At 37.8% G+C, this 135,924-nt stretch overlaps 1 pseudogene; it reads right to left on the reverse strand.

The window, feature by feature from the left end:
- Positions 1–66,472: 66,472 nt before the first annotated feature.
- On the reverse strand, positions 66,473–113,834 carry LOC138806135 (ran guanine nucleotide release factor-like; annotated as a pseudogene).
- Between the last annotated feature and the right edge of the window lie 22,090 nt (positions 113,835–135,924).

Here is a 135,924-nt window from a genome sequence, read left to right on the forward strand (position 1 = left end):
TGTTCTCCAAGTTATACCCATCTTCTTGACCAGCAGAGCACAGGGGGACACTTCTGCTACCCCAGAGGTTGGTCAGTGCCTTTGCTATCCTACTTGGGCAAAGCAAAGACCTGTTTCATTTTTCCAGAAATTTCAAAACTCAGCCTGGACATGTCAAAAGGTGGCACCTCAGTGATGGAAAACTACAGCAGATACTCAGTGGTTACATGCAGGATCTGCTTTTGTTTCTCAGCAATCAGTTCTGAGTGTTCTCCAAAGCTTATGAACTAGTTATGATAAATTTTCTCAAAATGATTTTGCTCCATCTCTAGAAGAATCAAGAATCTGCAACATAGATTGGGGGAAGATTATGTTTAGATGTGGCTGAGAGGTGGCTTAGTGGTAGAGTGCTTGCCTTGCATGCATGAGGCCCTGGGTTTGATTCCTCAGCACTATATAAGCAGAAAAAGCCAGAAGTGGAGCTCTGGCTCAAGTGGTAGAGCGCTAGCCTTGAGCTGAAGAGCTGAGGGACAGCTCCCAGGCCCAGAGTTCAGGCTCCACAACCGGAAAAAAAAAAAAAAGGATGAGACAACTGGGTGCTGGTGGCTCAGGCCTGTAGTCTTAGCTATCCAGGAGGCTGAAATCTGAGGATCATGGTTCAAAGGCAGCCTGGGCAAGAAAAGTCTGTGAGACTCTTACCTCCAATTAGCCACCAGAAAACCAGAAGTGGCGCTGTGGCTCAAGTGGTAGAGCACTTGCTTTGAGCTGAAGAGCTGAGGGACAGTGCCCAAGCCCAGAGTTCAGGTCCCATGACTGGCAAAAAAAGATTTTTAGAGGTTTTCTTATTAGTCCTATGTACAATATAACCTCATCCTACAGTAAATAATGAGTTGGTTTCAAATGTGTCATTTAAAGGTGTTGGAATTTAAGCAGGAAGCAAATTTAACCTGATGATTCATCTGAGTGTCATGAAATTCAGGCTAAAATCATTTGTGACCTTTTTTTCCCCCTTATTTTCTCAGGATGATACATGATCCACAGAGCCTGTTTCATGTAGAGCAGGCTTTGTAGTCTTGATAGCATTGATGTTTAGACCAGATAATTTTTTTTTCTTGTGATGGCAGCTCTGAGAATGGAAGGTTGTTTAGCCGAAATGCAAGTGTCTGCCTTATAAACACTAGGAATACCAATGCTAGCTGTAACACCTAGATATTAATGTGGGAAAGCAGAACCTTCTCCTCTACCTTGGATGACTGAAATAGTCTCAAGGCATTGCCAAACATCCCATTGTGAGTAGTCACAATGGATTGAGAACCATTGCTCTAGCAAAGCTGGGAATAGAAGAGATGTTGTTTTAGCTCTAGTTTGCTTGGTTGCTATTTGCATTTGGTTCTCATGATGTCTGCTTGCCATTCTGTGAAGGTTTGTATCTCCACTTTCCCTTAGTTGTAAGGATATTTCCAAGTTTCCCAGGTATAATGCTTGCTGCCTATACTCTTTAGCACATATGCAATGGTCCTTCTAGGGGATTCATAAGCCTGGGAAATGCTGTGTACACAGGGCAGAGTCTTAGAGAAACCTCATCTCCAGTGTTTGGGGATTCAGCTCAATCTGAGGTGAAAGCTTCTTTATTCTTCCAATTCTTCAGCTATCATCATCTTAAAAAGTCTCATGCAACTCTATTTGGACATAATTTTATAATAATTTTTAAGTATCTGTAAAAAGTAGAACCATATTTTCAGGACAGAAAGTCTTGGGGTTTCTTGCTAAGACCCAATATGATAAAGTTACCATCTACTTAGCCTCTTTTCTATTTATTATTTATTTCTTAAACAGGTGTTATTGATTATTCTCTTATCCTCATTTTCTGTGTTCCATTCTGCTTTCTTTTTTTTTTTTTTAATTGTATTTTATTTTATTTGAGAACATACTGTACAGAGGGGCTACAATTACATGGGCAGGATAATGCATACATTTCTTACCAAGCATTGCAGCCTCCTCCTTTGTTTACCCTTCACTTCCCTTCCCCGCCTCCCCCCTCCCCCCACCCAATTTTACCCCCCTCCCCCCACCCAATTATACCCCCCTCCCCCCCCACACCGACATTGTAAAGCTGGTTTTGACATGACATTTTGTACTTCTCATTGTTGCAACAGGTCCACCTGAATCCTTAAACGACTTGTTTGTCCCCATCTCCTCCACATGTTATACTGACATCAAATATAGTGAAAGCGGGGGGTTACACTGTGGGGGAGGGACATACAAAGCAACAAAGAAATAATCTTATAAATGCGTTAGAAACACATCCATTCTGCTTTCTTTCAGCTTATTTTCTTTGACATTTTATTAGCACAAATTAATTGCACAAAAGAACTTATTGTGATATTTACAATGTGCATATAATATACTTTACCAAGTTCACTCCATTTATATTACTCTTTTAACTCCTCTGTCTTTCCCTTCTTCTCCTTCGTAACAATTTTTATGGTTTTGTTATGACATTTTATTACATATATGCAAATATGCATTCATATATACATACATGCATATATGTATGTGTATATATTTCGTGTATATGTGTGCATGTATGTATGCATACATAACATTTATTTATTCTGGCTTTTCTTCTATTTCTTTTCTAAGTAAGCAGTTCTGGGACAGAAATCTATCAGTACTAGGAAGAATGAGAACCACATCTATCCTATATCTTTGTTGACTCAGAGGTGTTGAGACAAAGATTAGCCGTGTAAGCCATTTTCCCAAGAGGTAAAATGTTGTAGGTTTATACGGGATTTAAAAACTATTTACTGCAAAGCAGAAAAGAACATTTGGAATGTTTATAATGGCAGGAAAATAGCTCCTTTCCTCTGTCTCTCCCTTCCCTTCCTTTTCCTTCTTTTCCCTTCCCTTCCTCCCCTCTCTCTTTTCTTCAAACATTGTCTAACCTTGACTGCAGAGTTTTGGCTTTCCAAGAGGGAGAAAGCAGGCTGTTGGAAGCAGGACAAAGCTTACTTGCAATATTTCGTCAGGGAAAAGGTGGCTGCTATCAATTATTGGAACATTAAAAAAAACCGCTTTTGAATCACTGTGAAAGTTAGGATAGGATTGAGACTCATAAATTTAGGATGGAAAAATTCCTGGCAGACTTTCCAAGGCTGAAAAATTACTAGTTTTCCCTTTCCTTGTCCACCAGAGGCCAGACAACCTTATATATAGCCCCTCACATTCTTAGCTATGCTCCACATCTGACCACTTTCCAGGCCATCCTTTCTGCCGTCTCCACCTCTTCTCCCCCAAGAAACTCCCCCATAGACCCTGTAGGGATGTTCATGGGACTGCAGGCTTGCTGCTTGATTCTCTCCTCTGCCTGAACAGGGGCACTCAGGCTTCATCAGACTGCTTTGTAACTGATAGGGTGGCTGTTTCAGGTTTTCTAAGGGTATGCCGTGGTGATGAAGTCAGTCCTCTAGTTTGGGTGAAAAAGCCTGTGGGCTGGGAAAAGATGTATCCCATACTGGACAAGTGGCCAGCCGTTTGAGGTGGTCTATACCAGGGGGCTATGCCTCAGAGCTCACCCTCCACACTTTTCACTTTTTGTTCAATTCACTTGGATCCTTGCTGGGAAGGAATGTGGCACCCCTCACAGAGAAGTCAGCTATTTCTACCCTACTGTGACATCTGCTCTGAACTGTGTGCCTCCAGATATTGACTCTGGCGTTGCTGCAATTCCTGGCCTTCTCACCAGCTAATCACTGCTAGAAAACAGTTTGACTTTTATCTCAATTCTTATCATTGTGTAGCCTCATCTTCACAGATGCCAAGAGCCTGCCCAGAATATAACCCGATTTACACCCAGATTCTTCAGTCAATTTTATCTCAGTGGATGTTGCCATACCTAATAGCATTTCCAGCTAACTCATTTAGGAATGGAAACAAAAATTATATTTACTTTTCCTTTTTCAGTAAAATACCTTGACCTCCCTTCATGTTCTCTGACTTCTTCTGACTTGCTCCCACTGTCTCACTTGAGTATTTTATCACAAGAAGGGAGAGTTACTTAGTTTTAATTTCTCAGCTCTATCTCTTTCTGAAATTTGGGACCTCCATGTGGGCAAGAAAGCACATGATCCCGCCTTCCTTTTTCTCTTTGGAAAGAACTTCCATGGCTTATCTTCTTGATTTGCTTACTGTTGGGCTCATAGTAGCTGGCAAACTGTAGAAAGAAAGACACTACTTTAAGGTTTAGAGCACAAAAATGAGAGAACCCTATCAGCGAGCCTACTACGCACATGCAGAACACCCTCCTGTCAAAGCACTCCTCATGTCAACAGGTAACTCAACTTCAGATGCTGATGGGAACTGGGAAGAAGTAGTTGCTGTAAGCCTTTACTCTTAGAGTGACAGTCAGAAACAGTATTTGAAGAACTGCCAGGGCTAGCAATCTGGCTTGGTTGGGTAATTATTATGTATGACAAGCAATGTTTCTGGAAGCCAGAGATCTGCCAACCAGAGGTGTTTGAGCCTTGGAGAACAGAATCAGAGATTCTAAGAGTTGACTGAGGAGTGAATGTAATCAACCTGAAAGTGGTTGGTGGAGGAAGTCAAATGCCTGGCAGAGCAAAGACAGAGGCATGGTACCCTCAGGATCCATCATCAGTTTGGAAAGAAGATACTGCTCAGTCAGAACTCCTTTACAGTCTCTAAACCAATGATTTATATGCCTCACAGAATAAGCTCTTTTATGTCTCCTGCCTCTTAATCATAGGTTAAAAGAATTAAGGGACAAGGAGAAGTCAAGGTGACTATTTTAAGTCATCACAAAAGCCCTATAAACTTGTCCATAATGTCATAGAGTAGTTAGTTTAAGCAATTGCTACATTTCAGGGGTGCCTAGAGCAAAGATGGTATATTGTCTCCCATATCTGTAAGTGACTGCTCTCAGAATATCAGCAAACTAATTCAGTATGAAAATGATGTTCAAAGTCTGCTATGGCAGAAACAATTTCACAAGAAGAGAGCAGAAAGCTTATTTAAGAAGCTCTTTGGGTTTATTTTTTTTAGTGGGGGTGGTGGAAATCTTCTAAGATATTAGTTATGGGTGGAGGAGTTAGAACCTAGCATTCACGAATGGATGAATCTAAGCAGCTTTCAGGAAAAGTGCAGTTTAATTAAAGATTCAACGTTTTCAACCCTGTGTGCAGGACAGTGTTAGCTAACAAAGTAGTAATTTCATAAACTGGTTGAATGAGTTGATTCTGAGTCATCCTGGAGTTTTTACCAATGAGGAGATGACACAAGAGGGAAATAAATTTAGCTGGAAAGGAGAAAGCAAGGACAATCTCTGGAAGGCATTTTAACTTACTCTAACTCTTTGTTAAGATGGAATATCTTTCTGGAAATGGGTAGCTGCTGGTCTTATGAAAATTTACATATATATGTAAATATGCATAATAGGGAGGAATAAAGCAAAAACAATCCAGCAGCTAAATTAGATTACTACACATGTTCAAAAAGGGCCAGAAAGGAAGAAAAGAGAAACACAACTCATTGAAGGCAAAAAGAAAAATAATAAATAGTACACCTAAAATACACATTCTCTCTCTCTCTCTCTCTCTCTCTCTCTCTCTCTCTCTCTCTCTCTCTCTCTCTCTCTTTCTCTCTCTCTCTCTCTCTCTCTCACACACACACACACAGTATTGCTCCCTGCATTAATTTGTGAAGTAGTTTTGGCCATATTTCTTAACGGGTTAGAGTTCTATTTCCATATTTATAAAGCCAAGTTAGGACGGCTGGCTCTTTATCTCACAGAAGGGTTAGAGGGTTAATGGACTCTTACATTGGTCCTGAATATCAACCTTCTAATGTGCAGAATCAAACTCCATTTTCTACAGCAGACCGTGAGAATCTCCTAAATGAAGTGAATGGATAAGCAACACTGCATTTTCCTCCTCTAGCATTTCCATGCTTCCCCTGTGACAGCTCTGATCCAGCACATCTCTCCCTTTGCTATCTCTCCTGATTGCTGAGAATTGGGCTTTTGAATAGGGAACTGAGGTATATTAAACTAGTTAGTGTTGACAGATTTTTATTATACTAAAAAGTCAGAGACTTTTTTCTTTCTTTCTTCTTTTTTTTTTAGGCAGATGCATAGTGAGAGCACAGACAAAACAGAGAAAGAACAAGAATGTCTAGAGTGTAAGACAGGAATGTATAACCTGAAAGACACACTGTACAGATGCAAGATAAGACCCAGGGGTAAAATTGTGCAGAATACAAATCCTAGTGAGAAATCTGAGTTCTTATGATTAGCATCAGTAGGAATAAAGCAATTGACCTTTAAAAAGGAGAGGTAGCTTGAAATTTCCTCTTGTTTTGCTAGGCAGTACCTAGTGGTCCTTTATCAGTCCCCCCCCCCCCCCCCCCCCGCTGGCTCTGTTAGGTTCTGGGCTAATTGTTGTCCCCAGACAGAGGACTTTGCCACCTTTGCTTCCTTCACCTACTTAGGATGACTTCTGGCCATCCTTAAAGGCTCTAGTTATTAACAATAGACTTTTTCTAGGGAAGAGCTATGTAATTTTCCAGGAGATCTAAAATAATTGTGTGCAGCAAAATAGCATTATGACTGGCCAGCTTAAAAAAAAAGGTGATGCTGAGCTGGCTATAATTCATCTGCCTCTTTAACAGTTCTACCACTTCAATTGCATGTGAACACTGAGAACAAATATGCTTTCATTGTCTGTCTGCAGTCTTTAGCACAGCTTCAAAGTTCCAGAGGAAAATACTGCATTGCGGCTTTTCTGTGTTTGCAGGAAATCTCTGCTGGCATGTGGCTGCAGAGGCGGGGCCCTCACAAAGGCAAGCTGTTTTCAGCTTAACTCAGCAGATCCCTCAGCTCCCAGAGATAATGAGAAAAGTGTCTTCTGCATGCCGTGGGGTACAGGAGACTGGGGAGAGATAGTTAGATAGGCAGGTACTAATTAAACAGGCTTGGTTATAATTTATTTTTAAAATGATTAGATATTAAATGCTTTGTTTGTTCATGAGACATTTTTCTCCAAATTAAGTAGACTTTTTTTGCTTGTGTGTTAGATATTTTCTCCAAGTAAGTAGGCTTTTATTTTATTTTTAAGATTCTGGAGAATTTATGAAACAGATTCAAGATGCGAGGTACTTTGGTCATTTTGTCAAACTTTCTTAATTTTAACCATAGCAGAAGGACATTTTACACATTGTATTCTACATTGCAGACTACCTCAAGAAAGGCAGAGCAAGCAGACTTTCTTAATTTTAACCATAGCAGAAGGACATTTTACACATTGTATTCTACATTGCAGACTACCTCAAGAAAGGCAGAGCAAGCAGAGTTAGATCTGGTGAAAGATGTGGATGGTGATATTCTTTCCTTCTTCCTGCCTGTCTTCCTTCCTTCCTTCCTTCCTTCCTTCCTTCCTTCCTTCCTTCCTCCCTTCCTCCCTTCCTCCCTTCCTCCCTTCCTCCCTTCCTTCCTCCCCACCTTCCTTCCTTCCTTCCTTCCTCCCTTCCTTCCTTTGTGAATGAATGTATTCACTTGGCATTTATTGACATTTTACCATATTCTTCACATTGGAAATTTAAGGGATAAGAAAGACCCAAACTATCAATGTCAGGAGCTGTTTTTTGTTTTTAATCCCTGTCAAATATTAGTTCTTGAAGGTATGTAGTAGTCCCTTTGATCTTTCTTCTCTGTTTGTTCCCCAGGACAGTGGGTTCCCCAGGACAATGTCTGTGGTTTGGTCCAGTCAATGTTATTTTGTGGCACTTTTCTTTTAGTCTCCTGATTTTATTTGGCAAGGAATAGCGTGCATGCAAGACATATAAGCATCCCCGCTCCCACCCAGATCTGACTTGTATTATAGGCAATATTCTTATATTCATTTTACAGATGTCCATCATGTGATAATGACTTTTGAATTGCCAGAAGCCATTCAGCTACTGTGTATCAGAGCAGATGCCATCTCCTTTCCCCATTCTGGTCACAGAACCAGATTCTGGAGAATTTATGTTCTTGTCACACTGACTTGAAGAGGGATGGACCTAACCAGCAATGTATGGGATCCTTAAACCCAAATCAGAGGTCAACTAGGGATGGTGTATGTTAACTTTGAGCTCAATTGCGAAAACCTTTCCTTTCTACAGTACAGGTTTAATATTCTTTGTTCAGAATGCTGAGGAATAGAAGGGCTTTGGACTTTATTTTTTTTTTTTTTAGATATTGGAATATTTCACATACATAATGAGATGTTTGAAGTATGGGACCAAAATATAAACACAAATGCATCTCTTATGACACAACCTACAGGTAATTTTATACAAATTTTAGGGCATGTGTGCTTTGGCTGTGACTCATCAAATGAAGTCAATTATAGAATTTCCTGGATATCATATCATGTCAAACTATTTTGGAGTTTACAGCATTCTGGATTTCAAACCCTTATGCTTTCTAGGCAGGCACTTTACCACTTGAGCCATGCCTCCAGCCCATTTAGGTTTAGTTATATTTTTGAATAGTGATTCTCTTATTTATATTTCCTCCATAAGTGGGAAAACAGGCATAAGCCACCATACCCAGGTTTTTATTTTTATTTTTTAATTGGTTGAGATAAAGGTCTTGAAACTTTTGGCCTCGGACTGATATCTTCCTGATTTGGTACCTCCCAAGTATCTAGGATTAGAGAGAGGCTTGAACTACTGTGCCTGGCTGGATTTCAGACTTTTGAATTAGAATGCTCAGCATGTAGCAATTTCATATCCCAGGGGGCATATCTGAACTAAAGGACTAGGTTTGCGTTTTTTTTCTTTTTTCTCCCTTCAGTGAATCATGTTATCGACTGCTCTTATTATTAAAGTGTTGTCTCCTTAAAACAGTTATGATGCCATCCTCCTCAAAAAAATCCATCCAGTATCCCGCTCTAGCAACCCAGAATAGAATACTTCCTCTCTAATGATATCAAGAAAATGACAGAAAAAATAACTGTATGAAACTTGTGCTTTTTCACAATATGCAGCTTCGGAGAAGCCATGTCTATTACTGCAAAAGCAGGTTTGTCTGGCAAAAAAAAATGTTTTGCAGCTGAGAGCAGTTTGAAAGAGGCTCTTGGTGAGCTTTTGTTCTTGCCTGTTTAACAGCTTAAGGTTTAGAGAAGCCTATGTGAGTTCACCTTTTGCATTTGAGTCCAAAAACGGAATCCATTAAAGGGCTCTCTTGAGCCTGCAGTGAATTTCAGTGTTCCTAGGAGGACGCTCCTGGCTCACTTAACTGGTTTAAAAATCTCATGGCCTCAGGCTCACTGTCTTTATTTGGAGGAGGATGGGAAACAGGGAATTAGTTCAAAAGCTGCAACCACCATCTTCCCTTTTGTCTCTAATGTCTCTAATGTCTGTTGCTCAGCATCCTTCCATACCACTTGCAATATTTTAAGAACCATTTTGGAGGACCTGGGTCATAGCTGTTAGAATTAATATCGTTCTCTCACTTTCTGTATTGCTTCTCATGTTTGCAGCTGTGGAAACGGGTAATCCGTGTGAATATGGTCAGAAAATTTGGAGAATGAAATTATATGTGTGTGTGTGTGTGAGAGAGAGAGAGACACACACACACAGAGACAGAGACAGAGACAGAGACAGAGAGACAGAGAGAGACAGAGGGAGAGAGGAAGGAGGAGAGAGAGAGGACTTGGATTTCTGACAGATTATGAAGAGAACAGTTGTATCCTCTGCAGAGGGCCAGGAGGTAGGAAACAAGATGCATACATGGAGGATATTTTTGTTTGTGGTTGCTTAACTGCTCAGAAATTATTTTTCTTCCCAAACCAATTCATAGGCTAATGTGTGGCTGTGAGACAATGCCACATTAGCAAGACCCAAAAGGAAGAGGTTCCTAGGAAACAAGTGACATCTTAGTCCTGAGGCTGGAGTTGGAACTCCACAGAGAGTAGGTGGCTGAAAACACTGGTCTTGAGAAGTAGCTGCAACACATTATCGCAGAAACATTGTGTGGGTGCCAATGCCAGTTGTGTGCTGCGAATCAGAGTATGACTTTGAATTAGTCCTCATTTACAGAATTGGAATAGTGAAGACTGGTTCTTGGGTGTTTTGAGAGGATTAATTTTAAAATTAGTTAATTAATCTTAGATAATTTTAAACTTAGTGCTTCACTAAGTTTACAATTTTTGGCCTATGATTGTCACAAAAATGTATTTTAAAAAGGTGGATTTTAGTTGAATTGTTACTATATTTTATTGTTGTAATAGGCAGATTGCCTAGTTTTTCTTCAGTTTCATTTTCCTTCCATTATGGTCACATCACTACTATAGGTCTTTATGGTAATAAGTAAGACCATCAAAATCCACTGTGGGAAATGGCTTGTGAACAGAAGCCCACAGAGGCCTCAGTGTGATCTTTTTTCCTTCTTCACCTTCATCTCTTGACTCCATCTGCTGACTGCCATAATATAGAAAAGCACTCTAAGGCATGAAGGCATAGTGGAGCAACAATGTGGAAGGAACCTGGGTCCCTGAATGAATGTCTGAATAGTCATTTCTACCTTTGCCACCTACTGTGTGCTTAAGCTAGACATAAGTGTGACAGTGTGACACTATCAAAATTTCTAAGCTAAGGACTTTTAGCATCTTGAGGCTTTCCCTTACAACGCAGTCTGAAAATCCATGTATGAAATTTGAAGCAAAATTAGCTATCAACAAATAAATAAATAAAAGGATGGAAGAAAGGTGATGCAGTATCAGGCGCAAATAAGCAGAATCAGTACTGATCTCAGACTGAGAAGGACAGTTTTATAGCCTCTTTAGGAGAATTTGAGAAGCAATCAGTCCTTGGTGAACTGTGCTAGGTCATGGTGGTGGAACAAATGTGTCTTATGAACTCAGTATTCCAATGGGCCTATATTCCTTCTAGAGTGTATGAGAATCTTCTCCTGCTCTCAAGAGCAAAAGTGAATGGGATTAGCTCCTTCTTGAATGTCTTCTGAATGTACAACTTCTCTAGTAAACTAGATCCCATAAAACACCTGTACCTCTTCGCTTCCATCCATGCTGGAAATGATAGCTTGCTTACTTGGATTACAACTAAGCATCATATTTCCAAACCACATCAATGGATGATTAGGAGGAAAACAAAATCAATGAAGTGGCGAGCTAAGCTAGCACGTGGACAGTTTGTCAAGAGGATAATTTAATTATAGAATACTACTGTCCACGATTAAAGGGATTATTCTGTCCTGTGCCCCATGTCCACCAGTGCTGGGGGGACACGATCAAATGGAATTCAGAGTATCAGTTCTTTCAAATGAGGAATGGGACAGATGAAAGACAAGGGTTTGCAAGTAGAAAAAGAAGAAATCTAATCCTTTAAATAGAGCTTGAACATTTGAAGAGTGAAAAGGTTGCTGGGGATCGGAGCAGCTCATTATTCTCTAATCTTCATAGCACCTGAGCTCTGGGAAGGAATTTGAACAAGGCACTTTGAGGCTTCTCTCCCAGCGCTCTCAGGTCACTTATATAACTCAAGAGTTTTCAGATTCAAAAGTGCCTGATTTCTGTATTGTTGTCAGCATGACTCAACCTCTTCACCGACTTTAATGGGTATTTTAAGCACCTTAATTTATTTCCAACCATCAAAATTGTTTTCAAACCTCTTGTTTAGTTCAGAGATTACTCTCTCAGTTAAAATTTGCTTCAGAAGGACAGAGAAATGACATTGGTTAACTGGAATCTGATGCTCTGGGGGTGTGGTCCTGCCCTGTGGTGATGAATCTATTTGTGGCTGTGGCAGTGATACTGTGGTTTATGTCTGATGTCTGGAAAGGCAGTAGGGATTCAGCATTAGTGAGCAGACTGATAATTGCTTTGGAATCTCAGTGAACGGAGCCTTGAAATTTCAAATTAGATCCCAAGCACACAATCCAGGTTGAAAGAGATGGAATTTTCAACTGATTGTGCTGAACTCTGTAAGTTGATTATAATTTCTGCCCTTAGATTTCTCTTACATTTTCTTGCCTAAATTTCTTGCTTGCTTCTCCCTTCACTCATTTATTCACTTAGTTACCTATTGATTAATTTATTCTTAACCGGGTGCTGGACTCTGTACAGGAGATGCATTTCTCCACAGTTGTTAGGGTGCTTGTATATCCTCACAGCCATTTCCATTTTGTGCCTCCCTCATCCTTTCCATCCCTGGACCAGCTCTTTCTTGTCTAACTTCTGCACTCAGCCCTGTGAGCCTTATTTCCTAGTTGCTTTCCAGTTAGCCGTTGCTGTCCAGTTCCCATCAGCACCTTGACATTTATAGTTTCTATATCCATTCAACCAAGCAGCAGATTTTTTTCTAAAGGTAACAGAGTAGAGCTCAACTACTGGGGGTGGGACTGGAGGCACAGGCACAGTAGCAGGTGATAGAATATTTCCAATCGGAGGTAAATACCAAGGGACCTGCAGGTGATAGAAAATGTATCCTTATATGACCTCCTAGAATGTCACAGCTGGAAAAAGCTTACCAATCTATCCATTTGCCCAGAACCAAAATTCTCCACTTTACGAGGCAAGACCCAGCATTTGCTTTAATCATTTCCCAGGGACGGGGAACTCACACCCCAATGCATTGACAGATTTAGCTAACTAATGTGCATTTCTTCCCATGTCTGTGTTTGTATGGCTTTCTAGGACATGGTCCCCAATTTTTCCAATCACTTTGGAAATAGCAAGAATGTCTTACTTCTTTTCCACATAATACTTGTATGGCCTTTTACCTCCATAAAATTCTAAAATTTTACCTTAATTCACCTAAGCCCAAAGGAAAGTTTACTTAGAACAATGGAGAACTATCTTATAGGACACAAGGTCAAGAATGCACACAGGCCTCACCTGGATGTAGAGACTCAAAAGCATTCAGATGCTTTCCATGTCTCTCATTTGTGCTTTAGCCTTGCTTCCACTCTCTTCTACCTCTCTTTGTCTCTCTGTTTCCTCTCTTCTTGAGTTCATGTGGCAGAAAACATTCACTGACAGTTCCCATGTTTTTCATGTTTCAGTTTCTATCATATCATCCACAGGATCTCTTTCTTTTCCTCTCTCACTCTTTCTTTCTCCCTTCTCCTTTCCTTCTTTCTCTCCTCTCCTCTTTCTCTCTCCTCTTCCTCATCTTTACTCCCTCTCCTCTTCTTCTATCTCCTTCCTTCTTCCTTCACCATTGGTGTTCCATTATTAGGGAGCGTCGATTGTTCTAGCTGGATCAGATTCTACCCATGAGTGAAGAAATTGACTGTCTCTCAGGCTGTGTCATATATGAATATAAAGAGGGAAATAAGAGGAGCAATTTATAGAAAAGTGCTTATGGTAGGCAATTCTACATATGTTCTACAAATACCACTTGCATATTTGAGTACAGAAACCACCCTTTCCTAAATCATCTCCCTAGTCTACTATCCTGTAATTTGTACCCCCCTCAACTTTTCCCGTATGATTTAGTTTCCATGAAGGTACCTCCATTTTATTCCTTTTCTTTTAAATTATATGATGAGAATATACCTCCTAGAACTCATTTTAATAGTTAGAGATGGTCAATATAAAGTTAAGGTCACCTCAGCAAAAATGGGGGACCTTTCTAGAGGTCATTTCCCTTAGAATTTACTACTGCATCTGTCATGGATATTTCTATTACTGGTAGGAGTTATGATTCCAAAGATATATTTTTTAATGTAGAGATTCCAAGACGAAAGACTGAATAATGACATTGGCCAAGGACAATCTGAATACAAAGCAAAGTGAAATCCTATTAATAATCTAACTGGAAAAATTTGCCCTGAGAACATTTAGCTATTACTTATACCAAGTTTTTAGAGAAATATTGTATCTTTTAGTAGTTAAAATTCATAAGCTAAATGAATTTAGTCAATATTTCTCCTTTATGTACTATATCTCTCATACACAGTAGTGCTTAAATTATACTTTAAAATTTATGTTTATAACTGGTGTAAGTTTCATTATTTCTGAAACACTAAAATGATGTTCACTATTGCATTATTTTACTTAATTCAATTAGTCATATTTGTATCAAGTGTGTTATGCTATGTACAATGTCTATGGAGGGCAAATTCCGCTTTTGAATCTCAGGAGACTGCAATCGAGTGATTTATACACATATTAGCACAAATAGTAATGAAAGTTACACAACAGTCTCTTACAGGGTTGCTGCAAAATGAAAACACAATAAATATAAATATAAAACTATATGTAAGGGCATTGAGTTATAATGGTTTGTCATCAAATAGACTAACTTCAATCCAGTCTCTGTTATAACCTATGATATTTAAACTAGTTATATATACATATATGTACATTTTTCTCTATAGATTAGTAAAAATGATATTTATTGATGTGCATGAATGAAATAACATTGTAAAATTTTACAACATGCTATTGCATTTATTCATTGCAAAATCATTTAGAAACTCTCAGTTTGTTGGAGATCAATTACAATAAATGTCATCATGGATTACATTAAAGAGTTTGGACCTTTATTTTATTTTGAAATTTCAGTTCAGTGATGATTTGATGATTTTTCAAATTTCCATTTTATAAGAGTAATTCTACTTGTGCTATAGTGGGTGAAAGAGAATCCCACACATCCATCCCAGGGGACCACGCAGAGGCAGGCAGGCACAGGAGAAAGATTATTGTAAGGTTTATTAGAGGAGCCATATTTCCCCCAAGAGGGAGCACATGGCCTCCTCACCATCCAGGTAGCAGGAGGGTCTGAGGGGAAAGGAAGTGAGGTAAATGGGAGTTCAGGTGGGTCTGGGTGGAGAGAGGGAGGGGCCAGCTGTATGGAAGGAACTTCAGGAACTTCAGGCTGAATCCATAGCTCAAGATACTTGGTTATAACTATTTCAGAAACCCTGGACAAGGAAGGAATGTAGACATCATTGATGAAGAGAAAACATCATTGATGAAGGAACAACTAAAGTGATAGCTCTTGGTATAAGATTTACCAAGCAGTGGTTCTTAATATAAGGTATATTAAGTAGGTAGGTTTTATTAGGTAGCCGATGAAAGAGAACACTATTCAGGCAGGAAAAGAAGTTTATGTCGGGGGGCTGGGAAGGTGGCTCAGTGGTAGAGCGCTTGCCTTGCATGCATGAGGCCCTGGGTTTGATTCCTCAGCACCACATAAGCAAAAAGAAAAAAAGCCGGAAGGGCGCTGAGGCTCAAGTGGTAGAGTGCTAGCCTTGAGCTGAAGAGCTGAGGGACAGCACCCAGGCCCAGAGTTCAGGCCCTATGACCGGACCCAAAAAAAACCAACCCCCCCCCAGAAGTTTATGTGGATATGGAAATTATGTGGATCTCGATGTAACCTCAGGACCTGGGAACCTCCTAAGGTCACATGGGAGGCAAGTGACCAGAGATGGCCAGGATATGACCTAGCAGGAGGGGAAGGTGACTGCTTCCAGGTGTGCCAGTTACCTAGGTAACAGATACTGGGTAGAAACTTAGCCAAGAGGTAGGGAGGTGTCAGCACAGGGCCTGCATGGCCCAGGGCAGACCTTACACTTAAGCAGTTGAATGTATAAAAGAATAGGAAGAGAGAAGAATATTGTTCTATAATTTAGGTACAAGGGATATAGGAACTGATGAAGGTTTCAGGTAAAGAATAAATGATTTTCTGGCTATTCTGAATTTGAGGTACTTATGGGAGACTTTTTGTAGGTGGAAATTTTTTGATGAATATTTGAGTCTTGAAGAGAAAGACTGAGGAAAGGAATTTGACTCCCCAGATCTGGCGTCAAGCTGTGGGGATTTATTAATAACGCCTTCCATTGTTATGCATTTGTATCCACTGCTCTTGGCCCCTCCACTGAGCAGCAAGTAGTGAGTTCCTGATGGAACCTAGAGTCAATATGTCGATTAAATGGCAGACCTTCTCTTTTAGTGAAGTAAGGAGGCCAGGTCTGGCCATGTGGTGGATGGTAGGATCTGGCATTTGGCATCTTGTCTTCCTGCTGGGGGAAGGAACCTCTCCCCTCATTCCCCCGCTGGCTTCCAGGTAATGGGTGTGACTGGATCCCAGGAGGCAGGGGCAGGTACTTGGCTGATAGGTTACTGAATCTGTCAGTCTAGTGCCTGGGACTGGGAATTTCCTGAGGCTCTGCCCCCTGTGCCAACCTATTTAGGCCCGGACCAGCCTAGCCGCTGGACTCCAATGCCACATGTGTCTCTGTGATAGTGTCCTGTGTCCTGTCTCCTGTCTTGTCTCCGGTCATCATGGAGTCCCAATTCAGCTCTCCATTGGAGCTGAGCTGGTTTGTTGGTATTATTTTTGTTATTTCTTTCCTCTTTAGCATGCTTCCTAGCTGTGTTATGTGTATTTGCATGCTTCAGGCCTTTGTAACAACTGGCGGCCTGCAGCCTGTTAACTATATAATAAAGACTAATATTTTATATTAGATGATTTACCTTACAACATTAGGAGTTCATCCAGAAGTTTTCTCATTTATCTGGAAACCACTCATCTGGCCATTGATTCCCTGCCATCTAGCACAAAACTGTTGATTCTAGATTATACTCAGGCAGTAGATTTGGAGCTCAAATTAGATAAGTGGTATTGTATTGTGTCTGAGTCGGGATCTAAGAAAGAATGTTCTCCTTCACAAGCTACCTTAAAGACAAAACTACATGAATAAAATGCTTAAAATTTCAGCTCAACAATTGTTGCTGAGAAATTTAAAATTTCATCAACAATTCCAGGAAACTGGAGGCTTCTGATAGTACATGAGTCACAAGGTAGGGGTCCCTCTTCTTCTAGCTGAAGGTTACTGGCTAATGAAGACAAGTCATCTCCTCCCAACCCCCACAACACTCACATGTATCTTGTGCCAGCCATTATTTCCTGCCCAGGTAGGTTTCAAACACCAGATCTGCCAAGTCTCAGCCTCCTAAGAAGCTAAGATACAGATGCTTGGCAAAGAATAGAGAATGTGCAAAGAATAGAGATTGTACTTGTAAAAACCCATCTTTTCTGCAAAAATAGAATTATACACAACTTTATGGTATGTTAATCATGTAAAAATACTATTTTCACTACACAAATATGAGCTCTTTTAGAGAAAGAATGGTAATTTTGCTTTATTTTTGTGTCCTGTAGAGTATCTTCCTCACACTTACTTATTAAAAGACTACTGAACATATCACAGAGGCTAAAGGTCATGAATCTTCTTGAGTTTAATTTATCCATTTTAGAGCTGTCCTTCCTCCAGCAAAGGATGGCCACACTATTCTTCTGACAAGTGTTTTCTTACAAGCAAGCACTATGCTTGTTAAAGTGAGTGAAATTCAGTTAATGAAAGAACATTTTCTGAGAGATTCTTATTCCTGAAACACAATGCAGACTCTGATTTTACAGGCCTCAGCAAGAGACCATCTCTACCTCAGAGAACTTCATGGTTCAATAACTTCATGGTTCAAAGAGTGCTTGCAGTGCTAAGGGGATACGGAGGAGGGAGCTCTAACCTTGTCTGTGGAGGTGGAGAAAGGATCAGCCTCTATACCCATGAACAATTTCCTTGCCAGGGCTAATGGGTACTTAACATACAACAGAATTTATTGTGCTCATTGTGTACTCTTCTGCTCGTTGAATGACATTGGGGTTTTTGCACAATTATATAACCTTTAAAGAATATTTACCTTGTATCTTTTTGTTAACTCTATTTCCCCCCTTTTTCCCCCACCCCATTCCCGCCTGCTCTTTGGTGCTAGTATGGGGCTTAACCTCAGGGCTTTACCCCCTTACACTTTTTTTTTGTTCAAAGCTGATGCTCTATCACATGAACCACTTCTGCCCTTTTTGGTGGTTAATTGGAGCTAAAAGTCTCATAGACTTTCTTGCACATATTGGCTTTGAACTACAATCCTCAGATCTCAGACTCCTGTGTAGCTAGGATTACAGACATGAGCTATTGGTACTTGGCTTTAACTCCACATCTGGACATATCCATATATGCATACAATGCACTCCCCCCACAGACAATATCTTATTTAAAACTTCTGATATTTTTATGGAAGATGAACCATTTTATATGCATTAATTTAGTCATAAAAGCGTCTGCACAGGAGAATAGATTAATTTCTTACAGTCCCATTAATTGGCACTACTAGATCTAACCACAAGTCATTTAAATGTCTTAGTTCATTTGTTAGCTATCATGGTAAACATTTAACATAATCCTAGAAGACAATATATTAAAAAAAGAGTTTGGTATTAAAATGTTTTAAAATTGGCTTAAGCAAAACTAAAAAGGCAGCCACTCTTTCTTTAGGATGCAAGAAAAAGGGTTCAACATAGTGAGGAAAAAAGGCATTTCAGGTCATAACGTACAGAACAATCAGAAAACTAAATCTTCTCTCTAAAATTGTAAGTTAAGTGTAAATATGGGGTAACTAAATATGAGGTGAGAGATCGACCTATTTCGGAATATGACTCCTCTGAAAGTAGTCACGCCATTTTGTTTTATTGTCATATGTATGTCTTGTAGCATTCAATATTTAACTTCAGAACTCTTTAGGAACAGGCTATCTATTTTAAAATAGAATAGATTTTTATTTTGAAATAGATGGCTATTTTGAAAAGCATGAATTGATTATTTCTTGCCTTCTTCCTTAGGTATGGTTCTGGTAAGAAAGAAGTCTTTAATTATGAACATTAAATAAGCTTTTGTGATTCAAGTCCTAATAGGACAGTGGTCTCCCTTTTTACCTGTGGCAGTTTTCAATTCTAGTGCTTTTTAAAAAAATGAATGCTGTGGGTTTAATGATTTTTTTCCAAATCTTTGTTTTTTAAATTTTTTTTTTATTGTGAAAATACTGTACAGAGGAGTTACAAATACATGGGCAAGATAATGAGTACATTTCTTATCAACCATTGTAGCCTCCTCCTTTGTTTCCCCTTCCCATCCCTTCACATCCTCTCCCCCCTCCCCCAATCCTCCCCCCCTCCCCCCCACGAAAGTTGTGAAGTTAGTTTTCAACATAACGACTTGTGCATCTCATTGTTGCAATGGGTCCACCTGTATCCCTATTTAAACGATTTGCTTTTCCCCTTCCTCTCTATAAATTATACTGACATCAAATACAGTGAAAGCAGGGGTTATACAAAGGAACATACAAAGGGACATACAAAGGAACAAAAAAATAATCTTATAAATATGTTAGAAACAATCACATGAAAGAAAAAACATTTGAATACATATCTTAGTTGTTTTTATGCTGCTGTGGGGGATTGAATTTAGGGTCCTCATATTCATTCAGCTTGTTTTGTTTACAGCTGACATACTACCACTGAGTCATGTCTCTAGCCCAACTTTTTGCTGTTTATTTGGGGATGGAGTCTCAAAGACTTCCCAGGATAGCTTCAAATCATTATCCTCCAGCTTTCAGCCTCTTGAGTTTCTGAGATAAAAGATATGAACCACCAGTACCCAGTCTGATTTTTCTAATTTTTATTGTTTTCTTTTAAAAAGTAAAATGTATAGTCAACCATTGTAGGCGAATAGTAGTATGAAATATTCACAGTTAAAACATCTACCTTCAGAACTCTTCATCTTGTGAAATGAGCACTTTGCATTCTTTAGACCATTACTCTGCTTTCTTTCCCAATAAGAAACCACTGCACACCCCAAGAACTTCACGCAAGTGTGATCATACATTTTCATGGCTGACTTCTTTTGCTTAATATAATATCACCAAGGTTTATCCATGTTGTAGTGCACGTGAGAATTTTCTTCATTTTTCAAGGTCAAACGAGGTAAAAGGTTTTAATTTATTTGATTTTTTTAAATGTGAAAATTTACCATTTGTGAATTGGATCTTATTCCTTTACCAGATGTGAAAGTAATTAACCATTCTATTTGTTCCTTTATTGAATTTAAAAAAAAAGAAAACACTTCCTCCTGTGATGATCAGACTATAAAACCTGAATCTATCCTTGAAATTGCACAGAAAGCATTCATTTACTCTAGGATGACAGTCCCTGAGTACCTACTTGCTCTTGGTGCAGCCACCTGCTTCTTGTTTTGTTTTGGTAAGAGGTAAATTTTCTTCACAAATAACCTTAAAATCAGCAAATTATTTTGGAGATTATGGGGGCAGATTATGAGCTAGATAGTAAATCAATTATCAACTGAAGTATGTGTTTAGATAAATTTAGAAAGTGTGAAAAATATATATAAGCTGTCAACATGGTAAGAAGACTTCCAATCTTATACATTTGAGACTTTTCAAAAAGTTTCTCTGTGTTTAGGAACCATTCCTGTCACAACTTTCAATGTAAAGGATCCCGTTTGAAATTAACTCCTTTTTGTGCATGACCAGAATAAAGAGGACTGACTATATGATTTTTATGTAGAGTGTCTTCATCATTAGCCTATTTGGTCTTTCTAATTTCTAGATTAGTTTCATTGTGGTATTTGGCCAGAGTACTCTTCTCTGGTCATATTTGGTATTTATGAACGTATGAATTCACTTTAACTTTATTTATTTATTTGTTTAATTAATTAATTTATTTTCCTGTCAGTTCTGGGGCTTCAACTCAGGGCCTGGATGCTGTCCTTCAACTTTTTTTTAGCTGAAGACTAGCACTCTACCACTTGAACAGCTCCACTTCCAGAGGTTTATTTTTTATTTATTTTTATTTTTGTGTGTTTTTTTTTGTAGTTATTTGTAGAGAAGAGTGTCAAGGACTTTCTTGCCCAGGCTGGCTTTGAACCATGTTCTTCAGTTCTCAGCCTCTTGAGTAGCTAGAATTATAAGCACGAGCTCCTGGCACCCAGCTATTTTTATTTATCCCTTTTTTGTTGAGAGTCATCTTTCCAGTCACTAAGAGTGAAATTCTCAAAGGCATTCCCAGAACACTTAGTAAGAGTGCCTGTGGACACCGGCTCACCCTGACGGTCACTTGTCTGGTGCCAGATATTACACCTTTCTCCTCAGTTGTCCACTGAAATGCTGTGTTATATCTGAGAGGCTTTATAGCACTTGCTGCTTACTGATTCTTGAATCTACCTTTTATATTCAACGATGAACATTTGTTTTAGGTTCTCATCCCTATATCCATTTAATACAAATGACCACCCATGTATACAAGGGGACGTTTGTATGCTAGGCGCCAATGTAGTGTAAGGGAGCCGTACTTCATAGATTTTCTGGGTTAGGAAAAGAGAGATCACAGCACGTAGCACAGCTGCTGGCCATAAAGCATTCACACGGTGACATTTGACAAGCTTCAGAGCACGTGGGAGCTATGTTAGTGAGCTGTAGATTCCTGAAGTACTGGAGGGAACTAATTTATGAAGAGAAAACAGTTGTTTTGGTTATATTTGGCTTATATCATGGATGTTCCAGTCCAAGACTGCATGAACTGCGATTATGGACCTAATGAATGGTATGGAGGAAGTATGTGATGGAGACAATTACTTGTCTTATAAGACTGAGAAATAACTCTACATGGAGAAAATAGAAAAGATTAGATTCCCACAACTCTCTTGAAGGGCACACTCTGATGACATGGGACCCTCATCCAACCCCACAGTAGCATTATTTTCTACAAGTTTCACCATCATCCAATAGTACCACCCTGGGGAGCAAGCCTTTAAATTAACCTTTGAGGGACGTTCAGACTATGACAGGACAGTAACAAAGATGGCAACTGCTCCCATAGTAAAAATGTCATTAAAAGTGCATTCAAATATGGTGATCCAAGATGAGACTTGAAGTAGTGGAGGCAGGAAAGGAAGAAGAGGAAGAAGGAGAATAAATCGAGGCTAATTCAGAAGAATGAAGAGGAAAAAGAATGGGGAAAACAATGACCTATATTTCCATATCTAGTGAGACCTATACCATTCTGGTGTAAGCACAACATCCAAACACACACAAACGCACACACATACATAGATACACACAGAGATATTAAGTACTTAAAAAATCAGTAAGCAGATACATAAAACTTGGATGGAATCAATTTGTCCTAACTGGGACACATTTAGGAAGATGTGTTTAAGTGGTACTAAAACCTGGGGTCAACTATGAAAGAAGGGGAAAGAAGATGGGCAATGGTATGTCTAAGTCACCATCCTCTTGGGAATTGTGATAGAGCTATCACAGAAGAGAAGGAATTAACTGAGAAGATTTGGGAGACACAGACCACATGAATATGTAAGTTGAGAGAAATGTAGAATCTGATGGGAGAAAATAAAGTTGATTAAAAGTGGAACAGAGGTGATTAAGATGACAAAATTCAAGGTGGAATATATACAAATACACAAGTTAAAATGGGATACACTGCGTTAGGAGGTCACATTGATTATGGATGTGTTCACTTTCACTGTTGCTCAATGTTGTTCTTTTTGTTTGTTTGTTAGCTGGCACTTGGGTTTGAACTCAGGATTTGTGCACTGTTTCTTAGCTTTTTCACCAAAGGCTGGCCAGATCATCACTTGAGCCAGGGCTCCAGTTCCAGCTTTTTGGTAGTGAATTGGAGATAAGAGTCTCAGGGACTTTGCTGCCTGGGGTTGGCTTTGAACCATGATCTTCAGATCTTAGCTTCCTGAATATCAGGGATTTCACGTGTGAGCCAGTGGCAGCCAGCCACTATTGTTCTTTAACATACTATTTATATACGTAGCTCAGAGGCTGTTTGTTTTGATTCTAAGGTCAGAATCTTAGTGGAGTGACATATGAGTATGTAATATGATGTGAGAATTTCAGAATATGTGTGCAGAGGGGACACAGAATGGTGGAGGTGGGTTCTATAGTTGATTTCTAAGTGGAAGACAATCACTTTGTAACATATTTTTGAATTTTTATAATTCTGCCTTTATTTCATGTCTGAATATCACACATGAGGCAACCATAAGGATAAAAGGTAAGTTTAACATGGTAGAGACAGGGTGATTCTATTGTGTTTAAAAGTTTGTATAGTCTACATATGGTATGATGGCATGGTGGAGTCACAGTGCCTGCTAATTCTCTCAGTCAGTTTAGCTATGTCACCATCTTAGAAATAAACTGGCCTTCCATATACGCATTTCTTTCTCACATTACATAAAGGCTGTGGGTGAGTTGGCTGTAGATCTGCTTGTATTGAGAGCCATCTGTAATCCTACCTCGTATCTTCTCGATTCTAGAGCTCAGCTGCGGAAACGAGCCCTTCTCTGGGCCATGCTGTTCTCCTGGCAGAGGGCAGGAGCACAGAGGCTGTGCTGGCATATGTAAAACCCCAGCATTTGTTGACCTAATGTGTAATGGTGGAGCAGAGCTATGCAAAAGCGACATCACAAGGGTGGAGGTGTATAATCTGCTTACAGAGGAGAGAGAGGATAATTGTAAACAACCCTAAGATGTACCGAATTAATAACCAGCTAGAGCTTAGTTTTATTATGCTGGTCTTTAGGGGTACTTGGTGTGCCATGGGAGAGTAAGAGGTCTTTGATCACAGCAGTGGCAAAGGGAAGGTCTGAACGTGCATGGTGTCCATCCATTCTTAATTATATCATGCATTTTACCACTGAAATTAAAAATGAATTCAATATTTAAAATGCAAATATAATTAGAAATGCAAAGAATATAACAATATTAAAAATGCAAAGGAATGCAAATATAAATTATGTAATTTATCTTTTTGACATACCTTGTCTGCAGAGACTTGAGCTGACATAATTTGATCTTGTTTACTTTGCAGATAAAAAGATAATCCCAGATACGATGTGAATTATATTGTGGAAAGCTCTGCTAAACTATCAGATGAGGGGGGAAAAATAGCTGTTTCTTACTGCCACAATCTTACTAGTATGAAAAGAAATGTAGGGGAGGCAGTAAGACAATTTGACCTATCCAAATCTTTCATCTCAATTGAGTTAGCAATTTCTTTGGATTGCTTACTTAACCATTTTAACAAGGACAGGCAGCAGATAGCAGTTGAAGGTCTACTATGAACACTCTTTTTCTTCAGATTAACGATTCTCTGTGACCAACTTCTCCCTGCCTGTGATTGAAAAGTCTAAGATATTAATGTCTGAAAATTGAGGCTTTGAATTGTCAGGAAAACACCTAATTTTAGCTATAGTGCAGGACTTTAGATTTTAACATAGTTTTAAAGAATCTTTTATGAGGAATATTTTTTGCCTTTGAGATTTTTGGTTTTTTTTCCCTACACACATGAAACAAGAATCCTAAGTTTAAAACACCACCAGTTGGTGTCACTTTGAACGCATGTAGTGAAAGTGTAAAACTTTTTTTCTCCCTGGGTGTCTTTCACACCTAATAAGAAATTAATGAAGCCCTATCTTGCCTTTTAAATAGCTCTCTTGGAGAATTAAGTAACTTCATAGCATTTTTACCATTGCTTATGGGCTTATGGAGGAACAAAGTTAAATTCTCCCTCATCCAAGAAGCCTTTCTCAATTATTCCAGTCCTCGATGAACTTTTTGACTGTAAGATTTTTTTTTCTTACCCTTCCTACAAATTCTGTTGATCCAATTCATGGGCAGAGCTTGGGCTAACCTGTTTACCCTCGGCCCAGTTCCCAGCACACATGGCTCTAAAGCTCTGTTTGTTCAAGGAAAGTGTTGATTTGCATTATCATCTGATTGCACATGTGTGCTTCTATTTTTCACAGGATTGTAAAATTTCTTGCTGTCAGGAGTTATGATACACTCCTTATTTTAAGCCCCGTACTTTGCCCATGGTTAGACGGTTGCAAAGGAGTGTTTGTTTATGCCATATTTGTTGAAGTAATTTTTCAGGTTCAGTTATATTTGAGTCTTTTGAGTTATCTCTAATTCTGTCAAGTTCAATTATTTTTGTCCCAATACTGGTGTTGCAATCAGGGCCTCCTGCTTGCTTGACTTGCTTGCTCAGCTGGCACTCTACCATCTAACTCATGTCCCCATCTCTTTTTTTTGCTGGCTAACTTTGAAGTAAAGTCATTCAGACCTTTCTCCCCAGGCTGGATTCAAACTTTGATCTTCAAACTACTCAGCCTCCTGAGTAGTTAGAATTACAGCAAGCCCAAGTTATCAGCACTTAGCTTGAGTTTAATTTTTTTTTCTGATTTGAACTAAGGTCTGTGGTATGCACGTATATATTTATTAAATGCTTGCTCGGCACATACGTTGCACACAGTAAATGCATTGCTAAAGTGAACCAAAGAATTAATTTTAACTACACGATGGTACTGTATAGTTATGCTGACAACATCTTCAGATAAATTAAACTGTAGTGAAATATAAAACAGTAAATGAAGCAAAGAAAAATAAATATAACTGATTAGCTTATTGAATAAGAATAGAAATTAAGTTTTACAGAATGTATGAGTTATGGACTCAAGGAGTGGAAGAAGTCTTTGAGGATTCTTTATCCCTGGGGAGATGCCCTTCAGTTATGGACTGGTGTCTCAGGACCTTGGTTCCAACATGGACATCCACATAAGTGGCCCTAGACCTATTGATTTAGTCTCTCTGGCTCAAATTCCTCATCTCCACAATGCTCATAATAGTAGTACTCATCTTTTGATTGCCGAAGGATAACATGATATAATACCAAGATAGAGTACAGTTTTAGAGTGACCAATTAAAGTAAGCTATTAGAAGGGTATGATGTTCTCAACACCTAGAAATAATTATTTGCTACATGGATGAAATGCTTTTGACTGTAAGTTGGTTCTTATACATTGTATACATGTATTGACCCACTAGCATTGCCCACAAAGATGTCTCAATGCAATAGTCAGCTCTCATCTTGTTATTACTATTGTTATTGGTTGAACTGCTATGTCATGCCAGAAATGACGAGGAGGTAGCAATGAATGAGACACAGTCTCAGTATAGTGTTGCTCCTACTCATTGTTATATAAAATGACCATTTGTTGAGTCCTTATTATGTAATTGGTACTATGTGAAGTTTTGAATTCATTATTCTCAATACTCAAAACAATTCTTAGGAAGTGTGGACATTGTGACTTAAGAAGGTCAAGTAATTTACTTGATATTACCCAGCAAGTTCAGGAGAGTGTCAGGTCTCAAACATGGCTGGAGCCTGTAGTGTAAGTTCTCCTCTGGACACATCTGCAGAAGTATTGTGTCGAGGGAGTCAAATACTGATCCTTTCTTATGCTTTCACCTAAAATAATTTAGTGATAGAGGCAATGGTAGAGGAAGAATTTAAAAATTGGGGAGTTTCAATCTTCTCCCTGGCTTGCTGTTTTCAAATAAGGACTCCTTGAAGGTCACAGAGAAAGTAACAAACACACAGACTAGAGTAAGGACCCTCAAAAATGAGGTCCATCTTCAGTGGGAAGCAGTTCAAAAGAAATAGCTGTTGCAATGACTGTCAATATGTGGATATTTTAGTCAGTTTCAACATGCCTTTATTTTTTAGGCCAGAAGATCTTTTTTTTTTTTTTTTTTTTTTGGTCAGTCGTGGGGCTTGAACTCTGGGCCTGGGCGCTGTCCCTCAGCTCTTCAGCTCAAGGCGAGCACTCTACCACTTGAGCTACAGCGCCACTTCCGGTTTTCTGGTGGTTTATTGGAGATAGGAGTCTCGCGGTCTTTCCTGCCCGGGCTGGCTTTGAACCGCGATCCTCAGATCTCAGCCTCCTGAGTAGCTAGGATTACAGGTGTGAGCCACCAGCGCCCGGCAGGCCAGAAGATCTACACCAATGATTTATTTAAAGTTGTATGAGCAGTAAGAGTAATGAAGGTGTTTGGATAAAATTAAGGTTTCCATGAGACAATTTGCAGGAGTCTAATTGCTAAATTACACAACATTCATGATTTCAAGGAGGGACATACAGAAGACACAGCACTGTTCTTCATATTTGTCAGCTTCAAATTCACCAAGAAGGTTTCTTTCACACACCCATGGGAAGAATTTGACTCTTCAGGTGAAAAGGAAAATTTTTGCTCTTTTCTGATTGGCTACATAGAGACCAAAGTGGGCCTCAAAGGTATTTCTGTATTTCCAAATTTAGAATGGATTTGCCTGTTTCATGACCTTCTGGTGATCTCTTTTCAGGAGAACCAATACACTCACATTATGCTTTGGTCAGAGCTCACACAGTTCAGTGTAGAAAGGGAATCTCAGGAAGGGGTGGTGGCAGCATTATTCACAGATGACCCAAGGGCAAGATGCTTTCTATCTGTTCCACTGCTGGGCTTACAGAATTGTGATTTTTTTTTTCCAATCCTGGGGCTTGAACTCAGGGCCTGGACACTGTTCCTGAGCTACTTTTTTTGCTCAAGGCTTGCACTCTATCACTTGAGCTACAGCACCACTTCTGGCTTTTTCTGTTTATGTGGTACTGAGGAATTGAACCCAGGGCTTCATGCATGTTAGGCAAGCACTCTACCACTAAGCTACATTATCTGCTCAAATATTTTTTTTCTGTGAAAAATATATTTTTAAATATTTTTAAATTTAAATTTTATTATAAAGTTTATATACAGAGGGGTTACAGTTACATTTTCTCCCACTTCTTCCCCCCTGCCCCCTTCCTCTCCTTAGTTGTAAAGTTCATTTCCAACATAGTGTCTAGTGAGTATCACTGTTGAATTGGTTTGCCCTCTGTCCCACCATTTCTGTGATTTCCCCTTCCCTTCCCCAACTCAGATAAACTTATATACAAGATAAAGGGTACAGGAATAAAAAAAAGGACAACAGGGAATAAACTAAAAGAGGAAAAAAGAAAGAAAAAAGAAATAACTGCAAAAAATACAATAAAAATACCTCTTGTGGGCTGGGAAGGTGGCTCAGCGGTAGAGTGCTTGCCTTGCATGCTTGAGGCCCTGGGTTCGATTCCTCAGCACCACATAAGCAAAAAGAAAGAAGCCGGAAGTGGCGCTGTGGCTCAAGTGGTAGAGCGCTAGCCTTGAGCTGAAGAGCTGAGGGACAGCGCCCAGGCCCAGAGTTCAGGCCCCATGACTGGACCCCCCCAAAAATACCTCTTGTTTCCATTTCTTGGAGTTCATTTCAATAAGCATCATTTTATATGGTCATATGCACATAGCTATTGAGTCATTGTGATCCTCTCCTAAGAATATTCTCTTTTGTTGTCACTGTGCAAATGCTTAGAGTGCTGTTTAATCAATCATGTCCAAATATAATTAGTTGTCTCTTACTATCCATTAGATTTATTTGTAGATTTATAGACATATTCCAGTTATTGTAAATGAGGGAAATCATTCAGCCTATTTTTCTCTGGATCTGGCTTACTACGCTTAATATAATTTTTTCCAAGTCTTTCCATTTCCTTATGAATTGGGTCATTCTTTTTGATGGAAGCATAGAATTCCATTGTGTATTAATCCCACATTTTCTTGATCCATTCATCTGTTGAGGGGCATCTGGGTTGATTACATATCTTAGCTATGGTAGATAGTGCAGCAATGAACATGGTTGTGCTGGTGGCATTACTGTGGGCTGGTTTGTAGTCATTTGAGTAAATGCCCAGGAGTGGGATTGTTGGGTCATAAGGAAGCTCTATGTTTAGTCTTTTGAGGAACCTCTTTACTGCTTTTCAGAGTAGTTGAACAAGTTTACATTCCCATCAACAATGTAGTAGTGTTCCCTTTTGGCTACATCCCTGCCAGCATCTATTAGTTTTCTTGACAATGGCCATTCTGACTGGGGTGAGGTGGAATCTCAATGCTGTTTCAATTTGTATTTCTTTTATGGCCAGAGATATTGGACATTTCTTCATGTGCCCATTAGCCATTCTTATTTCTTCTCCAGAGAAGTCTCTCTTTAAGCCTTTAGCCCACTTATTAATGGGATTGTTGTTTCTTTGAGGATTTGTTTTTGGAAGCTTTAATTTTTTGACTTTCAATTTATGCTTTATTTCTGGAAGTTTCTCAAGATGAAGAAAGGACACCGATACCTGATGTTATTGTACCATAGTCAATAGTTTTTATCTTCATTTCATGGACATCTGTAATGCCATATTACTTCTTTTTGCTACTACAACCATTTGGTATTATTATTGTTAATATTAATACATTGTTATAGTAAAGGAGACTCATTTGTTATTATTATTAATATTAATACATTGTTATAGTAAAGGAGACTTAGGGGAAAAATGTACCCTGGTTGTCAAACACTGGTGGCTCTGTATGGCTACTCAGTATGTTGAAATCTGAGGATTGTAGTTTGAAGCCAGCCTGGGCTGGAAAGTCTGTGAGACTCCATTTAGCCAGAAAATTCACAAGTGAAGTTGTGACTCAAGTGGTAGAGTGCCAGCCTAGAACAAAAGCAAGAGCACAAGGCCCTTAGCATGCACACACACACACACACACACCCTCCCCCCAATTTTGGTCTTGCTACTCCTGAAGCCCATTCTCTCTGCTGTACTTCATAGTGCCCATATTCAGATGACTTTCAGCTTATCTTGGTACATTCATTGAAGTCTAACAGTGTTTTTCTACATCCTCCTACATCAGTGGTTCTCAATGGAGGGGTGGCTTTGCTGTCAAAGGCCTTTTGTCAATGAGTGGAGACCTTTCTGGTTGTCACAGTTGGGGGTAGTGCAGCTGTTTGAAGACAGGGGTGCTGCAGATACCCCAAAACACACATAGCAGCCTTGCAACAAAGACTTATGCAGTTCAAATTATCAGCCATGCCAAGCTGAGACACTATATCTCAAATCTTACATGCTGCTTAATCCTTTTGCTCTGAAATATTTTGTCTAGCTCCTAACAATCCATTTTTTTCATTCTAGGCAATTAGAAACATTGAATAATTAATGTAATATTTCCATGATCAAACTTTCATTGATATCTATTTGTAGAAGTGATTAGCTCGACACTAAACAATGAATCAGATCTTGTGGTTTTTTTTTTTTTCTGTTAGGAGTTTATAACTTAAGTCAACCTTCCTTAACAAAGTGCACTTGAGAAATAACAGGAAAACAGTCATGCCCCAATAAGGATGTTCTTATGTTTTTTGAGTTAATGAAAGAGCATTTTTTTTTTTTTTTTGGTGAAGAACAAGGTTTATGCCACATCCCATTGGGAGAGTGAAAGAATATCGTTATCTCATTCCTGTTTAAGGTAGGATGGCCATGTACAAGACTTTGTAATTCAGGATATAAAAAAATAGGAAAGAATTCATCTTGGAGGCTGAGTAGCATACAACAAATACATCATCCGGTCTCAACATATAACACACATATAAGCACATTTTAGTTGTTTCTGGTTTTCATGGTGAATAATCTTGTATCTGAGCTAAACTCTCTCTTGTACTTTGCTTTGCCCATGTGAACACAGCTACAGGCAGAAGGTTATTCTCTGTATATGTTCAGCTCTCTTAATTGTTCTAAATTCTTTAAACAAAAGGCAAGTATTTTATTTGCTATACTTTGCCAAGCAGTTTTACTTGGTACATCTTTCTACATTTCACTTGGTACATACTTCTAAAAGTATAGTTCTATAGCTTCTCCCAGATCTAAGGCAAACACAATTTATGAAAAGCCAAGCTTCCCAAATTTCAAATTGTTAGCTGTTCTGTCTTTCCCCTAAATGTAGCTTTAATAGGAACAGTTTTAGGCGTGTACTAATTGCATTACCAAGGAGCAGCCACAAGAGGGCGTGTGAAGAACGCAATCTCTTTGGAACCCCTGTTTCAGAAACCACTTTCTTCCTCTCACAGGAAGGCCATCTGCAGCCTCCTGTATGCTATCTTGAAGCAAAAAACCATTTGCATACTCTTTTAGTATGCTATCTACTTAGAATTGGTAGAAAGGGAAGGTTCTGAAGGCGGTCCATGTTTCCTGTACTAAATTTTCAAATGATGCCTGGTGGAGATTCTGAAAAATGAGCTCTGTCAGGCATTGTGCCCTTTTTGATTTAGCGGAAGTTTGACCAAACTAGAAATAGCTAAGGCTGCTAGGGTGACTTGGAGTTTAAAGAGAATTAATCTCTCCAAACTTGAAAGATTTTTCTGCAATTATTTATTTCCATCAGAAAGGATCTTGCAGATGATTTCCTTTGCCTTTGGCTTGTTCAGAAGAAGAAAAAATCATCTCTCTCTCTCAGAAGACAAAGTGGGAATGGAACTCATAGACACCAGGGATTGTGTGGCTTCTACACCCTGACCATGTGTTAGGGCCACAGAAATGTGGCCCACAGACTTAGGAGAGCCCAGGGGAGTTGTCATTCAAAGAGGTACTTTAGGAATACAAGGCATCTTGATCCATGTCACCCCTTTCAACATTCTCAATCATCCCTCCCAACCTACCCCTTCCCCCACTTTTCTTCATTTTGTAGGATATGCATTTATTTATTATTAATTAATTAATTAATTTATGCTTTCCCCATCTCCCCTTTCCCTCTTCATTCAGAGCAATGGTTCCTGAATGCTTTTGGTTCAAACACACAATATTGCACCCCACCTTGAGTTTCTGAATCTGTGGGTTTGAGATAGGCCTGACTGTGCATTTCTAAAAAATTCCCAGATGATGTGGAAGATGCAGGTTGGGGATCACAGTGTTCCAATCACTGCTCTGGGAATCTTCTATGGTCCCTAAGGCCTTTCTAGTATTCTGGAGAGTTGGAATGGGGAATCTGCAGTGTACAAGTAGTTTAATGGTGGGCTTCCAGGTTATATTGGTGCTTGAAATTCTGACCATGGCTTCTAAGGGACAGAAACTATTTTCTGCCTCTTGAAGAACAATGCCTGTGAAAGCAGGACTTCTGAGTTGAACAAAGCCCCATATTACTCTCTCTCCTCCCTAGAGAACTTCAAACCATCGAGTTTCTCTGCAACCACTTCAGTGCAATTCTGCAAATAGCTATGAGCTTTAGTTTTAAATCTTAATGCATGAGGTGAAGTGCATAAACAAAAGTATTCTATATGGAGAGTATGTAGTTTGACAGAACTCTAAGCATTGATTTCATCTCTGGATGACCTTGCTAAGTAATTTAAATCAAAATGAGTTGCTACTTGAACAACAACAATGCACCACATGTTGTCCTCAGTAAATCAAATCCAATTTTTATATCTCACCTTAACTTCTAGTATCAATTACCTTATCTGGAATCTTTAAAACAGTTGGTCAGTGTTTGGAAGTGCTCTCTTGCATTGTATTTCTAGAATCCTAGAAGGTTTTTATCATTGCTGTGAAATCTTTTGTCTGGCTGAAAAACAAGGCTTAGCTGCCATGCAGATTTGAGGGATGAGTATAAAGGCCACTTAGAACTTCTTAACAGAGTGTCCAGGCTACATAGTCAGTTCAAGACTTTTCAAATTTGAACCATCTGTGCTCTATTTAGTTTGTGTTTCACCCTGGGGAATTGCTATGCATTGTGTCTTACTAATCAACAGAAAAGGCTGAATTTGAACTCCTGATTCACTTGCTTCATACTCCTGCAATAATTCTGAGTGGTAAGATGAATGAGACACTGTGCAAATGTAGGAACTCTTCAGGACTTCCTTGTCAGTGCTGGGGTTACAGATGGATCCTCCACCACCCCTGGTTTAGACAGAGAACTTTCAAATAGCTCTGTGACGTAAAATCTTACTCACTTGAGACTTACAATTATTTTATATGCATCTTGTATTGAGGTTGATATCAGCAGTTAGGATGAGCACCCTATTAGTGTTTTCCACAAAAATATTCTTTGAGAACTAGAGGTGTGGCTCAGTGGTAGAGTGCCTGCCTAGTGAACACAAGACCCTGATCCCAACGCCCATACTACCAAAAGAAAGAAAAATAAAAGAAGTAGTAAGTCAGGTGCTGATGGCTCACACCTGTAATCCTAGAAGCTCAGGAGGCTCAGATCTGAGGATCACAGTTCAAAGACAGTCCAGGCAGAAAAAGTCTGTGACATTCTTACCTTCAATTAGCCACAAAAACACAGAAGTAGAGCTCAAGTGGTAGTGTTCAGCAAAAAGAGCTCAGGCATAGTGCCCACACCCCAAGTTCTAGCTCCAGTCCTGGCAAACAAAAAATGTTTCTTGAAATGTAACCCCTACCCCCTTGTTTTGTTTCTGTAGGTAGACACAATAAAACATTGGTTAGGGTGCTGTTGTAGTCAGGATCTGAGGTGGGTATTCATCTTCCTGTTGGGTTATTCTTCTTTTCTGTCTCTCCTTTGCCTGCTCTACCTGTTTCTGGCCCCAGGTAAAGGTAGCTATTGTTAATGTAACCTTATTCCAGTGTCAGGGTTTGGATCCATTCTCAGGTTGGTAGCTTCCAGCTTTAGCCACTTTCAGCATGTCTACCTTACATCTTGCCTTCCCCCTACTGTACCTACATCTATGGCTATGCCGACCAGTATCCATCTGTTTTGCTTACGGGATTTTAAGTTGCTGACTTTAATCTTCTTTCTCTACCTGCAGAATGTTGTTCAAATAATTTGCCTGCAAGAGGTGTTTAGTAAACATTTAATGCTGGTACAAAACATTGTTGACATTGTTGCAGTCAAGAACTAGTTGGTTAATCAGATGCTGTATCCTCTAGCATGAAAAATGCAGATTCTTACAAGGTACTGCTACAAGAGTAACAATAACTAACATATTTTAATATTTAATATGTATTAGAGACAAGTCTATTTTCACTTAAGTCATTTAATTTATCCTTACAAAACTCTCTTTATTAACATTCCATTTGACACGTGAGGAAACCAAACCTCTGAGAAATTAAATGTCTTGCCTGAGGATCTAGGCAAATGGCTGATGTACTTCAAGACGGCATTGCATGTCAGGCCTGTGGTATACAGAAACAAACTGAACTTTAATTCACCCTTTACACTGAAGTGAATGGTTACATGTTTATGTTTGACATTCTCATATGTATGTAGTTATTGGTTACTACTTATCTTTCCCCAAATTCTCTAAACTTCATTTTCTTCCATGTGTCTATTTTTTGTGAACATATTGTACAGAGGGGTTACAATTACATGGGCAAGATAATGAGTACATTTCTTATCAAGCATTGCAGCCTCCTCCTTTGTTTACCCTTCACATTCCTTCCCATCCTCCCCCCACCCCCCACCCAATCCTTCCCCCCCCCCCCCCCCCCCCCGCTCCCCCTTCCATGTGTCTTAACTCCCCCTGCTCCCCCAAACTTCTTGGCCCATCTGGTCTCACCTATAAATATTCTCATGCTTCCAATGGGTCAAGAGTGAGATATTTGGCAAGATGCATGTGAGAAGTCATTGTAGAGAATGCAGGATGTGGGGCTGGGAAGGTGGCTCAGTGGTAGAGCGCTTGCCTTGCATGCATGAGGCCCTGGGTTCGGTTTCTCAACACCATGTAAACAGAAAAAAAAGCCAGAAGTGGTGCTATGGCTCAAGTGGTAGAGCACTCCCCTTGAGCTGAAGAGCTGAGGGACAGCACCCAGGCCCAGAGTTCAGGCCCTACAACCGGACCCTCCCAAAAAAAAAGAGAAAAAAAAGAATGCAGGATGCCCATTTCCTAAAATGATGGTGTCCCTTCTGTCTGTTATTGCTCAAATTAATTTCTGGCATAGATCTTTGGTGGAGAAAAAATTATATTAGCATACTAGGAAGAGACAACTGGGTCCCCCAAGGCATATTTTCTAAATAATATATATATATATGTATATATAATATCATCAAGAATCTAAAACTCTACTTTTGGAATCCTGCATTTTGATTGCCAGAATTATATCTGTCATCTATCCATAGGCATCCGGATGGAAGTTTATGTGTTCACAGTTACCTGTTACATCTTCTCAGGTTATTATTGAACCCCAAATAGGCATTAAGAGATCTGTGTTATTGGAAAGGACAGTGGAAACAAAAATAGATTGTATTATAGATTGTATATCTTCAAAATCATTGTGTTTATGCTCTTGACTTGGCATTGCTTAGGGTTTTGCATTTAACTGCTCAGCCTGGAGAAGAAATTCTCTAGGATGGAATTCAAGAAATTCCATTTTGACCTTGTATTTTCCTTTTGCCTTTTTATAGTTGTCCTCACAAAGGACTCTTTTTTACTGGGTTTTGTTGTCCCTCTCCTATGTCAGGGTCATTTTAATCTTCAGTAAAGAAGATTGTGCCCAGACAGCATGATTTGTTGCCTTCTCTATGTGCTCACAGTCACTCCAATTCTTAAAACCAAGTATATACATGGCTTTCTATTTTTCCTGTGACTTCAATACATACAGTGATCATGATCATAATTTAATAACCCGACTAAAGGCTCAAAGTCTGATGTGGGTTGAAGCAAGCCTTCATCATCTCCTATTTAGATGACTGCAAGGGAGTTATTAACTCTCCAAACACAGTTTTCTCATCTTTACAATGTAAATAACATATAGAGCATTATTATGGCAGTTAATAATCTTGAGCATATAAAATACTCTATCCAGTACCACATAGAAATCAGTCACTACAATTTGCATTCCTAATTACTTCAAAAGTTAGCTCTCCAATTAGATTATAATTTCCTGTGTGAGAACAGAGTTCATGACTTTCATTATGAATGATCACAGCCCTAAGAACTTTTAGTCTCAACTTAATTGGAGAACAACATGAATTTCTTTTCTTTCTTTCTTTCTTTCTCTTTCTTTCTTTCTTTCTTTCTTTCTTTCTTTCTTTCTTTCTTTCTTTCTTTCTTTCTTTCTTTCTTTCTCTCTTCCTTTGTCTCTTTCTTTCTCTCTCCCTCTCTTTCTCTTTCTCTTTCTTTCTTTCTCTTCTTTCTTTCTTTCTTTCTTTCTTTCTTTCTTTCTTTCTTTCTTTCTTTCTTTCTTTCTTTCTTTCTTTCTTTTCCTTCCTTCCTTCTTTCTTTTCTTTCTTTATTTCTGAAAAGAAAACAGCTTTCACATGTGGTTCCCTAGTCAAAGCCTGCACAACTCTTCAGTTCTTCCAATTGGGAGTACAAGGAGAGGACTGTTCTCTTAATGGTATGAAGGTTCTGTGTTGAATTTTAGAAATGTGAGATTGATGCAAGCTATTAACAAGAAGCAAGTAAACAGTAGTATTCAAGGATTCACCAGTTCTATGAGAGACAAAAGCCGGGGACTGTCAATTTTCAAATCACCCAATCCAGAAGATGATTGAAGCCATTGATATCATGGCCATAGCAGGGCTCCAGATTGGTATGAATACCACCATCTTAGTTATAACCAAGCTATTTCAAGCTCTAAAATAGGCAAATTAATGAAGACACTCAGCTGAGGGCTTTGTGCCAGGCACACAGGTAATCTCAATGTCTCTTAGCTGACTTTTGATGCATGAATAGTTTTTGAAAAAGTGCATCTTCGTTAATGGTGAGCTGTGGGTTACTTGTGTTCAGATTAGTGTGTAAACTCCTTCCTGCTTCACAGTGTAGTAATTTTCTTGCCTTGTTGCTATTCAAGATATACCTCTGTCTATAAGCCTCTAATAAATCATTTTGTGCAAACCTGGATATATCTACCTCTTTGTTCTGTCTCTTGGCACCTTCCACTGTTGGCAGCTGGTTCTTGTATAGTAAATTTTCTACAAACAGACATCTCCTGGGATGAGACTAGAGCATCCACAAATGAAATGGCCTATGAGCAAGCATTATGGGATTGTTTATAGTCTGCATAGAAGATTATTCATTTGTAAAGAAAAGTGAAAGCATGAGGATAAATGTAAAAGTAAAACCATGGTAGTGTTATATCCTCAGTGTGGGGGAAAAGTATTTCAAGAAGAGGAGCACACAATGGTGCTTCAGGTGGTCAAATCAGTCATGGTTAACAATGTGGGAGAGTTTTGAGAGTTGTTTGAAGTTGAACAAGAGGCAACTGAGAGACAAGCATGGAGGGGCATGCTTTAATCCCCCTTACTCAGGAGGCAGAGGAAGGAGGATTGTGAGCTCAAATACAACCTGGGGAATGTAAACAAGACCATATCTCAAAAAGAAAACACCCAACCAAAACAGAAAGGTTGGGACATGGCTCAAGTGGTAGAGTACTCACTTTGTATTCTTGAGGTCCTGGGTTTAAACATCTTTTCAGATGACCGTCAAAGGAAGACTAGTGTAGCAGAGACAAGGGCAAAATGCAAACTGAAGTTTAGACCCTAAGGATGTTTTTAAGGGGACAGTGTTAGGTATGTTTTAGGCCATTGGGGAAAATGTAGGTAAATTATTCAGTGGGTCCTGCTAAATATATTGACATGCTAACTTTCAGTATCTTAGAATGTGACATTATTTTTTAAATAAATTCATTTCAAATGCAATTAGTTTAAATGAGGTCACCCTGGCTTCAGTTGGCCCCTAATCCAACATGACTGGTATCCTGATAAAAAGACATAGTTTGGATACAGAGAAATGCAGACTACAAGAATGCTACATGAAGATAAAAAGCAAAAAGTACGGGGATATTTTTAATAAACCTGAGAATGTCAAAGATTACCAGCATGCTACCAACACCTCCAGATGCCTGGGAATACTTGTCTCCACAGCTTCAGAAGAGAATCTGCAATACTGCAGTTCCTTGAGGTTAGATTTCAGCCTGCAGCATTATGAGACGGTGGTTACTGCTCTTATGCCACCCAGGTTAAACTACTTTGTTCTGGCACTCCTGCAACATGAGCATGTATCTGATAGGTGGTATTGTGAGTTCCTTAGAAGGTAAGTGACAATGGGATTCAAGTTGGTAAGAGGGTTGATAGTGTGTCTGAGATGAAGCATGTACATCTGCTACTAAAAGGTAAGGGACTTGCATCTGTAATCTAGCAGTGGAAGAAACTGGTAAAAGTAAAGAAATCATAAAGGAGGTTGTGAGACCCTGTGGGGATTACTTAGGATTTCAGCTGGGGATAAACTGTTCTGTTGCCTGGCTCCCTTTAATAGTACTTATCTGTGGGAGTGAAGTCACAGAGAAGTCACTTGGGGCTGGGGTCTAGGACAGGGCAATCAAAGTATGGAGAAATGTTATTATGGGCATTACTGAAACTATGTTCTATGGAATCAAAGCCAGCAGAAGTGGAAGATCAGGTTTGAAGGATAAAGTTAATGGTTTGAAGAAGGTACCAGTACTGCTGAATTGGTTGTTGTTGTTTTCTTCTAATCCCGGGGCTTGAACTCAGGGCTTTGGCACTGTCCCTGAGCCTCTCTGTGCTCATGGCTAGCACTCTATTATGTGAGCCACAGCACCACTTCTGGCCTTTTCTGTTTATGTGGTACTGAGGGATCGAACCCAGGCCTTTATGCATGCTTGGCAAGCACTCTACCACTAAGCCACATTCCCAGCCTGCTCTGACTTTGAAGAATGTGTACTGTGGGAAGAATTCAACAAGCCAAGACAGAAGAGAGAGGTGAAGGTGATGAGGTTCAAATAGTTATTGCTGGAGTAGCCTGGACCAGGACAGAGAGGAGAAGGAAAACTACTGTGGGACCATGAGCCATGCTGGGGTAGATTTTGTTTTTTACTTATTTAATAAATAATAATCATGTGCTAGGCGCTAGTGGAAAACCTAAAAATCAATGGAATAAAGTAGTGACTAAAGCCAGGCATAAAGCTCTCTCTCGCAGAGCTACCAGTAGAAAGAAAATCATTTAAAGTGATGTAATATGTCAGAAATACTATTATAATAGTGAATTGGAAAATGAAAGTAGAGGTACAGTTAATGCTGTGTGCCTGCCTGCCTGCCTGCGTGTGTGTGTGTGTGTGTGTGTGTGTATGTGTGTGGTGTGTGTGTGTGTGTTACGATTTTAAGAAGGGTGATTGACACATACCTCCTGGTAAAGTGGTATTTGAACAGAGAACCGGAGCAGCTGAGAAAAGATGCTGTGTGTCTTTCTGGAAAAACTTTTCGGTGAAGGAGAAAGCAAGTGGACACATGCCTTAAAACTACAGAGTTTCTGCATGATCTCATACCAGCTCATTTAAGGTGAGTAAAGGTCCTCCATAGTACTGCCCAATATTTCTGTGAATTTTTTAATAGAGGGTAACCCCAATGGGACTTCTCATAGAGGAGTTCACAGATGTCTTGCAAAAGACACTGTCACAGGTTAACTGTAGCTGAAAGAACAGGCATTTTGAAAATAAGGTGTCCTTGAAAGAAGAAACATTGGTAAGTGAACCCAACATATCTGCCTGTTGCTGCTGCTCTGGCCTCCTACTCAGTTGCTGAAGAACATTCTGGTAGCCCTGTACCACTTGGACATAGCTGACCTCACGGTGGGAATTCTTCCCAGGTCAGGTATGGAACATCAGTGCAGCCACAGGATGACCTGGTGACGGCTCTGTCAGGTGGTGAGGTCCCCAGAAGCCCTGCTTCTCTGCATGCTTGGCACTGGTATCTCCAGCCCTGTTCAGCAGGAGTAACTTCTGGAGGTTAAAGGTCAGTTATACTATTGCTAGTTACACACTGTCCTTCCAGAGAAAGGAAGACAGCTCAAGTCTTGTCTCCTTTCTAGCCCCAGAACCAGCCCTTCTGGATATACTGATTGTCACCCACCCTTTATAAGGCAGTCTTGTCATAGTCTAGTCCAACCTCCAAACAAAATGTCAGAGTAGTCTGACATTGGAACTTTCCTCAAGCCTAGGTTATTTGATTACATTTAAGGTTGTTTTTTTTTTAAGGCGTGGGGGGGGGGATTTTAAATACATTTAGCTATTTCTAAAGGACAAAAGTCAGTTACATAGCAAAGTTTCATTGTTTAATTTCATTTTAAACAGCATTGTGCTGGGTGGCTGTGGGTATTTTTAAGGGAGAATTGGCACATTAGATAAAAATTAGTGTTTATAAATTGTTTATGTGAAGTCATCATAGAAACTCAGTCTTTAAAGGGATCCTGTAATAGGGAATCTTGTAAAGTTAGAGTAAGAGGTTGGATATCTCTTTATTTTCTTGTTTAATCTATTCTTTTTATATTTTTTAAAATTTATTTTATTGTAAAGATGCTGTATGGAGGGGTTACAGTTAAGTGAGTTAGGTAATGAGTACATTTGTTTGTTTCTTTTTTTTTAAGTTGTCATGGGGCTGGGTGCTGTTCCTCAGCTCTTCAGCTCAAGGCTAGCACTCTACCGCTTGAGCCACAGTGCTACTTCCAGCTTTTTCTGCTCATGTGGTGCTGAGGAATCAAACCCAGGGCCTCATGCATGCAAGATAAGCACTCTACCACTAAGCTACCTTCCCAGTCCCATGAGTACATTTCTTGTCAAACATTGTTACCCTCTCCTATGTTGTTTTTCCCCAACCCTCCCCTCCTCCTTTTTTCATATTTTGTCTGTTATAAATCACACTTTCATATTAATTTATATTACGGAAGCATTCACCTGGGTCCAGTTGACTAAGTTTAGTGGAAATTTTCTTAACAGAATAAATTGTATTTACAACAAATATTGTGAAGTAGAAGAATGAGTTGCACCTATATTTTAGTCTTGAGGAAAAACATAAGGTCTTGCTTCATTAAATCTCAGAAGGTAGAAATTTTGAAAAGCTTTTATGTCCTTGAGAGGTTACAAATGTCCAAAATGTTTTAACTCTCTTCATCTGTAGATCCAAGTTACAAGTTTATGAATTAGTAGAAAAATAAGGCAGCTTTATTGTGATCCAAATCACACTGTACACGGGTTATAATGACCAGAGACTGCCCAACTTGAAGTGAAATTTCCTCACAGGCTGTGTGATACAGTGTCATAATAGGGAGTAATATTCTTTTCCCATTACGTGTATTGATATTTCTGACCCAGAGCATTCTCTGTTCCCATAGTCCTCAACTGTTCACGTGTACAAAAAAGGTTTTTTTTTTTTTAAAATAGCTTCTGTTCATCTTGTGATTCACATTAATCTCTCTGTGTTCTTGTGCCTTAGTAGTTTCAAGATTTGCTACCACAAAGCCTATGACAGGCCTCTTTTCTCATAACTTGCTATCCAAAGACATTTCTTTTGATGCTCAAACAAATCCCTGCTGTTTATGACTTCAGAGGTGTCCTCCAAATAGTTTTCTCTTCTTAACTTCAATGATACTATTTCTATTTTTCATCTGACTTGGTAGCTAATAAATCAAGAGATGAGAGAGAGAGAGAGAGAGAGAGAGAGAGAGAGAGAGAGAGAGAGAGAGAGAGAGAGAGAGAGAGAGAGAGAGAGAGAGAGAGAGAGAGAGAGAGAGAGAGAAGAGAGAGAGAATGGGGGACACCTTTACTGGATATTCTTTTATTTTTCTGTTATTCAGAGATTATTTACTAAAGGATGATCTTCAATATGTTCTTCCTTTTATGTTTGCACACATTTTTTATCATCTAAAATTTGTAGTTTCTAGAAATTTATGGTCACTTCTCTTTTGAAAACTATCCTATAATTCCATAAAAAACATTACTTAAAAGTATTATAGTTGTGAACAGCTTTTGTATTGATCTTCCTCTAGTCACCTTAGTTTTCAGTTGCAAATTCTGCTTTTCTTTTTCTTTATGGCATTACTAGATTTGAACTGAGGACCTCACATGTGTGCAGATTTCTTGTTTCATGTTCTAATACTTGAACTACACCTCCAGACCCACTTTCTGCTGCTTATTTTGAAGATTGAGTTTCCAAAAGGCTGGCCTTGAACCTCGATCTTGTGGATCTCAGCCTCCTGCATAGCTAGGCTTATAGACATGAATGACCAGTCACCAGCTTTGACTGCTTTCTTTAATGGATTGCATTAATGCCAAAAAAAGTTGGGCTGGGAAGAAAGGAGGTAAAAATAATTGGGGATATTAAAAACTCTGAGGTTCTTTTATCAGGCCCATTTAATACCAGATGTTTATTGTCCAGAGAGGAAAGAGACCTAGGGATGATTGGATCTCTCTATTGCGTTTAATCTAATATGATTCAGTGTTGCTCATAAAGCAATCTTCCAGATCACTGATATGTAACTCTATTAGAATTTAATTTACTGTGAGGTAGCTATTCATTGGAAAGTCTCTCTCTATAAAACTGTAAAAATATGAACAGATTTTTCCCTGTGAACCCAGTTTTTCTTCAATCTTTCTCATCTTTATTCACTTATTTACTTGTGCCACAAACATGGGCATTATCCTTGATTCTCAGACTCCTCATTCTGAAGTGCATTCAGGACTCTCCTACTTCTGTCCAGCTGCATACCCCTCTCCTAGTGTTAGCTAGCAAGTAGGATATTGAATAGGCTGCATAATGGTCTCATCTCTTTCCATAACTCCATCTATATTACTGTCTAATATTCTAATCCATTTTCAATACATTGTCCAGTAGAAATTTAAGAACATTTAAATTGAACAATACTTCTTTAAATCTTTTTATGATTTTCTAGTGCTTTAAGAATCACAAACATACTCTTTACCCTGGTTTAAAATATAAGGTATGATGGTGCCCATGCTTGTCTCTGTAATCTCATCTGGTGTTATCCTGGATTGTTTTCTGCTCCTGGGATATACAGATTGCTCCCATTGTGAAACTTGCATTCATATTGTCACCTTTGACCTTTACTTTGACATTTTCTTCATCTCAACTCAGTCATTACCTTCTCATGGTGGCTTTCTTTGCTCACTTCATCTACGCAGGCTTTCTCTCTGAGGTGATGAAGAGATGATGTAATTTTTACTGTTCTTTGCCCTCAAAAGAGAGTTAGGGTTTTCAGAGCTTCCTCTGTCCAGAACTGGTCCCTTAAAGCACCCTGTCTTCTGTTCAGTCCTTTGAGTAGAAGCATCAGAAAAGAGAGAGAAGCAGCCAACCCAATCTTAGTGCAACAGGAAAGACCACTTTTTGGTATAATGACAGCAGTCTCTTTCCATGCATGAAAGAGAATCAAGTTGCTCATTTATGCTGAAAATGTAGCCAGTGTAACAAAGGCAGGGAGAATCAGAAGCAGAGACCCAAAACATGTAATAATCAGTTTAGAAAAATGTCCTGCAAACCGATCTCACAGTTGGAACATAGAAGACCCTAGATAAAAATCATATTCTGTAGAGGCCTTGAAATGGATTCTGGCACTGAAGAGGTCCTAAGCAATATCACTCAGGAAGAAAGAGGAATGGGGCATCCATCACGTTGTCATGTTCTTCCTTGTTCTCAAATTGCAAAGTCAGACCTCAGTTCAGAGCTGAAGGATGTTGCTCTGATCCTGTTTGTGTCTAATCCATGTGGGTTATAAGAACCGAATAACAATGTCTTCTTCCCACTTGCTTTTGGAGTGCTCATCTCTCTTGATTACTCTTGCTGGTCAGAGAATGCCGGTGATTGAATTCTGGTTGTCTCATTCCTCCATCTTAAGCTCGGTGTAGAAATCAGGCTGCCCCAAAACTTTCCTTTTAGAAGGAATCTGGGATAATTCCACCATGCCCACTAGCAAAACAGAGCATCTCTGTTCTGCACAGATGTGCAAATTCAGTACAACATAAATTCAATTGAAACCTTTTCTGCAAACATGACTTTTGCAAACTACATGCCAGATTTTATCCAGCAACATTGCTCCTGTGATTCTTATCAAAACCTTACCCTTCCTTGTAATCTATTCTCTTGCATTCCTCCAAGACTACAACAGACCATTTGTTTGATGTGGCTCTTATTGTTATTGTGTAATAAAAGATTGTTTATTTTGTGTGTACCAAGAACATCAGCTTTGCCTGGGGAAAGTGGAAAACTCAGACTACCAAAGACAACTGAAATCATTACCTTTGGGGAAGGGTCTTGGCACCTGTGTTTAGGGAATTAGGTAGGTAAGTATGCTAAAATTGACTGAGCAGAAAGACTAAGATTTGTCACCGAATCAAGAGTTCCAAAAATATAATCAGGCAATGGCTTAGCTTTCTCAGAGAATAACATCTTTCAGCTCCATTATTTATATATGACTACAAATTCACTGGCTATATATACTTTTATAGAATGAGTGGATATATGTGAAATACTTATCATACTACCTGGTAAATTGAGAAGATGGATGGAGTTGGGAGGGATGGAGGAGAATGATGAAGAATATTGATCAAGGTGCATTGTAATCACAATCTGTAATCTTCATCAAAACCCCTTTGTTTAACTACTTAAAGATACTAAAAAGGGGAAACAAAGGAGGAGGCAGCAATGCTTGATAAAAAGATACTAAAAAAGAATAATAGCTTGTCTATAGTTGATGATATATTACCTAGTATTATAATAATAATAATAATAATAATAATAATAATAATAATAATAATTTACTTCTACAGGATATTCACTAGCAAAATGATTTCCCATTTATTTCCAGAGAGTATTTCCAAGGATATAAACTAAACAAATCAATAAATTTAAGAGTTATATGAGGGAATAAATTACTTAAAAGGATTCATGTCCTAAGACTTTCCCTAACTTTTCTCATATGATTTTATCAGCTTGTATTGTTGTGTATAACAGAGGTAAATGATACTCACAATTTGCCTAATTTTCTGGCACAGAAAACGTTCCCTTGAAGTTAGTCCTCTAGTTTCCTTTTCAGGGCTCCAGGCTGTAGATTGGCATCTGTAGTGGCTTTGCAGGTGTCAGAACCCATGGCTGATCTAAGCCTCAAATGCTGGAAGCTGACTCTCTTCCCTCCCATGCCCTACACACTATGGCTGAGATTTCATTAGCGTAAAACACAGATTTCTATTGTAGTAAGGCAAAGACAATTCAAAACTCCTGAAGTAAAAATTTGGTGCAATTGAATTTTATACATATTTGATTTTTCTATAGCATGAATTTTAACATGAAGTTTACTCTGCCAGTGGCCTGCTTTAAAGTTTTACCTATACCCAGTTCAGGGGTAAGGATCAAAGACAACTACATAAAGGAATATAGATCTCTGAATATCCAAATGGTATCCTTATATAAGAATCAAAACCGGCTACCTCCTGTTTGTCAGAACAAAATAATGTGAGACAATTGGTGTGGTGTTAAATGAGCAGTCTGTTTTTCAAGTAGAGTTGTATTCCAGCCTTTACCACCAAACCAGCTGAGCAGCATTGAGGAAGCCACTGAATATTTCTATAGATAAATTCCTTCATTGACATAAAAGACTATATGAAGAATAAATAAGATGGATAAGTTGGAAATGGCCAGCATCTAAAAAAATTCCTCCTATATAAATCACGGATAAAGATAAAAAAAATTAAAAAAATAAATCAGGGATAAAGAGGAGAGAAATAGATTAGCCACTGGATTCCAAGACCCTGACTGAGATAGTGAGACTACCTTATGCCAAAGGATTTTTGTGCCAAGAAGGAGAAATGAGCAAAAGAGGAAGAAAAACTTTGTCTTTCCATACACAGATACTTGCATAACATTTCCTTCCTGAGTTCTTGAATTCCGATGAGAGAACAGAGCGTATGTTGGGAAGAAGACTCATGAATTAATATTTTTCCCAGTGGAGAGGCTCACAGAAACTTTGAAGTGTTTATTAAAGAGTTGATAATGAGGAGAAAACTTTTTGAAAAGCATATTAAAAAGTACCTCCCAAACTGCTTCAATAATTTAACCTTGGGATCACAAGATGCTACTGAAATAGAAAAAAAATCTACCATTTTCCTTCCCCCTCTATTGTCCCCGGTGTATCTCAAGGCATACTGATATTTCTGATGGCCGCTTTCTAGGAGCTGTTGGAGGAATGATACTCTTTGTGACCAATCATATAATTACTCAGGTTGAAATTTGTAATCGTGATATCAAATATTTCATAATGACATCAATTTAAACTTAATATTGCTCTTATCTTCTGACAAAAATAAGGTTTAATATGTTTCTCTCCTACAGGGGGTGAAATAAGGGAAAGACTTTATTATAGAAGATAATTAAAATTCTTCCTGAGGTTAAAAGTGATTTTAAAAGAATCACAACATGAGATAATTAGGACTTATTAGACACTTTATCTGCTTCACTGAAGTCATTTTTTTCCAGGATGATAAAATGTGCCTTTGTCTGTTTTTAGAAAGCTAGATACCAAATTTGGAGAGAGAGAAAAAAAGATCCTTTCTCCTCCTCTTAGACTCAGTGCTTGGCTCTGTGAATGGATCTATGAAAATAGTTTAATGACAGGGTTACAGTTTCCAAAAGCTAGACCTTTATAGAATGTGATGGTTTTTCAAGTACTTATTCATTTTTTCCTAGTGGGATTACATTTTACCCTCTATTTTTAGTTGGTTAACAGAAAATGATATGAATTTGTGTTTTCTAATTTTTTTCTCCTGACAAGCAGAATAATAACAGATTAGTTTTGGGATATTTAACAAAATTCTTTTCTTATTTGACAGACTCATTTATTCTTCTTGGTGCCATAACAGGTAAGGCAAAGAATGTCAGTGTTTGTGTTTTTAATGTCTAATGAACATATAATATGGGTTATTACAATAACCGTGCAGTAGTGGATGGGAGTTTTTAAAGAAAAAGTGGCTCGTACATTTAAAGCCTGCCATGTTTTTGTCAGAGGAAGCAGGTACCCTAGGAACAAGGGAGTTTTGCCAGAGTTCTAAACTATATCTCTACACGAAGTCTGACATTGTTTTTATATTTTTGCAGGCCCAATGACAGTAATGCTCTCACTGAAACTGCCACCCTCTGCTAATGGCTCTTGCATTTTGGTTTGTTCAATGCAATGAACAATAATAAATCAAGTAGTATGTGTCTGTGGCCATCAATTTGTATTCCAACTTATTTTTATCTGCTAATTTGTGGAAAGCAAGTGATTGCTATACTTTGCCTTTAAGGAAACATTTTAGTTTATTGCAGCTGACTTGCAGTATAGGTTTTTATCAAATAATTGTTTCCTTCAGGAGAATCTATTCTTTGGGAACAGTCTTATGTAAAGATCAGTGCATCCAAGGTGAAGTAAAATATATAGGTGTCTTTGATTAGAATCTAGCAATGCAGAGTTGCTAAGTGAATATCTATTTTAAGGTGAAATATCTAGAAGAGATGTAGAATACTTCAACAGAAAAATGGGTCCTGTCATACTTTTGCTTGGTCTATTTCAAATGATGTGAAGGAAATTATTGCCTTAAAGAGAAATAATAAGAATGGGGTGAGACCAAAATTGCAAGAATAAATGGAGTTATGTAAAAGGTACCCACTAAATAAGGTCCTCATTGTCTCCATATGAGTGTACATTTAGTTGTTCCTTGGAGTGAGTGCTCCCTATTTCCTTTTTCTCAGTCAAGCTGGTAGAACCTGCCAGGAAGAGTATGGTTCCTTTAGGATCACATCAATGGCAAAGCAATAACGTGAAAGTACACAGAGCATGAACCTATAGCTTAACACATTATCGCAAAGAAAAATGTGCATAGAGTCACTGTGCAGGTAAAAACAGAACCTTGCTAGAATGGCTGATTTTTGTATATTGATCAAGTAAGTCTGATATATTTTCATGAATCTTATTGGTGAAAACTTTGAATTTTCATATATATAAAAATATTACCTGGGCTGGGAAGGTGGCTCAGTAGTATAGCTCGATTCCTCAGCACCACATAAGCAAAAAGAAAAAAAGCCGGAAGTGGCGCTGTGGCTCAAGTGGTAGAGCACTAGTCTTGAGCTGAAGAGGTGAGGGACAGCACTCAGGCCCAGAGTTCAGGCCCCACTACCAGCCCCTCCCCCCCCAAAATATATTATCTGACCAAGAATGGTTTTGTTTCTAATGCATCTTTTTTTATACGGTTTTAATTTGATTTCTGCCTTACTGTACTGGGTGGGACTTCTTGTGCAATTCTGAATAGAAGTAATGATCGGGCCCTATGCCTGTGGCTCACGCCTGTAATCCTAGTGACTCAGGATGCTGAGATCTGCGGATTGTGCTTCAAAGCCAGCCTGGGCAGGAAAGTTGGTGAGATGCTCATGTCCAATAAATAAATCACTTAGAAAAAGTTGGAAGTGGTCTGTAGCTCAAATGGTAGAGAGCTGGCCTTGAGCACAAAGAGGCTAAAGGACACCGTCCAAGCCCCAAGTTCAAGCCCCAAACTGGCAAAAACAAAAAAAGAAAGAAGTAATAATAGTATCCTTGTCCCTCCCCAATCTAACAAATATGTTTATTCTAGTGTTTCAACATTAAATATGATACTTGACTTCCTCATCATTTGCAGTATTAATAAGATGATGATTTTCATCAGATGTTCTCTTTGGCCTCTCTAGAGCTCATTGTAATATTCAGTAAATATTCTGAAATTACATAGATTGATTCTGTAATGTTAAAACAACTTTGAATTTCAAGGGCAAATTAAGTTGGTTGTATTGTATTATCTCTATATGTAGCTAGACTCAATTTGCTAGTATTTTATTTAGGATATTAGAATATCTGCTCACAAGTGAGACTGGATTGCTATTTTTCTTTCTTGTTGAGGTTTGGATTAAGGCTATCTTGACCTCATAAAATTATCTGATTGATGTATTATTCCTCTTTCTGTGGAGATTTTTTTAATTGGACATTTTAAAAACAATTTAATTGTCAAGGTGATGTACAGAGGGATTACAGTTACACATGTAAGGTAGTGAGTACATTTTTTTGTCAAACTTGTTACCCCTCCCTCATTTTTCTCCTACTTTCCCTCCACCGAAATCCCCCTCACATCTGCCTCCCTTCTTCCTTCCCCCTGTCCCAACACCAAGTTGTACAGTTCATTTCCAACATATTGTCTTGTGATTACTGCTGAATGATGCACTAGTGAAATAATCTAAGCTTGCACTTTTCTTTGTGGAAATACTCTATTTAATGCTTTTTCAGTTATTTTTTGTCAATTTTATATGTTTTTGGCATGTAAGTGTTATTTTTTTCCTATTGTCATTTATAATGTCTGCAGCAACTGAACATTGTCTCTTTCTTTCCTAATATTGATTGCTTGTGCTTTTCATCACCCCACCCCTCAGCCTTTCAATGCATTTATAAATTGAAATTATAAATTTTGGCTCTTTTCATTTGTATATTTGTTTTCTGCTATAGGTATTTATGGCCATACCTTTATTATTTCCTTCTGGTGGATATAATTTCCTCTTCTTTTTTCTAACTTCTTGGTTTGGAAACCTAGTTCATCAAATTTCAGACTCATTATTTCCAGTACATGCACTTATGCATGCCTATTTCCTTCTAAACCTATTCTTTGTTACTTTCACCAACATGGGTATATATTAGTTTGTAGTTCAAATAATTTTCAATGATCCTTCCTTATTTCTTCTTTGACTCATTAGGCATATGTTATGATATTAAACCATATGGATATAGTTCAGAGTTATCTTGTATTTATCACTTTATAGCATAATTATATTCTGATTGGATAATATACTCTTATATGATAACTCTTAGATTTGTTGAAAAGTTCTTTATGGTTTAGTATATTATTACAGGTTGACTGTATCTTATTAGAAATGTTTGGGACCATAAGTGTTTCATATTATAATGTGTTATTTTGTGTATAGGACCCAAGCTAAGCATGAAAATCATTGATGTTTCATATATTCGTTTTATACTTAGTTTTCTATGTTTTTTTTAAAAACCTGTGTATTAACAAAAGTATTATGGTGTGAACATTTTCACTTGCGATAACATGCCAAAAGTTTTAGAGTCTGCATCTTTTCAGACTGCAGTTTTAGACTTCAGATATTCAACCTGTCCATCTAAGATTGCTTTGTGACAGCTTCATGAATTTTTGAAAACAAAGTATATTCTACAGTAATTGAGCCTGGCTTCTCTATATGACAACTGGTACAAGTTCTTAAACATGCTCTTTCTTACTGAATTTTGTTTCCTACTTCCTTCAAATATCATTAGAAGTTTATTAAGAATCCTTGCTAAAATTAAAAATTAATTTCTCTACACACTTTTTCATGTTTTGTTTAATTTTTTAGTTACCTTATCAGATGAATGTGATTGAGAACTGTTATATCTTCCTAGTGAATATTTTATTATTATAAAAGAATACCTTTATTTTTATTTTTTTTTGTTTTTACCAGTTCTGGAGTTGGATCTTAGGTCCTGCATGCTACCCTTGAGCTTTTTTATTCAAGGCTAGCCTTCTATCACATGAGCCACACTTTTACCTCTAGCTTTTTGCTAGTTTAATTGAAGATAAGAGTCAAATAGACTTTCCTGTTGAGGCTGGCTTGGAACTGCGATCCTGAGTAGTTAGAATTAGAGGCATAAACCAATGCTGCCAAGAAATTTCTTTATTTTTAAGTTTTCTTTGTTCAGATATTTGTGTTCAAATTGGGACTTGAACTCAGGTTAAACATTCTTGTTCAACCTTTTCACTCACTACTGGCATTCTACCACTTGAGCAATGCCTCTAGTTCAGCATTTTATTTTGCAATAAGTGGAAATAAAAAGTCTCTTTGGATCTAGACTATCTACAAATTCAATGTGATGCCTATCAATATCCCAACCTAATTCTTCAAGGAAATAGAATAAGCAACCCAAACATTCATATGGAACAATAAAAGACCCCGAATAGCAAAAAGATCCTTAGCAGAAAAAATAGTGCTGGAGGAATATCAATACTAAATTTCAAACTCTACTATAAAGCCATAGTAATCAAAATAGCTTGGTACTAGCACAAGAACAGACCTAAGGACTGATGGAATAGAACTGAAGACCGAAAAATGAACCCACAGACCTATAGCCTAATCCTCGATAAGGGAACTAAAAAAATAGAATGGAAGAAAGACAGCCTCTTCAGTAAATAGTGCTGGAAAAATTGGTTTAACATCTGTAGAAAACTAAAGATAGATCCCTATATCACCCTGCACCAGAATCAACTCCAAATGGATCAAAGACCTTGAAGTCAAAGCAGACACCCTGAAAACACTACAAGAAGGAATAGGAGAAACTCTAGGATTCCTTTGCACAGGCTGAAATTTTCTTAATAGAGACCCAGAAACACAACAAATCAAAGTAAATTTGGACAAATGGGATTGCATGAAGCTGCAGAGCTTCTGCATGGCAAAGCACATAGTGAGCGAGATCAATAGAAAGCCCACAGATTGGGAGAATATCTTCATTAGCCATACAACAGACAGGGTCTCATATCTAAAATATACCTAGAACTCAAAAAACTAAAGTCCCCAACAACAAATCCTCAAAGAAACAACCACCTGATTAATAAGTGGGCTAAAGACTTAAAGAGAGACTTCTCTGAATTGGAAATAAGAATGGCCAATAGACACATGAGGAAATGCTGAACTTCTCTGGCCATAAAAGAACTGCAAAACAAAACAACACTAAGATTCCACCTCACTCCAGTTAGAATGGCTGTAATCAAGAACTCTAATAACAACAGATGCTGGATGGGGATGTGGCCAAAAAGGAACCCTATTGCATTGTTGGTGGGAGTGTAAACTTGTTCAACCACTTTGGAAAGCAGTATGGAGGTTCTTAAAAAAACTCCACATAGAGCTCCCCTATGACCCAGCAATACCACTTTTAGGCATTTACCCAAATGATCACACATAAGTCTATACTAAAGCTACCAGCACAACTATGTTTATTACAGCATTATTTACCATAGCTAAGATATGGAACGAACCCAGATGCCCCTCAGTAGATGAATGGATCAAGAAAATGTGGTATATATACACAATGGAATTCTATGCCTCCATCAGAAAGAATGACATTTCCCCATTTGTTAGGAATTGGAAAGACTTGGAAAAAATTATATTAAATGAAGTAAGCCAGGCCCAAAGAAACATAGGTCCCATGGTTTCCCTTATCTGCAATAACTCGTGTATGTCTAGCATAAGCAGAAAAGATCAAAAGCACATATGACCATATAACCTGATGTTAAGCAAAATGAACACCAAGATAGAGACACAAGAGGTTTTATTTTTCTTGATGTTGTTTTCAATATACTTATAATGTACTACATGATTTTTGTTGTTTCTTTTGTAACCCCTGTTTTCACTATATTTGATTCCGGTGCCCTCCATCTTGTATATACATTTTACCTAAATTGGAGAGGGGAAGGGAAATAACAAAATGCTGAAACAAGGATACAGGATGACCCATTGTACCAATGTGTTGTACAAGACACTGTTGAAAATGAACTTTACCTCTTTTTTGGGGGGGGGGGAGGAGGACTTGCGGAGGTGGGGAAGAAAGGGATGACAGGGGAAAAACAATGGAGGAGGTAACAATGCTTGATAGGAAATGTACTCATTACATTGCTCATGTACTCATGTAACTGTAACTCCTCTGTACGGTATTTTTACAATTAAAATGTATTAAAAAATGAGTCAATTTCCTATCAACCATTGTTACCTCCTCTTTTGTTTTTTCTCTACCATCCCTTCCCTCCCCACCTCCACAACTACACTCTCGCCTAAATGGTAAAGTTCACAACAATGAGATGTACACTATGCTGAAAAATGATCATTACCTTGTTCATGTAACTGTAACTCATCTGTATAGTATCTTTACAACAAAAATAAGTATAAAAAAGAAAAAAGTCTCTTTGGATCTGTCTGTCTGGGCTGGCTTTGACACAAGATCCTCAGATCTCAGCCTCCTAAGTATCTAGGATTACAGATGTGAACCAGAGCCCAGATAAATGAAGAGAAGTGTGTGTGTTGGGAAATAGAGTAAAATAATTTAATGTACCTCCTACAAAATTATGAAAAGTAAGGGAAATGGTAAGTTGGGAATGATGGTTAGAATGCTGAATGGGATGACATTGATCAAGGTGCATTGCATTCATAAACTGCTTTGTTAAATGACAACTCCTTTGTACATCTTCTTAAAGATAATAAAAATTACTTAAGGATGAGAATGTGATAAGATGTGAATTTCCTTAATTTTTAACTCATTCCTATTAATTGGGAAATTTCTGGACAAGATAATATTTAACAAAATATCTCACTGAGTTGATACAAAGGACCATTCATAAGTGAGAGCCAAGAGGAAAGGAATAAAGCCATCTCTCAAGAGAAATCTTGATAACAATAATCACTGTTATGATAATAGATTTTTCCTTTACAGGACTGAACAGTTACTGACTTTCATGGTGTAGTCCTGTAGGTGATGACATTTATAATGATGGGTACCTAAATACGATTGCATAGAATAATAAAAGAACTGGATATTTACTACAAATAATATATGCCAGTGATATGCTACTAATATCATAAATGAAGCAAAAAAATTATATTACCTGTGGGTAAAACAATAAAAATGGTTGGAGAGTATCATAGCCACTTGAGAAGTTTCCTAGAGGAGAAAGCTAATAAATCTGCTTTGGAAGTGATGTTGAGAGCATCTGGTGGAGGGTATATTGAAAGGGAAACAGATGTGCTGTCATTATGGGCCTGAGTGGACAGTTAAAGGAGGAAAGGATGCATTCCTCATGCAGATTATGAGACAGGTGCAGGACTATGACTGGTGGGGATAGGAAACTTGAGCTGTGCCGACATCTGCAACATGCTTATTCTGCTAAGAGCAGGGCTTTGATAAATTCTTCAATTGCCTTGATGAGACTTTGTTCTTTAAGAAGACAGAAGTTGTACTATGTAGAACTCTGAAGCTGATTCTTACCAGTTAGGGAGAACTTGTTGGCAATGTAGACGTAATAGAAGGAATCTTAGATTTCAGAATAAGAAAACAAAATTAGGTAATTCTCAGAATAATCAAATGGATTCATGTTGAAAAAAATCAAATCAAAACAAAAATCAGAGGAAAGCATAGTTGATCAGCAGTTGTATATGAAGGAGAATGTGGAACTGTAACCGGATCAGCTGGGCAAGGCATCTCAAGATGGATGTTCAGTATCATTGACTAAATGTTAGGTAGAAGAATACATTTTCCAGGCTTCTAGATTTCATCTTTTTCAATTTTATAAATATGGTGTAACTTTTTAAAAGGAGTAATTTGGACAAGTTTAATAAAGTATCAGGTTTTACCTGAGTGTTACTTTGTATAGTCATTAGGTAAGACAATAGGTAACAACCAAGGTGTACCCTCATAGGCCACTGATGGTTTCCTGACTAGCACAGGGTGAGGTGAAGCTGTTTTCACCTTAGGAAAGGTTGGGATTCTGAGTACCCCAGCTTAGGTATTACTTAATTCCTAGTTCTTCAAACGAAGGCATCCTAAGACCACCCATAATTTCCATTTCAATCAGTGCTGTCTTGTAAAGATGCTATACAGAGGGGTTACAGTTACACGAGTAAAGTACTGAGTACATTTCTTGTTGAGCATTGTTACCCCCTCCTTTATTTTTCTCCTACTATCATTTCCCTCCCCTACATATACCACCTCCTCCATTCCCCTCCTCCCAAACTTGTAAAGTTCGTTTCCAACATAGTGTCTTGGATCATTGTTGCAATGGGTCATCCTATGTCCTTGTTTCAGCATTTTGTTATTTCCCATCCCCTCCCCAAATTAGATAAATGTTTATAAAAGATGCAAGGTACCAAAATCAAATGTAGTGACAACCGGGATATACCATAAGAGGAATAATTAGTACATGTCTAGGTTAATCTTATCGGATAAGCAGAAAAGCCCAAAAGCTATGCACATATGACCATATAAGATGATGCTAAGTGACATGAACCCCAAGATATAGGCACAAAAGGTTTTTTTTGTTGTTGTTTTAATGTACTTTCTCTCTCTTTTTTAACCTCCTTCTCTAACTCAACTTCATCTCAATGAAGGTATATTATTTTTAAGACTTGGAAGATAACCTTTTCTCCTTAAACCTGATTGTCTTCATAATCCTGCCACAAAACTTTACCAAGTCAAGGAAGCAATGTGAGGAGAAATAAGGAGAAAGCACATGGTAGAAAATGTAGGGTTTTTTGTTTTTCAAAATAATCTTGCCTCTATTTTCAAAAATTAATCCTTTCATTTTGAGATAATTTTAGATTCATGTGCACTTGTAAGAAATGGAATAATGGGGCCAGGTGTGGTATCATACACCTGTAATCTAGCTACTCAGGAAGCATTGGGAGGAAGATCATGGTTTAAGAACAGCCTGGGTAAAAACATGTAATATTCTACATAAAAGAAGCACAGAGCTATGAAAGTATTGCTAAGGTGGTACAGCATCTGCCTAAGAAGCATGAGACTTTATGTTTAAACTCCAATACCACACTAAAAAGGGTAGTGTGTTTACCTTAATTCCATATTTACCAATTTCTTAATCCTATTTCTGTGTGTTTATATACAGTTTTATCATATATGTAGGTTGGTTCAAGAAATCATCACTGCAAGATACATTATGGCTCTATTAACACCAAATTTCCTCATATTTCCCTTTTATAGTTATATCCTTTAGCCCTCAAGCCATAGCAACTCCTAATCGCTTCTCCATTTCTAGTCTTTTATTATTGCCTTTTCAAAGTATGACAGACAAAAGAAAGAATCACTTAACATGGCATTTTTTTGTTACTGGATATGTTTTCCTAGGCAAATTAGTTTGAAGAAATTATGTAAAAAGAGATAACCTCTATTTTAGGGACAGATGATCACAGAAGGAAATAAACACACATTCTATTTGGCTTATTTCCTTTATTGAAAATAAAATTCAGAGTGGAAAGACTAGAATGAACCATATGTTGACAAGTGCATACGACCATTTCCAATCTCTATTCTAAGCCCTAGACCCAGATTTTCTCTTCCTCCTGGAAAATTCCACATGTATCACTTGAAGAAAACCCAAATACAATGAGCTCAAAAATCAAAGTCTCATATGCCATTCTTTCCTTGAAAAAATAATCTTTATTTCAACCTATATTTCTTGCTGTAACAAAGGTGTAAAATTTCTACATGTTCCAACCACATCTTCAAGTCATTAGTTTTTCTTCCTTTTTGCCAGGTACTTCACCTACCACATTATCTTCTTGTCTTATCACCTTAATTTTCACCTACTGTGAGCAGTTCTGATCAGAATTCTCTCCATCGCCTACCTCTTTCTGACCCTCATCTTCTTTACTTGAACTATGGCAAGGCATCCTAGCTGCTCTCTCCAGGTCAGTCTTCCTTCAGTACTTTATTGGCTCTGTTGTCAGGACTACCTTTCCAAAACAGTGATCTGATCCTATTCACCAGAATTTGTTAATATTCAGTAAATCTACAGAGAAAACTGACTTTTTCACAATATCATATTTTACACAGAAGCCAGTCCTAGAGTTTGGAACTCCATGGCCTTTGTCCAGTACTCATATTCCATAAGTAGATATAAGAACAACATTTGATGTCCTGGCTCACAACAACATTTGATGTCCTGGCTCACATTGAAATTGCAGAAATTAGAGGGATTTTTTTTGAAGAAGGCAAATTTTATTTTATTTTATTTGATTTTATTAATTAATTTATTTTGGGTCTGGTCGTGGGGCTTGAACTCTGGGCCTGGGCACTGTCCCTCAGCTCTTCAGCTTAAGGTTAGCACTCTGCCACTTGAGCCACAGCGCCACTTCCAGCTTTTTTCTTTTTGCTTATGTGGTGCTGAGGAATCAATCCCAGGGCCTCATGCATGCAAGGCAAACACTCTACCACTGAGCCACCTTCCCAGCCCTGCAAATTTTATTTTAAAGGCACACCAATTTTAGTTTTTTTATTCCTTAATTTTCTTTCAACAATTTTATTGTCCAGGTGATGTACAGAGGGGTTACAGTTGCATAAGTAAGGTAGTGAGTACATTTCTTGTCCAACTTGTTACCCCCTCCCTCATTTTTCTCCCACTTTCCTTTCCCCCTAATACCCCCAAGTCCATTTCCAGCATATTTTCTTGTGAATATCGCTGTTGCATTGGCTCACCCTTTGTCCTTTGTCTCACCAGTTTGTTGTTCCCTTTCCCTTCCTTAATTCAGATAACTGTGTATATAAGAGGGATCTAAAAATAACTATACTTTTATTATTTTCATATGGCTATACAAGGGATTACCATTCAACAGAACATTTTATAAATACAATGTATTTTGTTAGTTATCATGCCTTTTATTTCATTTTGTCCACATCAAGAGGGATGTGTGTGTGTGTGTGTGGGGGGGTGTTCTTGAACACAATGCCTGGATGCTGTTTCTAATTTTTTGCTCAAGGCTAACACTCTACCAATTGATCCACACCTTCAATGTGGCTTTTTGTGATTAATTAGTGATAACTGATGTTGAACCACAATCTTCAGATCTCAGTTTCCTGAATAACAAGAATTATAGGCATGAAACACCAGTACCCTGCTCCAGAGGGTTATTTATTTATGCTGGAACTGGGGCTTGAACTTAGGGCTTCATATTCCACTTGACTTTTTTTTTTTTTTTTTTTTTTTTTTGCTGAAGGCTGTTGCTCTACCACTTAAGCCTTAGCTCTACTTCTTTGAATTCTTTTATTATTATTATCATCATCATCTTTATTATTATTATTATCATCTTTCTGTTGTGTACCAGGTTTTTCCTTTTTTTTAAATTTAATTTTATTTTATTTGAGTCCTTTTTAAGATGTCATTTTCTATGTCTTTAGACTGAGTTTTGACCAATATGAATAGACATTCTTGTCGATGATTATAGATCAATTTTGCTTGGAATGGTATCTTGCATTCTTTCAGATCACATGTGCCTCTGCCATTGAGGCGAGTTTTTAGTAGGCAGAAAATTGTTGGATTTTGCTTTTAAATTGAATATACTATCAACATCTATATATTTGAGAATTAAGACTGTTTATTTTCGTGAGTATAATTGACTTGATGTATTAGTCTCCGTCATTTTTTTCTGGTTATCCTTTGTTCTTATTCATGTGAGAGGTCTGACTGCTTGATATGTTTCCTAATTTTCATTTGCTTGTCTATTCTTCTATTAACATCCATTCTTTACCATACGTTATGATCGTTCTTATCTTTGATCTATTTTTGGGTTTAGATGGAAACCTTTTACAGTCTTCTGTACTGTTGATTTAGAGATTATGACTTCCATTAGTTTCCCTTCCAAATACTAGCCAACTTTGACTCTGCTTAGTTTCTGAAATCAAGTGAAGTTGAGCATGATCAGGGTGGGTGATAGTTTATTCTTATCATGGAAGGTTTTTATTTCTCTTTTGATTCTGAAGGATGACATTGTAAAAATTGTAATCTACATTGGCAGTTATTTTCTTCCAAGGCTCCAGATACTCTATTTAGATTTGTGCAGGTAATGTATGAAATGAGCAATGTGTCATTCATTTGAATATAGTAAAACAATGCCACACACAGTGTATCATCTTCTACAGTTCCTTCATGTTGAACACAGTAGTTTTGTGTTGTTTGATGCCTCATTGTGTATATAACATACTAAATGGATATTGAGTTGATTAAGAGTTTTGCTGGTCCTGTGACATATGGGTTAAATATTTGTATTTTATATATGCAGAATTTATTTCTCTATAATTGAATATTTCCCTAGTAAAAAAGTATTGGGATCTGAAGAAGGAGAGGACAGGAGAGAAGTGGAGAACAGAGAAGAGAGAAAGAAAAAGAGAATCTCTTCTAATGGGTGAAAAGATGTCTACTTTAGTGGAAAACGATTCTATATGTGCTCTTTCTATATGTCATTGGTGTTATCTACCACTTACCTAATTAATAGATCAGAGTTGAGAAAGCTGGTTGTACTCCTCCTTTAGAAGGACCCTACCCCTTCTCTAATGCTTGCTAAACTCTTTTTCCCAATCAGTCTTCAGTCATAGGTGACTATATCCTGAATTTATTGTGTTTATCATTCTCTATTCCTAACCACATATTGGTTTGGAACTTTTCACTGGAAATCAGTAACATTTGAGAAGAGCTAGAGAAACAGGAGATGATTAAGAAATCAATAAAAGTATGAAACAATATAAAACCAGATGGAAGAAACCAACTGAAGGACCTGAGATAAGTGGGCTTCTGAAAACATGTAGATTTTAAACAAATGGTCAACAGTATTTAAAAAATGCTCAAATCATCATGGTGATGCAAATCAAGATGATAGCAAGACCCACAATGAAATCTCACCTTACCCCAGTAAAAAATGGCTTTATTGGAAAGATTAAAGATAACAAGCGCTATCAAAGATGTGCAGAGGAAGGAAATCTTCAATATTGTTAATGGGAATGTAAATTAGTCTAGCTAATATGGAAAACGGAATGGACATTCAAAACAGAAGTATTACTATGGTCCAGCAATGCTACCATTGGTTATAGATCTAAAAGAAATAAAATCAGAATGTCAAAAAGATATCTGTATTCTTATGTTTATTAAAACACTATCACTATAGCCAAGAGGAAGGAACAATTAGTGTCTGCTAACTGATGAATGATAAACAATCTGTGGTATGCCTGCAAAATGGAATATTATATAGCCATGAAATAATGAAATCCCATAATTTTTGACAATATGAATGCGACTGAAAATCATGTTATAAAGCGAAATAAATCAGGTACAGAAAGAAACGTGCTTCATGATCCTTCTCATATGAGGAAGTTGATCTTATAGTAGTTAAGAATGCAATTGTGGTTTTTCAGAGCCAAAGAGAGCACAGATGAATAAGAGTTGAGGAAAGGTGAATCAATACATACTAAGTTACAATTAGGACAAGAAGTTTTGGTGTGCACTACACAGTAGGAACTATAGATAACAGCAATGTACTGTACATGTCATAAAGCTAGAAGAAAGGAGTTTGAGTTTTCATCATAGAGAAATGTTTCAGAAATATATTGTGTATTGTTTAGCTTGACTTAAACAGTATACCATGTATACCTGTATGAACACAAACAATAACAGATGCTGGCAAGGATGCGACCAAAAGGGAACCCTAATAAACTTGGAGGGAATGTAAACTTAGTCAATATGGATACTAATGTTCAGGAAAATAAAAAAATATTAAACTAAATTTTTATATCACTGATATTTAAAATATTAGAAATATTTAGAATGAAATTGAATTATTTCTTTGTGACAAAACTTACCAAAAATAGCTTAGCATCAGCAGGAGGTGGGAGGGCTAATGGAGAGGGTGAATGAATGAGTATGGCTGACATAGTTAATTCTCATGGATAAAAGTAGAACAATGGAATCTTTCAAAACTGTTTTAAAAAAGAGGGAGTGGGGGTAAGGAAAAGTGATAGAAGGGGAGAGATTGATCAGGATATATTGTGCATGTGTTAGGAAATGTCACAATGAAACCTCCTTTGAATAATTAATGTAGGCTAATTAAAGAAAAGCAGTTTGAACAGGACTTGCCTTGTGTCAGGCAACTTAACATATGGGATGAGCATATTTTTCTGGGCCTCAGTGAATTGCCACACTCCTTTCTTTCTAAGTTTGGATATTTGCTTTCAGATTTTATTCTCTGCGCTTTCAAAGTTATGAAATATCTGAGAGTTCTGTCAACATGAATGTTTTCCTAGAATCACTTCTGGGACATCTTCATTTTAGTCACAAGCACTTTTCTCATTTGTGCTTGTAAGCTGTTTACCTTCCCCTAGGCCCTCAGGCTGGGTGTCTGGAGTTTTGTGAATGGGGATGGTGTCAATGTTTCCTTCTCAGTTATGACTTGGACATGTATTTGACTGGAATTTCACTTCTAGCACTCATTGCTTTTTATTTCTTTGCTGTACTTTCATCTCTCCTGGCCTATTCTTTCTTTTGAATATCTATTTTACTAAGGGTCATATAAGTTTATTACAAAGTAACCTGGAAACACAATTACACACTTAGAAGAACTGAATCTAGGTACCTCTGGCCAATTACTGGCAGACTTTAAAACAAATGACGTGACTGGCTGCTGTTCTTGACTTTTGTAATAAAATGTGGAGTGAAGAGTTAGCCCAGAAATTTGTACTCAGTACAGCTGATGTGATATAGCAACTCAAAGTTAAACTGTGTTGTTGAAAAACTGTAAACTGTGATATCTGATTTCTTTTCTGAAATACAGTTAATTGTGGTTCCAAAAGTAAGTATCTGGATGAGTTCAGTTTTTGGATAGATTTTAATATTATTTCAATTTTAATAATAATGTTTTTATATCCTTGATCTTAATCTTTTTGTTTTGAAGGGAAAATGATGAATGTAAACATATATGCAAGCAAACTACTGCCATCCTGGTCATTCTCAGGAGGACTTTATATTATGACTCAAAAAACAATATCCCTAAGCTTTTTTCTTTAGAAGTAGTAAGTTTGCACAAATGCCTTGAATATTTGATTTGATTCTAACAGTTATAGCTGCTGGGTTCTCCGATGTGGAGGTATGTATCTGTAAACCTGAATGACTGGGTGGTCAGAAAGGACCAAACAGAGGGTGAGGGTTGAATTTCTGGAACTTCCCTTTTGATGAGTAAGTATGAATGAATAATACTTCACTAAAAGACATGGATCCTGCTGAATGGAAACATATATTATAGTGAAATGTTATTACCTACAGGGAACTGTGATACAGAACTGTGATTATTTCTCTCTGCATATTGTCATACCAGGCAGCACTCTTTGGATGAGATAGAAAGTTATCAATTTCCTCTCACCTGAACCTCAACCTAGGAATTATTTGTACTCATGTGACTATTTGTATTAAAGGATAAAAGAGAGAAAAAATATTTGGAGGACTTTGAATTTTTAGATGTAATTATTGTCATTATTGTTTTTGTTCAGATATGGAGGCTTTTATAATCTCAGCTTTCTGGCTTCTGGTTGGTGCTCCACCACTTGAGTCACACTTTTGGTCCTGCACTTTGCTACTTAATTGCAGAGTCTTTGCAGACTTTTCTGCCCCAGTTGACTTAAAACTGCAGTCATCCAGGGGCTGGGAAGGTGGGTCAGTGGTAGAGCGCTTGCCTTGCATGCATAAGGCCCTGGGTTCGATTCCTCAGCACCACATAAGCAAAAAGAAAACAAGCCGGAAGTGGCTCTATGGCTCAAGTGGTAGAGCGCTAGCCTTGAGCTGAAGAGCTGAGGGACAGCACCCACGCCCAGAGTTCAGGCCCCACAACTGGATCCCCCCCAAAAAAAAACAACCAAAAAAACCTGCAGTCCTCCAGATCTCAGTCTTCTGAGTATCTTGGATTACAGGTGTGAGACATTAAGCTAGTTGCAATGATTTAGTATCCCATGATCAACTGAATGCTGTCTTGGTTGTTTCAGGAGAGGAAGTATTTATATTGCCATTACTATGAAGGTTCTAATTCTTTCTGTTAGGTTTTGAAAGAAGAGACAAAGTAAGAACAACACCACACATGTGGTATTCAGGTAAGGGGTAGGTTTATTCATTGTTCTGGCTGGCACCTGGCCATTTTAGCACTCCATGCAGCTGGGAAAGAGAGCATCTGGCCCTGGGCTAGGCCTTGTCTAGGGTAGGGGTGGAGAAAGGTGGGTCCACATCAATCCAGATGTAACCTTAGTGGATGCAGATGTGACCTCTTCCAGGTGTGCCAGATGCTTAGGTAACGCAGGTACTGGGAAGACTTTGCTGCGTGGAGAGTGGAGTCTGCTCACCATTCAGGAGTGGACCTTACATGCCAGCCTTTTAATAATCATGAAATAGGGTGCAGGTTCTCTCTGGCTACTTCCTGCTGACAAGGGGCACTGACAGTAGGGGTAAAAGTCTGGAATGGGGTCCCCTCCCAGAGAAGGCAGCGAGCAGCAGCTTGGTAGGCTTGAGTCCTTAGATAAACTCTGGAGGAAGCAAGTCTCTTGGATGAAGTCTGGAGAAAGTCTCATGAGCATTGAGGGGCTGGAAAAAAAATACTAGAGAGTAAATAAATGGCAAGAGGAAGGACTTGGGGCTGAAAATTAAAAATTGGATGGCTTGGCTAGAATGGCTAGTTATTATCTCCTGCATTCCAGGCTGTCTTGGAGTTGGTAGAAATATCCCTAGCTACTTCTGACATCTGGCAACTAGGTAGGGGAGAACGTCAGGTAACAAAGGCAAGAGCGTAAATTCTTGTCCTGTTAATAGGTATACAGGATGGACAGTAGATGTGCAGCCTTCTTACTTCTATTGACCTCCCGGCTCTGATTAATTTTGGAAGGGCAGGCACAAAGTGGCTGATGTCACATCATCCCCTCTTACTCCTCTCTATGGTCCCTTGTTTCCAAGACTGGCTGAATACCAGGGGTCTAGGTGCTTGTTGCTGGGATGAGTCCCAGTTGGCATTCACAGGCTTTCAACTCAAGGCCTGGGCACTGTCCCTGAGCACTTCTGTCCAAGGCTAGTGCTCTATCACTTTGAGTCACAGTACCACTTCCAGTGTTTGGTGGTTATTTAGAGATAAGAGTCTTGAACCATGCTTCTAAACTGGCTCTTCGTAGGTTAGTTGTGAGATGGAGTCTCAGGGATTTTTTTGGCCTGGGATGGCTTTAAACTGTAATCTTTGCCACAAAAACCCTTTATTGTTTCCAATTAAAGCAACAAAGAGATCAAATACAATAAATAGAGCTTAACTGCTCCTTATCAAGAATTGACCAACAAATACTCTGCAATGACAAAACTTCTTAGATGTGATGAGAATCTCAGCACAGATATGCCCAATATTTTAGAATCACATAGTCAGTACTAGAATACACCAAACAAAAAGGCAAAACTTAAAACCTAAAATTTTGACAACAATGTTTAGACATCTTTGTTAACAAAGCACATCAGGTGGTCGGGCCTCAGTTTTCAGGGCCAGTGAAGAGGCAGCAACTTGTTAGCAAGGCACATTAGAATAAATGGGTAGAGGAGTAGTAAGCTTCGTGGAAGGTTAAAGGTCAGATGAGACCAAACCCTTAACCAAACATGTGGCCAACATGGCAAACCCAAGATGACGAATTTCTGAAAAAATGCAATGAAAACCTGAACATGTGGAAACTGACAATTTTCAGTGGGACCCAGCCTGCTTCACACTCTTCAGGGCACAAGCCAAAAAGTTGTAGAAAAGAGAAAGAGAGAGATAGAGAAAGTTGGACATGATTAGCAGAGAAAGCATAGAGAGCCTGAAAGTAAATAGGCTTCTGACCGTGTATCATTGCAATGGCAAAAACTGTCTAAATCTGAGACTGGCTTAAAAAAGTAGACGCTCTGGCTTTCCAGGGAGCGCAGGAGGCATTTCAAAAAGATTTCACGGCTCTGGAGTGACACACAGACCCCATTAAAAAGCATAGAAGAGGAAAATTTAGTGAGTGAAGGAGGGCTTACTGGTGGAAGCTGCATCCTGATTTACCAGAGTCCTATAGGGAGCAATGGCCAAGCGACTGGAATCAAGCGTTCTAGGCTCCAGAGGTGACCGGCCTTTCAGTTAAAGGCCTAGCAGGTTCTCCGGTGTGGTACCATGTCTGGAGAGAGACTGAGCGACAGAGAAAGCTCACCAAAATGTAGAAGCATGGAGGTGGATGCAGAGGCCAGTAATGGTATTGATGTGCTGTGTCCGCAGCAGACTGGTTCACAAAAAGGGCATCAAAACTGGGGGTTATTTCTCAGAGAAAAAAAAAGAAAAAGAAAAAAAAGGAGGGGAATCCCATCTATCCCGACTTTAAGCCCTTCCTGAGTTCACAGCAGCATTTCTGTTAGTTTTTTTTTTTAATTGTGAAAATACCATACAGAGGGGTTACAATTACATGGGCAAGATAGTGAGTACATTTCTTATCAAGCATTGTTGCCTCCTCCGTTGTTTCCCCATACCATCCTGAAAGGATAGAGTATTTGAGGCAGTGACCATTTGTTGCTTGTTTCAGAGCAGAGCAACACGTGGTGCTAAACCACCTGGTTGTGTGCCTTTATAAGACCTGCAAATCCTTAGCTCGGGGCTCTCCTCCTGGGCTCTGCTGTGTTGGAGTGTAGGACAAGGCCCAAGCTGCAGCCCATTTAAATAAAACAGCTGTAGAGTCTGACTCTCGGTGGTCTTCTTGCGGGGGGGGGGGTGGTCCTGTGACCTTGGCATAACAATTCCTTCCCCTTTCCACCCCCTCCCATCACCCGCACCCCCCCCACCTCCCACTCCACCAAAGTTGTAAAGTTTGTTTTTTGACATAACGTCTTGTTAATCTCATTGTTTTAATGAATACACCTGTAACTCTATTAAAACAGTTTTTTTCCTTCCCCTCCACAAATTATATTAACATAAAATACAGTGAAAGCAAAAGCCAAATAAGAACAACACCACGCATGTGGTATTCAGGTAAGGGGTAGGTTTATTCATCGTTCTGGCTGGCACCTGGCCATGTTAGCACTCCGCTCAGCTGGGAAAGAGAGCGTCTGGCCCTGGGCTAGGCCTTATCTAGGGTAGAGGTGGGGAAAGGTGCAGCCACATCAATCCAGATGTGACCTCAGTGGATGCAGATGTGACCTCTTCCAGGTGTGCCAGTTGCCTAGGTAAGACAGGTACTGGGCAGACTGTGCTGCAAGGAGGATGGAATCTGCTCACCATCCAGGAGCGGATCTTACACTTTCTTTTTTTTTTTTTTTTTAAATATTTTTTTTGGTGAAAATACCATACAGAGGGGTCACAATTACATGAGCAAGGTAATGAGTACATTTCTTATCAAGCATTGTTGCCTCCTTCTTTGTTTCCCCTTCCCATCCCTGCCCTCCCATCTCCCCGCCGCCCCCCCACCAAAGTTGTAAAGTTTGTTTTTTGATATAACATCTTGTATATCTCATTGTTGCAATGGGTCCACCTGTATCCCTATTTAAACGATTTGTTTTTTCCCTTCTCCTCCACAAATTATACCAACATCAAATACAGTGAAAACAGGGGTTATACCATGGGGGAGGGACTTACAAAGCAACAAAGAAATATGTTATAAATATGTTAGAAACAATAGCAAGAAAGAAAAAAACATTTGAGTGCTTATCTTGGGGTTCATTTCGCCTAACATCAACTTCCCTGACCATTTCTGCTTGTCTCAGACATATAAGGGAAACCATGGGCCTATGTTTCTTTGGGCCTCGCTTACTCTTACACGTTCCTTGATTTAAAAAATGTTAGGCACTTGTATACTACAGTGGTTAAATCACTGGTACAGTAAGTAATAGGAGATTGAGCAGATTCTACCTGTGTTGTATTATATTCAAGTTACACTAAAAAGGATATTACTTCTTCCAAAGTATCTTAGTCATTGAGCACAATCTTGTTTGGTCAAAATGGAGAAAGCTTCTTTTTAAGAGTCCTCAGAGAATAAATAATAAAATCTCATAGAAATATACTAGGGTAAAATAGTCACACGTCTTTCTCTTGTTTTTATGAGTTTTATGAGTTGAGATTGCTTTTGGATGAAATACACACATGCTATTTAGAGTATAAAGATAAATATTCTTCATATCAATAGCATGTATTTTCTGTATCATATGCTGGTGGTTGGTTTTGCTATCAAATAATCTGAAAGGATGTATTTGCATTGTTTGAGATCCCAGTTGGTTATTTCTGGAAGATGTCTTCCCACATTTGGTTAGTTTTATCCAATTTTTTCTGGTTATAAAGCAAGTTTATTTCTGCAGAGAAGAAGTGTCTTATGTTTATGCACAGAGAAGTAAAAGGAGCCCGGAGTATTCACCTCTTTTTTTCTCCACCCTTCTAGAACTCCTTCCCTAAATTCTCGGCAGCATCACGCAATACTTCAGGAATCTTTACTGGGGTCCAAAGATGTTGGGATCCTGGAGGGTCAGACTGGTCACTAGTTGTTCAAAGTTACTCAGACTCCAGGGTGGAGGTGACAGATTTTCAGGACCAAGAGATGACCTGTTCTCAGAGAGGGGTTGGTTGAAGGTGAGCAAGAGATCAGTTTGGTACTGGGGCAGCCGAAGCAAAGCTTGATGTAGTGTCACATCCTTTGCTACCTGCTGGCTCCCTGTAGCTATCTGCTGTTTCCCAGAGAGGAGCCAGTCTTCTTGGCAGCAGCCCCTCAGGGCCAGGGTCTCCAAAGTGAGGGGTTGCACCGACTTCACCTGCTGGATCCTAGAGCCCTGCACCCAGCCGATGTCCTCAAAATGGAACCGCGCAGCCGCTTTGCCCCGCACGTGGCAGCTCCAGAAGTTCCATGATCAGGCTCTGGTGGGTCTCTGGGTGGCAGAACACTTCTTGGTTGTCCGGAACCAGTCGAAAGTGGCTTAAAGAGACCTATATGGGGCTTCCTGGCATCTCCCACCCCACCCCCAGGGTTTCGAAGCCACCACCGGGTCCTCTCCGTTTGCTTAGTTCCTCTACCCCATTTTTAAAAAAATCAAATCATTCCTTTTCATAAATATATATTTTCAGCTGTTCACTTTAAAGAAATTTCCAAGAAGTTAAGTCTCTGAGTTGTATGTTGTGGAAGATCCTATCTATGTCGTGTGATATACTTCTAAGATACTATAAGTTATTCTTTATCACATAGAACTCTCAGGCTGTGATTGCCTACTCCTCTTTGTCCTTGTGTTGAAGCTATAGCTTTTTATTGGTGCATCTCTATTCAGAGATGACAGTCTTTGCATTAGTCAGCTTTTGGTTACTATAACAAGTGATATCATCAATTAATATAGGAAAAAAGTTTGTTTTGGTAAGGGGAGGTCCAGAGAGTAAGATCTGAGAGCTTAGTCTGAGTTCATTTCATCCTGCAAGTCATGTAGTGAGTAGTGAGAATTTGCAGAGATGGTTCTAACTTGAAATTTTTATCAGGATCAATTTATACTGCAAGTGTGGAAATACAATACTTGCCTATTTACTATAGGCAAGGATAGACTTACTTCTTCATTTCTAAGCTCTTGTATCCTTAAAGTACTAGCCACAGGAATTTCATCTGACCACACAGGGTGAAATGTGTGTAAAGTCATAGACAGAGAAAGCAATAGGCTTTGAAAAGGGAGAATAGACCCCAAATCCTTTTACGATGTTAGGCATTTTTGCTGAAATGGCTCCTTTGAACTAAATTTTGGAAAGGTATATGCTGAAGCCCTCTTGGTTAGCCTGATACAAAACAGAAAGGAATGTGTGAAAATGGTGTAATAGATATTTTAAAACCTAACTCCTCAATGCAATTGTGATGTGCAGGCTGAACCCCACTGAGTGTGGAGTAAGGGCACTGGAATAGAGTAGAGAGGTCTTGATAATCCTGATTGATTTGCACAGGGTGAACCTTTGGGACATTCAGAGAAGTGGACTGAGTTGATTTCATGAATTTGGTAGATTTAAGATTACAAGTTAGATCACCTGGTGAGAATGTGTCTCAATTTGAACATTTGGAATAGAGGTGGTCCTTGTTTTCTGGGAGGCTGCTTTGAAGGAATGAGCTCTCTGATTTGCAAAAGCCAGGGAAGGGGGGTCTGAGACCTGTGACCCATTGGAGTGGCTTGGCTTGCAAGACCCCATGTAGGAGAGAGATGAAAATTAATTTCATTAAGAATAATGACTTTGTATTGCTCTCAGAGCACAATTCTATTATGAAAAATGAAGGACATGCCACTCTAAAAGATGTACATAGAGGATGTCTTCAGCATTGTGGAGATAAAAGCATAGCCTTACAAGGTGACAAGACTAGAATCAGGGGCTGGGAAGGTGGCTCATTGGTAGAGCACTTGCCTTGCATGCATGAGACCCTGGGTTCGATTCCTCAGCACCACATAAGCAAAAAGAAAAAAGTCGGAAGTGGTGCTGTAGCTCAAGTGGTAGAGTGCTAGCCTTGAGCTGAAGAGCTGAGGGACAGCGCCCAAACCCTGAGTTCAGGCCCCATGACCTACCCTCCCCCCCAAAAAAAGACGAGAATCATGTGCACTGGTTTGAAAAAAATTCAGTCATTTCTTTCACATTACACACCTTTTTTATTCATTATCATTTCTTCAAACATAGCTTGTAGTGGTCTACTGGGGTGTAGTAAAATTGAATTTTGTATTATTTTAAGACTTCTTATTTGGTATAAAATCCTCTTTGGTTAAGGCATATCTTTTTTTTTAAATTTTATTTTATTTGTGAACATACTGTACAGAGGGGTTACAATTACATGGGCAAGATAATGCATACATTTCTTACCAAGCATTGCAGCCTCCTCCTTTGTTTACCCTTCACCTCCCTTCCCAGCCTCCCCCCCCCACCCAATCCTCCCCCCCTACTTTCCCCCCACCGACATTGTAAAGCTCCTTTTTGACATGACAATTTGTACTTCTCATTGTTGCAACAGGACCACCTGAATCCTTAAATGACTTGTTTTTCCCCATCTCCTCCATAAGTTGTACTGACATCAAATATATATACTGTGGGGGAGGGACATACAAAGCAACAAAGAAATAAACTTATAAATGTGTTAGAAACACATGCATGAAAGAAAAAAAAACATTAAAATACCCATCTAAGGATTCATTTTCCTAACATCACATTATCTGACTTTTTCCGCTTGACTCATACATATACTAGATATTACAAATAAGGGAAACCATGGGACCTATGTTTCTTTGGGCCGGGCTTGCTTCACTTAATATAATTTTTTCCAAGTTTTTCCATTTCCTAACAAATGGGGAAATGTCATTCTTTCTGATGGAAGCATAGAATTCCATTGTGTATATATACCACATTTTCTTGATCCATTCATCTACTGAAGGGCATATGGGTTGGTTCCATATCTTAGCTATGGTAAATAATGCTGCAATAAACATTGTTGTGCTGGTAGCTTTAGTGTGGTCTTGTTTGTAAACATTTGGGTAAATGCCCAAAAGTGGGATTGCTGGGTCATAGGGGAGATCTATGTGAAGTCTTTTGAGGAACCTCCATACTGCTTTCCAAAGTGGTTGAACAAGTTTACACTCCCACCAACAATGAAGTAAGGTTCCTTTCTGTCCACATCCCCTCCAGCATCTGTTGTTGTTAGAGTTCTTGATTTTTGGCGTTCTAACTGGGGTGAGGTGATATCTCAATGTTGTTTTGATTTGCATTTCTTTTATGGCTAGGGATGTTGAACATTTCTTCATGTGTCTATTGGCCATCCTTGTTTCTTCTTCAGAGAAGTTTCTCTTTAAGTCTTTCGCCCACTTATTTATTGGGCAGTTGTTTCTTTGAGGACTTGTTGTTGGGGGGTTGAATTTTTTGAGTTCCAAGTATAGTTTAGATATGAGACCCTTGTCCATTGTATGGCTAGTAAAGATCTTCTCCCAATCTGTGAAGGCATATCTTCTTACAAATAGCACCTATCTCATTTTTGTGTAGCAGTGAAAGATATTACAAGGGAAAGAAATCCTTTCCTCACCTCCCTCATCACTTTAAATCAAAGTTCTAAATATAAGTCCATTGACTTACTCTTTTAAAAATCACCTGATTTGTAGACCTGACTCTATTAGTGTCTGAGAAGCCATTGTATCTTTCCAGGCATACACTTTTTTGGAACTTGTGAGGGTGTATAAGACAGATTCAATTATTTAAATATGTGTTTAATGAGTTTCTCAGACATGTTTGTGGGATTGGATATAGTATGTGTTCTGGCATTAAATTTTGTGTAGTATTCTATAAATCTCCTGTAAAAATTTATCATGAAATTCAGTGGGATGGCAGTCATTTACAATCTATTACGTTACTGAGTTTCTAAACCTGGGTTACTAACGAATACTATAAATCTCTTTGCAGATTCATTCTGAACAGCAGAATACTTTCCTGTGACCTTTTTCAATTTAATTAAATATATTAAATTTATATTTCCCTTTCCTTCTTCTTTAACAAAATTTCTTGAGTTATGGGTTAGCATCTCAAAGATGCCATCAAGGTTCCAAGGTTTTTTTCTTACACTTTAAAGAAATTTATATTAAATGTGATGTAGCGTTACATGAGTCAGATAATGAGTGCATTTCCTTTTGAACAGTGTCACCCTCTTCCTCTTTCTCTTCCAGTTTTTCACCTTTTGATTTCCCTTTCCCCCTCCAGATATATAGTTAATTTCCAACATACTGTCCAGTAGGTTTCACTGCTGAATTGGTTCACCCTTTATCCTACCATCTCTCCTTTTTCTAAACTGTTCTTGATTATGGATAAGTAGACATCACATTCTTATATCAGTATTCCAAGCTGTGCGGATAGGGTAGGAGTGATGTCTCTCTTCAGCAATATAATTTCATTCAGGAATGGAGCGTCCCCCAATCTATCCTGAGAAATTGACTCTTCCTTAAAGTTCATTTGTCAGAACAGAGTCAATTTGTGCCGCTAGACCATGAGCTGGTTCAGACAACAGAAGCATCCTAGAACCAATTATGGAGACTGTAGACTCTCAGCTGCCACTAGGATACAAAATCCAGGACTCTTCGAGCAGGAAAGAGATGGGAAAGGGATCGCTGTTTGCTGGCTGGTTGAGAGATAATGTGTGTAATAGATCTGATGCAGGTGTGAGGAGAACTCTAAGGGGACAAATCTGTAGGAGGACCTTTTTGCTGAAGTATATAGGTGATACACATTGTAAAAGAATAACTCTGAGGCAGCAAGTGGAATTAGAGGGCTATTAGGAAAAACTTAGATGTGGGGGCAAATAAATGAATATGTATGTTAGTCTGTGGTGATAGTAATCATGAAAAAGTAAACAATCCAATCTTTTGAAAGAAAAAAAAGCATAACAGTATCTCATAAAGAAACAAATAAAATTAGGAAAAAATAATGAAAGAATGAAAGACTCTTATTCACCCTTGGGGGCTAACAGAAAAGGGCCATCAGCAAAGTGGTGGGCAAAATATGGCATTGATTTAGGGGAAAGAAATACCAGGGTTAAAACTTAACACAGCAATCCAGCACTTTAGACTTACTTGTGAAGGTACATGTCAGACACAAAGATCTAGAGAGAGACTATCTGCAGGTGAGAAATGAGTAAATATATGTGCTTTCCCCACCAGGAAACAGGTAAATCATCCAGTACAGGATGCTTATGAAAATTTTAGCACTTAATTGTGTGCCAAGATGAGTGACCTCAAATGCAAGAGTCTTGTGAATAAGTGGTATCTTTATATGATGGGATTTCAGGGTACCTTCTAAAGGATTTGGAGCAAAGCAACACAAAAGATTTATAGCATTGAGGGTGATTTTCATTTGATGTTTGTATATGCATAAATATAACCTTTCATTTCCATTGAAAAATCAAGCACTCCTTAGAGGAGACACTACTGAAATAACTAAAAAGGTAGGGTTGTTGAGAGTCAGAGAATTATAGGAGGAATTGGGAATTGAGTGGAGGTAATGAGAATTTTCCAGCATTGCTGAAGGCAAGGCTATATTCCGGCCCTCTATACTCTTAGTATTTCATTTATGTGGCCCTACTAACTCTACTCAGCATATTCGCCACATAGTTGGAAATCTCCACTTAACGTAATAGGAATATAGTTCAAGGAGAAGCTTTTGAATAAAAGAAATCCTAATGAATGCTGGTATTTAAATAAAAAAATACAAAAAGGAGACCAAACACATCCTGACATTGTAATCATGTTTAGCTAAATGAGACTAGAACCTCAAGAGAATGCTAGAGACAAGCCTAGGATACAATCAGAAATAACATTTTTTAAACAGCATGATAAATTTGGTAAACAGCATTATTTGGAGGAACATCCACAGTAAAAGAAATCTGTTTTGATTTTAGACATTTTTAGAAGGTTATTTTAATTTAATTAATGAGAAATCATAGGTTAATTGCCTCCAGCTTTAATGTGAGAGTATTATGCATGCAGGCATATTTTATTTATATCTTGACTGTTTGATGTACACAATCAATTCAGAAAGGGATAATGAAGAGGTGTTCTGTCCTGTGTGGAATAATAATTAGGGACTCTAGTACAGAATATATTTTATTAATTGTGCAGCTCAGTAAACATGTTTGACATAATATTGAGAAATGCATTTGTCAAATTTTACCATTATATTTTCTCGGTTCTTCCTTTCTTTAGAGCTTTTGCAGAATTTTTTATTAACACTGACCTCTTTTTCTAGCTATTAGCCCTCTGACGCCCTCACAGTTTGACTTAGTGACTTAAGACCACCTCCTAATCACATTAGATTACTTGACTGCTATAGTCAACAAACTTCACCTATTTCTGTTGTAAGGAAAATACAAATGTTTTTCCTTTCTTGTTGTTTTTGCATTTTTCACTGAGAGCACAGATCAGTTGATTACATCAGTGAAATCTCTATGATCTTTTGATTATTGTATAATTTATTGGTGATCTTATAGGTAAATCCTGGTTTCCTAGACAATGTTATTTTTATTTCTTCCTCCTTCTAAGTGTGGATTTTGCTTCCTGAAAAGTAAAAATGATGTTTCTAGAATTGTGAAATATTTTTGTAACTATTCTGAGGGGCTTTGTATATCCTCCAATTAAACATCCTTTTGTTTTTTCATGGGAAGTGACTTGAACTCACAAATATTTTCTCAATGTAATGCTTATTTATTGAAGAAGTGTTTATACCTTTTTTGTGGACAATAAGCAGATCTAGAAATTTTCAGAATGTTTTTCCTTTGAAAATCTGTATAGTTAGGGCCAAATTTCAAAGGCCTGATATCTCTCACCTAAGTCTTTAATAACAATTTTTTTCAGTCTTTCCTCTTCAAGCTTTTCATATAGTGATCTCAGCAGGTGTGGTATACTTGGACTAATCCTATTGTTTCTAATTTCCACATGATGCAGAACTTCTGTTGGGATACCAATGCCTAGGAATGACTAGCTCCAGGTAAGTCATTCACATGAAATTTATAGAGAGCCATACTGTTCCAGAAAAATCACATATGAATTTTACAGCTCTTTTTTCTAATGTCCAGTTCAAACAGAGCCAAGGTGAAAGTGACTGCAGTAATACTATTCAAATGTTGTCACCATCTGGTGCTTGTTTGGTGGCCTATGGTACACGAGCAGGTGGTCCTTGTGTATCTTTAAGTGGACAGCTGTCCACGTCACAAAAGCCACTGTCACATTCCATGTTAATTGGCATCATGGTTGTAATGATCTGTAGGCAAACCAAGCCTGAACAGATCTCAGTGAATTATTTCTCTTTGTCCTAAGCACTCTAGGTCACAGTTGACAAAGTTTTTTTTTTTGTTTTTTTTTTGCCTTTTTTTTTTATATGATGGTATAAGTGAATCTACTATAAGTGCAGTCTTCAAAAATCAATCTATGAGAAAACAAAATTCACATATTCTTAATTAATGACTGTTAACTGAGATCGTTGATCCACAAAGAAATTTTTAGAAAACTTCATAGATTTAGAAAAAGTCAGTTGCCTATTTTGATTTCTGAAAATATAATTTCTTTACCCTCGACCTTCAACATTAGAATTTTAGGAATAAAGAAAAACCCTTACTGGTTTAAATTTTTCTTCTTTTGATAACTCTAATTTATTGAATGTAGATATCATGAGAACTAAATTGAAAAAGTCTCACCCTCCATTATATTATACTTAAGTGCTAATATTTTGACCTGCACAACTGGCAGTTTCAATGGGTTCAGCATCACACCTCTGCTTTAGCTTTTTCAGAGAAGATGAATTTCCTTTTACAGAATATTCTTTTATCACAGATTCTTGGCCATGGTCCTAGTGTTTAGAGTAAGCTTACCCAGACTGATGACTAATGGGGCTTCATTGTATTAAAGCTCACTAATACATCTTCTAACATAGTTATGCATTCTGAGTTCAAGTTACTTGCAAGGAATAATAGTTTTATTTGTACACATTTTGTTTATAATGATAAGCATGAACACATAGACATGTGCACACACATACTAACAATTTGAGTCAACTTTTAGAAACTAATATTAGTACTGGCACTGGTGGCTCACACCTATAATCCTAGCTACTCAGGAGGCTGAGATCTAAGGATTACAGTTTGATGCCAGCCCAGGCAGAAAAGTCTGTGAGACTCTTATTTCTAATAAATTATTCAGAAAAAGCCAGAAGTGGTGATGTGGCTCAAGTGGTGGAGTGTTAGCTTTGAGCGCACACACACACACACACACACACACACACACACACACACACACACACACACACACACTCAGGGACAGCATCCAGTGGCGAGTTCAAGCTCTAGGACCAGCAAAAACAAACAAATAAGTATTAATCTCCTTAGCTTGATATCATTATTCAGGCAGAAAGAAATCTTAAAGAAGTCAAAGAATGTTTTAGATGAAGGGGAAAATTTTGTCTTTCACAGACATTAAGTTGATTTGAGATATTTTGCATCAAAGTAACCCACATGTAACTCTGTAACCAGGTTTTTTGTCCATAGAACTGGCATGGATATTCTAGTCCTTGTGGTTTTTTTCCTTCAACCTTCTCTAAGTGCCATGCAATTCTTATGTCCTCCTTGTAGAATTGAATATTAACTATTTTAAATTTTGTTTCATGTGCCCATTTCTTATGTCTCTGTCCATATGATCAATCTATCCCTATTATCAGATACTTGGAGTGAGCAGTTATGTTTTAATTGTTTTGATCCCTCTAGCAACCTAGCACTATGCTGGGTAGTTAGGAAGCATCTCTATACACTAGAGATTCAGCACATGTCCAGTGTGAGAGAGAAGACTGTAAACTCTATGAACAAATTAAATTTCCTTGGTCAGCTTTTAAAAATAGAAATGAACGAAATAATCCATTTGCATATTCAGTGTGTTCAAGCTATTGATGTTTGAACAAAAGGTTAGGATATGACACAGATCAAACCATTTCAAGGAAAGTAAAAGAAGTCACTCCATCTTTTATGCATTCCATTAATTATAAGAATTTCATAGTTCTGTTTTTTTTTTAGGGGGTCCGGTCATGGGGCCTGAACTCTGGGCCTGAGTGCTGTCCCTCAGCTCTTCAGCTCAAGGCTAGCACTCTACCACTTGAGCCACAGGGCCACTTCCGGCTTTTTTCTTTTTGCTTATGTGGTGCTGGGGAATCGAACCCAGGGCCTCATGCATGCAAGGCAAGCGCTCTACCACTGAGCCACCTTCCCAGCCCCGAATTTCATAGTTCTGAATCAGAACTAACTGCGTTAACAAATTATGTATATTGAATTAGTCACATTATTCAAGTTCTGTTGTTTTTCTCTGCAGAATATTTGTCACTCAGATATTTAAATGGAATCAGGGCTGTACATAACTGTGACATGATACTTAGTAAAAAAAAAAGTTAATCAGGTTGGTGAGTTACCATACGCTTCCTTTCCTATACCATCTTGAACTTTCAGGAAGTGAACTATAAAATAACAGATTATTCCAAAGGAAACAGAATCAGAATAGTTTAGTAAAATACTTTAAAATATTAGCTGCTAGTTTGGGTTTTAAATTCTGTGACAAACACTCTTTATCATCAAAAAATTCTATTTAAATAATCCTGGAAGGAAAAAATTAAAAAATACTTTGATATGAAACATAATAAACCATAGTGTTTCTGAGTTAAATAAATAAATGAATATTGAAATTGAAATAACCATATTTGAATCATCAGCCTAGAGAATTTCTCACAAAAGGATGCAAGGTAGACTATGGTATTTTGCTTTCTAGTATTTCTTTTCTTCAAGATGCTCAAGGCTTTAGGAAGCAGAACAGTATCTCCTTGGGTAATTGGAAGAGTGTGAATGTTAAGAGCTTTACTTGTACTTAAAGCACCCACTTGGTGGTGGATCCATAACCTAGAGCAGCACCTGAGGAAAGGCCTCTTCTGAGACTTCTGTTGGCAGGCACAGGTTCACATTGGAAGGAAGGAAGTCTGTGAGAAAAACAGGACATGATGTACGCAAGAAAAATGAAAGGAGTTTGGAAAAAATCCTGAGGTCTTAAAAACATGAGGCAATCAATAGAAGAGGGAGAGTACATCAAATAAACATTACAGGATGGAATAGGAGAAACCCTAGGTCTCCTTGGCACAGGCCAAAATTTTTTTAATAGAGAACCAGAAACACAACAAATCAAAGAAAGGTTGGACAAATGGGATTGCATGAAATTGCACAGCTTCTGCATGGCAAAGGACATAGCTAGCAAGATCAATAGAAAGCCCACGGATTGGGAGAAGATCTTCACTAGCCATACAGTGGACAAGGGTCTCATATCTAAAATATACCTGGAACTCAAAAAAATTCAATCCCCCAATGACAAATCCTCAAAGAAACAACTTCCCAATAAATAAGTGGGCTAAAGACTTAAAGAGAAACTTCTCTGAAGAGGAAAGAAGGATGGTCAATAGACACATGAAGAAATGCTCAACTTCCCTAGCCATAAAAGAAATGCAAATCAAAACAACATTGAGATACCACCTCACCCCAGTTAGAATGGCTATAATCAAGAACTCTAATAACAACAGATGCTGGAAGGGATGTGGACAGAAGGGAGCTCTACTGCATTGTTGGTGGGAGTGTAAACTTGTTCAACCACTTTGGAAAGTAGTATGGAGGTTCCTCAAAAGACTCCACATAGAGCTCCCCTATGACCCAGCAATCCCACTTTTGGGCATTTACCCAAATGATCACAAACAAGACCATACTAAAGCTACCAGCACGACTATGTTTATTGTAGCATTATTTACCATAGCTAAGGTATGGAATCAACCCAGATGCCCCTCAGTAGATGAATGGATCAAGAAAATGTGGTATCTATACACAATGCAATTCTATGCCTCCATCAGAAATAATAACATTGCCCCATTTGTTAGGAAATGGAAAGACTTGGAAAAAATTGTATTAAGTGAAGTAAGCCAGACCCAAAGAAATATAGGTCCCATGGTTTCCTTATTTGCAATAACTAGTATATGTCTGAGTCAAGCAGAAATGGTCAGATAAGTTGATGTTAGGCAAAATGAACCCCAAGATAAGGACACAAGTGGTTTTTTCTTTCTTGCTATTGTTTCTAACATATTTATAAGGCAATTGTTTTGTTGCTTTGTATGTCCCTCCCCCATTAGTATAACCCCTGTTTTCACTGTATTTGATATTGGTAAAATTTGGGGCAGGAAAGAGAAAAACAAATTGTTTAAATAGGGATACAGATGGACCATGGCAACAATGAGATGTACAAGATACTATGTCTAAAAATGAACTTTACAACTTTGGCAAGGTGGGGGAGGTAGTGTAGTCATGGAGATAGGAGGGCAGGGTGGTAGAGGAAAAACAAAGGAGGCAACAATGCTTGATAAGAAATGTACTCATTACCTTGCTCATGTAATTGTAACACCTCTGTACATTATTTTCACAATAAAAAAACATTAAAAAAGAAGAAAAAAAATCTGTGTATGAGATAAAGTCTAGTCACGTATTTCTATTTGGCTATATTTTTATACTCACAATTAAGTAGAACTGTCCTACATTCTCAACTCTAGGATAAAGCACGTAATAGGATAAAGTATGGACTACATATTTATGATGAGAATCGTGTGTAAATGTCATTACCTCACCAATCTATAATGCAGATGGTGATACTGCAGAACAAAGATGGAGTGTGAGCTGAGGGAAGCCTGGGGCAGGAATGAGCTTATTCCACAGCTCAGAGTCAAGAGAAGGGGAATTCCTCAACATAACTAACAAAGCAACAAAGATGAAGCTATATCATTTACCATTGTGAACTTAACAAAAACCTAAAAGGAATAGTTCAGGGATGTAAGGGGGGGTTGAAGAGTTGCAAATGATCTAAATCCTTTACCCTTCAAAACAGGAATAAATGGTTAGTACAAAACATTCCTGGGTGTATAATTAGGTGCTGTAAACATATTATTTGTCAGCCCAGACATACTCATGGAATGAAAATTATTGAAAGTGGGTTTCTGGGTGCCTCTGTCCTAGATAGGAACTGTGGAAGGTACCATATCTAGTCACTGTAAGGCATTCTATATGAGGTAACTTTTAAATCATACTTATATATAGTTTTAATAAGCAGTTTCTAAAAACTATTGGAAAAATATGAAGCCCCCATTCACCAAGAATATCACCATTGTATATTTAAGTACATGCATGTGTAGACAAGAAATTTCAAATTGACTAAGGTCATTTCTACACCATGTCTTTGCTGGAAAAATTTTCCACAGATTTAACTCTTCCTTTCCTTTTATCTTCTTAACATAGGTCATCAAGTTTCAGGAAGGAGAATTTAAAAAATATGCTTAATAATAAAAAAGTAACCCATGACTCAAACTAAAAAAATAAAATAAAATATAGTGAAATATAGCCTACTGTTCATGGTCCCCGTCAACTCAGTGTTAAACTTCATGTTACTCTTCCAGAATTTCCCAGAGTAGTTCAATGTGTACTGAAGCTAACACAGATATGTATAGTCACATACGTATACAAGGGGATATAAATAAATATATTTTCAAAAAAATCTGTGCGATTGCAAAATTCAGGTCAGCTGGAGCTTATACCTTAGTATATTGGAAGGGAAAAAAAATCCCATAAACTCCCAGGCAATCAAAGTTCCCAGTTTGTTTCTTTTTCTGTATTTCAATTTACAAAGGATAACTTTAACAAAGACCAAAGGATAAAAAGGGTATCTGTAACAAATACCAATCACATACATTACACTTATGAGTTTCTTGTTTGCAGGATGCAAAAATAGTAGTGTTTGGTAGTCAAATTCTCTCTGTTTCTGACTGGCATCAATGTTGCCCGAAAGCTTGTGGAAAATGCAGAAGCTCAGACCCAAAGAGAAACCTATTCTGTTGGAACTCTGGATACATTCAACCTGGGTACATTCAACTTTGAGAAGCTCTGCTCCCTTGTCAGCTATAAATCACATTCTCACTATGTGTTCTCATATTAAGTTTTTCTTATGTATAAGCATTTTTGTATCTTTTAGACTTGCTTAGTTTCTTCTTTCAGGAGATTTCTAAAAATTTGCTCCAGATAGTGGTAAGAGGTCGACGATAAGCAGAACTTGAGTGGACAGCCATTGAAACTTGGTTCTGCCTGGAGAATACTGGAGAAAGGATGAAAGCACACCTTGGTACTGCCTAGATTGAGCATAACACTTGTTATGGAAGATGTGCAGATTGGTTATAACACTTCATTAATTTGGACGGGGAATTCTGAATACAAACCTTGGCATTTAGTCTAATGATGACTCTTCTGAGACTGGGAAGACATAGACCAAAAAAAGAAAGAAAAAAAGAAATCATAGAGCGAGGAAAATGAATGACCCTCTCCCCCTCTGCTTTTTAAAGCACAAAAACTATTCTTTATTTCCTTAACCACAATCACATGCCTGTACATCCTCCATATTCCTACTACTCTGCTATGTGTTTCAGCCACCAATTACTAGAAAAGGCCCTTTTAATGGACATTTGGATATTTTCAACATCTTATTAATATGGTATTGTGAAATAACTTTGCTATATAAGTCTTCAGATGTATTTCATGGATAAGTGTGTAGAAAAATCACTAGGTTGAATGACATGACCAGCTGCAGTTAGATAGCTATTGGTAAATTGTCTCCTATAGATCTTTAATGTATTCTCCCTGTGAGAGTGGCCTGGCTTACCTCACCTTGTTTCAAGACAGTAGTATGTTGTCAATCTGAGCTGTGTAACTTTGTGAGCTCTCTTTTTCATGATTATAAATTTGTATCTTTTATTTGTTTATGAGCCATTCGTTTTTCTAGTCCTGTGTATTATCTCTTCTAATCCTCTGCTCATTCTCAATAGATTGTGGGCCATTTTCTTAATGATTTACTGCAATCCTTTACATGCATGATTGACTTTTAGAATACCATACAAGTTAAGCTGTTATTTATCTTTTGACTTTATTTCATATGGATACCTAGTTTTTACATTGTTGTATTAATCTTTCCTCATAGGTTTTAGCTATTGCTGTACTGGGGTGATAAAAGTTTGAATTCTTCCATAGATTCTTTCTTAGTATCTTTTATATGCTTATCCATTTCTGAGGTCTAATGTATTTTGACTTATTCCTGTTTCGAAGTGTGAGATGTGGACCTAACTTGCAATTTTTTTCTATAGTTATGCCAACTCTATCTACTGGGTTATACATCATACATGAAAAACATTTTAATAATATCGATTCTAAGGAGCTACTCCTAGATATTTTCTAGTGTGTTTGTTAGTGTGCCAAAGACAGTCTCTAGCAGCCATTTTTGTGGCTTATAACCAGGAGATCCGCCTCAAGGGGAATGCGTGAGCACTTTACTTTTTTTATAATGAGTTTATTCAAGAGGATGCCTAGAAGCCCACCTCTAATTTGAGAAAAAAATTGATCACTAGAAGTGATAATACTATGTGTACTCACATAAATTATCAATGATAAGGCATAAGACTAACATTTATGCTGCTATCTGTTCTGTAGGCTTTGCATAGGAAATATGGTTTGCCACATTTTTCTGTCCATAATATTTAAGCATATTAATTTACATATTGACTAATATTGTTTCTCCCTTGAAAAAGAAAAACTTAGTTTACCAGAGTCTTCTTTCTGAGTCAATTAGGAAAGGCCTACGCCTAAGATGTGGCTTGAGTTCAACACTGAATGCAATTGTTGTCCATTTGTCTCTCTTTCTGGCAGCAAGATGAAAATAAGTGCTGTTGTATCGGTTAGGAACAGTTTCTGAGTTGAGGGATTGAGAGAATTGACAAGTGTCAGAAAACTGATACACAGACAAAGCTGCCTTCTCCTTCACCTGAGGTAGAGCCTAAACTTCTATCCTTGAACCCTTCTCCTACCTTGGATGTCACAGTAAACTTACATTAATGTAAAAAACAGTTCATCCACTTTCTTTCTGGCAGGAGTTGTAGTTGAGTATTTTTACCATCTTGAAAAGCAGGTTAATTATTAACTCTAACTGCATGTCAGCCTCAGGACTACTGATACTCTGATCCCTCCAAGAGTCTGAACTGCAAAGTGTAGGGGTTCTTACTATGTCTTTTGAACTCATTCCAAATAGAATAGGCAAATACATCATGGGCAAGAGGAGAATGACTCAGGACTACTGATACTCTGACCCCTCCAAGAGTCTGAACCGCTAAGTGTAGAGGTTCTTACTATGTCTTTTGAACTCATTCCAAATAGAATAGGCAAAGACACTATGGGCAAGAGGAGGTTGAGGAAGGATGAGAAAGGATGAGAATTAAAGCATAAAGCCTAAAGTAATATAAGAAAATTAGGAAGTTCCAACAGATAGCAGAAGGAACTGAACATGGTGGGAAAGGATACTGAACAGAAATCTCACCTTGAAATTTTGTTCTTTGTCTGGAAGGGCAATTAGAACATTACTACAGCTTATTTGATAAATATAATGGCTCCTTTACCAGTGGACAAAGCATAGGACATATATAAGACTTTTTGGAGGGAAATGCTGATGTTCTCCATCTTTAAATGGCTGCTTCCTCAGGTCCCTGACCTTTCTCCACATACAGCACCATAAATGCCTAGAGACTTTTTAATCACCACAGTTTCAAAAGCTTGTTTAGGTTTTCTGCAGGGCTAGATGCCTCTCATTTTCTTAAGGACAAATCATGAAATCCTGCTAATTCATAATTCACAGGCTAGAATATTTGCCAGGATTTTAGATGCTATAAACAAAGGCTTATCTTGGCTTTCCAGCTTCCGTTTATAAGCTAGTCTCTAAAGCGTTTTGCAAACAATACTTGGGTCTAAGAAACAGTTTAAATTGTGTCATTCCTGGCAGGTCACTGCCTTGTCCTGGGGATAATTTAGTGCTGTGTACTGAGTAAATGTTTGTATCTAAAACTGATACACATTCAGTGAGGCTGAAGTGCTATTTGATTTTAAGCATCATCTCTTATTAGATATATCTTGTTGCAAATACTCCCTTGAGTGGAACCTGAGAGGAACTTCTGGACTAAACCCATACACCTTTTGGTACTGAGCTGTGGCAGCTGGAGAGGAGATTTCATGTGGCCCTCTGCCAGCCTGGAGGAGACTGAACTTGACCTGGGATAAAGTTGGAGATAGCTTCCTCCTGACCCTCTCCCGTACTCTATCACTCCCAATACTTAATTTATTTTTTTAAAGACATCCAAGAAGGTCCCTTCACAAGAGCTCTGTGTATGATGAAGGCGTTCTCTTGCTTCTTGTAAGTTCCATGTACTTAGCCTAACACTAAAATTGAGGGTCTCTATTTGGACCCCTCAACAAGTAGGAGCCAAGGTATCAATCCTACATGGATCTACCATTTTTAATTTTGCTCCAGTTCAAATGCTATTTGTAAGCCTGGCAAAATGTAGCCTCATGTAGAATTATATTTAGGTAATAGAACAATAAATATGGAAGTAAATCTATATAGGAAGAACTGTTAGATGGAGATCCTTTAACAACTGCCTTTTAATTCATAGGATCATTTTTAAAATTTATATTTTAAACAGAGATACAAAGGGTGTATCATTTTTACATTCAATATTTAAAGATATGGTATAAATAAAGTTATCATTGGAAATTCCCTCATTTAGTTATGGAATATGAAGGTGCAGATTATTTTCCCATTTATATGTACTCACCCCTCACCATGCAGACCAACACAATCATATTCAATAAATGCCTACTCAAAGAATAAATAAAAGACAGATTGGCATTTTAACATTTTGATATTTTGGATTGCTTATTATTTATTTTATTTTTTTATTAACCTTTATTGACCTTACTTATTACATAAATAAGGTAATGAGCCCATTTTTTTTTTTTTTTGGTCGGCCGTGGGGCTTGAACTCTGGGCCTGGGCGCTGTCCCTCAGCTCTTCAGCTCAAGGCGAGCGCTCTACCACTTGAGCTACAGCGCCACTTCCGGTTTTCTGGTGGTTTATTGGAGATAGGAGTCTCATGGTCTTTCCTGCCCGGGCTGGCTTTGAACCGCGATTCTCAGATCTCAGCCTCCTGAGTAGCTAGGATTACAGGCGTGAATGAGCCCATTTGTTTTTAAACACTGTTTCCCTAGGCTAAATTGTGGACACAGCCCTTAGCTAGAAGCTCCAGCTCCCCCACCCTTGCTGTTGGGAAATTTCCCATAATGCCTTGTCACGAAGGGCTAAGTGCTCAGTTCTAATTCATTTTAATGCTGGTTCTTGGGTGGAGATTATGGGCAGGCCTTTGGCCCAGGAACCCTCTATGTTATTTCATCAAGTAACCCAGCGTCTGTGGCTCTGCAAATTGGTCTTCTCCTCTTTTAGGGAGATAAAGTTGATGATAACTTAAAGGTGATGTCATTGTTAAGAGCACAACCAGAATTCAAAGTCCGATGATCAGAATGCAAGGAGAAAGTACTTGGTCTTTATCCTTGCCTGTATTCCTTACTTTCCTTTTGAAGACTAGCAAAAGGGAGTGAGGGGATGAGACATGATGGGTGTGAAGCTCCTAGGCCTATTGTCAATTTCAGTTCAGGTTTTGTCCAGTTGTACCTTTTATTGACTCCTTGCTGGTTGTCTGTGGCTTTCAAAATATCACTTAATGAGGACATTTGAGAAATGACTTGGTGAATCATGATCTATAGAATGTGATGTAATTATTGCTCACTGCAGGGCTGGCCTGAGGAGTGACAAGGGCCTGTATTGAAGTGGCTTTTGAAGAGGACTTGAACACTGTACCAGCTGCCTTGCCCTGGCATCCTCCCAAGAGCTCCTGATGGGATATTCTCCATGATTTCTAAGACCACCTGGAGTTATTAGTCCCTTGAGTATATCCATAAGACCCATTATTATCCTTTCTTGTGCTACCCAGGTGCCTTAACCCAATTCCTTATTCACTGTGAGAATTGGAAAGTGATGCACGTGCAGGTCTTGTCTTAGGTTGCAATAAAATGCTATTACTACTGATCGTTGAATGTAAATGACACGAGAGTGATTTTCTAGCATCCATGTCTGGTGTCTGAAGAAGCAGGGGCCAGAAATCTGATCTCTCCATTCTGACTCAATCCAGATCGCTATCACTATGGTAATTAGAACCTAGTTTAAATGCTTGGTCTTATTGTAGTAAATGCAGTTCATGGTTTCTACACATTTAATCAGTTTCTCTTTTGAGATTTAAGTCTGGAAGTACCTTTTCTAGTATGGTCCTGAGGAGAAAAGAATTGTGTTTACCACAACAAATGAAGCTTTTGAGTTACTTGTATTTTTTCATGCACTTGTATTTGCCAAAACTGGATTGTTAAAAATACTTTTAAGATTTTTAAAAATAAAAAGTAATGGTCCTGAGGAGAAAAGAATTGTGTTTACCACAACAAATGAAGCTTTTGAGTTACTTGTATTTTTTTCATACACTTGTATTTGCCAAAACTGGATTGTTAAAAATACTTTTAAGATTTTTAAAAATAAAAGTAATAAGAATGACTTTATATAGAAAGAATTTCTAAGTAAATGGATACAACTTGTTACTAAAGGGTACACAAAAGAGGTATCTGAGAATATGGTCATTTTCAGTAATATTACAGCAACAATTTCTTACTTTGGTATATCTCGATGTGTTCTTAAATTTTCCAATGTTATTTCATTATTTCAATGTTATTGCATTAAAGATACCTCATAATATACAATGCATATTCTATAAAATGAAGAAAATTGAAGGGAGGAGTTAAGTTGGGAGGGATCTGGGAGGACGATGAAAGGGGTGGCATTGATCAAGATGCATTTATGCATTTTGTTCATACTCTGATTTGTTGGATGGTAACTCCTTTATGCAACTTCTTCTTCTTCTTTTTTTTATGGTTGGATGTGGGGCTTGAACTCTGGGCCTGAGTGTTTTCCCTCAGCTCTTTAGCTCAAGGCTAGTGTTCTACCACTTGAGCTACAGTGCCACTTCCGGTTTTCTGGAGATAAGAGGCTCACGGACTTTCCTGCCTGAGCTGGCTTTGAACCGTGATCTTCAGATCTCAGCCTCCTGAGTAGTTAGGATTACAGGTGTGATCTACCCAGTGCCCAGCCTTTATGCAACTACTTAATGATAATAGAGTTACAATTTTAAATAGACACAGCAAATACTCATTGTTTATTTTTACCAGTATTCTTCCATGGAAAAATTTATATTTCTGAATGTAATGGATAAAATCAGAGGTGGTGACATGGATTTAGAGTAAGTCTGCTTTTTTCAAAGTTATAACTCTTCCTTTTATGGGTTAGTGAGCAAGACAAGGAAGTAAGCAGATAGGTCACACCTATAATCTGAGCTACTTAGAAGGAAGAGCTCTGGGAAATCACTGCTTGAGTACAGCCCGTCTGGACAGAAAAATCCACAAGACTCCATCTCTAAAATAATGAACAGCATAAAGCGGGGCTAACGGTGTGGCTTAAGTAGTAGAGCACCACTGGAAAAAATAAGTTCAACAAGTCTGCCCTCAATTCAATCCCTGGTGCCAGCTAAAAAGGAAGAAAAAAGAAAAAGAAGAAAGTTTAAAATGCTATTCTTACATTTCCTCCGTGTTGGTAGGTCAGGCACTCCATGTGCTATGCTGGCCTCAAAATTCCTCATCGTCACCAATGTGTATATTCCTTTCCCATTGATGGAATTCAGGGTTCAGATCCACATCTTCTGGAGGCCAAAGGTTCTGTCCTTCCTACCACCCCAATGTGTCTCCGTGGGATACCATACTAAAGTAGAGGAGTCACAAGAATTCAGAATCAAATTAACTATTAAATTCAAAGTTTGATAATACTGCTTATCTACGTGTGAATAAATCCAGTAATTACCATATAAGATGAAATGTTGTCAACCATATGAAGACCAGATGTAGGTTTCAAAAAACTTAGAAAGACTAGAAAATTTAAGAATTAGGTAGGTTTGAACTCTAAAGTTATTGGTCTTTGACCTATATTCAGGGCCTTTTAGCCATGTTTTGAACCCTATATGTGATGAAAGCAATAAAAATTTCTTCAGAAAGGTCCACTAAGAAAGCTATTTTCCATAAATATTTTTGAACTATTACAGACTTTCCCATTCTATCACCTCATCCTGCATAGTGTTTGATAATACTGCTTATTTTTGTGCAAATACATCCAGTAATTATCATATAAGAGGAAATATTGTCAACTATATGAAGACCAGATGTAGGTTTCAAAAAATTAGAAAAGACTAGGAAATTCAGAAGTTAGATTCTATTTGAACTCTAAAGTTATTAGTCTTTTGATATATATGCATGGCCTTTTGGCCATCTTTTGAACCCTATAGATAATGAAAACAATAAAAATTCCTTCTAAAATGTCTGTTATGATAGGTATTTTCTGTAAATATTTTTGAGGTGTCACAGATTATCCCATTCTATCTTCTCATCCTGAAGTCTGTGGGATCAGCCTACAAATCTCAGTTTTATAATAGAGATCATCATCTGAACTATTAGCTTCATTTTATAGGGCCTAAACAAATCTTTAACTACAACAGGATCCATGGTTAAGGGAAAGGTATATGTGAGTGATGTAGAAAGATGAACTGAAGCTTGAGCTACTGTACATGTATCAGGTGGTTATGGTCATTTCACTGTCTTTTAGATCTTTTCTCTTATCATGATATCTATGACACATTGAGATCCGTCAGATCTCAGCCTCCTGAGTTTCTAGAATTATAGACTTGAGGCACCAGCACCTCACCTTTTTTTCTTTATATATTACGATATGAGTTGTACAAAAATAATATGTGTCACTATAACATTTTTATGCAAGTATATAAGAACTTTTGGTTACATTTACTCCATTTTTTACCTACATGTCCCTTCTAAGCTACCATTTGGAGTTGACCAGAATGTAGCCATTTTCCTGTGACCCCACAGAACGCTGTAAAACAAAACCCAGGGCTTGATATACCTAAATATATTTGTCAGTTCATCTGGTTGGAATTTGACTCTAAGTTGTGGTGCCAAGGAATCACCTAAAGTAAAAAAATCTGAAAATTCGATAACATAAAATTTTCTAATGCATCCATATTTGTCTGTAAGCTGACTAAGCAGATGCAGGGATATCTGTGGTCCCCGGTGGCGTTGCTGGAATTACGAGAAAAGCACGAATTCCCAGGTCACGTATGGACCAGTGTCATTTTTCTTTCATAGCTTCCATATGCCTCACTCATATCCTTGAGTGACAAACACCAGAATACCACTATTAGCTTTTTAGATGACAGGCCATTTTAATAGAAGGTTGACACTCTCTTAAGGTTAAGTTCAGAATTACATTCCTCTGTAAAAGGAAGTGATATTTTATGAGTATTTCTGGACTCATGGCTATAACCTGAAAGCAAGACAGTTATATCAGCCCTGGAGAGTACAAAGAACGGTTTTCTGACTACTTAATTCTGAGCTCACTGGCAAGGACTTATTTCTGTATGGTCTTCAAAAGGGGAATGCTATCATAAACTTTTTTGTTTTTTTACTTAGTTGGAAATACATAAAAAAGTCTCCCCCCTGATTAAAGAACAGGGAAGAATAGAAAACTATGTGGCTATAGCTACTTGAAATAAAAAAGACTTCTTTGTTGCTAAGCAAAATATACCATTTAGAGGGAAGAATAAAAATGGGATGCGGTCACAATGCATTTCCATTTCCCCTCCCAGTGCTGTTTCTCTCATTCTATGTTTCCTCCCGTCATCTCAAACCTGTTGTCCTCCCTTGTGCCCAACTCCTTTCATTGACCATTTATCCACTTCAGCTCCTTTTAGCTTTGTTTAGGTGGTCGTTATGTCTTTATTAATCTTTGTACACACTTCCTGTGCCCTGTTTCTTTTCTTGGACCAATTTCGGCTCACAGATGTGGTATGAATATTTATGAGACTCAAGTGGATGGTCGAATACTAATTCAGGAAAATTTTGACCCAATTTGTACAAGTTATTCAAAATATTTCCTTTTCCTGTGAGGTTGCAAAATCTCTAGATTAGAACTCACCCTTCTACCCTTTGCATACAAATGGGATGTTTGCTTCTTTTACCCCTTTTTGAATAGGGGTATTTGTTTTCTGCTATTGAATCATTTGTGCTCTTTAAATATTTCAGATATTAGTTTCTTTGCCAGGTGTATGATTTACACATAAATAATTCCTCTCAATTAAAGGACTGTCTCTTCACTTTTCTTTTTAATTTTGCCAGTCATGAGGCTTAAATTCAAGGCCTAAGCACTGTCCTTGAACATTTTTGCTCAAGAGTAGCTCTCTAGCATTTGAACTACAGCTCTATGGGCCTTTTTGTGGTCCATGAGTCTCATGGATTTTTCTTCCTGGGCCGGCTTGGAACTGTGGTCTTTAGATTTCAAACCCCTGAGCAGTTAGCATCACAGGTGTGAACCATTGTATTCCAGCTGTGTTTTTACTTCATCACTTCACTTTGTTGTGCAGAAGCTTTTTCGTTTTAACACAATCACCTTTGCATATTTCCCTGTTTTCTTCTTCTAGATTTATATGATCTGGTATTACATTTTTGTCTCTTGTCCTTTTTAGTTCATTTTTGTGGAGGATATGAGGCCTGGGTCTAACTTCAAGATTCTGCATATGGATATCTAGTTTCCCCAACACCATTTATTGAAGACATCATCTTTTCTATTGTATATTCTTGGTATTTTGTGGAAAACAAACTGTGAATACTTGGGTTTCCTTTTAGGCATTATATCCTGTTTAATTGGTCAACATGTCTACTTTTATGCAAGTATCATGCTGTTTTGATTATCAGCACTCACTAATATATCTTGAAATCAGAGCTTGTGGGGCCTCTAACATTACTTTTTGCTCAATATTACTTTGATTATTAAAGTCTTCTCTAGTCTACACAAATTTTAATTGGTTTTTCACATTTTGCATTTCTTCTTAACTCTTCCACCAGTGAAATCAAGCTGGTAGGCTTAAAATTGACCAGGCTAAGGGAATAAAATTAGAACTCAACACCAAAAGCCACCAAAGAAAGTCCGGTATCACATGGAGGCTGAACAACACACTGCTGAATCATGAGTGGGTCATGGAAGAGATTAGAAAGGAAATTCAAATGTTCATGCTATTCAACAAAAATGAACACACAAATTACCAGCTCCTCTGGGACACAGCAAAGGCAGTACTCAGAGGCAAGTTTATAGCTCTGAACTCCTACATCAACAAATTGGAGAGATCTGAAACTAACAATTTAATGACACATCTAAACCTCCTTGAAAAAGAGCAGCAAGATAAACCCCAATCCAGTAGACGGAAAGAAATAACCAAAATTAAATCAGAATTAAATGAATTAGAATCCAAAAAAACTATAGAAAGAATCAACAAAACAAAGAGTTGGTTCTTCGAAAAACTTAACAAAATTGACAGACCCTTAGCAAACCTTATCAGAAAAAGGAGAGAACACACCCAAATTAATAAACTCAGAGATGAGAATGGAAACATCACCACGGAAACAACCAAGATTCAGAACATTATAAGGGAATACTTCTCAAAACTTTATGCTAATAAGTTTGAGAACTTGACAGAAATGGACCTTTTCCTAGCAAATATTGACATGCCAAAACTAAACCAAGATGAGTTAAACCAGCTTAACAGGCCCATATCAAGCATTGAAATAGAAACAGCAATAAGAGACCTCCCAGCTAAGAAAAGTCCAGGACCAGATGGTTTTACAGCGGAATTTTACAAGGCCTTCAAAGCAGAGCTCACACGAATACTCCTCCAACTCTTCAATGAAATTGAAAGAGAAAGCTCACTACCGAACACCTTCTATGAAGCCATCATTACCCTCATCCCAAAACCAGGCAGGGACTCATCAAAGAAAGAGAACTATAGACCCATTTTATTGATGAACATTGATGCAAAACTTCTCAACAAAATTTTGTCCAATCGACTTCAACAATTCATCCAAAAAATCATACACCATGATCAAACAGGATTCATTTCAGGGATGCAAAGCTGGTTCAATATACGCAAATCAATTAATATTATTCATCACATCAATAGGAGCAAGAATAAGAACCACATGGTTATCTCAATAGATGCAGAAAAAGCATTTGACAAGATCCAACACCCCTTTATGATGAAGGTTCTGGAAAAATTAGGAATCCATGGAACATTCCTCAATACAATAAAGGCTGTATATGACAAACCTACAGCCAGCATTATACTCAATGGTGAAAAACTAAAGCCATTTCCTCTTAACTCAGGAACAAGACAAGGATGCCCACTCTCTCCACTTCTCTTCAATCTAGTATTAGAATGCCTAGCTACAGCAATAAGACAAGATGCAGACATAAAGGGGATCCAAATAGGGAAAGAAGAAATAAAACTCTCCCTCTTTGCAGATGACATGATCTTGTATTTAAAGAATCCCATAGACTCCACTCCCAAATTACTCAAGCTGATTCAAAACTTTGGCAAAGTAGCAGGTTATAAAATTAACCCCCCAAAATCAATGGCTTTTCTATATGCCAACAATGAGAAAAGTGTGGCTGAAATTAGGAAAGCAACTCCATTTGTAATAGCCCCACAAAAAATAAAATACCTAGGAATTAACCAAAGAAGTGAAGGACCTCTATGATGAAAACTTTAAAATCTTGAAAAAGGAAATCAACACAGAACTTAAAAAATGGCAAAACCTCCCATGCTCCTGGATTGGCAAGATTAACATCATGAAAATGGCAATACTTCCCAAGGCTATCTACAAATTCAACGCGATACCTATCAAAATTCCACCCTCATTCTTCAAGGAAATAGAAGAGGCAATCCAAAAATTCATATGGAACAATAAAAGACCCCGAATAGCAAAAACGCTCCTCAACGGAAAGAACACTGCTGGAAGAATATCAATACCAAATTTCAAACTCTACTATAAAGCCATAGTAATCAAAACAGCTTGGTATTGGCATAAAAACAGACCTCAGGACCAATGGAATAGAATTGAAAACCCAGAAATGAACCTACAGACCTATAGCCATCTAATCTTGGATAAGGAAGCTAAAACAATAGAATGTAAGAAAGACAGCCTCTTCAGTAAATAGTGCTGGCAAAATTGGTTAACTACATGTAGAAAACTAAAGCTAGATCCTTATATATCACCCTGCACCAGAATCAACTCCAAATGGATCAAAGACCTTGAACTCAAAGCAGACACTCTGAAAACATTACAGGATGGAATAGGAGAAACCCTAGGTCTCCTTGGCTCAGGTCGAAATTTTCTGAATAGAGACCCGGAAGCACAACAAATCAAAGAAATGTTGGACAAATGGGATTGCATAAGGTTGCAGAGCTTCTGCAGGGCAAATGACATAGCTAGCAAGATCAATAGAAAGCCCACGGATTGGGAGAAGATCTTTACTAGCCATACAACGGACAAGGGTCTCATATCTAAAATATACTTGGAACTCAAAAAATTAAACCACCCAACAACAAATCCTCAAAGAAACAACTGCCCAATAAATAAGTGGGCGAAAGACTTAAAGAGAAGCTTCTCTGAAGAAGAAAGAAGGATGGCCAATAGACACATGAAGAAATGTTCAACATCCCTAGCCATAAAAGAAATGCAAATCAAAACAACATTGAGATATCACCTCACTCCAGTTAGAACAGCAAAAATCAAGAACTCTAACAACAACAGATGCTGGAGGGGATGTGGACAGAAAGGAACCTTACTTCATTGTTGGTGGGAATGTAAACTTGTTCAACCACTTTGGAAAGCAGTATGGAGGTTCCTCAAAAGACTTCACATAGATCTCCCCTATGATCCAGCAATCCCACTTTTGGGCATTTACCCAAATGTTTACAAACAAGACCACACTAAAGCTACCAGCACAACTATGTTTATTGCAGCATTATTTACCATAGCTAAGATATGGAACCAACCCAGATGCCCCTCAGTAGATGAATGGATCAAGAAAATGTGGTATATATACACAATGGAATTCTGTGCCTCCATCAGAAAGAATGACATTTCCCCATTTGTTAGGAAATGGAAAGGTTTGGAAAAAATTATATTAAGTGAAGTAAGCCAGGCCCAAAGAAGCATAGGTCCCATGGTTTCCCTTATTTGCAATATCTAGTATAGGTATGAGTGAAGCGGAAAAGGTGAGATAATGTGATGTTAGGAAAATGAACCCTTAAATATGTATTTTAATTTTTTCGTTTCTTTCATGCATGTGTTTCTAACGCATTTATAAGATTATTTCTTTGTTGCTTTGTATGTCCCTCCCCCACAGTGTAACCCCTGCTTTCACTATATTTGATGTCAGTATAACATGTGGAGGAGATGGGGACAAACAAGTCGTTTAAGGATTCAGGTGGACCTGTTGCAACAATGAGAAGTACAAAATGTCATGTCAAAACCAGCTTTACAATGTCTGTGGGGGGGGGAGGGGGGTATAATTGGGTGGGTGGGAGGGGGGAGGCTGGGAAGGGAGGTGAAGGGTAAACAAAGGAGGAGGCTGCAATGCTTGGTAAGAAATGTATGCATTATCCTGCCCATGTAATTGTAGCCCCTCTGTACAGTATGTTCTCAAATAAAATAAAATAAAATTAAAAAAAAAATTGACCAGGCTATGTCCTATTTACAGCAAGAAAGTTGACAAGTACACAATAAGTTCTCTCTGCTCTCCCCCCCACTTGCTTAGAGCTGGTCATTGCATGTGTAGCAGCTCAGCCTGTAGGGTGGTTGCTTAGTTGAGGTATCTTTATGCTTTGTACATACTGGCACAGTTTCACCAGCTACTATGCATTAGACTCTGGGGAGAACGGTTACAATTACCCTTTGTTGCAGGTCTCACTAATGGCTTGGTTATTAATCAAGTGGTTCTCTGGTTTAGTTCTGTTTGTTTGGTCCACACTAGTATGTTCCAGACATATCTTGAGACAGGAAGCAAAACCGGAGTGATTAAAGACTTATAATGACACAATTCCAGTTTGAGGAAAACTGGAGCAAGAACCTATTTTTTTTCTTTCTTTTTTTCTTTTTTTTTGTCAGTTGTGGGGCCTGAACTCTGGGCCTGGGCACTGTCCCTCAGCTCTTCAACTCAAGGCTAGCACTCTACCACTTGAGCCTCAGCCCCACTTCTGGCTTTTTCTCCTTATGTGGTGCTGAGGAATCGAACCCAGGTCCTTATGCATGCAAGGCAAGCACTCTACCACTGAGCCAGCTTCCCAGCCCCCTATTTTCCTTTTGGTAAAATAAGTTTTTAATTGTGAAAACTGTACAGAGGAGTTACAGTTACATGAGCAAGGTAATAAGTACATTTCTTATCCAGCATTGCTGCCTCCTCCTTTGTTTTTCCCCTCTCATCCCTCCTCTCCCATTTCTACAACTATACTCCCCACCCTTGCCTAAATTGTAAAGTTCAAGAATCTATTTTCTGAATCCCACGCAGGAGATGTTGCTATAATCCTGTCATATATGTTTTATTTTATTTATTTCTTTATTTGCTTCAGAAAGCACTGAGTTTTATCTGTAAAACTCAGTTACCACTTTCAATTAATGCGGTGTTTTGCTTTTTATGTTTTTCTTGAGTGAAGAACAAGATTCATCAAGAAAATATAAAGATATTGGTAAAACTGAAATGAATATCTCTTAAGGAACATAATTTTAAGCAATTTGCCACATAATGGGTCAACAATTAAAGGACTGATCTGAACCTAGCTTTCTACAAAAAGCATGTTATTTCTCACTAGTAGTTTTCAGCGGAGTCTTCTGGCTAATTTATGAAAGCAAAGTGCAGCATCTTTAGCCAGGAACAAAAAGACAGAGGGCAGCATGAGACTGCCACAGATGCCCTTCAAGGACTGACTGAAGAATTTGCACATCTGAACCATAGCCAGCAACATGGATAAAAGCCTGCAAAGTGGATCTATGCACATCCTCCCACCCAGGCGTCTCTTTCTCATTGTATAATAAGAAAGGGAGACCTCGGATACAAAGCCAAGAAAAGATAAATGAATGCTCTGGTAATTCAAAGTCAATTTGAAGATCGGTCAGAGGAGGTCTGCAGAACTACTTTTAGAGGACACTGATAAGATGACTTGCCTCTAAGAAGAGTTATTGCAGTCCATACGAAAAGTATAGATTGGGTCACCTAAAAGAAGGTCTTCTGGAATATTCCCCTTGTGTATGTGTTGCTGAATAAACACAACACTGGGAAGAAAAGACAATAACTACCAGCCTCAGGAGGAGAGGGAGAGGGGAAGGTGAAAGGGAGAGATGAAGAGAGCCTGTAAATTTGCTAGGTCAATAGAAGTGGTTTCATCTGTGCACCTACTTCGTTAATATAGCACAATACCGAGGAGTGCCTGAAGGATAGGCAAGTAGCAGGAGCAGTAGCAGGTGCAGGCTGACACCTGGGTTGTAGGCTGAAGCATCCATAAAACCTAGCCTAGGACAAAAGGGACAATAGATACAGAAAGATGGCCTAGGCTATAGCTTCTTGTTCCTCTTTCTGCAATAGTTTCCCTTCTTTTCTTATCTCTCTCCCTCCCTTCTTTTTTCTTTGCTGTCTCCCTTCACTTTCCTATTTGTGGCAGAAATCTCTTCCCTTGCTGGCCAGTGCATGATAACAAAGCAAAGAGATGACTTAGGTCCTGACGCAGAGAGGAGAGAGCTTTTAGCTGTGGGAGTGTTAGACCATGAACTTTCCTGTCAGGACCGAAATGAGAAAATCCTAATAGTATGCTGCACTGTTGAGAGGAGAGAGAGGCAGAGGAAAAAAATGCTTTCTATAGAAATCATCTATAAAACAATTCATAAGCTAAAATAAAGCTACTTTCCTGCAACTAGTCTTCTTTTTTGACTGGGGGAAAAAACAAATGAATGTCCCAGACACTGTAGTTCTCCTACCATTCATGATTCTGTCCCCAGCTCAGGGGCCACTCTCTCTCTCTCTTTTTTCTTTGTTCTTACCAGATATCTATTTGCGCCCTGAAATTATATCTCCTCCTTCAGGGCCAGCGAACATAACTCCTGCTCACTCCTCTGCGTAGTTCTGTCAAGTTCTGTCCTTTTCTGGCTCGGCCTGATGAATGGAACTGCAGCCCCACCACCTGATCGTTCAGTCTTCTGAACCACAGCTTCTGATTACTGCATTATCGATCTAGCTCTCGCCCAGTCCAGAGGAATGGAAAGGAGGAACGATTGTGAAATAAATTTAGTAGCCTCTGTAGTACCTTCTTCTTTTTCTGTAGGCAGTTAGTGCTACACTACAGCTATTTATTTTGTCCTTGCAATTTTCAGGAAAGCAAGAAGGTCATGAAGAGGCTGTACGGCTAGCTCTGCAGTCTTTCTAGGGATGGGAAAGACGAACTCTCATAGCTTTTTATCTCAGTGCTATAAATCATTATAAACTATGGGTTATGGACAAATAGTATAACATCTGCTGTAGACTAATGTTTTTGACAAATGTTTAATAAATAGGGAAAGATGAATAGATTCAAAAAATTATACTGTTTAAAGCAAGGTTTGCTTCTAGATGTAAAAATTTGTAGGCTGTATAATGTTCATTTCTCTTGGCCTGTTGACTTAAACTCGGTTGCTCCCTTTCACAGGCTTAAAGTAGCCCTGATGGAAAAATATTATTTCTGCATACCATACTTCCAGTATATGGTTTTAGAGTGAAGGATAACACTGTGGAAAAACTGTTGGAAAAACATACATACCTGCATGATTCATGATTCCAGGACTGCATTCTGCTTTAACTAATATTGAGCAACTTTAGAACAAGGGTTTTGAAATGTGTATTGTTTTGTTTTGTTTTGTTTGGGTATGTGGTCTGTTCAGCAAAATTTCCATTGAGAAGGAAATGACTTAAAATGGTTTGGCAAGGATTTTGTTTATTTCTGTCTTGTCTAACTTTGTCCTTAGTTGGTGGAATTTTCCATTGAAAGCATCAACATCACTGGTGCTTATACCCTCCACTAGGAATTACTTGATTTTTCTGCATAGCAGCCTAGAATATCATTAGTTGGATAAAATATAAATCGTTTTTAAATATTTTAACTTCAGTGAGCAATATTTAGGTATAGATGGTATAGGCATATAGGCACAGAAACTATCAAAATTATAATGAACTTCATAAATTTTAATAGTAGATTTGTACTAATAATTCCTTTAATTATAATCATTTAAAATACAGACATGAATACTAGTTATTGCAAATAAGGGAAACCATGGGACCTATGTTTCTTTGGGCCTGGCTTACTTCAGTTAATATACTTTTTTCAGTGTTTTTTCTTTCCTGAGATTGTTTCTAACATATTTATAAGATGATTTCTTTGTTGCTTTGTATGTCACTCCCCTACAGTATAACCCCTGTTTTCACTGTATTTGATGTTGGTATAACTTGTGGAGAGGAAAGGAAAAAACAAATCGTTTAAATAGGGATGCAGGTGGACCAATTGCAACAATGAGATGTACAAGTCGTTATGTTGAAAAATGAACTTTACAACTTTGGCGAGGGGTAGTATGGGAAGGGATGGGAGGGGGAAACAAAGGAGGAGGCAACAATGTACTCATTACCTTGCCCATGTAATTGTAACCCCTCTGTACAGTATTTTCACAATAAAAAATAAAATAAAATAAAATACAGATGTGAAGTTATAAGAGAGATAAAGTGAAGTTAAGAAACTGAAAGATTTCTTAAAAGGAACAAGTAAATCAAGGAAGAAATAATGGAATAAGCATTTACACATTTATGAATGTCGAACGCTAATCGGATTGCTTGATAGTTCTAGTTTCTGCTTTATAAGTAGAAAATAAACAAAGGATGAGCAAAAGGAAAGATAATTTGATAAACCTTTGAAGAGTTTGGAAAATGATAAATACCTACACAGTCCTGTCTTTTTTCATTCTCTTTTTCTCTTTTTTCTCTTCTCTCTTTCTTTCCTCAGTTTCCAACTGCTCCTTTCCCTTGTCTTCTCTTCTCTCTTCCTCTTCCTCATTTTTGCATAGCCAAAGTGACAGTGACCAAAAAGAAGAATAAAAAACTAAAAACAAAACCATAACCCCAAGAATAAAAAAAATTAAGGGGCAGGAGAGGAAAAAGGCCATCTAGAGAAATCAGGCAAAACAGTGAAGTAAAAAAATCACTGTTGCCCTTGGTACTTCCAACCTTCGTGTTTATTTTGATGGGTGGTCCTTGATGCCTTTGGAGGTACAGACTCAGTGACACAGGATAAGTTCATGAAGTGTTACAATATTTTTATTAAAAACTCTGCAGTGATATTTCTGCCTTCATATCTACTTTGCTAGTTTTCCTCTTCCTCTCTCACTGTTGATCAATTCCTTGTCAATCCCTTTCCATGGCCTCATTAAGATATGGATGAAATCCGTTGAGAGTAAATAGACTGACAAAAAACTTGTTTAGGAAATCCCTTGAGCTCTAATTTGTTGTCACTACCAATTTGATTAAGATACATCATAATGCAGTTTTCTTCCTGCTTCTTGATGGGCGTATTAGATTCTTAGAACTGTACATTTATAATTTTCATTAAATTTGGAAAAATTATAGTCATTATAGCTTTAGATGTATTTTCTGTATCTTGCTGTTTCTTCTTCTTTAAGAACTCCCATTACAGCTACACCAGGCCATTCAAATCCCACTCAACAGCCCACTCCTGGGCATTTACCCAAATGATCACAAACAAGGCCATAGTAAATCTCCCAGCACAACTATGTTTATCACAGCATTATTCACCATAGCTAAGATTTGAACCAATCCAGATGCCCCTCAGTAGATGATGGATCAAGAAAATGTGATATATATGTATATATATGAATTCTATGCTTCCATCAGAAAGAGTGATATTGCCCCCATTTGTTAGGAAATGGAAAGACTTGGAAAAAATCATATTAAGTGAAGTAAGCCAGACCCAAAGAAATATAGGTCCTATGGTTTCCCTTATTTGCAATATGTCTAGGATAATCTTATCAGATGAGCAGAAAAGCTCCAAAGCTATGTACCTATGACCATATAAGATGATGCTAAGTGAAATGCACCCCAAGATAGGGGCATAAGAGGTTTTTCTTTGTTGTTGTTGTTTTTAATGTACTATATGATTTTTTCTTTGTTTCTTTTGTATTTTCTTCCCCTATGGTATATTCCCTGTTGTCACTGTATTTGATTTTGGTACCCTGCATCTTGTATATACATTTATCTAATTTGGGGAGGGGAAGAGAATAACAAAATGCTGAAACAGGGACACAGGATGACCCATTGCTATGATACTCACAAGACACTGTGCTGGAAATGATCTTTAACAACTTAGGAGGCTGGCAGAGGGAGGGGAGTGTAGCTGTGGAGGTGGGAGGGAAGGGATAGTAGGAAAAAAAAACAAACCAGTGGGGAACAATGCTCAACAAGAAATGTACTCATTTCCTTACTCATGTGTAACTGTAACCCCTCTGTACAGTATCTTCACAATAAAACAAAATTAAAAGAAAAAGAACTCCAATTACAGGTATACCAGGCCACTCAAAGCCTGATCAACAACCCAATATTGTCTGTCAGTGGTTTTATGTCTCTCTTTTTTCTCTGGTTATTGTAGGGTTGTTTACATTTTTGTGTCTCTTCAGGTTTACTCCTCTTTTTTCTTTCCCTTTTAGAGCTGTTGTAAATCACATCCAATGTATTTTTAAGCTCAGATATTATTGTTTTCATCTTTAGAAATTAGATTTGGATCTTCAAGTTTGTGTTCTTCTGTCAGTTCTGGGTTGTTCTGAATGCTTTTCCTAATTATGGATTATATTTCCAGCTTTTTTGCTTATCTGCTAAGCAAAAAAGGATATGAATTGACAAGATATGAATTACATCTTTCTGAGTTTTAGTAGAGCTTTAGTTTATAGATACAGTATTGAAGTTTGTTTTGGACCACTTTAAAGTTAGTTCAGTTTGGTTAGGTGAATCCAAATGTACATTTAATCTAGAGTTGACTGTACCATTACTCAGGCAAGCCCCTTCTGAGTTCTTTCACTAATATTCCACAAATAGTGCATATTTACTGTCTGACAAACGGAGTTGAGCTTAGCCCTTTGTGAGTTCTGTGTACTCTTACATCTAATCCTCTCTGATAATTCTGACTTTGGCCTTGAGTAGTTTCCTCACATGTATGGGCCGGTCAGTGTCCTAGTGAATATTCAGGGAAAATCTCTGCAGACCACTGCAGCACTCTGACTGTATAACTTTTCCTTCTCCTCCATAGAGGTCCTCAATCCTTAGCTTCTTTATTCTGCCTGATTTTTATCTTCTGGGGGCTGCTAAGTTCGTTGTGATTCCCCTTTCCTCTACCATGGCTGGAAGCCTCTTTTCAGGAAATACCTTTAAGCAATAGCAGTGATCACCTCATTTACTTTTAGCTTATATTTCAATGATTTCAAAACCCTGCATCTTGTATATACACTTCTTTAATTTGGGGAGGGGAAGGGAAAAAACAAAACGCTTAAATAGGGATACACGTTGACCTATTGTAACAATGAGATGTACAAAACACTATTGTTAGTATTATGCTCACCTTTGGTCCTCAGCTTCACCCAGACCTGCCCCCCCCCACCATTCCTGAAGTTCCTTCCATACAGCTGGCCCCTCCCTTTCTCCCCCAGACCCACCTGAGCTCCCATCTACCTCACTTCCTTGCCTCTCAGACCCTCCTGCTACCTGGATGGTAATGGAGGCCATGTGCTCCTTTTTGGGGGAAATATGGCTCCTCTAATAAACCTTATAATAACCTTTCTCCTGTGCTTGCTTGCTTGCCTCTGTGTGGTCCCCTGGGATGGATGTGTCTGATCCTCTTTCAACTATGTTGAAAATAAACTTTACAACTTGGGAGGGGGTGGAGATGGGAGGAAGGGATAATACGGGAAAAACAAAGATGGCAACAATGTTTGATGGGAAATGTACTCATTACCTAGCTCATGTAACGGGTAACCCCTCTGTACAGTATTTTTACAATAAAAATGTACAAAAAAACCATTGTTTCCTATATTTTATCCTTTGTTTTTGATATTTTGGGTGGGAAGCCTTTAGAGAATTCTTGTCCTTTGTATATTTCCTTGGCTTGAGTTACAGGTAGTTTGCTTTTGAAGACAGCTTGGGCAGGAAGATTGTAAGACTCATCTCTAATTCACCTCTGGAAGGGTGCTGTGGCTCAAAGTGGTAGAGCACTAGCCTTGAGCAAAAGAACTCAGAAAGGGCACCAAGGCCAGGACTTTAATCCCCAGTACTGACCAAAAAAAGACACTTTAATTTTACTTTCTTTATTTACACAGTTGTGAGGGTAAAGGAAGAAGTTGTATTTTTCAAATTCATTTACTGCACTTATTTATAGCTCATTCGATTTCACCGATTTCTAGAGATTAATGTTGACAGATAAGATGAAACTAAGGCTGATATTGGAATATCAGTTGAAATGTGTTGAAGGTTTGAATTTTGCCAAACTGCAGGAAAGGTAGAATAGAGCATGCCAACAGCTGTCTGCAGTGTTGACAGAGATGCACTACCTGTCACCTTCCCAAGAAGGCACTCACAAGATTGCCTTAGTGGTGCACAATTACCTGATATTGAGGGCGAGAGTCTTCCTAAGGATCCTCATAGAGGAAAAAATGAAATGAAGGGACTTGCCCTAGCTTCTATTCCACTTTACATCCCTATTAAGAATTCATCCTCCCTGAACTGCAGAGTTCCTTAGGAACTATACATTTGTACTTTCATATTTCTAAAGCTTGGGTCAGACTCTCCTTCAGTGTTTCTCTTATCTAAACAGGAATTCCTGTTTAGGTTTGAGGACCAGGATTAGGAGAAACCAAAGTTTTCAATAACTCAATTCTGACACTGCTTTTATGACATTAACTTCTAATGGCTTTCTCGCACTTCAAAGTATAAGCTTCTTAAAAAGAAGATAGTGATTTGGATTCTATATAATCAGGAACTAAGAGTTGATACCTAGCACTTAGGGCTTGATAACAATGTTGAATGCCTGTGGAATGACTGAGTTAATCTTAGAGCCAATTTTGAAGGCCCTATTCACATAAATTTCCCAACTATATTTTATAATGTAAATCAAAAACACAATTCTGTTGAGACATGTAGCAGTTCATTCACTGGACCATTACAGGATGACGTTTGGAAATATATAAGATATTATTTTTTTGCGTATTTCGTTCTGGGGTTGGTGTTATGTATGTCCTCTAACACAGAGATATACAATCAGCCCAAATGGAATATTATTCCACTGGTTCAAAATTTTGTTTAACGCAGAGTCTCTTACTTTCTTTGCTATTTTAATAGTTTTCATAATTTTTAAGTTACATTATTAATTTCTTATAATAGTGCTTTCTATTATCTGAAGGTTTTGTACCCAAATTTTTTTTAATATTATTTTATTTTATTTGAGAACATACTGTACAGAGGGGCTACAATTACATGGGCAGGATAATGCATACATTTCTTACCAAGCATTGCAGCCTCCTCCTTTGTTTACCCTTCACCTCCCTTCCCAGCCTCCCCCCTCCCCCCACCCAATTATACTCCCCTCCCCCCCCCCACCGACATTGTAAAGCTGGTTTTGACATGACATTTTGTACTTCTCATTGTTGCAACAGGTCCACCTGAATCCTTAAATGACTTGTTTGCCCCCATCTCCTCCACATGTTATACTGACATCAAATATAGTGAAAGCGGGGGTTACACTGTGGGGGAGGGACATACAAAGCAACAAAGAAATAATCTTATAAATGCGTTAGAAACATATGCATGAAAGAAACGAAAACATTAAAATACATATTTAAGGGTTCATTTTCCTAACATCACATTATCTGACCTTTTCTGCTTGACTCATACCCATACTAGATATTGCAAATAAGGGAAACCATGGGACCTATGCTTCTTTGGGCCTGGCTTACTTCACTTAATATAATTTTTTCCAAGCCTTTCCATTTCCTAACAAATGGGGAAATGTCATTCTTTCTGATGGAGGCATAGAATTGCATTGTGTATATATACCACATTTTCTTGATCCATTCATCTACTGAGGGGCATCTGGGTTGGTTCCATATCTTAGCTATGGTAAATAATGCTGCAATAAACATAGTTGTGCTGGTAGCTTTAGTGTGGTCTTGTTTGTAAACATTTGGGTAAATGCCCAAAAGTGGGATTGCTGGATCATAGGAGAGATCTATGTGAAGTCTTTTGAGGAACCTCCATACTGCTTTCCAAAGTTGTACCCAAATTTTTATAAGGAAATCTGAAACCTCTATGAGATGGGAATTGAAGGTTGGACATTGAGTCATGGGTTAAAGCCTTTCTCAAGGAGTTTAGTCAAAAGAACACATGCAAACATGATTTCTCTGAACACCAAGCAAAGATAAAATGAGTAAGGGCTTCTGAAAATTAGGAAGAGTCTTTCACCAGATACTCAGTCTTCTGTTCCCTTGAACTTGGACTTCCGCCCTTTGGAGTTATAATGCAAGAAATACATTTCTGTTGTTTAAAGCACCAGTCTGTAATATTCTGTCACAGTTGCTTGACCTGAGAAAGACAGCACCATGATTTGTTGTTTTAGTATTCGGCATTATCTCACTCATAACTTTTCTGAAAGTACCTCCTCCTTTACCATCAATCAATCTTCCATATTTAATTATGATCCTGGTTTTACAAAAGCCAACTAGTGCACCTGCTTCCCTTCTTTTATTTTGCACCTGTCCATGCTTCTAGTATCTGATATGATGATAATCACTCTTTGGATGGGAAAAGTTAGGGATTATTTTGTTTCAGAGATTAAGGTTTTCTTAGGATAATGTTTTTTTAAAAGGCTTGCAGATGACAGGAAATGACTAATTTTATCTTAAAAAATAAAGACTAAATGAACTTGGTTTGCTCTGAAGGGAATTGAGACTCCTCTTTGATGGAAAGCAATGAGTTAAAAGGGAAAACACTAAGACATCTTCTGGGATTCACTTTTGTTTCTCTTGATTTTAGGAGAAGGAATGAGGGCTCATCTTGTACACTGGGTGATAAGGGAAATTCTGGCATTGAATCTTGTAAAGTAGGCCTGGTCCGTACCTGCTTCTCTTGGTCTTTCTGAATTAAATTAAGTGAAATGTCTGAAATTAAATAAAACATAGATACAAGTTATATGTCAAAGGAAGGGGAGGATATCAAACTGCTGGGTTTCTAAAAAAGATCTAGCTTGAATCATTCACTCTTGTATCTCCAGAGTCTACAACCATACCTGAGGTAGGACACATATTTTAGCAACTACTAATCCACTGAAAAAAGAGATGCTGTTAGAGGATCATAGAGAGCTACTAAAACTTTGGCTAAACTGGGAAATTATGGAGTGAGTGGCAAAATTGGGAAATTGTGGAGTGAGTATGACTACTTGTACCAGTGTCAGAATGCCAGGTGAGAATACTGAACAACACCTTGGAAGGAATGACATGAAGTTGGGGCTTTGTAGTCTAGACAGAATTTCTAGATCAAGAAATTAGAAAAGATTTTGCTGACTGTTGATACCAGTGACAGGTCGTTCTACTGAGGAGCTAGTCCATTAAACATGACAAGAGAAGGGAAGGACATGACTTAAGTATTCCTTGTGGGATTGGAGAGGAGAATGAGGGTTTATATTAGAGCAATCAAGCCCACAGCTGTGATATCATGGCTGATGTGAATAACTGTGTTTGCAAAGTATCAGAGAAGGCCTCATGGAGAAAAAGCCCCTCACTGCATCACCTTCCCACTCTTTTCTACATTATCTATTTTTCCTTTCCCAACTCTTCCAACTAGCACATTAAACTTCCTAAGGGGGAAAAGGATTTGTTTCACTGCCAAATCTGTGTCATCACAGTCAGTTCTTAGCATATTCAATTTTCACTAAACGCATGTTCCCATGTTACAAATCCCACCTGGAGGGATGACAGCATTGTCTGGATTCTACCAACTCTGGTGAAGTCTCAGTGCTTTCAGTGTGGTCCACAATCCCATAGGGCAGCATGCTATGTCTGTGGTGAATCCCTTTTTTGTACTTGTTCATTCTGCTTGTGCTGGCATTTGAAGCAAAAGGTTATTGAGGGACTGAGAGTTCACACAGGTAAATCTGATTAAACTTTTCACAGGAGGTAGTCAAATTACATTTTCATGGCTGTGGGAGGGTCTATAATCCTAATTTTAAAACTGAGTGAGAGCCTAGTACATGTTAGAAACTTGTTTAATACTTTAAATAGATTTTCTCAGATCATCAATGAGACAGCCTTATTTTATTTAATCTTATATATAGATAAGAAAAAGCATGCTTAGAGGTATTGTATATTCTAAAAAGTTCCCACAGGGAGCTTGGAAAAAACCTGATGGGTTTGGTTGCTAATTATAACTAACGAACCACAGCTAAGGTAGAACATGTTTATAACAAAATCATGGTCCTGGTCTCAATCTGGTATATGAAGACTTGAAGGAATTTATTCTCCTATGATGCTTTCCTCATTTCCATACTTTCTTGTACCTCTCCACTATTTGTGGTATTACAGACAATTGTGGAGCTCAATGCACAGTCATACATTGAGATTCCTTTTTGGGATGCTGTGAATTTATTGAGCAATAGGGAACTATTTCAATGAATAACTCTGAGTGACAAGCAGGTAATGATTCATTAATCAGCTAACTCAGATCCATTGACATGAGAAAGTCAACTTTGGTGATACTCTGGACACTGAGATGTGAGCCCCACACACAACTGCCCGGTATCTGTCCTCTTGGCTGATATGAAACTCCTGTTCCAGAGAACAGAAGGTCAGAGCACTACAATGAATGCATTTGAATTAAACTGGTTTCCATCACAAAGCTTCATATAAATATTACACCACCTCCATAAGACACTCAATATTTGGTTTCTGAACCTATTAATATATAATGAGGATATGATGTAATTAATATCGTTTGTTTTGATTTTCCATTAAATCTGCTTTAGTAATAAGAATGCAAGGTAATTATTCAGAAAACCTTTTCAACAAATGTCAGTTTTTATTGATTAAAAATCAAGGCAGTGCTTCATTTGAAATGATATTTACAAGCATGCTTTAAGCAGAAATGAATAATTATCAGGTTATTGAACTGCAAGTTATTTGCAAAGAATTATCTTTTTTTAAACTAAGGCTTGGTTTGAAATAGTAATAGAGGGAAAAGTCTGCAAGTATTCAGGAATGTTATGCTCTGGCTTCGAGGGTTTTAGTTTTCTTCATCTGTGTTGAAGCGATGAGTTCCCTCTATTTTTTTTTTTTGTATAGAATAACCAGAAATTTAAATTTTGGGTGGCAATGGAAGGCAGTGTTGCTTGAGGGTAATGGAGAGGTGTTTATCACCCTGTGATCTGAAATTTTTCTGTTTATCTGTATTCCTACTGCAGCAGATAGTAGTTAAGCCAAAGCCAGCTCAGGTATTCCTCCTCATGTTTTTTCTTTCTATATATTTCTTTTGTAATGAACAATATTAAAAGTAGCCTATTATCTGTTACTCATAGGATAGAGTTATGCTGAAGGAAATTTGAATTCAGAGTCATTTTTTTTCTGGGATGAAGGAATGCACACAACAATCTCAACATTTTTAGAATGTTTATATATTTATGTTTATAAATAGACATGTATATATAACCCACGTCACCAAAGCTACTCATTTTATAGATTTCTTGATAGCATCCTGTGGGTAACAAGGTCTTACTTGAAGTGGCATACCCTGTTAATATATGCTATCTTTTTTTCATGCCAACCACTTTGTGAATATTGGAACTTGAACTTGAACTGAGGGCTTTTGGGTCTTGATCAGCGTTTTTCCCCCTCATGGCAAGTGCTCTACCACTTGTACTATACCTCCAATTTCATAACAACCACTCTTAAGATATTTTCAACATTGAGCAAGAAATCAACCTAAAGACCTTAACTTTACTCCGCATTCATGCTATGAAGACCAGCAATATCAAGCAAACACAGAAAGTGTGTGGATCTTGGCAGATGGAAGTGGGGCTATCAGGAAGATAAGCAGGGGATGTTGATGGGAGGGCTGAGCAGATAGTGTTAGATTGTAATAGGGTTATTAGGAAAGCTTTTTAGACAGTTTTGGTTGAGCAAATGTTTGAAGAGTGTGGGTAAAGAATGAATGATGTGTATGGGCTGGGAAGGTGGCTCAGTGGTAGAGCACTTGCCTTGCATGCATGAGGCCCTGGGTTCAATTCCTCAGCACCATGTAAGCAAAAAGAAAAAAGCCAAAAGTGACACTGTGGCTCAAGCGGTAGAGCTCTAGCTTTGAGCTGAAGAGCTGAGGGACAGCGCCCAGGCCCAGAGTTCAGGCCCCATGACTGGACCCCCCCCCCAAAAAAGAATGAATGATGTGGAAATCTGGGTAAAAACATTCCAGCCTCAGAAAGCAGAATGTACAAAGGTCCTGCTGTACTTGTAGATGACTATGGATGCAGAACACAAAGGCAAACATGGATGACACAAGATGAAAAGAGTAGGAGCAATGGCAGTTGTAATTGGGAAGTCATACGTTGAAATACCTGATTCCTGACAGCCCCCATATGTTATAATAAGTAACTATTAAGTGGATAAGGGGGCTATTAAGTGGATAAACAGCTAATAGTTTCTCTGTGTCTTTTTTGTGTGATATTAAGAACTAAAGCACTTTATTAATGGTCACCACAATCTAAATAGTTTTATTTTTGCATGTGAGGTCCTGGGATCTGTCCTAAATTTAGACCTGCTATGTCAAGGAAGCCCATATGGTTTGATAATATTTTTTTTAATTTTAAGACAGAAATTAAAAAAAAAGACAGAAATTAACAAAGAGCAAAAATATCAGACATGAGAAGACTGACCATTCCATTATAACCGATGTGTTGTATGATTTTTTCCAAGTCTTTTCATTTCCTAACAAATGGGGCAAATCATTCTTTCTGATGGAGGCATAGAATTCCATTGTGTGTATATATATATATATATATATATATATATATATATATATATATATATATATATCACATTTTCTTTTTTTTCTCCTTTTTTTATTGTGAAAATACCGTAAGATAATGAGTACATTTCTTATCAAGCATTGTTGCCTCCTCCTTTGTTTCCCCTTTCCATCCATTCCTATCTTCCTCCCCACCCCCACCCTAAAGTTGTAAAGTTCGTTTTTCGACTTAAAGACTTGTACATCTCATTGTTGCAATGGGTCGACCTGTATCTCTGCAATTTCATTGAATCCCATTTGTCCAACCTTTATTTGATTTGTTGTGTTTCTGGGTCTCTATTAAGAAAATTTCCATCTGTGCCAAGGATACCTAGATTTTCTCCTATTCCATCCTGTAATGTTTTCAGAGTGTCTGCTTTGACTCCGAGGTCTTTGATCCATTTGGAGTTGATTCTGGTGCAGGATGATATATAAGGACCTAGCTTTAGTTTTCTACAAGTAGTTAACCAATTTTGCCAGCACCATGTACTGAAGAGGCTGTCTACATTTCTTATCAAGCACTGTTGCCTCCTCCTTTGTTTCCCCTTACCAGCCTTCCTAGTCCCCCTCCCCCCTCGCCAAAGTTGTAAAGTTCGTTTTTCTACGTAACATCTTGTACATCTCATCGGTGCAATGGTCCACCTGTATCCCTATTTAAACAATTTGTTTTTTCTCTTCCTCTCCACAAATTATACCAACATCAAATACAGTGAAAACTGATTATACCATGGCGGAGAGACAAACAAAGCAACAAAAAAATCATCTTATAAACAGGTTAGAAACAATCACAAGAAAGAAAAAAAAAACATTTGAGTCCTTATCTTGGAGTTCATTTTGCCTAACATCAACTTCTTGTTATTGTTTTTAATGTATCTAAAATGTACTATGTGATTTTTTTTTGTTTCTCTTGTATGTTCTTCCCCCACAGTATAATCCCTGTTTTCACTGGTGCCTTGCATCTTATATATACATTTTTTTAATTTGGGGATGGGAAGGGAAATGACAAAATGCTGAAATAAGGATACAGGTTGACTCATTCTACAAGACACTATGGAGAAAATGAACTTTACAACTTGGGGGTGGAGGGGGGAGTTGGGGAGGTACGGGGGGATGGGATGGTAGGGGAAAAACAAAGGAGAAGGTAACAATGCTTGATAGGAAAAGTATTCATTACCTTACTCATGTAACTGTAAACCCTCTGCACACTGTTTTTACAATAAAAAACATTAAAAAGAAGAGTCTCATAGATTTTCCTGCACAGGCTGGCTTTGAACTGGGTGATCCTCCGATTTCAGCCTCCTGAGTAGCTAGGATTACAGGGGTGAGCCACTGACCCCTGGTTATATCTGTCCCTTATAAAGTTTTCTTTCTCCTTTGGTGTTTCTTAGGCTCTACTTCAATATTAGAAGAAAGTTACACAAAATATTTGTTTGGATGACTAGATTAAGGTGGGGGGGAGGGGAGATGAAAGAATTTATGGTTCTCTCTTTGCTGGACTGCATAATAGGTCTTCCCAATGATCTCAGAAGAAGAGAGAAAAACTGCTCAGCATTCTAAACAATCTTCTGTGTTTCTGATTCCATCACATATCCATAGAAAAAGGATTTTTAATAAGTGATCCAGTAGGAAATGCAAAGGTGTTAAAGTCAAGATCCACACACATATTAATGATGGTCAATTCCAAATATTTTAAAACTTCATTGGGGAACTTGTCTTCCTCCAGGGTCAAAGAGCACTACTTTCTAAGAATTAACATTGTAGTTTGCCAGAAGTATAACTCTAAGACCAGAAAATACCTGAGGACCCAACCAGTAAGTGATCAAAAAGTTTCTAATCAGGGTGGATAGAAACCTGAGAAATGTGAAGACCCTTAGTAATTGTATGGCATCAGAAAATTAAATTTCTGCAATAACAAATTATGATATAATGAGGTCACATTAGTAGAATAAGAGGCCCAGATGCCTCGATGATTTAATCTCTTTTCACTTAAGCTTGCATTGAATTTTAATGAGTATTTTGATTGATAACATATTTAGTTCAAAATAGGTCTTTGAAGACAGCTGTAAAAGTATTAACATTTTAAAGATGCTGTGATAGAAATTCATTTCATTAAGGAGCTGATAAGACAAAAAACAACAGTATAAACCTGCCAGTGTCAGACATACTGTTATGACCCATCTATTCCTGTTGAGAAAAGGAATGGTAATGTATCTTTATTGGATTATTCTTTGAACACTATAGGAGCTCATTTTCCTTGCTGAAGAAAATGCCAAGTGATACCAATGAGGCAGATACAGTAAAAGCATTATGTTTAAAAAAAGAAAATTTCAAGTAAAAGCTGCCTAAATATATGATAGCTTTGGTGATCAGCTCTTGGTAAAATTGCAATGGCTTTGATGGTTTAGGGATTATCTCAGTGGGGTTTAAAATTTAGACCAGTGCTATCCAATACTAATATAATGAAGGATATAAATGCAAGCTCTGTGTATGCTGCTAAGATTTCTGATAGCCAAGTTAAAACTCAAAAAAGGTATGGCTACAATTAATATTTGTAAGTTAACATCAATTATTTAAGATACAATTTCAACATGTAATCAATATGAACAATATTAATGAGATTTTTTTAAAATTAGTCTTTAAACCTCATCCTGTTTCTTCTTCTGTCTCAAAGACTGGATAACAGGTCAAAATCTTTATACTCACAATAGTCCCTTTCACATTTTATGCAAAGCTCATTTGCTCCCTAGTGAACGCTTAGATATGCTAATATCCAGACTGTAATCATGACTTCCTTTGTCTCTTGGTGCCTCCCAGGCCATCCTTCTATTTTAACAAATGACCTAAAGTTTGATGATTAACATTGGACTTCTGAGTATGAATAAAAATCTGAATTTGTCAACGGACAAGGGTCTCATATCTAAAATATACTTGGAACTCAAAAAATTAAACCACCCAACAACAAATCCTCAAAGAAACAACTGCCCAATAAACAAGTGGGCGAAAGACTTAAAGAGAAGCTTCTCTGAAGAAGAAAGAAGGATGGCCAATAGACACATGAAGAAATGTTCAACATCCCTAGCCATAAAAGAAATGCAAATCAAAACAACATTGAGATATCACCTCACTCCAGTTAGAACAGCAAAAATCAAGAACTCTAACAACAACAGATGCTGGAGGGGATGTGGACAGAAAGGAACCTTACTTCATTGTTGGTGGGAATGTAAACTTGTCCAACCACTTTGGAAAGCAGTTTGGAGGTTCCTCAAAAGATTTCACATAGATCTCCCCTATGATCCAGCAATCCCACTTTTGGGCATTTACCCAAATGTTTACAAACAAGACCACACTAAAGCTACCAGCACAACTATGTTTATTGCAGCATTATTTACCATAGCTAAGATATGGAACCAACCCAGATGCCCCTCAGTAGATGAATGGATCAAGAAAATGTGGTATATATACACAATGGAATTCTATGCCTCCATCAGAAAGAATGACATTTCCCCATTTGTTAGGAAATGGAAAGGTTTGGAAAAATTATATTAAGTGAAGTAAGCCAGGCCCAAAGAAGCATAGGTCCCATGGTTTCCCTTATTTGCAATATCTAGTATAGGTATGAGTCAAGCAGAAAAGGTCAGATAATGTGATGTTAGGAAAATGAACCCTTAAATATGTATTTTAATGTTTTCGTTTCTTTCATGCATGTGTTTCTAACGCATTTATAAGATTATTTCTTTGTTGCTTTGTATGTCCCTCCTCCACAGTGTAACCCCTGCTTTCACTATATTTGATGTCAGTATAACATGTGGAGGAGATGGGGACAAACAAGTCGTTTAAGGATTCAGGTGGACCTGTTGCAACAATGAGAAGTACAAAATGTCATGTCAAAACCAGCTTTACAATGTCGGTGTGGGGGGGGAGGGGGGTATAATTGGGTGGGGGGAGGGGGGTATAATTGGGTGGGGGGAGGGGGGAGGCGGGGAAGGGAGGTGAAGGGTAAACAAAGGAGGAGGCTGCAATGCTTGGTAAGAAATGTATGCATTATCCTGCCCATGTAATTGTAGCCCCTCTGTACAGTATGTTCTCAAATAAAATAAAATAAAATAAAAAATAAAAAATAAATCTGAATTTGTATTTCTCTATAGAATGGTTTTATTTTTCTGAATTCATGTCTCAATAAGTTCAATAAGCTATTGGCTAAAGTGCAAAGTTTAACTAGATGGGATATCAGATCCAATTAAAAGATTGAGGTTGGGATCTGCCAATTTCTTCTGCCTAGAATACATGGAAGCCAGGTGTATATTTGCTGTGAAGCTAATTAAGCTTTAGTTTCAGGGTTTTCTTTAATAAAGGCCCTCTTTAGGGTCCTAAAAGGACCTTAGTAGTGTATTTCTATGATCATAGAATTTTGTAAATAGTACCAAGGTGAAACATTTTACTGTCCTACTGTCTTACTACTCTGAATTAGTCTTTGCTTTCCTTTCCAGCCTTGCAAATGTCTGTGGACATTTAGAAAGTTGAAGTAGGGATGGGGCTGATATTTGGATCTATCTATCTATCTATCTATCTATCTATCTATCTATCTATCTATCTATCTATCTATCTATCTATATATGAGATATTCCTGTATATATATATACAAATACAGGAGCAAATGCAGGAGATATTCCTTTATGTACTTCCTTTAAGATTAAGGGAACAAAGTCATTTAGGGGAAAATGAAGCAGGATAACTCAAGGGAACTGAGGCCTGCTGAAGGCAACTCAGAAATATGGTATTTGAAAGCTTAGAAATGCTTTCTTTGCTTCAAAGATAGACAACTGAATGTATTCTTTCCTGCAGGATGCATTTCTCACCCAAGGATTAACAACTGTCTGACAGGATGCCCCAAATGCAGATAGCAGGGCTGCCTCCTTGTTTCAAGAATAAGGATCTGTTTTATAGCAGGATGCATTCTTACCTGGAAACTCAGAGAATAACATCAGGTGTAGTTAAAGCAAAGCTTTACATAACTTAAAGCCAGATCCCTTGTCTTTACTCTATAAATACCCCAACAGCCCAAGGAGCTGTGTCTCTCTCTGGGTGTCTCCTTGCTTGTAGGTCTGTGTGTGTGTGTGTGTGTGTGTGTCTTCATGCTTGTCTGTTTTTCTATCTTCCTATGAGAGCACCCACACTCCGCTAGAGTGTGCCCCTAATCTTTTGTTTGGCTGCTTGTCTGCTTGTCTTTTTTTGGGGAGGGGGGTCTGGTCATGGGCCTGAACTCTGGGCCTGGGCGCTGTCCCTCAGTTCTTCACCTCAAGGCTAGTGCTCTACCACTTGAGCCACAGCACCACTTCTGGCTTTTTTTCCTGCTTATGTGGTGCTGAAGAATCACCCAGGGCCTTATGCATGCCAGGCAAGCACTCTACCACTGAGCTACCTTCCCAGCCCTGCATGTCTTTTTTTTTTTTGTCTGCTTGTCTGCTTGTTTACCTATTCAGTAAAGCTCAGCCAAGTTTTCTTACATTGTGACTTGTCCAGAAATTCTTATTCTGCAGTCGAAGTCAAGGACTCTAAGTGAAGAGTTCCTATATTTAAAGGGAAGCTTCACTAAACCTCACCTCCGTCCGGTGATATATAGTATGTCAAGCTGACCCAGGAGAGGAATAAGTTCTAATTATCTTTCTCCTTTCCCTGAACCTGTTAACCAGGATTCATATCCATGGCAGTCAGAAGTTGAGTATCAATATGATTATATCTTAGGGTTTCAGAGTCAGAACCTCCCCTGTGAAACTCTTACACAATTTCAGTTCAAGATTTTTTTCTTTTGGTGCTAAGTAAAGACAGAATCTCTCTCATCAACATAAACTTTATAGTATGTTATACAAATTGTCACAGCATTTGTATTGTATCTTTTTGAATGGACTTACATCAAATAGCATCTATCACACTTCTTGTGTTTTAAAAATGTGTTTGAATTTTTAAAAATGTTTTTAAAAATATTTTTGAGGACTGTTCCGGGAAGATGGTGGAGGAGAAGCTGGAGGCTAAACAAGCTCTCGCATAGAAAGCAGTTTTAGTGTTCCAGTGAACAGTCCTAGGCCAGAGAATTACACCAAGTGTGCCATCACAGTATAGAGAGATAGGCCAGGAGACAGATCTGAGCACTTGCCAGCAGCTGCTGCTGGACTGTGGTGGTGGCGGCGGCAGCCGTAGCCGCCATACCTGCAACACAGAGAGTCCGGGACAAAGGCACCAGACACAGCGGGTGAGTGGATTCTACTCAACACCAGCAAGATCTGACAAGGAGCAGACATCTTCATCCTGCAGATCACAGACCAGAGACGACCCAGGAACCAAGACTCCAGAGTGAGTAGAACCCTGACATCCTCACTCCTTCTCAGGGAGCAGAGGAGGGAAGGCCACCCCTCTCCCCTACACTCCATCTTTGATACTGACAAAGGCCTGGCTGAGCAGCTAGCTCCAACTCAGGCCTTGGAAGAAAACAAAAGAGTTATTTAGTAGGTCACAGGAACCTAACCTGACCTGCCAGGCCCAGTTCCACCCAGGGAAAAGTCACTCAGCCTGGGCCGGAGCAAGCTCCACCAGCCCCAGGAGTGGCTTTCTTCCCTGGGTAAACAGAGCCAGAGGCTGCCCCTCCCTACAGCAGCCTAGACAATCAATTGAAATTCAGTAAACATAAACCCTGAGAATGGCTCCAGGCTGGGCTCTGTGAGTATCTCAGAAGCTAGCTCCTCAGGGAAAAGCCTCTGTTTGCTGAAAGGCCTCAACTCTACCCAGGACCTAGCCTCATCACAGCATTTCCAAAGTAGAGGAAACAGCTATCTCCCTCTTTTGTGATACTCGAAGCAGATCTCCCTCCCATTGAACTAACCTGGGAGGAGGGCCACAAAATCCTGGGTAAAGCAGAGCATTTTTCTGCCTGCTCAAACAAACTGATTAAGAAACCAACTAAACCACAGGAAAATCAAACACCACAAGCAGACCAGAGACTACAATAAGAGACTAGTTATAGACATAAGGGAGATACAGGATCTTCCCACCCCTCCCCCCCAAAAAAAATCAAAGAACTCTTTTTTTGTTCCTTTTATAAATTTTTTAAACTTTTTTAATTTTTAATTTTTAACTTAAAATATTTGTTTTCTATTAACTTTTTTCTTCCTCTTATAATTTTTATTTTAGGGGTATATATGTGTGTGCTTTTTTTTTTCTCTTAAAAATTTTTTTTTGTTTTTGTTTAGCTCTACTGACCTTTTGATCCTTTCTGTCTTTCTTTCTCATTCTTTTCACTGTTTCTTCTCTCTTGTTCTTCTTTGTATGACTTAATTGCAGTTCTGCTCATCTTCAGATATACCCGTAGTCGATTATTAGACCTTATCCCCTATTGTGTACACACTTAATCCAGAAATTTATTACTCAATTCAAAACCTCTTAGACTTAAATTCCTTAATAGCAGTACTACCTCTTTATACCTATATAATATTTTAAGCATTTTTATTTAAAAATTTTTCACATCTCCTTTCTATCCCTCCCTTCTCTTATCCTATCCCCATTCTTCTCTGAATATTTCGTTTTCAAATATGCATAATTTTTAAGTGTTTCACTTTTTAATTTTTAGTTTTTGTTTTTCTATTTTTTCTTGTCTCTTTTTTCTTTCTCTTTCTTCTTTATTTCTCTCTCTCTACTATAATTCTATCCAATCTATTTCCTGCTTTGAGATTAGAACTTAGTTAATTTAACTCTCCCTCTACCTTTCCACATCCCTCTATTCCTATTTTTACCCACATCTCTCCCTAAACCTAATAATTTCTGGTTTGCCAAATTCTTCTTTGCTGTTCGTAGCCCATGAATACATAGTTGTTTGATGCTGAATAGATATATCTGTTGAACTAGATTATATCTTCAGATTTTTGACTGTGCAACTACAGACTTTGGTTGATGCTTGCCTTAAGATAGTGTTCTACCACAAAACTGGTGTTACTTTCATCCCAAATGGGCAGAAAAAGCCGGAAAAACACAAGAAAAATAGCAAGTCCGGGTATCTCAACTCCCACTCATGATAATCAGGGGACAGAACAGATAATGAATAATCCAGAGGAGAGTTTCCCAAAAGCTCTACAAACACTACTGGTAAACATGGTAAATGAAAAGATTGAAAACCTCCAAAGGATTTAGTGTGAGCATGATAGGGAGAGAGAGGAGTCAAGCCAAAGGTCAATACAGGAATATCAAAGGTCAATACAGGAATATCATGAGTGTGAGGAAGCTACTCAAAGATTGATACAGGAATTGCATGAGCAGCTTGAGAACACTCAAAGAGAAATAAAGGAATGGCGTGAGCAGGCTGAGATCAGTCAAAGAGATAGACAGGAATTGCGAGAGCTGGCTAAGAACAGACAAAGAGAAAGTCAGGAATGGCATGCGCAGGCTGAGAACACTCAAATTACAGGAATTGCATGAACGTTAGGAAGCTAATCAAAGACTAATACAGGAATTGAGAGAGTGGGATGAGAATAGACAAAGATCAATAGAGGCATTCATGGACTCCATAAACAGAAAGCTGAAAGAAGTCAGGGAGACCACAAAAGGAATGCTGAATGGAACCCAACAGAAGGAATGGGAGTCCAAGGAAACCATAACCAATCAACTAAGTGATTTGAGAATAAACACTAAACACCAAATTAAGTAAGTAAAGAAGTTCATACAAGATCTAAAACAAAGCTAGAAGGAAAAGAAATAAAAAACAAAGCAGAAAGTCTTGATAGTAGGTAAACCATGCAGAAGGTCAATTCTCAGGGATTGAAAACAGCCTAGATATTATAGAGAAAGAACATACAACCATCCAAGACAAATCCAAGAAATATGATAGATCTATTCAACACTTGGAAGATACCATCAGAAGGCCTAATCTGAGGATAATGGGTGTAGAGGAGCACCTAGAGACAGAAGTTAATGGTCTAGGAAATTTGTTTAACAGGATCCTAGCAGAGAACTTCCCAAACATGCAAAAAGATAGGCCTATTCAGATACAAGAAGCTTTTAGAACTCCAAATAGTCCAGGCCAGAACAGGACATCCCACCACCACATTATAATCTGCCATCAATTCAGACCAAGGAAAAGATCCTTAAAGCTGTCAAGGAGAAAAGATCAATCACCTATAAAGGGAAACCAATTAGAATCACCTCAGATTTCTCAGCAGAGACAATCAAAGCAAGAAAAGCCTGGAATGATGTAAGCCATGCCCTAAAGACAAAGAACCATCAACCAAGAATTCTGTTCCCAGCTAAACTCTCTTTCATAACTGCAGGTCAAATAAAAACCTTCCATAGCAAAGAAAAATTGAAACAATATAACTCCACCAAACCAGCCCTACAAAAGATTCTTAAAGATGTCCTACAAGAAAACTAACAAGACCACAATAAAGGCCAAGAAACTGCACCCAAACTGAGAATCCAAGAACCATAGGAAGAACCCAGTTGCTGCAGCCCTCAAGAAGGTGGATAAAATGGCAGGAACTCCCAAATACCTCAGTCCTATCTCTCAACATTAACAGACTTAACTCTCCAATTAAGCGACATAGACTGTCTAGTTGTATTTAAAAGCAAGATCCTTCTATCTGTTGCCTTCAGGAGTCACAACTTGCCAATAAAAACAAACACATTTTCAATGTGAAAGGCTGGAACAAAATCTACCAAGCAAACGGTCCCCCATAAACAGGCGGGAGTTGCAATCCTAATATCAGATAAAATAGACTTCAAATTAAAATTAGTGAGAAGAAGAGATAAAGAAAGTTGCTACATACTAATTAAAGGATCTCTCCTTCAGGAGGATATTATAATTCTAAATATCTATTCACCAAACAACAGAGCACCCAAATTTATCCAAGAAACACTACTTTCCCTCAAATCCTACATAGATCCAAAGACATTAATTGTTGGGGACTTTTACACACCACTATCCCCACTAGATAGATCAACTTGGCAAAAACTCAACAGAGAAACCACAGATCTAAACCACAGATCTAAACAGACATGTACCGCCGAATATTTCACCCAGCAGCATCAGAATACATGTTTTTCTCAGCAGCACATGGAACATTTTCCAAATAGACCATATTTTAGGCCACAAAGCAAACTTGTCCAAATTCAGAAACATTGAAGTTATACCTTGTATTCTCTCAGACCACAAGGGAATAAAATTAGAACTCAACACCAAAAGCCACCAAAGAAAATCCTGTAACACATGGAGGCTGAACAACACACCTCTGAATCACAAGTGGGTCGTGGAAGAGATTAGAAATGAAATTCAAATGCTCATGATATTCAACAAAAATGAACACACAAATTATCAGCTCCTCTGGGACACAGCAAAGGCAGTACTCAGAGCAAGTTTATAGCTCTGACTTCCTACATCAACAAATTCGAGTGATCTGAAGCCAACAATTTAATGAGACATCTGAACCTCCTTGAAAAAGAGCAGCAAGATAAACCCCAATCCAGTAGACAGAAAGAAATAATTAAAATTAAATCAGAATTAAATGAATTAGAATCTAAAAAAAAAACATAGAAACGATCAGCAAAACAAAGAGTTGGTTCTTCGAAAAAATAAACAAAATTGGCAGACCCTTAGCAAATCTTATCAGAAAAAGAAGAGAACACACCCAAATAAATAAACTCAGAGAGGAGAATGGAAACATCACCACAGAAACAACCAAGATTCAGAATATTATAAGGAAATACTTCTCAAAACTTTGTGCTAATAAGTTTGAGAACTTGACAGAAATGGACCTTTTCCTAGCAAATATTGACATGTCAAAACTAAACCAAGATGACTTAAACCATCTTAACAGGCCCATATCAAGCATTGAAATAGAAACAGCAATAAGAGACCTCCCATCTAAGAAAAGCCCAGGACCAGATGGTTTTACAGAGGAATTCTACAAGGCCTTCAAAGCAGAGCTCACACCAATACTCCTCCAACTCTTCAATGAAATTGAAAGAGAAAGTTCACTACTGAACTCATTCTATGAAACCATCATAACCCTCATCTCAAAACCAGGCAGGGACTCATCAAAGAAAGAGAACTATAGACTAGACCCATTTCTTTGATTAACATTGATACAAAACTTCTCAACAAAATTTTGTCCAATCGGCTTCAACAATTCATCCAAAAAATCACACACCACGATCAAACATGATTCATTTCAGGCATGCAAAGCTGGTTCGGTATACGCAAATCAATTAATATAATTCATCACATCAATAGGAGCAAGGATAAGAACCACATTATCTCAATAGATGCAGAAAAAGCATTTGACAAGATCCAACACCCCTTTATGATGAAGGTTCTGGAAAAATTAGGAATCCATGGAACATTCCTCAATACAATAAAGGCTGTACATGACAAACCTACAGCCAGCATCATACTTAATGCTGAAAAACTAAAGCCATTTCCTCTTAACTCAGGAACCACACAAGGATGTCCATTCTCTCCACTTCTCTTCAATCTAGTATTAGAATGCCTAGCTACAGCAACAAGAAAGATGCAAACACAAAGGGAATCCAAAGAGAAAGAAGTAAAACTCTCCCTCTTTGCAGAGGACATGATCTTGTATTCAAAGAATCTTACGGACTCCACTCCCAAATTATTCAAGCTGATTCAAAACTTTGGCAAAGTAGCAGGGTATAAAATTAAAGCTCAAAATACAATGGCTTTTCTGTATGCCAACAATGAGAAAAGTGTGGCTGAAATTAGGAAATAATTAGCCCCACAAAAAATAAAATACCTAGGAATTAACTTAACCAAAGGAGTCAAGGACCTCTATGATAAAAATTTTAGAAACCTGAAAAAGGAAATCAAAACAGAGAGTGGCAAAAACTCCCATGCTTCTGGATTGGAAATATCAACATCGTGAAAATGGCAATACTTCCCAAGACTATCAACAAATTCAATGCAATACCTATCAATATGCCAACCTCTATCATCAAGGAAATAGAAGAGGCAATCCAAAAATTCATATGGAACAATAAAAGACCCGGAATACCAAAAATGATCCTCAACAGAAAGAACACTGCTGGAGGAATATCAATACCAAATTTCAAACACTACTACAAAGCCATATTAATCCAAACATCTTGATACTGGCACAAGAACAGACCTCAGCATCAATGGAATAGAATTGTAAACACAGAAATGAACCTACAGACCTATAGCTATCTAATCTTTGATAAGGGAGCTAAAAAAATAGAAGGGAAGAAAGCCAGCCTCTTCAGTAAATGGTGCTGGCAAAATTGGTTAAACTAAATATAGATCCTTATATATCACCTTGAACCAGAATCAACTTCAAATGGATCAAAGACCTCGGAGTCAAAGCAGACACCGTGAAACCACTACAGGAGAAACCCTAGGTCTCCTTGGCACAGGCTGAAATTTTCTTAAGAGACCCAGAAACACAACAAATCAAAGAAAGGTTGGAAATATGGGATTGCATGAAATTGCAGAGCTTCTGCATGGCAAAGGACATAGCTAGCAAGATCTATAGAAGGCCCATGGATTGGGAGAAGATCTTCACTAGCCATACAACAGACAAGGGTCTCATATCTAAAATATACCTGGAACTTATAAAATTAAATCCCCCAACAACAAATCCTCAAGAAAGAATTGCCGGATAAATAAGTGGGCTAAAGATTTAAAGAGAAACTTCTCTGAAGCGGAAAAAGGATGGCCAATAGACACATGAAGAAATGCTCAACCTCCCTAGCCATAAAAGAAATGCAAATCAAAACAACATTGAGATACTACCTCACCCCAGTTAGAAAGGCTATAATCAAGAACTCTAATAACAACAGATGCTGGAGGGGATGTGGACAGAAAGGAACCCTACTGCATGGTTGCTGGGCGTGTAAACTTGTTCAACCACTTAAGAAAATAGTATGGAGGTTCCTCAGAAGATTCCACATAGAGCTCCCCTATGACCCAGCAATCCCACTTTGGGGCATTTACCCCAAAGTTCACAAACAAGACCACACTAAAACTACCAGCATGACTATGTTTATTGCAGCATTATTTACCATAGCTAAGATATGGAACCAACCCATATGCCCTTCAGTAGATGAATGGATCAAGAAAATGTGGTATATATACACAATGCAATTCTATGCCTTCATCAGAAAGAATGACATTGCCCCATTTGTTAGGAAATGGAAAGGCTTGGAAAAAATTATATTAAGTGAAGGTAGCCAGGCCCAAAGAACCATAAGTCCCATGGTTTCCCTTATTTGCAATATGTCTGAGTCAAGCAGAAAAGGTCAGATAAGTTGATGTTAGGGAAATGAACCCTAAGATATGTATTCAAATGTTTTTTCTTTCATGAGATTGTTTCCAACACATTTATAAGATTATTTCTTTGTTGCTTGTATGTCCCTTCCCCATGGTATAACCCTTGTTTTCACTGTATTTGATGTTGGTATAATTTGTGGAAGGGAATGGAAAAAAAACAAATCGTTTAAATAGGGATACAGGTGGAACCATTCCAACCATGAGATGTACAAGTCATTATGTTGAAAACAAACTTTAAAACTTTCTTGGGGGGGGGGAGGAAAATTGGGTGGGGGGAAGGGGAGAGGATGGGAAGGGATGGGAAGGGGAAACAAAGGAGCAGGCTACAATGCTTGATAAGAAATGTGCTCATTGTCTTGCCCATGTAATTGTAACCCCTCTGTACAGTATTTTCACAATAAAAAATAGTAATCAAGCATATACAAAAAATATTTTTGAGATTTCCAATACAGTGAAAGCAGTGCTTGTATTGTGGAGAAAGCACATATAAAAGTAGCAAATAAAATCACATAGTACATTTTAAATACGTTAAAAACAATAGCAAGCAAGAATAAAAAACAGTTGTGTCCCTTTCTTGGGGTTCATTTCACTTATCATCATTTTATATGGTTTTATGTACCTAGCTTTTGACCTTTTCTTCTTGTCCTCGACTTATACTAGTTATTGCAAATAAAGGAAACCATGGGACCTATGTTTTTTTGGGCCTGGCTTACTTCACTTAATATAACAAAATGCTGAGATAAGGATAAACGTTTACCCATTGTAACAATGAGATGCTCAGACACTATGTTGAAAAGCAACTTTACAACTTGGGGTGGAGGGAGGTAGGAGTTGGGGAAGTGGGGAGGGAAGGGATGGTAGGAGATAAACAAAGAGTAAACAAAGAGGAGGTAACAATGCTCAATAGTAAATGTACTCATTACCTTACTCATGTAACTGTAAATCCTCTGTACACTATTTTTACAATAAAATCATAAAAAATATTTTTGAGAACTTTTTTGTTCTGGTGTGGAACTGTCATTTCCTGGCCTCAGCCTATGGTTAAGACAGGAACCACTCTAATGATAAAACTCTAAGTAAATATTTAAAGAGTTTTTGAAACATGGAATACCTTAATGTTGTTTTCAGAACTATTAGATATTTTGCTTTTAATTTTGCTTTTCAAATCAAAGTGTTGGCCAAGTAGTAGAATACACGCTTAATAAGTACAAGTCCCTGCCAAAATAATAATAATGGTAGTAATGATGATGATGATAACAGCAATGGAACATAACTGTAATAGTTGTACTGCTTTGGGGATATCAGTGGAAAGGGGAGAGGTAGAGGAGTGGATACTAACATGTCAATAGGATCAATGTTTTATATATACATATATATGTCTGTCTGTCTCTCTCTCTCAATATATATATATATATATATATATATTTCTATCTTTCTACAGCATAATGAAAGTCACTAAATATTCTTTGAAAATTGAGAAAAGGAATTTAAGGAAATACAATACGAGGGTGAAGTCATTAAATATACCAATGGAAACTCTTCAAAACCCCCTGTTATAATCAATGTACACTCATAAAACAGGCTCAAAATACTCATTTTGTAGTGTTGTAAGGTGAGGCCACATTTTAAAAGTTCGAATCTTGGAGTCTTTTTTTTATTGTGAAAATACCATACAGAGGGGTTACAATTACATGGGCAAGGTAATGAGTACATTTCTTTTTTTATTTTTATTTTTTGTGAACATAATGTACAGAGGGGTTACAATTACATGGGCAAGATAATTAGTACATTTCTTATCAAGCATTGTAGCCTCTTCCTTTGTTTCCCCTTCCCATCCCTTCCCATCCTCCCCCCCCATCCAATCCTCCCCGCCCCCCACCAAAGTTGTAAAGTTCGTTTTTCGACATAATGACTTGTACATCTCATTGTTGTAATGGGTTCACCTGTATCCCTATTTAAACAATTTGTTTTTTCCCTTCCCCTCCACAAATTATACCAACATCAAATACAGTGAAAACAGGGGTTATGCCATGGGGGAGGGACATACAAAGCAACAAAGAAATATCTTATAAATATGTTACAAACAATTGCAAGAAAGAAAAAAAATTTGAGTCCTTATCTTGGGGTTCATTTTGCCTAACATCAACTTTGGCTGTTTCTGCTTGTCTCAGAAATATACTAGTTATTGCAAATAAGGGAAACCATGGGACTTATGATTTTTTGGGCCTGGCTTACTTCATTTAATACAATCTTTTCCAAGTCTTTCCATTTCCTAACAAATGTGGCAATGTCATTCTTTCTGATGGAGGCATAGAATTGCATTGTGTATATATACCACATTTTCTTGATCCATTCATCTACTGAGGGGCATCTGGTTTCGTTCCATATCTTAGCTATGGTAAATAATGCTGCAATAAACATAGTAGTGCTGGTTGCTTTAGTATGGTCTTGTTGGTGATCATTTGGATAAATGCCCAACAGTGGGATTGTTGGGTCATAGGGGAGCTCTATGTGGAGTCTTTTGAGGAACCTCCATACTACTTTCCAAAGTGGTTGAACAAGTTTACACTCCCACCAGATGCAGTAAGGCTTCCTTCTGTCCACATCCCCTCCATCATCTGTTGTTGTTAGAAATCTTGATTTTTGCTATTCTAACTGGGGTGAGGTGGTATCTCAATGTTGTTTTGATTTGCATTTCTTTTATGGCTAGGGAGATTGAGAATTTCTTCATGTGTCTTTTGGCCATCCTTATTACCTTTCCAGAGAAGTCTCTCTTTAAGTCTTTAGCCCACTTATTTATTGGGCAGTTGTTTCTTTGAGGATTTGTTGTTGGGGGATTTAATTTTTTGAGTTCCAGGTATATTTTAGATATGAGACCCTTGTCCATTGTATGGCTAGTGAAGATCTTCTCCCAATCCATGGGCTTTCTATTGATCTTGCTAGCTATGTCCTTGCCATACAGAAGCACTGCAATTTCATGCAATCCCATTTGTCCAACCTTTCTTTGATTTCTTGTGTTTCTGAGTCTCTATTAAGTACATTTATTTATTTTTTGTTTATGTGGTACTGAATTTTGGCCTGTGCCAAGGAGACCTAGGGTTTCTCCTATTCTGTCCTGTAATGTTTTCAGAGTGTCTGCTTTGACTCTGAGGTCTTTGTTCCATTTGGAGTTGCATATCTTGGAGGCTTTATTGGAGTGCTGGGGGTCTCCCGGCAGCCAATTGTTACAAAGGCCTGTGGCTGCAAGAAATTTCTTAGACTTGGCCTCCTTACTTCAATAGAAATAATTGTAAACACAATTAATTTTTGTCTACTGAATGTCTATTAATTCTTACAATCTATCTGTATATTCATTGAGATTTTCTATATATGTGTAGAAATTGAGTACTTTTTATTCATCTCTCTTAAATTCCTATATTTTAATTTTTCTTTCTTACATTGTTTCATTAGTTTTCCTGCAGAAAGAAAAGTTGAACCAAAGTGATAGAAGGAACTTGTATCTCATTTTTATTGAATTTTGAAAGCTTTTGTTTTTTAACAATTACGAGGTTTTGGATTTTTTTTTTGCCAGTCCTGGGACTTGAACTCTGGGCCTAGGTGCTGTCCCTGAATTCCATATGGTCAAGACTAGCACTCCACCGCTTGAGCCATAGCTCCACTTCTTTTTTTCTGTGATTACTTGGAGATATGTCTCATGGACTTTTCTTCCTGGACTGTCTTCAAACCTAGATCCTCAGATCTCAACCTCCTGATTAGCTAGGATTATAGGAGTGAGTCAGTACGAGCTCTGCCATGAGTTTTTTTTTTTTTGAAATGCGTTTTCATACTATATTCTTAGCTGCTAGGTTTTATTTTTATCATTTTAATTTATTATTTTCAATTATAGTTTGTCAGTTTTTCCTTTCTTCCTTCCTTGCTTCCTTCCTTGCTTCCTTCCTTGCTTCCTTGCTTCCTTCCTTCCTTTCCTTTCCTTTCTTCCTTTCTTTCTCTTTCCTGATGACACTAGAATTTAAATTCAAGGTCTTGTGTTTGATAGGCAAGTGCTTTACAACTTGGGGTACACTCAAGGCCATTTTGATGTTTAATATGTTCTCTGGATAAGATCTCAAGTTTGGCTGGCCTTGTGTGGAAATCATCTTATCTCTGCCTCAGAGGATTATCGGCATGTGCGGATGCATCTATATTGTTAAATATGTTTAATGCATACTTTAATGTACATAGATTTTCTTCTTCACTCTGTTGTAGTAGTGATTCTTAGGGATTTATTCTGATGTTAAACCAATCTTACATTCTTGGCATAAACTATCATAATAAAAGGTTTTTTTTGTTTGTTTTAGGTTCTAATTTCTTTGCTAATATGAATGTTTCTTACACATAGGTTCATGACATAGTTTGGCCTGTGTTATTCCTTTCTTTAATGTTTTTGTCTAATTATATTGACATAGTTAATATAGTTTTTATTACTCATTTATTTCTTGGGAAAGTATAAGAATGAAGTTTTTTCTTACTTGTTTGGAAGTTAAGCTTTCTGGGCTTGGGGTTTTTAATTTTTGTAATGTTTTGAGAATTAAAAAATATATTTTGTTAATTTCTAGCTTATTTCTTTTGCTGGTAGAGAACATAACTTGAAGTTGTTTTTCTGAAATTAATAATTCTGCAATTGATGTTTCTCAAATGTATTTCTCAAACTTTTCTGAGTATCAGACTCACTCTCCTATCTCTCTCACACACACATACATAAACACATCCTTGTATGCTTTCAAAACATATAGTGTTAAGAGTATAGCATGAGAATTGACTTGTCTGTTGATGTAATCTGAGGAGCATCAATACTTAGAAGGAAAAATAGGACCAAATTAAGGAGAAAATGAAGGACTAGCTTAAAAATGTGCCACTTATTTAAAAAAGGGACTCAGGCTTCAAAAAAACAGCACATGCAGATAAGCAGATAGCTATTAGCTGGTTATAATATCATTCGTTCCATTAAAAAGTATAAAACATGATATAGTGAAGTCTGCTGTTCCTATAAATTCTTACTTCTATGGGAGTTGGCCAAACCACTAGGATCCTAATAGACTGAATCAGTAAGATCCTAATGTTAATATACAGGGAAGCAGAAATGAATGTTTATGTCTGGAGAGTAGATCTATCTTTAAATGACAAAGGTAAGAGCAAAACCAAAATGCTTAGGAAAGAAGCTAATGTAAATTCTGTCATGAAGGAAAAAAATTGAACACCAAACTGTACACAGATTTTAGAGCATAAAAAACAGGAAACAGACAAGAATAAAGTAAGTTTTAGTTTATAGGAGAGACCAAAGTGAACTTTTTTTTTCTTAGGCTAAAGGCTTTAATGAGCTTTTCCCAAAGTCTGAAAACTCACACATTTCCCAGTTTGAAGTCATTAGCATATCACAGGCATGCCCCTTTTCTAGTCTGTTAAATTGTGATAAAATTTCAATAGAAAAAGTGGGAACCTGACCTGCTGTTTTTCACTTCTTGCCTCATTTACATACCAGAGGGTTCAGGAAATAAATTTAAGAAGCACATGGCCTTTTATTTTCCCTTTCCAAATATCCAACATTTTCTGGTATCTTAGGTATACTTCCTTAGAGAAACTGCATTGGAATGTTTATATAAGACATGTGGAGAATATGTCTAATGCTTTTTATGAAGAGTAACTTCTGTTCTGCTAGATTTTCATGCTTGGGGTCTGTTATATTTTATGAATGAGAATTTGACCTGGAGTGTGCTTTAAGGCTGTACATGATTTCCTCTTGTATTCTTTGTATACAGAATGACGCATGCTCCTGTTCAGGCCTTTGTTTTGCTAAGAACTTTGGTGAGTTTGTGTTTGTGTACAAAAATTTGTAGTTACTGAAGAGAAGCTACTCTGCAAGGAAGATTTGGAAAGCAAGACTTGTATACGCTCTGGAGGGAGGGGGTAACAAAACAATAGAATGGAGACAAAAAGATACTGACAAGAGATTGTGATTAGACCTGTGATTAGACCAACACTTACATAAACCTTGAGTAAAGTCTTTTTTTTTTTTTTTTTTGGTAGGTTGTGGGGCTTGAACTCTGGGCGTGGGTGCTGTCCCTGAGCTCTTCAGCTCAAGGCTAGCACTCTACCACTTGAGCCACAGCGCAACTTCTGGTTTTCTGGTGGTTAATTGGAGATAAGAGTCTCACAGACTTTTTCTTGCCCAGACTAGCTTTAGACTGCAATTCTCAGATCTTAGTCTCCTGAGTAGCTAGGATTACAGGCGTGAGCCAATGGCACCTGGATTGAGTAAAGTCTTTGAGAACCAAGGAAGAGCTTGGAATGCATAGAGTTTTGTTGAAACTAGAGAACGGACTGAGCTGTGTGTCTGTACTGAGCTGCGTGTCTGGATTTTTATGTGGAAGAAAGACACAGTAAGAATGATGGAAGTGGAGTTTCTAGTACAATGCTTGGTGATTTATGGAATTGTGGGAAGTAATTGAACTTCTAGGATGGGACAAGAAGCAGGCCATGTTAGTCTGTTTTGGTCTTCAAGGGTCACAGGGTTTCATTGACATCTCTTATATCATGTACCATCTTTTCTTCCTCATTCTCTCATGTCCTTAGCCACTCCTTAATAGTCTTCAAAAGGTGGAAAAGACTGGCTGGGAAGGTAGCTCAGTGGTAGAGTGCTTGCCTTGCATGAATGAGGCCCTGGGTTCAATTCCTCAGCACCACATAAGCAGAAAAATCTGGAAGTGGCACTGTGGCTCAAATGGTAGAGCTCTAGCCTTGAGCTGAAGAGTTCAGGGACAGCATCCAGGCCCAAGTTCAGGCCCCATGACTGACAAAAAACAAAGAAAGAAACAAACAAACAAAAACAAAGGTGGAAAATATATCAGATTTCTATAGTTTATAAAGATCAAATTGTTCTGAAAAAAATTAAAAGCAGGAAGAGGTATTAAACTTAAAAATCTGGCTAAAATGTACACTATAAACAACCCAAGGGAAGAAATTTCCCATGCTGTCCTATATTCTGTAGATCATATGATGTCTGAATCTACATGCTCAATAATTACAGTCATATGACCTTAAGCCACTTTGGTTCCTTTTATAAATAACAAACTTTGGAAATGCATATCATAAAATATTTTTAGGTAATCCATATGTTGATGTCTTAATAAATTACTCTCTCTATATCTGACTGATAAGTCTTATTGACTTGAAAATAATCTGATTCCCAAATATCTTCCTTTCTTATATTTTTCTAGTTGTTTCTTATAGTTACATATTTATGTTTTATGCCTATGTGTATGGCTTGCAATAGCCTTCATGTGTGTCAGGAGTTTTAAACTTGGGATTTATAAACTTACTGTTTGATTTCAAAAGCCGTCTTTCAAGTTATTGGGCAATCCGGTTCAACATTTAACATTAACATGTTCTCAGATTTATTAATCAAATAATAAAAACTCCAGAAGCTTCTGAGGAGATACCATCTCATGCCTATTTTGAGCACCCTCACCTTTTATTTTTGAAAAGTAATAATTTATTTTCCTATTCATGTACCACATTTGATACTGGTCACTGACTTAATAAAATTCTCTTTTCCTGTGCATTTCCAGATTTAGTTTAATTTTTTTTGGATCTTTCCTGTTTCCTCTCATTGCCCTTTCTTTGTTTTCACAATCTTCTGTCTATCTGACTACATCTGTCAGGAATTCTGGAATGTTAACTTAGCTTTGCTCCTTTGTTTTCTATATATTATGTCTTGGCCACTTTATAAATTCTTATGTCTTTAACATCTATTTTAAGCTTATGGTTTCTACATCTTTACCTATAGCTGCATTTTGTCCCCCGAACACTAGATTCATATTTGCTTCATCACTACTCTTGGATTTCACTGTGACTTCGGCCACTTGGTAGAATCCTAATTTGGATTCCTCAACCCCAATAAGGGATTGAGTCACCTTAAATTTTATAATCAGTTACTAAGAAGGTGTCATGGATTTAAAACTTTATCTTCATAAGCTCTGCTTAAATTCCTGTTGTTTTTCTTTTACTTCACTATTCTTCATGGGAAGGTAATAACCCAATCTGATTTGCTGCTCACTCTTTTTCCCCCCAGATCTTAAGAAGATAACTTAATACATTTTTGACACTTGATAAGTGCCTTTTAGATCAATGAATGGATGCAAAACTTCAAACATTAAAAAAATGTGAAGTTTTTTAATTGTGAAAATACTGTACAGAGGGGTTACATTTACACAAGCCAGGTAATGAGTACATTTCTTATCAAGCATTGTTGCCTCCTCTTTTGTTTTTCCCCTACCATCTCTTCCCTTCCACCTCCACAACTACACTCCCCAAGTTTGTGTTTTAGGCATGTGGGTGATTGGTAAATTTGTCTTTGTAAAATGGCTTTGTACATGGCTTCTTATAATTGGATGTAGTCCTCCAGATGATCTTGTCAGACCTCCTACCATAAGGGGGCATCTATCTTCCCTTAACTGATGCTGGTTCTTTGAGTTCCCTTTTATCAATAAGACTATACAGAAAAGACATTGTGTGAGGGAAAGCTGTAAAAAAAGGACTTGAAGTTCCTTTGTGTGTGGAAGAGATAGGGTGTGGGAAGGCTGTCTTGCCAGATGGAAGATGACAAATCATGTAGAAAAGGATGAAGAATCCCATTAGACAGCCAGTGAGTGACACTGGTGAGTACAACTAGAAATTTGCAGCCTGAAAACCCTTTCTTATTTCTTTCCATTTTTTTTGTTGCTGTTGTTGTTAGTGCTGGTCCTGGGGCTTGAACTTAGAGCCTGTGTGCTGTTCTTTACCTCTTTTGCTCAAGGGTTGCTCTCTACCACTTGAACCACAATCTGTGTCCAGCTTTTTGGTGGTTAATTAGTGACAAAAGTCTCACAGACTTTCCTGCCCAGACTAGCTTTGAACTGTTATCTTCAGATCTCAACTTTCTAAGTAGGATTACAGGTGTGAGCCACCTGTACTGACAACAATTTTAATGCAATGGAATTATATTTGTGAGCCCAGATGAAGCCATCAAGGATAGCCATTGTCTAGCTAGCAAGCACAATCCTCTGACTTAAAAGGCTTCTTTTCAGGCCCACAATTTAAAAGATAGCATGATCAAATCCATCTCCTTCCTTTTAAGGAATTTACAATCTGCTGAGAAAGACATGTCACATAAACTAACAATTCCTGGGGTTTGTTTTGAGTAGATTATGAATATAAGATTTTTCTCTTGGAGTTATGATTACATCTCGGACCTAGGAATAGACATCTAACAACAACAACAAAAAAAAGGAAGACAGACCTTGAAAAGAATCACATTCGATCTAATACATGTGAACTATTGGAAACACAGAGAGATGTATGTGACTAAACCCGGGATATTGGAGCTGTTTATTTTTACGTATTATTTGGGAAAGAAGTATGAATTAGATACTGTTCTAACAATCTCAGCTTTTCTACATACATGCATATAGAAAGAATATATTTACACTAGGTTTGTATATAGATATAACGTATTTCATATATACCCAGGCGATGACAATCAATTCAAAGTGAAGAACAATCTTTCAGATACTTTTCATTGCATTTATATTATAAACTCCATGTGGTGGGTGAATATCACTGCAAGCCTCGGCATTCATATGCTAATGTTATAAGTTAGAGTTGTCAAGAGAATTATTCACAGGCTTGAGTACATGTGTGTGTGAGTGAGTGATATTTGTGTTTGCCAAAGCAGCATGTGCTCCTGAAGGGAAAGTGTATCTTATCTTCCTAGTTGTCTGGTCTCAGTTTCTCTCTCTAATGTGCCAGGAAGAAAATGTCTTTATCACTGAATATTTTGGTGACACACAGATTCCAGGATGCCCTCCAGTGGTATGAGACATCTGTGTGTATGTGTGTGTGTGCCTATATGTGTGTGTGCACGCATATCTGTGGGTACAAATACCTTTTGGGAACAGGGTATTAGGATGACTTTGCTTCTGTGTTCTTATTATTTCAAGGGGTATCTGATAGTATTCTCTTCAAATTTTGAACTATTTTGGTGTAATGATATTTACGAGATACCATGCCCTAGAAAAGAGAAAAATGTTCTTAGATTTTAGTCTTCACACTTACATTGACCCCCTGATTCGATTAGGACAATGACCTTGTTTGAGATTATATCCTCAATGAAAATCCTTTTCCATATATGATTTTAGATCCACATGTATCAGTATTACCTACAAGATGCTGTTGATGTAGTTAATTCCCAGTTCCTATCTCATACTTGTTAATTTCACATTTTTATGACTATTAATATTACATTCTGACTTTGTTCAAACTACTGCTTTATATAGAACATGCCTCCAATTTTCTCCAGCTATTTGGTTGAATATGTACCATTTGTCCAAGCTCAGTCACAGCATCATTTCCTTAAGGAAGTTCATCTTGAATCCAGGCTGATCACTTCTCATTGTGTTCCTTCTATTCTCTTTGATATTCTTTATACAAAATCTGCAGTGGCATGTTAATATACTTGTTTGTTTGTGTTGTGTTCATCTCATTAGATGTTTGGAGGTCATATATCTATAGTAGTTTAGGTGCTTTTAATGTATCCTTGAATAAATATATGATTAATGGAAGTTTCTTGATCTCAGCCATATTTATATCTTTTTGTGGCTGGCTGTGATCAATTTCACAGTGTTTATTGATTTTTTCCCCTAATTTCTGTGATTGCTATAGAATATGATACCTAGTTTGGGCAATGTCACATATATCGTTAGACCAATAAGTTGTTGTATATACCCAGATAATGTAGCCAATTCTCAATCTCTGTGAATGACATCTTAGACACACGAATGAATGACTTGGGATTTACATTGTACCTTGAGGGTCCAGTAAAACTTAATGAGAAAAGGCTTTGTTATTCATAATCATTGTTCTAATAGGAATATATATCCATATATATATATATATATATATATGGAAAAATCCAAGTTCACAATAAGAATTGGGTCTGGAAAAAACATTCATATAATTCAATACATAGAAGGGATGGGAAGGGGAAACAAAGGAGGAGGCTACAATGCTTGATAAGAAAGGTACTCATTATCTTGCCCATGTAATTGTAACCCCTCTGTACAGTATTTTCACAATAAAAAATAAATAAAAATAAAAAAATAAAAAATAATTCAATACATAGTCTACAGAATTGAGAAAATCAAGGGAAGGGCTGGAGTTAGGAGGGATGGGAAAGAGTGATGAAAGGGTGGCATGGATCAAGACTCATTGCTATTCATATACTACTGTGTTAAATGGCAACTCTTCCATACAACTTAAAGACAAAGATTAAAATAAAACAGAAAATGATCATGTAAAGTATGGAAGAACAGACAATCATGAGAAAATAAATAAGCAAGAAATTAAATTTTACAATCAGAAAGAAATAAGATGTAAATGTAGGATGAAAAAAAGAGCAAAAGTCTTTTTAAGGTTGTTACAAAACATGAACTTAGCAAGTATGAGACAGAGACTGAATTAGTGTTTTCACAAATATCTCATAGCATTGGACTTTGCTGATGAAAGCTTTAATTCTAAGAAAAATCCAAATATACATTATACTAGGTTTTCCTTAGTAGAGTGAGTTACAACTTGGTCCTTTCCAAGCTTATGATAACAGTATGTAAAGTAGTCTTGTATCTTCCACTTAGGTATTTCCAAAGAGGAGTAAATAGAGATCAAGGCCACGAGGAGTATGTAGCCAAGGATATGCTGAGGTAGGTGTGCTTGGCTGATGTAGGCTTAAAATCCAAGGAAAACTGAATTGCCTATGACTAAGTCATCACAACAAAAATTACATACATAAATTTCAAGAAAGAAGCATTGAACAAACATGGATTATTCTTTGTGAATTATGGAACTAGATAAATGAAAACTTAAATCATCAGGACAACTTGGGAGATTTTTGTATTGTGAAAGTTCCCAAAGACCCATCATATTTCAGTTCTCTGTGATGTATATATAGCTTCATATGTTTTGGACAAGGGCAGGGGAAAAAAGACCACACCTCTACTATGAGAATTTGGGGCATACCTTGAAGGGTGCTGTTTTTGCAAGTCATAACTCAGAAGCTATCATACATATTTTGGACTAGGAAGAGGACTGCTGCAGAATGACCATGTACACAATTGGAAAGCTGAGGGTTTAACCTGGTGCTTCAGCTTTTGTAGTAGGAACTCTCTAGATGACCTCACTTAATATTCATCCTTCTCTAAAACTATTGTTTTTGGCTGACAAACTACATGAGTTACTACACCTTTTTATTTTTGTGAAGTACAGACTGGAAATTTATGGTCTAAGATGTGATAAATCAAGGAGAAGGGAATAAATAAGTAATGATTCTCTTAAACTGTTGTATTTGTTGATGCACAAGCACAAAATAAACAGCCTGGAAAAATGAAGACAGTGAAATACTGTCTTCAACGGTTCCTCCTAGAAACACATGATATAAATGCAATGCATTATATTCATTTATGCTCCTAGAAGGCACAATTTTTTAGAGTGCAAAAGAAAAGATGATTGGATACATGGGAGAAGAGTAATATAAGGAATTTTTAAAGCATTTGCCACTGGAACATCATTTCAAACTTGTCAGAAATGTGGGCAGGGAAGAGAACTTCTGCCTTGACAGTGTTTGGGGAAAATGGAGCAGCTAAACAAATAGCATTTGAAGACAGAATGAGCAACTTGCACAAAAACACAATTTTATTTCCTTTTGCAAATTCTTCCCCCAGAGTTTTTAGTCACTCACAAACAGATGTCATTTTTGAAAATGCAGAATTGCAAAACACACAAAAAAATCAGCATCCTTCAAGAATACTGTTATGCTTTCTTCTTATTTGCTGGTAGAAAACATATGTGTCTTGAATACCAATGATCATTTCAGTGCAGTATTTTCTTGAGAGAACAAAAACTTTCTGGTACAGCTGCAGAGGAAAAACTAAATGGCATCACAGAAGAGCAACTAGCACCTTGGAACCAGCTGTTTAGGCTATTTTGTCATCTTCTCTTTAACCCTCAGAATCCTGAAGGAGAGTGGAGTGTTAACTCTGTGTGTGTGTGTGTGTGTGTGTGTGTGTGTGTGTGTGTGTATGTGTGTGTGTGTGTGTGTGCGCGTGTGCATGCATGCACATATGCTTAAAGCCTCTTGGCTTATTTGGAAGTTATCAAGACCAGCAGATTTCTGATCTAGTTTCAGCTCTATCATTCATTCATTGTGGAGCACAGATACATCTATTCATTTCAAAGTTTTGTTTTCCTCAACTGTAAAATGGCTGTAGTAGTATTATGTCATACAGTCTCAAGTAAGACAAGTAAGACAATGCATGTTAAAAATGGGGAGTATCACGGGCACTGAAGGGGTATTAGACAAGACAATCTTCCAATTTGTTTCTTTTAAATAAGCTTTTTATTGTAAAAATACTGTACAGAGGGTTTATAGTTACATTAGAAGGTAATAAGTACATTTCCTAAAGAGCATTGTTGCCTCCTCCTTTTTTTCCCTCTACCATCCCTTCCCTCCCACCTCCACAACTACACTCCCTCTGCTCCCAGCCTAAATTGTAAAGTTCATTTTTCAACATCGTGTATCATACATATCATTGTTACAGTGGGTCAACTTGTATCCCTATTAAAACATTTTGTTTTTTCCCTTCCCCTTCCCCAATTAGACCGACATCAAATACAGTGAAAACAGGGGGTATACTATGGGAGAGGAACAAACAAAAAAATCACATGGCACATTATAAATATGTTAGAAACAATAGCAAGCAAGAAAAAAAAAACACTGTGTCCCTATCTTAGGGTTCATTTCACTTAACATCATCTTATCTGGTCAAATATACATGTAGGCTGAAAATTTCTTAATAGAGACTCAGAAACACAACAAATCAAAGAAAGGTTGGACAAATGGGATTGCATGAAGCTGCAGAGCTTCTGCATGGCAAAGGACATAGCTAGCACGATCAATAGAAAGCCCACGGATTGGGAGAAGAGCTTCACTAGCCATACAATGGACAAGGGTCTCATATATCAAATATACTTGGAACTAAAAAAATTTATTCCCCCCACAAAAATCCTCAAAGAAACAACTGCCCGATAAATAAGTGGGCTTCTAATCGGTTTGAAGTCAAAGTCTCCACTTACCTGAACTAGGTTGTTAGGATGACAATAACAAGGCGATGTCCTTTACCATACCAGAACATTCACTGTGCTGAAGTAATCTTCCATTAAGCCCATATAATTATGTCTGTGTTACCATTTTTAGAAGGGAAACTGAACATTCAGAACAGCTTAGGAAATGGCTCAGACTCAGAGTAATTAATAGTAGATTCTGGGTTCAAATCCAAGTTACTAAATTTTAAGTTCAATATTCTTTTGGATAAAACAAATGAAGAAAAAAACAACAAAATCCACCATCATTACCATTACCAACAACACGAAACTAGAAAACTAAGTGTTGAGACCATGTTATTGTATTACATTACACACAGAGTAGAAGAACAAGGCTGTAGAGCAAGAGGAAGGCAGGCAGCCCCAGGGGACGGTGATATAATCCACAAGGCTCTGAGGTGGAAATGTTTAAATGTGAGATTTACTATGATCTGGGGGCATAGAGCTGGAGACTGCTTCCAATTGAAATTATAATTTCATCTTCCCAAGCAGCAGCAAGTTAGTTATTAGCCGTAAGTTATGTTATTTTTAGCCAGGTACAGCAACACTTTTTGGGTTCTTTAGAGACTCAACAACTTATATAGAGAAAATTTAAAGGAAGTAACATAACATAGACATGCCCCTTAACTGTCAGTTTCTAAGAATGGAAAACTTTCCTAAGAAAACTAAATTTTATATTAAAGACGATTTCGATCAGGCAACGAGTGGCTTAGGCCCCTAATCTTAGCTA

This window comes from Dipodomys merriami, unplaced genomic scaffold (assembly GCF_024711535.1).
Source record: "Dipodomys merriami isolate MVZ:Mamm:240054 unplaced genomic scaffold, mDipMer1.0.p SCAF_4, whole genome shotgun sequence".
Lineage (NCBI taxonomy): Eukaryota > Metazoa > Chordata > Mammalia > Rodentia > Heteromyidae > Dipodomys > Dipodomys merriami.